Below are 144,179 nucleotides of genomic sequence, written 5' to 3'. Positions count from 1 at the left end.
CAAGTTAATCCTCAAAGCTTGGTGTTTTCCTTTTCTTCTCGATCGTTTCTCTCTCTCCCTTCTTGTTCTTTCTATTTTCTTATTCAAACCCTCTTTCTTTTAACCTAATTAGTATATAATTAAGAATAAAAGATGGCAATAATACCCCACTAATTAACTTAGGGTTACCTCTTTTAACCCCCAAGAATTTGAGTTATTAATATAAACCCACGAAATCTATAATTAAGGAAAGAATAGTCCAAAAACGTCCCTTAAAACGTGTAAGGAAATCCAATTCTGCCTGGGATTTGCGCAACCTGTGACGGGCCGTCGTGCCTGTGACGGGCCGTCGTGCCTGCGACGGTCCGTCCTGCAGGTCGTCGCAAAGTTCAGAGACCCAAATTTCCACCAAGGGTCTGTGACGGTCCGTCACACCTGTGACGGTCCGTCCTGCCATTTCGTTACGAAGTTCAGAGAGTTGATTTTTAGTACCCAATTTCAGATTTTCTAAGTGTTTTGAAATGAGGCCCTGTGACGGTCCGTCGTGCCCATGACGGATCGTCGTTTGGTCCGTCGCCTCAGCCAGTTTTTCCAGAATTGAAGTTTGGTGCTCAAAACGACTAAACAGGTCATTACAACAAGTGTTTTGGATTAGTAATGACTAGATTATTAGGCTTAGACTGAGTAAAACAACATAGGTTAGACATCAAATGACGTAGTTTAAGTGACCAATCCATATGACGAAAGATCAAAATGAACCTGACTTAAATTGTCGAAGTACCATTCCCTATAGGACTGACGTACAATCATTAGGACCACAACGCGTCAACTCGATCATGGTTGTGGCCCGACCTGACAGTGCTCTACTAACAAACATAACTTTTGCTCCGAGCTTGGACTTTATCAAGATCAGTAGAGTTTGAAAGAGTACTGAATGATCTCTAATTTGATAGGTCATGGGCCTTAATTTTTTTGCCAAAAAATATGTTCATTTGAAGTTGACCCAAAACTTGAAGGTTGAACAACCTCCTTCATGGTCCACTTCATTTACCATGTGAAGCACCATGTAAAACTTCGAAAGTCCTATGAACTAGAATAGAGACTCACCTATTAAATAATGATTAAATTGATGTTTACAGACCTAAAATAATATAACAAACTTGATTTAGAAGTATTATAGCCTGAATGTCAAAGGAAGACCTTGACATTCAAAAACTTGCGAAATTTAACTAGTAGACATCCTTATGTTTTGTGAAGGTTTGAGAGTGTCATATGAAGTCTAAAACTTGTAAAAAAATTAAATAGGCAAAATGATGTTTATGGGGTCAAAACATCTAGTTATTATTCCCCAAGGACCATCCAAAGGGTCCTGGAGGAGGACCTGAACATTGGCAAGCAAGATGCCAAAGCAGCCTACGTACAGCCAAGATATGATTGCAGTCACGCGTTGCGCAGCTAGAACTTGGCATAAAAAAGTTCCTCAAAACGTGGGACCTTCACGAGTCTCACTTCCTCAATCCAGATTTTCGAAAAAAGATTTGGAAGTGCCCCCGCGATGCGCAGCCACTTTCCTGATTCGATCGCGTCATTTTAAGTCAGTTTGACTTCACAAAAAGACCAATTAAGTGAGGGGTATTTAGGGTAATTATGGGAAAACTATATATTCATTTAGGGTCAGTTTTAAGTCATTATTATCCACCCAAATCAATTCCCTAAATCACCCTCACTTCTCTCTAAATTCTCTCTTTAACTCAACCTACATTGAAGAGCATTGAAAGTTTGGAGAAGATCACAGAGTTCTCAATTTTTCTTCTCAACTTCATGTATAAAGTCTTTATTAAGGCATGGATTCTTCACTCTTGAGGTTTCTTTCCCCAATAGATCAATTTAAAGTTGATTTCTAAATCTCCCAAAAATCAAGGGTTTTCTCTAAAAATGGATTTTGTCTAAACATGAAATTGGTGATTAACTATGACGAAATATGATTACTTAGGATTGTTTATGAGTATAATAATGGTTAATTGTTATTGTTTGATTGATATTTCATTGGATCAATGTTCTTCCCTAGATTCCCTAGATCTTATATCTTCTTTGATAAATTGCTTGAAGAGAATGAGGTTATGAGTTGATATATTGGTTTTGATGGTACTGTTTATTCATAGACTTCCTTGTATCATGATTTGATTGGTTTTTTGATCTATTTCTTTAAGATCCCATGAATGATCCCTTTTCCATAACCCTAGCTATAAATTGGACTTGTAGATGATTACGGATGTTGGAATTGAATATGTTATTGTTTAATTCAATATTGTATAATGATAATGAGTGAATTGATGGATGAATATTTTGTAATTGATGGTATGATCTTGAAAGAGGTCTTGGAAGCTATTGATAAGACCTTTTATGATTATGAATTCTCTACTTCAATAATGATAGTTTATTCTTGATGATGATGTTTAATTAAAGTATGATATGCGAATAAAATAAGAATATGATGGAATGTTATAGATATGTGAATTTGAGATCTTTATAGGGGAATGATCATGCAAGGTTGAATGTGATTCTCTTGTGTGCCTTATTATGATATGACTATGATGTAATGATCTCACTAATTATGGGTTGTAATGAAAGGAATTTCTCATCCTATACATAATGATCTAATGTCATGATTATACAAGGGGTTAGTATCTTATGTCCTAGATTAAGATATGGTGATTAATAAAGTCTTAAAGGCATTTCAAAGGGGGACTTTAGCTTAGCACTGAGCGAACTAGATATGAGAGGTGTACCTTCTCAATGAGGAAAGGTTGGTTCATAATGATTTTCATGAGATGAGGAATACAAGGCTAATTGGCATGAAAAAAGGTTAAATACATATCACCTAGTTCCATAACTATGTTGCCTCATTAGAAAACTAGCTAGTGGATCCACCTAAAATGTTATATTCATGTTTGGTTCTACATTGTCAACTAGAGCACCTTATTTCTGTGTAGGGTTCATGACACCGGATTCCATGTTTATATCACATGGTCTATTGTCAATTAAGGCGATTGTTCCCGATAGTGAAATGAATGAATGAAATTAATAAAGATGGACACTAACTAGGGTGACTTAAGGGGCTCTACTTAGTATAGGTAAGGGTATGGGACTTTACCTATGCATTGCACAAGTTGACCTCAAGAGGAATCCTAGGGAGATGTTCTTATATGATTATGTTATGAATGAAATGCATGCGTTTATCTTATATGATGTTAACTTCATTCATGAACGTGATATTGGTCTAAATTTCTATGCATGATGATAACTAAACATGATATGATGTTATATGAAACATAGACATTGCTTATGGTCTCTTTTCTAGTTTACTTGATTATGTGAGTTATGGGGAATCACATGAGCATTGCACTTGTAGGATTGGGATGGGATTGTAAGTAAGGGTCTTGTATGTTTTGATGTTATGAACTCTAAGATATGAAATGTTGATATGTCTTTATGATGATGTTGGTCTTGTGTTGGATATGAATATGTTTTAATGTTATTGTGATTCTTCTATGTGTATAAAGGTTTTCAAAATGAATTAGCATGGTTTTAAAGAAAATGTCCTTTGTGCATGATTTCAAATGTGTGACTTGCATATATCCATACTTAGTACATGTGGTTTGTACTAACCCATATTCTTTATATTTCTACAGATATGTAGGTTCGGGCCATTAATGTTTTGGATGCCACTTTGAAGGAAGACTTGGAACTTTTCCCAAGTTGTTGGTAGGTCCTCAAGTCTGAGGACGTTGTCATTCTTTTACTCTAGCTATGATGTTGACTATGCCTAAAGACACTTGTTCTTTCCTAATTTTGAAACTTTTGATGTAAGCCCATATGTGGCATATTGTACTAGTGTAAGGTTTATACCCACCTTTGTAATTTTCTACTGGATGGTTTATATGTGACACAAAAATATTAGACTGGTTCATATGAATTGTCTATATTGCATAAATGAGAAGTCTATGTACACTTCATAGGCGAGGAGTCTATGTAAACTCCATAACAAGAAGTCTAAGTGTACTTCACTATGTATAAATTTTAAATTTTCCGCATTTTCTCTACATATGAGATGTCATGATGTATGCTAAGGGCTAGTCTAATTCCTCTTCAAGAACGAAGATGTCGGTTATGTCTAGAGGGTGCTCCTAGGTCGTGACACACCATGTCTCAGTAGGCCACTGTCATTATTCATAATGAGTAGGGGTTGCACTGGGTTTCTTCCACAGCACACGTGACAGGATGTGTGAGGGATTACGGACTTTCTGCTGGTCCATGGTTCCTCACTGCCCGTAGTGGTATTGGGTTAATAAGGTTAATAGGTTGTCATGCGTAAGCTTACAATTGCAAATCATACAATAATAACTTAGATGACAAAAACTTATACTACAGCATAAAATTATATGAAAACAGAGAGAAAATGATCTAAAAATCCCGAACCTATCCCAAAATTCCAACTACACACTCCAACTTTACGGGTGTCCTATTATCCACCTAAACTTTATATTTCTCTATTTTCTACACATTGTTGACCTCAACATATAAACCAAATAATTTGTCCTGTGTGATTCAACGTATTGTGTCCCCCGCCTAGAAACTATTATTTCTTGTTTTTCCCCATTTCCACTCTAAAGGAAAAGAACAAAGAAAATTCCTAAAAAAGAACAAAGAACGATTTTTCTATCATCTCCTTCTCCATTTTTGGTGATTATCAAATGATTTTGCTATCATCAAACAATTTTGTGGTGTATTTTAAATTTCATATTTTAGTTTATCAACGGATTTAGTAAAATGTTAGTTCTTTATCCCTTATTTGAAGTTTGTGATTTATTCTTTGGGGTTTCTGTTGATTCGTGAAATTAAGACAAACATTGTGTGAAATCTTATGTGTGGCTTGCGATTATAGTGTCAGGTGTTTATTTACACAACATTATACCACATTTTTCGTGAAATTTGGTTTTTCCTTTTCTCGTCTAAGTTGCATAATTTTGTATTATGTTCGTCTTAGTATTATGTACATCGAGTGTCGTATTTATGTTCTTTTTAGTATTTGTTCATATATAAGTTGTTAGTCTTCTACTGTGTTGTATTTATGTCATAGAATATGTTCATAGAGAAACTAAGTATTGTGTTGCATTGTATTTGTTTGCTATTATGTTATATTTTGTTCCTTTTTTAGTACTATTCTATCTATAGGATTACCCTCAGGTTAGAGTTTTTATATAATTACTATTATGTATTTTTATTTCTTTTAGATAAGAGAGGAGTGGTCTTACTTTGATTACTTTAAAAAGGTACCATAATTAGGGGGGTTAGATTTAAGTATTGGGGAACCAATATGTAATGGTGGAAAAGTTACAGAATTTTTGGATGTTGATGCTGATAAAATGACATATATTGAGTTGACAGACTATATTAAAGAATTGGAATATAGTACAACTTGAACCTTTAGTATTAAACCACCTAACAGTGGCATTTTGGTAGATGTTGATAATGATAAGGATATTTTAGACATAATATGTTCGTTGAAAGTTGGGGATGAAGTGGAGGTATTTGTTAGGCATTTGGTTGATAAGGCAATTGTGGGCCCCGTGTTAATATAAAATTCTAGCCATATGGATATGGGAGAATCTGGTTGAACTTTTAATATAAGGCTTAGTGAGAGTGAAAACTTTAACTTTAAGGTGAACACCATCTAAATAGTGAGGAATCAGCAGCTACTTTGTAAGCCTCACCTCCTTTCAATACTCCTACTATGCAGATGGTGATACTGATGATGATATTAGATGTTGGTCTTGCTGGACCTAATTTCTCAGAAGAAAAAGTAGAGGGTTCTGATTATTCAACTAAGCATAGTTTTGAGTTTGAAGTTGAATTAGTTGGAGATAATGATGACAGTGATGTACAAGAAGAGGTTAGGGAGTTGATGGCTGAAAAGAGAAGTTTTCAAAGGAAAAAAAAGGGAAGTGTAGCAATTGACAATGAAGAGGTACTAGTAGGTGATGCTGGACCAGATCTAGGTTTTGATGAAACTGAAAAAAGTAAAGTAAAGCATAAAGGACGGCAGGTTATGAGCCTTCATTTGCAAGTTCTGATGAGGATAATTTTGAGTTAGATGATGATCAGTGTTGTAATGATGATAAACATGAATCTAGTAGATTGAAAAGGTTAAAGTTGTCAAGAAAGAGGAGTTTAAAAACTCAAAAATTCATTCATGATCCTACTACAAAGAAAGTGGTATGGCATTTGGACGTGGTGTTTAAAGATGTGAAAGAATTTACACAACAAGTTACTAAATATGCAGTTAGAAGAAGAGTTCAAGTGGAGAAGTGGGTGAATGAGCCAAAGAAAGTTAGAGTTAGATGCAAAGATGGTTGTCCATGGCTTTTTTATGGATGTATTGACAATATAACGAATAATTTCATGATAAAAATTAAAATCCAAAGTATACTTGCAACAACACAACTAGAAATTACTTATGCAATGCAATGTTTTTATCTGAAGCCTTCAGAGAAAGAATAACTGAGCAACCAAACATAAGAGTCTTCAAGTTGTAGGAGATGATTAGGAAAAAGTTTAAACTTCATATTGGCAAGATCAATATTGTAAGTAGAGCAAGTGCTAAAGTGTTGAAAGATATAATAGGTGATCATGTTGTGGAATTTGAAAGAATACTTAAGTACAAGGATGAATTATTAAGGACCAATACAGAGACAAGTTGTGTTTTAAAAGTTGGTGAACCTGATGCAAAAGGCAAATCAATATTTCTAAGTTTTCACATATTTTTTGATATTTTAGGAAGGCATGGATACATTATAGTAAGTGAATAGGCTTAGATGGTTGTTAGCTCAAAGGTGTTTGTAAAGGCAAACTGTTAGTTGTTGTGGCCATGGATGGAAACAATTAGATGTTGCCACTTGCTTAGGCAGTAGTTGAAAAGAAGAACAAACACACATGGACCATTTTTTTCAAGGGCATAAGGGATGATCTGGGACTTGGAGAGGGCGAAGATCTCACCTTGATTACAGATATGCAAAATAAATGTGAACTTATTTTGTAATTTTCAATTTATACATGTAATTGTCACCTAATTATCATCTATTGCAGGGAATATATGTACCAATTACAAATATATTACCTAAGTGTGAATATAGAATGTGTGTTAGGCACATATTAGCTAATTGGGCTAAGGATTAGAGGGGTCTTCAAAGAATACAACAATTTTGAAAGATAGCTAAGAGTACATTTGAGTCTCAATCAAGGAACAATAGAGAGAAGATGAAGTTGTTAGGTCCAAAAAAATGATGCATAACTTAATGTACTACAACATTAATTTTTGGTGCAAAGTTTACTTCAATACTGAAGTAAAGTGTGACTGTAGACAACAACATGTCTGAGTGTTTTAATGCATGGATATTGACTTCTAGACACAATAAAATCATTATTATTCTAGAAGTAATAAGAGTGAAGTTGATGACAAGAATAGCAAATTGAAAGGAGTTCCCTAGTACTTGGAAGTGTAATTTCTCTCCAATTTATCTCAAGGGTTTAGAGGAGAACATTAGTAGGTGTATCGACTGAACCATTGAGTTTTATGGATATTTGCAGTGAATGAACGGATTTGTCAACACAAAGTGAATATTTCTAGGAGAACTTGAAGTTGTAGCGTGTGGCAGTTAAGGGGCATACCATGCACATGTTGTGGCTACATTATACTTTATGAAGTTTTCTCTTTATGATTATATTTAGACAGTTGCTACAGTAAGTTAAACTTACTTGAGGACTTACACCAACGATATTGAAACATTGGAAAATATGTAGATGTGTCTAATTTCTACAAACCCCACTATTGAGCTACCAGAAATCACAAACATGTCTGGTGGGCCTTCTAAGGCTAAAAGGAAAAAATTTGGAGAGACAAAAAAATCTGGGAGGCTTCCTAGGACTGGACTTGCTATGACATGCAGTATATGCCATGTTAGAGGCCATAATAAGATAAGGTGTCCTCAAAGAGAAGGTGTTGAATCATCAACAAGAAAAACTGCACCATCAGTACCTAATGCATCAGTAAGGGCAGTCCGACTGGCTAAGGTAGGAGAAGAGGAAAACCAAAGGTAATATTTGAATTTGTTTCAATTTTTCTTAATTTATGACTTAGTTTTTCACTTATATGTATAGAAAACTCCATTAGCACCATCAGAAGGTGAACCTCCACAAAAAAAAGGAAAGAGGAAGACAAAAAAAGAACATCATTAGTAGCACTTAGTGCGCCTCCCCTACCTACTAAACCTACTAATTTTTTGGCATTCTTGTCTGCTCCTCCTTATTATCATGCATCATCTTAAATATATGGTACTAATAAAAGAGGAAGAGGTAGGGTCAAGGGAAACACATCCCCAGAGAAAAGACCAAGAGTTATGGGAATAGGTGTGTTCCAAGCTGCAAATGGGTTCAAAGTCATGAATGTGAGTCTTTGTTATATGTAAACAACTTAAATATTGAATTATAATCCTAATTTTTTTGAATAAAACAACTTAAATATTGATATAATCTTAATTTTACCATAGCCTGGCATTCCAAGTCATAAGATCTACTCTACAAGACAAGCAAAAGTGACAAGATCATCTGATATAAATGCTAAAATTTGTTATACACAAAGTAATACAACTAAGCTAAAATGAAATGTTGAAGAATCAATCTCAACAAGAAAGCTTAATGAGCTTTGGGAGAAGTAAAGAAAGAAGACAATGGAAAATAATTCAAGTCAGAATGAAACTTCTTCACAGTCAAAGATGCCATGGAAATAGTAGTGATGTTGATGTATTTAAGCACTTTTAAGTTAGTCCATAAATGTTACATTAATGTCCTGCTATTTGGATTTTGTTTGTTGTTAAATTTTTCCTTATATTTGTCACGCCCGGAGCTACCCCCGAGACGCGGACACAGAATTTAGAATTAAAATGATCCCAAGCTAACCCTGCTGGCATGATCATAAGCATACTAAAGATAATAAACTGATGCAGAAACTAAATCATAACTTATAATAAAAAGATGTGGAATACACATATGCTAAAACTGATATATATGAAAAACTGATGAGTTTAATTACAATGAAAATACTAACTCAATACTATGCTGAATTTAACTATGTCTAAAATAAGCCTCTAAACTAGACTAGAAATATTTGGACAAGCCCCATCTAAATCTAGAAAAAACTGAAACTAAATGACTAAAGATTGAAATGAAACACATAATTGTTGTTCTCGGAGAATGACTAAAGATTGAAATGAAACTCATAACTGTTGTCCTCGGAGAATGAGGACTTACCACTAAATCTTCTAAACTGGAGATCGGAAATTGATCTATGCGTGTTCTAGATGCTGAGAACCTGAACCTACATCACGAGAAGATGTAGCTCACGTATGCGTTAGTACTTGAAAGGTACTGAGCATGTAGTATAGAGTAAAGCTGAAATAAAACATAATTGAACAAGCATAAAAGCAAGAATAATAATCTGACATGATAAACTTAATTATGAGCTAACTGGATGAAATGACCAATTTATAACATGCTAAAACTGAATACTGAATATACTGATAAATGGTCAATGCAGAGATTCTAACTGATCTGTGCGAGCTACTAAAAACTGACAATAAAACCACATGAGCTAAATGTGGAGTCCAATGTATACATGTATACCCCCATCGAGAGGAACGAATATACCCTTTCAAAGGTATAAAGGCATGATGGCGTGATCACTTAACTGATTGCCCACAGAGGGGACTTACAACCTACTTGGCTAGTAGTTCTGGGACAAATTGGGTATACTGAACCCTAGTCCAACTCGGTATAATGCTACTCGCATGAATTCTTTAAATTTACTGATTATGTCTAAGTTTATGTAAATACTAGATAGCTCAAAACTGAACATGCAAACTGAGAATGCAACAATTAATCAGGTAATTATGCATTTATGACTGAGGCATGTATATATGAAGTGTCTGAAATATCTGATGTAGCATGTGTAATTCAAGAACTAAAGATATACAAAATTAGGGTTCTAAAATTCATGTGATAATTTGAGTAATAATAGGATAATCTGATTTAGAACACATATTTAATAAATTCATGAAGTTCTAAAAACGTTCTAAAAACCCTAGGTTTAATCATGATAAGAGAATCAAGAACATGACTGAAAACTAGGGACCCAATGGGTGAAAGGAATCCATTAATGAAATCCCACATACCTGGTTATGAAATCCACGAAAAAAGACTTAGGTTTTGGGGCTGGAACTGCTGGAACTTGTGGCATTCTTGAACTAGGGTTCTTGAGCTTTTCTCCTCTCTTGCTTCTAATTTTCTAAGTTTTTATTAAATGATTTGACTTAGATATGTTTTTAGTTATGTTTCTAGGCTTAAACTGACTATAATAAGATGATTTAGGGTCAAAACGACATAACTTAGGGTTTAAACAAAGTGAGAAAAGTCAAAAAGACCCCTGGGAAAGCTAGTATCCAAGAAAACAACGGCCAGGAGTGATGGTCCGTCGTCTGACCGACACCCCATCGTTGTGTCCGTTGACTAGGCCTGTTCAACAAGCCTTTACTAAAATGGGCGTAACTTTTTACTCGGAGGTCTGATTTTAGAAAAGTCGGTTGCTATGGAAAGTTAATTCTATTATATATATCTGTGGGTAGGTCATGGGACACCTAATTTGTGCGAAGAGTTATGACCATTTGAAGTTGACCCAACTCCATTTTCCCTTAACTATCTACAGATTTTCCACCTACGAATCGTGCTGGTCATCCGTAGCTCTTGCCAAAGAATGGGTGAATGGGGTTCACAATCGACGGTCACGGAATAAGTATCATCGTCTAACCTACGGACCATCGATTCGTCCGTCAATCAAGACTTAGCCAATTTTTCCTGGCTGAAATTTTTGGGAGTTTCTAATCCCATCGATGGTTGTGCAGGATGGACCGTCATGTGTCCTACGGACCTTCGATACCACCGTTTGTTGCACCTACAGATTTTTATGAAAAAAACTATTTCTTTGTCTATTTTAGCTACGGGGTGTTACATTATCTCACCCTTGGAAACATTCGTCCTCGAATGAAGAATAAACTAGCTGAAATAGAAGGAGAGAGCTACAAAACCTACTACTATACACTGAGAACTGAGTTTCTGACTGAATTAAGTTCCGAGTACATGCAAATAAAATGAAAAAGCAAGTACAAACCGAGGGAACATGATTCTAAGACTGAATTTATGCATGAATGACTGGAAAACTGAAGAGGAACTATTACCTCAAGCTGGAGTGGAATCAGAAGGAAAGAGGTGAGGGTACTTGGCTTTCATGGTTGATGCTTCTTCCCAAGTATATCCCTCTACGGACTGACTTCTCCACATTACCTTAACTGAAGCGACTTCTTTGTTTCTCAATCTTCTGACCTGACAGTCAAGAATCTCAACTCGTACATCATGAACCTCCACAACCAAAGACGATTCTTTCCCATTCTCAATTGTTACACCACTATTTGATATGCTCATAAGGCGAACTCCCAAGCGAGAAATCCTGTGAACATCCTTCACTAGCTCCTTCCTTTCTTCCTTAACATGGGCTACACTACCCATAGATAATCTACTAAGATCATCGGATACTATATTCGCCTTACCAGGATGATAATGCACACTCATATCATAATCCTTAAGGAACTCAAGCCATTTTCTCTGGATAAGATTCAAGTCTTTCTTGGTGAACACATACAGAAGGCTCTTATGATCGGTGAACACATCTACATGGACACCATAAAAGTAGTGTCTCCATATCTTGAGTGCAACACCACTACTGCAAGCTCAAAGTCATGAGTTGGATAGTTCTTCTCATGCACCTTAATTTGTCTAGAAGCATAGGCTATCACCTTACCTCGATGCATCAACCCACAACCAAGTCCAACTCTGGATGCATCACAATAGATCACATAACCATCTAAAACCTATGGTAGAGTCAAGACAGGAGAAGTAGTCAACCTAGTTTTCAATTCTGCAAAGCTTTTCTCACATTCGTCTAACCATTGAAACTTGACAATCTTTTGAGTCAACCTAGTTAATGGTGAGGCTATAGATGAAAATCCTTCCACAAACATTCTGTAATAACTTCCTTGACCTAAGAAAATTCTGATATGTGTAGCATAGGTAGGTCTGGGCCACTGTTTCAGTACTTCTATCTTCTGTGAATCCACACGGATCCCTTCGCTAGATACAATGTGTCCAAGGAAAGCAACGGATTGCAACCAGAACTCACTTTTCCTGAACTTAGTGAATAACCAACGATCCTTGAGAGTCTGTAAAGCAATTCTTAAATGACTTGCATAATCTTGCTCACTCTTAGAGTAAATGAGGATATCATAAATGAAGAAGATAACGAACAAGTCCAGGTAATATTTGAACACTTTGTTCATCAAATTCATGAAAGCTGCAGGAGCATTAGTTAGTCCAAATGACATAACTACAAATTCATAATGACCATATCGAGTTCTGAAAGCTATTTTTGGAATGTCACTATCTTTGACTCAAAGCTGATAATAACTTGATCTGAGGTCTATCTTTGAGAAATGACTAGCACCCTAATGTTGGTCAAATAAGACATCAATCATAGGGATGGGATACTTATTATTGATTGTGACCTTGTTCAACTGTCTATAGTTAATGCACATTATGAGAGAACCAATTTTCTTCTTTACGAACAACACTGGTGTACCCCATGGTGAAATACTAGGTCTGATGAAGCCCTTATCTATAAGGTCTTTCAACTGCTCTTTCAATTTCTTAAGATCTGCTAGAGCCATTTTGTATGGAGGAATAGAAATAGGTTAGGTATCTAGAAGGATATCAATTCCAAAGTCAATTTCCCTTTCAGGAGGGACTCTGAGAAGATCTTGTGGAAACACTTCTGGAAATTCACAAACTACTGGAACTGAATCAAGAGTTGGGGTTTCAAGTCTAGAATCCTAAACCCAAACTAGCTGATAGAGATAACCCTTAGATATCATCTTTCAAGCCTTAAGGTAAGAAAAAGTCGACCCATAGACGCTAAGCTACTACCCTTTCATTCTAAGATTGGTTCGTCTGGAAACTGAAAACGAACAATCATAGTTGTACAATCGACTGAGGCATAACAGGTGTGTAACCAATCCATGCCTAGAATGACATCGAAGTCTACCATTTCTAACTCTACTAGATCTGCTGAGGTAAAATTCTGAGAGACTGTGGCAGGGCAATTACTGTATACCCGTCTAGCTATAACTTGGTCATCGACTGGAGTAGAGACTGAGAAAGGTTCTGACAGAGTTTCTGGACTGACATTGAATTAGACTGCTATGTAAGAATTTACAAAAGAAAGAGTAGCCCTTGGATCCAATAATGCATAAACATCAATGTCAAGGACATGTAACATACCAATGACGACATCAAGAGAACCATCCTGATCAAGGCAAGCCTGAAGAGCATACAACCTATTCTAGCGCTGACCGCCACCTGTACCACATAAGTTACCCTGCTGATTTGGGCGACTTGCTGGTGTTGCTGAAGTTATAGACTGAGCTCTACCATTACCACCACCTTGACCTTGTATAGAAGGACAATCCCTCAACCTGTGACCACACTGACTGTACCTAAAAAATCCCTCTTTTCCTGCAAGACACTCGTCCAGATGGTTCTTACCACACTTAGGGCAAATTGGGTAAGTCTTGATGCCTAAAACACTTCCCTAAGATTTAGAGCCTGGTGCTCTACCCTTCTAGTCATACCTGTTCTTGGAGGATGGAACACTAGCTGATGAAGGGGTTGGAGCCAAAAACTTCTACTGACCCAGCGAGCGATTTCCACCACCCAATTCTGCTGAGAATAGTCATAGTTCCCAGTCCAAGCCTTCTTATTTTTCTTAGCTTGTTCCCTAAGCTTATGACCCTCAACCTGTTGAGCATTAGTCATAAGTCTGGAGATGTCCATATCTCCAAGTAACATAATATTTCTGCACTCATTTTTCACCAAATCTGACAGTCTATACAAAAACTTATTCATCTGTGTCCTGGAGTCAGCAACCATGTGACGAGCATACCTGGAGAGTTTGTTAAACTTGAGTCCATACTCTTGGACTGTCATGTTACCGTGCCTTAAGTTCATGAATTCTTGGGATTTTGCTTCTCTCAACTCTATTGGGAAAATCCTGTCGAGAAAAGTCTCAGTAAAGCAATCCCAAGTGATAGGTTCTGCATTTACACCCCCATTCTCCTTCCACTGAGTGTACCAGATATGAGCAACATCCTTCAACTGGTATGATGGTAATTCAACCCTATCATTCCCTGTGACTTGCATTACATAAAATATCTTCTTGATCTCATTCATGAAATTCTAAGGATCCTCGTTTGCTTCCGATCCTAAGATCTCAGAAGGATTCATCCTAACAAAGTCACGGACCATTACTGCCACTGATCTACCATTTTCATTCACATGAACATGAACCCGATTGTTCTTGTTAGTCATACTATGATCCAACATCTGTATCTAAACTTACCATTGGAAACTTCCTATTCTGGGGCTGGAGGATATGCGTTTGCTTTCTGGCGTTCACATGCATTAGCTCTACGAGGAGGCATGATCTAAAACATAGAACATCAAGTAAGAATGGAATAATATCATACCTCAAGCACGATAAGAGTAACAAGAAAGTGAAGTTTTTCCTAAAACACTTCATAGACTCCCTCTCATTAGATGTGGTGCACTTCACACCCATGAAAAGGACTCTACTTAATGCAACTTTTCAGACATCCTAGTACACCTAAACCTAATGCTCTGATACCAAGTTTTTTCACGCCCCGACCTACCCCCGAGACACAGACACGGAACTTAGAACCACAAGTGATACAAAGCTAGCCCTGCTGTCATGATCATGAGCATACTAAAGATAATAAACTGATGCGAAAGATAAATCATAACTTATAATGAAATGGTGGGGAATACCCATATGCTAAAACTGATATATATATATATATATATATATATATACATACATACATATATATATATATATGAAAACTGATGAGTTTAATACAATGAAAATACTAACTCAATACTAAGCTGAATCTAACTATGTCTCAAATAAGCCTCTAAACTAGACTAGAAATACTGGGACAAGCCCTAACTAAATCTAGCAAAAAAATGAAACTAAATGACTAAAGATTGAAATGAAACCCATAACTGTTGTCCTCGAAGAATGAGGACTCACCACTGATCTGGAATCGAAAATCGATCTATACGTGATCTGGATGCTGAGAACCTGAACCTACATCACGAGCAGATGTACCGCACATAGGATAGTGTAAACCTGAATAAAACATGACTTAATAGACATGAAAGAAAGTATAATAATTTGACATGATAAACTGAATTATGAGTTAATTGGATGCAATGACCAATTTATAACATGCTAAAACTTAATACTAAATATACTGATAAATGGTCAATGCAGAGATTCAGTCTAATCTGTGGGAGCTACTAATAACCGATAATAAAACCTCATGATCTAAATATGGAGTCCGATGTATACTCCCCATCGAGAGGACCCAATATACCCATGCCAAAGGGATAAAGGCATGCTGGAATGATCACTAAACTAATTGCCCACAGAAGGGACTTACAAACTACTTGCTAGTAGTTCTGGGACTAATTGGGTATGCTGCACCATAGTCCAACTCGGTCTCATGCTACTCCCATGGATTCTGTAAATTTACTGATAATGTATGGTTTTTTTAAATAATTGATAGCTCGAAACTAAACATGCAAACTGAGAACGCAACAATTAATCTGGTAATTATGCATTTATGACTGAGGCATGTATATCTAAAGTGTCCGAAATATCTTACCTAGCATGTGTAATTCAAGAACTAAAGAAATACAAAGTTAGGGTTCTGAAATTCATGCGATAATCTGAGTAATAACATGATAATTTGATTTGGAACATATATTTAATAAATTCATGAAGTTCTAACAAAGTTCTAGAAACCCTAGGTGTAATCATGATAATAGAATCAAGAACTGGACTGAAAACTAGGAACCCACTAGTGAAATCCCACATACCTGGTTATAAAATCCACGGAAAAATACTTAGGTTTTGGGGCTGGAACTTGTGAAGTTCGTGAACTAGGATTCTTGAGATTTTTCTCCTCTCTTGCTTCTAATTTCTTAAGTTTTTATTTAATGATTTGACTTAGATATGTTTTGGTTATGTTTCTAGGCTTAAAATGACTAAATATGATGATTTAGGTTCAAAATGATGTAACTTAGGTTTAAACGAAGTGGGAAAGGTCAAAAAGACCCCTGGGAATATTGTTGTTGGACCAAACAACGACCAGGACTGATTGTCCATTGTCTAACCGGTGCCCCATCGTTGGGTCCGTCGACTGTGCCTGTTCAACATACCTTTACAAAAATGGAGATAACTTTTTACTCGGAGGTCTGATTTTAGCAAGGTTGGTGGATATGGAAATATAATTCTATTATCTATCTGTGCGACAGTCATAAGACATCTAATTCATTTTCTGCTAAGACTTATGACTATTTTAAGTTGACCCAACTGCATTTCCCCTTAACTGTCTGCAAAATTTCAACCTAAGGACCGTGGTTGAACCAACTGCATTTCCTCTTAACTGTCTGCAAATTTTCTACCTACGGACCGGGATGGTCATCCGTAGCTCTTGTCAGAGAGTGGGTGAATGGGGGTCTCGATCGGTGTCATGGGTTACGGAACGTCATCCGACCTACGGATCGTCGGTCTGTCCATCGATCAAGACTTAGCCAATTTTTCCCGATTGAAATATTTGGAGTTTTTTATCCCATCGACGGTTGTGCAGGATGGACCATCGTTTGTCCTACGGACCGTCGATGCCACTGTTGGTTGCACCTGCAGATGTTTCTGAAAAAACTTATTTTTTGTCTATTTTGGATACGGGGTGTTACAATATGAGGCCTTTTGAATTATTAAGGTAAATTTTTCCTTATTGAGGCCTTATGAATATGTCTTTATTTTGGTAAATTTTGCATGATTTGAGGCCTTATGAATATGACTTTATTTTTGTAAATTCTTCATGACGTGAGGCCTTATGAATATGACTTTATTTTTGTAAATTTTGTCTTATTTGAGGCCTTATGCTTGAATGGTGATATTGTGTTTTAAAATGGTCATTGCGTTGTCTATCGAATTGTATTGGCTATTTAGGTATGCTTACATATGTATGTTTTGTTGGGTTGTCTATGTTGAAATATGAATGGATGACTAGGTTATTCGTTGTTGATGAAGTGTTGCATATTAATACAAGCTTCAATTGAAATCATAGATACAAAATGGCACACATACATTGATAGTTTTAATTAAACATACCAACCATACAAATCAAAGATATCCAAATATGCAGCACTTGAACAACTAGTTGTTGATGAACATAGCAATAACACAAATCAAAGATATCCAAATATGCAGCACTTGAACAACTAGTTGCTGATGAACATAGCAATAACACAAATCAAAATACACAAAAGTATCTTCCTATTGAACCTACACCATTTTAACGTTCTATTGAGTTTCCTCTCCAATAACAAATTAAAGTCCCTCAAGTTGTCAATATGAATCTGTCTAATACATAATTCTTGCTCCAACTCATTGAATTGGTTTACCAATCTTGGAAGAATAAAACTTGATCTTGGATCCACTTCTTCTTTGTCCCTCCATCGAAAAAATTTTGCAATTTTTTGAATGAAAACGATCCAAAATAGTACATTAGCATTGCTCAAAATAAAGTTTAGCAAGAATACAAGTAATAACACATTCATCATAGCATAGACAAGACCAAGATCTTGTTCTCGGATTTAATTTCGACCAACAAGTTTGCAAATTCAATAAAAAAAATTATTTGGATCTCAATAAATCTTTGAGAATTGGGTCTGATTCATCCATACAAAGCTTATTCATATTTTTATTTGCCATTTTCGATGAATTTTGAGAAAATACAAAATTCAAATTAGAGACCTAAATAAGAAATTAGAGCAGATTACAAACCCTAAAATCAAGATTTAAGGTAAAAAAAAAACATTAATAACTAACCCTACTTAATTTTGAGAGGAAATTGTGATTTTTTTAATAAAAGGAACAAGGCTTAATGGTTGGGAAGAAGAAACAATTATTTATTTAAACGTGGAGAAGATGATCATTGGAGAAGGAGGAATTTTTTGTCTAAATTAACCTTCTAACACGCCTAGTGGAGGTGAGAACACCTCCATTGACAAGTGAACACTTAGGTGTGTAGAAAATAGAGAAATATAAATATTAGGTGGGTAATAGAACACTTGTAAAGTTGGAGTGTGTAGTTGGGATTTTCATATAGGTTTGGGGGATGGGGGGGGCGGGGGGGTTAGACCATTTTCTTGGAAACTAATATAAAGAAAAATATTAAAGAGATTAAATCTCCCCATAAATAGAACTCTTAAATGTCTACATTGTGGATACTATTGTGCTCAATATGAGAAGATTGGTCTTCAATTTATAGATCTCCTAACTTTTCCTCTAAGGAAATAATAAACCAAATATGCAAGAAAAAAATATTTTTCTTTCATTAAAAAGTAAAATATTAATGATAATATTCTGTTTTTTCTTTTAGGAAAAAAAGTTCAAATAAGGTAAGAAAATCATGGCAAAATCTTAACAAATCTCCATTTGACAATATTTTCTTGATAAAACTTGACTCGCCTTCTTCAATTGCATGATAATATTTGTTCTTCACATAGTTTTCATCACTGAAGATGGTCATGGTGGATAATAAAGTTTAAAGTATATGAATTGAAAATGGCTTTAAAATATTTTATTTTTATTTTAAAAAATGCAGCAATAAGAATGTTGAAAATATGACTTTAATCTCTTCTCCATATGTAGCTGGACAAAAATCTCTTTTATCATCAAAATAAATAAAAGTGATTTTAAAGCGTTTTGAACCTTTCTTTCAACCTTGTTCCATTGGATCATTGAACCATGTGATCTGATACCGCTTGTTGGTGTTATGAAGGTGAATAGGGCGTTCTGCAGAAGCTTATAAGTAAATCATACGATAATAATGTAGATGAAAATAACTTATACCCAAAACATCAAAAATAATATGATTATATGAAAACTAATATAAAGAAAAATATTTAAAAGATTAAATCTCTCCATAAACAGAACTTTTAAATGTCTAGATTGTTGATACTATTGTGTTTGATATAAGAAGGGTCTTAAATTATAGATCTCCTAACTTTTATTCTAAGGAAAGAATAAACTAAATATGAAAGAAAAATATATTTTCTTTTCATGAAAAGAAAAAAACATTATGTAACGTTTTGTCATAACTTTTAGGAAAAAAAATAAAGTTCAACTAAGGTAAGAAAATCAGGGCAAAACCCTATGAGGAAGAGAGGATCTCTTGCTTGCTTTCACAGGCATATTGACGGATCATGTGTGGTTCCATGGTTTGTGTAGGGATCTGTGGTCCTCCATTCTTAACTGGGTGTGAATCACGACGACGGTTATGGGTCATTGCCTTGTTCACGGCCCGTGAACCCCTTCATGGTTTCTCCCTTTTCACTCTTAGTTAGCAACTGAGGTGTTATAGGCACTACAACAAAATAGCCCTTCAGCAGCAATAATATATGGCTTAGAGATAATAACATTTGTCGAGATACTCTATACCGGCCAAAGAACTTTAGCCGGCAATGTTGGGAAATGCTGGTAAAGGGTAGTAAGAATGATGCTACAAACCATTAGCTTTTACGGCAATTGATTGTGGAAATTATGTTGGCTGCTTAAGGTAAATCATATTTTCCTACTATTTTCTTTTATCGGCCATTGATTTAATAGATAAATCTAAATAAATAGACGCTAAAAGGTAGTACTTTTAATGGCCGTTATTTGCCGCAAGTGTATTGGCTGCTAAAGGTAATTCATAGCTTGAAATTATGGAGTATTCGCATCTATTAATTTAATCGATAAATATAAATAAATAGACACTAAAAGGTAGTAATTTTAATATTAATTGTTTCGTTAATTATGTTGGCTACTAAAGCTAATTCATATCGTCTATCCATGGTCCTTTAGTTTCCATTGTTTTAGTCAATAAATCGAATTAAATAGTTTCTAAAAGTTAGTAGTTTTAAGGGAAATTCTATTTTCTCATTGGATTGCCTCTAAATATCATAACATTTAACCGTAATTGTTTAGCCTCCATTAATAATATCTACTACATTTATCGATATAATGTATACATAAATATCCAACAAACACATGAGCAAAACAGAGCCTCATAGTAACAATAATTTTCGCTAAAACTGAATACATATATATTACTCCCTCCATTTCAAAAAGAATAACCTCCTTTCCTTTTTAGTCTATTTCAAAAAGAATGGCCTCTTTCTTTTTTTGGTAACCTTTCAAAATCAGTTTTCCACATGGCATGTTTAAGGCCACAAGATCAAAGGGAAATTTTGTACATTTAACCTAAGTTTAATTTAGGACCACAAGATACAAAAGTCTTCTTTACACTCTTAAACTTCGTGTCAAGTCAAACCAGGTCATTCTTTGTGAAACGGAGGGAGTACTATTAATACGTAAAATAGAATATATCTCTTTAAATCTAGAAAAACAAAAGAGAATACTCATCGTCACAACTTTTAAAAATAAACTTATATTGTTCAAATTGTTGATTATTGTCTTCAAATGAGTTGTGTTACTCTTCCTCGAATAATAACTTTAAAATCACCCACATATGAAATTTTTGAACTACAGATTGTATTAACCTGAAATAAAAAATAAATGTTTCAATAGATGAAATTCAAAGAATAAAAATGTTTCAAGTAGTGTGACTAATCTGAAAATTACAAGTAAGAAGCATTTAGGTAATTCAATATTATGTGGAGAAGATATATGCAAGTTGATCATTTTTGTTAGCAGTAGTACATAGCAAGTCTACTGCAATAATAATTCTTGCACTCTCTTTGGCATGTTTTTTGGTGATTAATATAAGGAGAAACTGTACGGATATTATTCTACATCATATTTTAGTCAAATAATTTCACTATTTGTACAACATCTATATATAATGGTGAAGAAATTCTAGCTACCTAGACCTTCTTCTATATCGTGTACCAAAAACAATGAAAAAAACTGCAAATTTAATTTTGATCCTAATTGGTGTTTGTTGATCTATAGATTATGAGAGAAGTGAAATCTTAGCATCCTATGACGCCATGTATGAAAGTAAACATGCAGACATCTCAATCAATGATCTATCCAACACAACTAATTTAACTGATAACTTCACCAGTTGAGAGACAAAAGGCATGGACAACAATAAATTTATGGTAGAGCATAGAGGAATTCTACGAGATTAAAGTAACACAATTAAATTCTATAACAATGAATCAACAAAGAAAGAAAACACAACCAAGAGTACGTCTGAATAATGAAGAAACATAAATGTACAACCTACTGGTCTTTAATGTTCGTGTTGCCAAAACAAGTGTACAAGGTCATAACACACCTATGTAGAAACTTGATATGAACTAGAAAAGTGAATAAAAATAGAGCTCCATTAGTGGCATGGGACTTGCTGTGTTTGACCAAATAAGAAGGAGACGGGAATCACTGAACGTGTGATATAAAATGAGGTTGCGGCAGCAAAACACGTGTGGAACATTGCACAAAAAGCATATAATCGATGAGTGAAATTGGTGGATCATGTATATATAAATGTCATGGACGGGTTGCAATACTTATCTTCGGAAATACTTTCTAAAGATACATCTTCTTATTCTCAACTGTTTGATAGGTTTCTAAAACTGTACCACATAGCAAAAGCAAAGATTTCACAGGTTCGGCATTATTATCACCACGAGTCTGTAATTATTCGAGCATCAGTATAGTGGTATGTATGGCATTATGGTATTTCAAATATTAAAAGTCAGAATAAGGGAAAATGTGATCAACCCATGAGTGATATTTTTGGTTTCTAGCACATTGTTACTCCCTACAATCGTCAAAGAAAGAACTAGAGCGAGATTTACAACTTTTTACACATAGGTAGGTCATCTCTACAACATTTAGTTTTAATGCTCTGGAGTTGGACTATGTGTAGAGTATTTTTTATCAATATCGAAATTTAAATAACCTTTCCTTGTAACTTTTGGGTTTCAATATGGACTTGGAATCTGAACTTGATGTCGAAACATCTCCAAATATAGTTGACATTTCGATTTCACCTTTTCCAAGAGCAATGCTCAAGATTATGCAGAAAACTCTCAATCGACGACATCATTTAGCATTTTTAGGCAGCCAAATTTGTCTCCTCCAAGCAAAAAAGACCCCTCAAGGCTTGGGCTCAATATTTCTTATTTCAAACATGAATAAAACGGATTCTATACTTCCAAATGAAAATAATGTAATCAGATGTTCCAAAAAGTTTGAGGTTATTTCACTTAAAAAAGGAAGAAGTTGTGGTGGGAGCTAGTAAGACATTGGCAGTAAGTGAAAGTGTAGACATAAGGGAGTAAAGAGAGCTTGATGCACACAAAAACAGAGAATTATACGTTCTGTAGGGTATCATTTCTTTATTAGTTTCTTCATTTCATTCTCCACCCGCAACACCGCTTTTATATATTGATACCAAGTACAACATTGTCTACAGAAAAAAATACATATAACTATAACTCTACACGCCAGCTCTTTATATAGACATGATCCACCCATCTGTGCCCTTTATGTTGGTATTGGAAAATGATTTGTCATATAAGAAATAATTTCGCACCAGGATACAACCAAAATTTATGGCTTCATGGAAGATTACTTACGAAAGAGAGGCTCTACCGGATGGGGATCTGTCATGATTATAAATGCCAACTATGTAGGGATGTACCAGAAATAGCGTAGCACATTTAATTTGACTGTCCCTTCTAAAAAACAACAGAAGAAGAAAAAACTCAATTTTATGAAGGTGGCGAAGGAAAAAATTCTAAACAATGGGTCTCTGCAGGTTGTACCAACAGAAGAATTTATGGCTCATGCAACGAGAAGTTTTCGTCAACTGGAAAGCAGTCCTTCACGGATATTGAAGCAACTCTGCTGTTGTTGGTTTAGTAAGCTAAGAATTTTCATTCTTTATTACTATGAAAAAGGAATGGATAGAGAGGAAGGCTCCAGGGTTTCTTTTTCTTGGTGTCAACCTATGGAATGGGAGTTGTCTGAATGGATGCCTTTTTCCCTTGTTTGTTGAATCAACCAAGTCACTAGTCTTTCTATTATGCGGGATTGCCTGCAGATGCAAGGAATAAGAGCTACTATTCTTTTGGGAAACTGCTGCATAGATCCAAAGTTACATAGATTTCTCTCTTTTAGTGTGGAGGCATTAGTAAAAGGTCTAAGCAATCTTAGCTCCGAACGAAATTTGTCAAATTTGTATTCAATGGAATCGATCCTAATGATAAAATTGGTAAAGTCGGTTGAAATAAAAGAAATCAGTAAAAAAGTACCATGTTGGTCCCATAAATTAATCACCGAATTGGACCAACAAATGGCTGAATTTGAAGATCGCGCATCTGTGATTGCAAACATTTCGAAGCATATAATGGGCAATCTAAAATAACATAAAGAACTTTCCTCGTTAGAAACCGAAAGCAATAAATTGTATATGCTCTTTAAGTCATTTTACTTCATGTGGTTTTCTTATGCAGGTTGAAACTAATAAGCCACAACTTATTACTCTATCCGAGAGTTTGGAAGAGTATCCATATTCTATGGTCTATCATGGTTTGTACTCTATATCATATTCTCACCATCACCTTCATTTTCACTCTTCACTATTTTCTAAAGTTCATTCGATTTAGAGGTGTTTTTGAACTACACTTATCTATAAACAAAAGTTAGAAAGCTAAAATGTGAAGATATACTTAAATTCAGTAGAAATATGATGCATTTTCTTGAATCTTTTACCTTCAGCAATATTATTTGAATATAATTTTGATAAAAAGCTACTACTTTCTTAGTATTACTGCAAAGATATTTCAGTGCATGAACTAGAGGTGAATATGATTCACTAATAATATTTCTTAAAATAAGTTAATAAAGATGAAGAATAAGCACGCGATGGAACTTGATTGTTGGATAAAAATGTTCAGCAGTAGCTTAGGTCATTAGAATTGTATTTTAAGAGGATTAACAATAACTTGCAGGTTTGCAAACATTTTGACGAGACGAGCAATTCTAATTCTTATTTGATGTCAATGCTTATGTATCTTTACTCACTCCAATGCCAAAGATGAGGTCATACCATAAAAATCTCCTTGTACAGTTGTTCATACTTTTGCTGCTCATTTCGAACAAGGTGAGTAGGCACAAGTTTATTAAAAAAATTACAGAAGCATGACAATATGGGAACCTAATCAATCTAACGACCAAGGAAAAGAAGAAAACCAACAGGTTAAAGACACTTGTTCTAACGAGAATTAACTTATACAAGAGCATAAAGTTGATAAATCTGCCCAACAGAATTAACTTATACAAGAGCATGAAGTTGATAAATCTGGCCAACAGAACTATTCAACTCATTATCGATAGCTGTGAATATCAATACTTCTAACAATTTGAATAGTGTGGGTGTATCTAACCCTAGTTTCTTTGTAGTTTATGTAATCAAAACAGAACAATTTAATGATCATAAGTTACAGATGAACGAAAAAATCACCCACTTTAATTATTAACAGTCACACACCTTTATATAACAATCGTACACCTTAATGTATATTAACAGATGAATCAATTCTATAAATGACAATCAAAATAGTAGCAGCAAGAGATCCATACACGAAAACATTACTCTTACGAATTTTAAATCACATAAACATCACAGGTAATACCTAAATCTTGATTAGTTCGTCAAGTATATTTTCCGTTTTCTTGGTAATTAATGTGTGAAAACTGATTAATAAACATAATACAAAAAATAATAAGATTAATTTACAAAGGAAAATGTACATAGCAACAAGACTAATAAAACATGATACAAACAGAGGAGTGGATATGAGTGACCCACAGACCTGTAAACTTTGTTTTTCCTCGACATATTTGCTGTTGGAAGTCGTTGCTCGACATCGGTGTTGTTGGACGTTGCTGTTGTTGAAAGTCACTTCTATGAATGAATATATGGTATTGGACGTTTAACTCTATGTTATCTAGGATGGAGAATACTTATGTGTATGGGAGATAGTTTAGGAAAACTTTTCTAATTAGCATTGTATAAAGGGTCATGTTCTTATTAATATTTTCTTTGTTTTCTAGCTTTTCATTTTTTTTATTCAGAATTTTGAGAATGTGGGAAAATAAATTATTTAGTGAAAGTTGGATCTTTTAATTTTAGAGAAAAAGATTTTTTTGCGGCTATTGTTTGGAATTTCTACTAAAAGTCTACTTTTTCCTGACCATTATACATTAGCAACTAATATATTGCCTCACATGAATACATTACCGGCCATTTTCTTATTGCCGCAAAATAAGTGTCTCTTAAGTTTATTTTTTTAGTAGTGAGGCATGAAGGGAATAATAGACTGCGTACAGGAAGGGGGAGTTGAAGTAATAACACGAGGAATATTTGGTGGAGCTTAATTTGGAAGATGATGGTGACGGTTGTGAAGAGTTACACCGTATGAGAAGGGAAACGGTTTAACGTGGCGTTTCTTTAGAGGAGTGGAAAACTAGTTTGAAAATAAATAAAATAAAAGGAAATGTTGATGTGTGATGACGCCACGTAGGCAGGCCTAGATTTATCTTTTATTTATATAAAAAAACACGTTAACTTATACCTTCTTTTCAAGTACATATTTATAGTTTGCAAGAGTCCTACTACCTCATGAAACTATTTTCAATCTAAATATACATACCATTTTTACACAAATTTTATTTGCAAAGGGTGTGCACGTACCTCACACTCAAATAAAATAACATAATAATTTAATTTTTTCTACCCATTAGAAAAGATCAGGTAAAATTTTAACCTGCTTTTATAACTCATATCTCATATCTCAAATCCTCCTTAGCTTTTTTCGATTTTCTTCAATTCAAAGACTTTTTTCTGCATTACGTTGTTAATATATATCGATTATTTTGTGTATTATCGTTTAGTTTTATTGTTGCTTATTTGGTGTTTGATTTCAAATTTTCTCTCAAAAAATATAGTTTAATACTTTTTAGCTTTGTATGTATTCCTAAATTGATACTAGCTTTGAGTTCTACAAATAAATTTTACATTTTTTTAAATTCATACGAGTAGATTCTTTGATACTTCTGATCTTGGGAAACAAGATGAATGGAAATGGGTTCAAATTTCTTTGATGCCATGCATATTAGGTGTTGTATTGGCTAAGTCTTATGTCTCCGTTAAGTAAATTTTTCTAATAAAAATCCTTAAGATGGATTGCTAGAACTTGATGATAGAGTATACAGTTAAGAATTAGTTTTGTCGTGGTAAAGAACCAGCTTTTGTTATGAGAAAAGCTCTCAAAAACCATTAATAGTGTAATTTGGGGAAGAAGAAACGAAAGTCTTTTTTTACTTCAATTTACTTCAATTTGGCATCCCATGTGTCAGTTTTGCATTGGTTTGAGATTGCAATTTCACTCTTTCAAGCCCTTTTGTAGTGAGAAATTATAATTTCTATGAAAATGGGTCAAAATGACATATTTACTGCGAATTTAAATAGTTCAAAGGTAATACAACCCTTACAAACTAAAGGTGTTTACTTCAAAAAAAAGGTCTAATTTTGATGGGTTAATTATGTATTTTCATATAATGGATATGATATATGATACAAATATAGATTTCTTTTTATGTAATTCTACTCTTACTCATATCTGATTGAAACATATTCTAAAATTGATTTTAATTATTGTTGTGTGCTCTTAAAGAGTTTATATGAAAGCATTGCCCATATAGTTACACCTATAAACTTATGCATTGATATATCAATATGTGTGACATTTAGGTGTTATGTGAAAGGTTTGCTCACATACAAGTACACACACATATGTATAGAGATCTAGTCAATAGAGGGTCCTTGAAAGGTGTGCTCATATGTACCCTAAAACTACATAGGTGCTTGAGTATGCTATAAGCATATAAGAAATAACTATCATAAGACTATGTTTAATGAAGTAAAGTAATAAAGGCTATTAATAAAAAGGGAACTTAGCTTAGGACCAAGTGAACTTGACAATGAGAGGTGTTTGATTCCCATTAGTAAGATTCACCATCGGTTTCTCAAAGAGTGTTGGCTTCCCTTGGAGGAAGATTCACCATTAGGCCCCCATAAGGTTTGACTTCCCTTTGAGAAATATTCACCTATGTTGCACATTAGGTGGTGGCTTCTCTTGAGGAAGGTTCACCCATGTTTTCTCGTGAGAGGAGGCCCCAATTGCCAAATGGTATATAGAGGGATTTCATAAACTATGCTTGCCACATAGGATCTAGCAAATGAATTCACTTAGGATGCTAGGATATATGTTAAGGTTCTATTTTGTCTAAGTGGAATACCTTCCATTGGTGTAAGGTTCTACAACACCCAAATCCATGTTTAGCACCCATGGTCTTAATGTCAATTATGGCTATAGTTTCACTAAAGTAAAATGAACAATGGAAGTAAATGATTAGGACCCTAACTAGGATGATCTAAGGAAGGTTACTTAGGATAGGTGGTAGTAATGAACCCATCTAGACATTGCACAAGTAGATCCTTAGGAAGTCCTAGGAAGGTGTTCTAATGTGTATGATTGTGATTATACCCTTATACATGATATTGTAGTATTTTTCTACTTGTTATGAAGATATGCATAGTATAAGTCTATCTAATTTAAACTTGTCCTTATATGCATGATGTTGGTCTTAATGATTGTATGATGAAGGTCTTGCTTGACATGACTGAAGTTGTCATCTCTTACTATGTTGAAGTATGAATTGGATGTTAAGGCTTATGGTCTCATGATAGGTTTACTAAGTATGTGTGAGGTCATGGGGCTTCACATGTACATTGAAGTAGTAGACTTAGATTGAGATTGTGAATAAGGTCTTTGCATGTGTCTTGTAATACGCTATACTTCCATGATAATATGTCATGACTTGTAAGCAATGTATGTATGATTTCTCTTTTTGGACTTAAGGTGATGCATTGCACCACGTATTACTAGAGGATTACTTGGGTAGGTTAAAGAGTAAAAGAAAGGAAGATCACTGTAAAGCAAAATAGCTCACTGTAAAGTGACTTCAAATGTGTCTTAAATTATGTATGTGATTTTATATGATGTTTTGCCTTTGAATATGTCTATAGGAAGTATGTGAATAATATAAATGCTATTGTATAGAGGTTTTAAGAAGATTTACTCAAAAAGGCATGAAGTATGATTTCAAGAAAATGTACCTTTTAAATGCATATTTTTGCATGGTTGTCATACTTAGTGCATTTTTGTATTAACTCCATTTTCTTTATACTTTTTACACAAAGTTTAGGTTATGGATGCTTCAAGGATTTATATGTGATTGAGGAGCTTTATATGTGATTCTCAATCTCAAGGAAAGGGATCCTTATATTCAAGGATTCCTAAGTCATGTCTTTACTCTAAAGTTATGTATAAGTTTACATATGTATTATATTATAAGGGTCGTGTCCCTAATGTACTCTTATGATGTTGAGTCTAGGATGGAAAAAAGAGACTAGTCTTTATCTATGTACGATGATATTTTATATATATGAAGTGATGTTTCTACCATATGATGTGTTATGAAAAGTTTTAAACTTTCCGCTAAATTTACTATGACAATGCGATGAATGATAAGTATGGGCTTATATAAGACCTCCGAGGGGTCAAGTACGCGATGCTACTTCTAAGGGGTGCTCCCCGGATGTGACAAACGTGGTATCAGATAATGAGGTTTTAAAAGTTGTTTAGGGTACAAGAAGTATCATATTTCCCCATCTAGTAGAGTCTCGTATCATTGGTGAGTCGCGACACATCAAATGGTATGGTTTCTATTCTTCGTCATTCTCATATCGTGCAATAAATTTAACTCTATAAGATCTTAGTATGTTTTCTTTCCCGGTTGTCTTATAGATGTGATTGATTGGATAAGATTATACTATATGCTTGAGGGACAAAAGGGGAGTTTTGATGTTTATCTTGGTGTTATGGTTCAATTAAGTTGGTGTGTAGGTAACTTTTAGCATATTTGGATGATTTGATGCCATTTATGGTTGTGCATGAGATTTATGTGAGTAGCATGTTACGTTGAGAAATTTATGCTATGATATAGTTAAAGCATGTTAGAAGTTATTGTGGTTATAATGAGTTTCTTTTGAAATAGTGTGATACTATATTGTTTTACATGATGATAGCCTAATGCTATGATTTGAGCTTGAAATGCTTAGTTACTACCTATAAAAGCATGCTACCCTAAGAATATGCACTTAAAAGTTTTAAATGTTTCCATTGGTATATATGTGGTCCTTGATAAGTTGTCTATTATGGATTGGAGTCCTTTCTATAGACTTGGCCCTAGGTGTGAAGGTAGTATGCTTATCCTTATAGGCCGATGTTGTGGGTTGGATTGACCTAGAAGTCACTTTACTGTAATGTCTATATAAAAAGAAGAAATTTAAGGCTAACTATTCTCTGTTGATTCCCCTAATGTTGAAAGACCTTTGTGTCTAATGTATTGTATGAAAACTTTATGTGGTTGAATATATGACCGAACTTGGTAATTGGGGGATAAATTGCAAAAAAAGGGTATGGTTTAGAATGCCTTGGTTGGCTTAGTATAATTCCTTTATTGGTTGAAAACTAAGATCCTCTTGAAAATTGGGTTAAGTTGCTCTTAATGGGGTTTACCCTAAGTGTGGGCGGTGATGGAGTAGTAAGGTTGTAGATATTTCTATCTTGTCCTCTATTCTTACTTGAGCTTGAATCTAATGACTTCTTAGTAAGCTTGTACATGATAAGAGTTTTGCATTAAAGCATGAATTGCATGACCTTCAAATGTTTGGTACGTCTTGATTGACACTATTTTAATAGTATTTTGAAGATTCTAAAGTACTTGAAAAGAAACTTTTGATCAACTTCATGGGTTTCTCATGTTGATTGTGCATCATGATATGCTAGTTGTGCATTTAACTTCATGAGTTAAGATAAGAAGCATGTTTGAAGTCACTTTTGATATGTAAGGTTTAGCCTTATAAGAAATTGAGCCTCTTTAAAATGAAATATGTAGAGTCTCTTAAAAACTATGTGGCTTGTATGGTTTGGAAAGCATGATTATAGGATCATTTATGAAAGGTGAAGGCATTTTGGATATTGTCCTTGTGAGTACCTATGATTTGTGTTATTTTTCCAAAATGATGCCAACTGTGAAGGCTATTACTATGCTAAAAATTAACATTTTATGAAATAGCTTCCTACTTGTTGTGATGAGCTTGGTGTGACTTACCATTTAAGCTTCACTAGGAAGAAAACATGAGCATGCCATGATTAGAAGTTGAGAAATATTCATGTTACAAAGTTGACCCTTCTGCATTTGCATGGGTATGAACTCATGAGACATGTAAGTGTGTTGAGGAGAAGGACATTCCTCCGTGGACACAACTAAACATGGTATGGTTGAGTATGACCCTTATAGCACTAGATCTAACTAATAAAAATCCATTGTCAATCTAATTTACTCAAGTCTATGTACGTTGAAGTATGAGTGATTAAGTGGCTTTTGAGTATTGTTGGAATCTGCCTATGTGTGACCTTACACGATGAGCTCAATGAATTGAAATATATTGACCATGTTATGATTAGGAGAAGGATGTTCCACGTAGGAACATGATAAGGGCCTATGTGTTTGATGCATTAAAGAGTGAGTGACTAAAAGTTTTTGCTTGCTTGTATGCATTGAGTGCTAAAAGGTTTGAAGTTGTGTACCTTGTAAGTTTGGTGCATTAACTTATATATGATGATGTTATGAATGATTTTAATAATTCATTGAAAATCTTTGTTGTGATTAAAGTGTTTTAAGTGCCATTCGAGGACGAATGTTCCCAAGTGGGATATTGTAAGACCCCCAAAATGAGTTAAGGTGTTTAAAGTCTAACATGTTCCGAATAAGGATCTAAGTTACTAAAGTGGTTTATAATATGGTATTGAGGCAGTGTGTAAAGTATGAGGTGATTTGGAAGTCAAACGTCAAGGGACGACCAAGACGTTCGATGACAAGTTGCCAAAGGGGCCTTAGATGCTTTTATGTTTTTTTGAATGTTTCATCAGCTTATGAAGTCTTAAAATAAGTTATATTTATGTTATAAGCAGTTTATGGAGTTTCATGAATTTTAGTGGTCAAACATCCAAGAACGTCCAAGATATTCGAAAGATAGCCATTGAGACGTTCATGTGTCTCTTGACGGGGCCTAGCATATTTGGAGGTGTTCCCTGTAATTTTTTTTGGTGAAACTGATGTGGAAGGTCCTTAACTTGTTAATGTTTATATTTATCTTGGAAACGTCCGGGTATGACTTCCCAAGGGCCCACAAAAAGGACACAAAGGCTGTCGAGACATTACCTTGGCAGCAAAAGGGCCCACAAAAAGGACACAATGGTTGTCGAGATACTGCCTTGGCAGTGTCAATAGACGAGATCAAAGGATGTCCCGTTAGTGGACTGACTCCCCGTCAATAGGGAGGCGTGGATGGGCGCTTATCCTGCAGAAGGCTTGGCCACATGACAGCCTAAGACCCAAACGACGGAGGGCATAGAATGGCCCGTTGATGGACCATTCTGTATCCCTGTAAATGACTTACAGTTTATTCAGCCTAACATGATTTTCTCAAGAGTCAATAACAACACCATCCTATCAAGTATATTGATTACCATCATTTAGGATTAACACATTCTCAAACTTATATTCTTAATAATCTCCCTCTTTAACTTGTAGATGTGGTCGGATGCATATATGGAATAGGTGATGTAGAGAGTGTCAGCTCGAAGTGGAAGAAGCGTGATATCTACAGTCTTACTGATCCGTACTTCACTAATCTTATTTAAAATACATTTACATTCATTCACCCCCAATAATAAAATACATAAAATACCCTTATCATGGATATCCATACATACATATTTATTAGTGTACAGTTCGAACTAATCATATTGATTCTTACAGTAATTTATTAAATTGGTTATTTAGGACGGATAGGTCTGTCGAAGTATAAATAACATTATGGGAGGATTAGGTAGAAGAATTTTATCCCTACTTATTTCCGCCCGAGTCCAGACCATACATAATCATTGTTACGGCAACAACACTAAAGAAATTCAGAGGTAAAACTATTACAACAATATTGGTTCTTGGGTCGATTACCATTTTAAAGTATTTATAAAGTTTAATGTTCTATGATTTTATAACAGATTAAATTACTTTTGCAACCACAGCCGTAAGCAAAACATATGTTAATCTACTAATGAACAACAACACCTCATTAATTCATGCATTTGCAAATAAAGTCGTACACATACAAATCATAGACAGTGGAAATGCAAGAACATACTGATGGAGGAAGCCATGTTTGCCGATAGAATGATTGTGACAGAGTACCGGAATCAAACTGGAGTAACAACATATAGGTGAGTACCTTTATCCATCATCCAACCCTATCAACTATACAAAATAACAGACGGCCTTTATTCAAAATTAATATGACTTGCATTACACATGTGCCAGGAATGCACGGTGACACTGCGTGCTCAGATCACAGATATAGATACCTACTATGATTGGTATTGCATATCCAGCAACTTATGCAATTAAAAAATAGAACCTACAGATGGTGTCTACACATGCCTCAAGTGCAAAAGAAAGTGTGATTTGTCGTTGAATAGGTAAGCAAACATTTAATTATGTACCTCATGCTTACGTTTTAAAATATAATAATTTAAATTGTAAACACAGGTACAAGATACACATAAAGGTAAAAGATAATGGTGTAAAAACAACTTTGGTCCTCTTTAATGGAGTAGCAGAAAAGTTTCTTTATACTTCAGCTTTCAAGTTGATTAATCAATTGTCCAGACGTGATATGCAGCTACCGTCACAAAGAGAGGTCCTTTTGCGGCAAGGACATAGTATTTAAACTTAAATTGAGCAACTATAACTTGAAAGAGGGGATTGAAAATTATAAAGTGACAAAAGTGTTCCTGTCGGATGAACAATTGAAATTGCAACATCGTATTAACAAAGAAAAATAGGTGACGTGTCATAAAGTATCTACAATATAGTACATATTTTATTTGTAGAGACATCGTAGAGAGCCCCTCTTACCAGTTTATACTACAATGTAGTTGATTATTACTATGCATTGTACCGATAGGACGAACAGAAAACAGAAGATGCGACACAAACACATGTCCAAATGCAGAAGGTTCACATACAAATAAATCAGAACAAAATGTTGACGAGGGAGAGGCCAGTTCCAGTAGCAACATACGAGTGTATGCCAAAAAGTTGAAGAAAAGAAGGAAATACCTCATAGAAAAAGACGCTGAAGGAAATACTGATGAAGACACAAACATGAAACCCAACTTAAACGCTTAGAACATCATTTCGATGCTATTCACCTTGCTATTATTAGTATTGTTAGGTCATGTGTAATTCGATTGATAGTTTTTATTGATAAATAAAATGATTGAAGAATTTATGGCATTTTATATTATCATCCGAATATCATTCCACCAATTATTCTATTCCTCGATATGGGTCAATGAAATTTTTACAAAATATTGGATATTTTGATAGCAAAGGAGTTTGTTAGTCTCAAATTATGAATAATATTCATTATTTAAAGTGGTTATTTCAATCATTCATCAAAAGGATACGCTTTATTTTTAGTTTGACCAATTGAGATATCAGGAAACAATATTCTCAATTGCTTGATTCTAAGTAAATCCTTAGCCTATTTCTGTATTCTTTCTACATTTAAAGAATAATCACAAAGGAAATACATTCATAAGTTTGATACCTCGTATAAAACACATGTATGTAAGAAATATTTGATCACATAGAGTGTACGAATAGGTAGATTGACAATTTACAGACAAAAATATGGGTAAAAAATAGCATTCACTACTCTTTTTTATCTTGCATCTAAAGTATTTTTGCCCTGGTGGATTTCTTACTCAGTTAATAAATGACTGAAATCTTTGATTACTAAGTGTGGTCGAATACGGGGCAATCCAAAATTGTCTACCAACTCTCACACAGTAATATAATAGGCAGCCTATATGAAAAGAAGAACAACAGTCTAAAAAAAAGCAGATATGAATTTAAAATCTTCATCCTTTGTTGATTGTAACTCCAAATCTAATAAGGTACCAGGAAAATGAATAAAAAACAAAATCGCATGCAAACACAAATAGTAGATCATAATGTTGGATTATTAAGTACTACGAAAAATTCAATCTAATATTATTAAATGTGAAAAATAGAAATTATTAGGGACATAATTAAATTTCATATACATGAAAAATAGTTACACGATAATGAAATCGCTACGCTAACACAAATATTATATCCTAACTTTGGAATATTAGGTAATAGAAAAGATGGAATTTAATAATATAAAATGTGAAAAATAGACAACTATTAGGGACATAATTACATTTCATAAATAAAAACACCTTAGACATGTCATTTGGATTCCTATGTACATGTCTTTTCAAGGTTTAAATGGGACAGAAAAACAGTTATACAATAAACGACTATTATAAATTAAAAACAACCTATTATAACAAGGGTAAAAAACATAGCACCCACAACCCTCAACTCTTTTCCCATTAGAACACCAACTTGGTCGCCATCTAAGATCATTGTTGTACAACACAGAAAACTCGATATCGGTGACACTGGTCAAAAATAATAACAGCAACAATGCTAAAATTAATTCGTTCAAACTGGAAACATGGACTTGATATCAGACATTGTTAAGGCATTTACTTCCCCTGCAAACATACCCACTAATATTTGGAAACCACAACAATTACTACCTCTACTAGCAAACCAAGGCAGGACGTGAAACAGAAAACTAAAAGTTATACATCATCGTTGTAAGACACTCGAAGAAGACATGGAATAACTACTATAAAAAAAATGTCGAGAAAAGTATGAACGATTGAAGGAAAAACTCACATTACTCCACACACAATACAAAGCACAACCACTGAAGTGAACACATAGTGTTCTATATTACATCAGTAACTTGGGCTAAATGGTGAACCTAAGAAATATTTATACCGTACAAAAGCATCAACAAATAAAGGGGAAGTTGATATACACACATATCTACCAAACATCACACAAACACATATAAATGTTGGAAAATCACGGAATAAAACACATTAGCCGCTACTATGCATCTCAATAGATTGAGGGTATGTGATAATCCAGATGTCTCATTAACGGCGACCATAAACAATATAATCTGGTTGATGAATCATAACTAAACACAGTATATACTTAAACACAACATATCTTATGCATAATACTTATTGACAACATTTATAGAACATTTGTTTAGGAGGAAAATCTAACCAATTTGATGATTCTGTTATGGAGGAATATACAGACATATCAGTTACAATGCATACACAAAGAAGTACTGTTAGACAAACAATTCGACACAATACATGTACATCTTTAACTGCATCAATAACATACATAATCACATATTCACATAGCCATTTATTAGCTATACGAGTACAATTATTGTTTATCCAATACTTATATTGTCTACCACCAAACTTATGTCACAGGTGGATACATGAAAACATGGAATTTGGGCCCACAAAACTACACATGTCAATATTGCAGTGCCATCCTAAGGTATGAGGAGCGGACAGACAAAAGGAAAAAACCCCAACAACCCAAATACGCAATGTGTTGTATGTAAGGTCGGGTGCGTCTACAGTTTCTGACTCAACCACTAGGCTTTCTCAAATACCTATTAGGCCCAGAATCTGGAAAAATGGGTATCAACTATATGAAAAATATCAGGGTATATAACTCCATGTTTGCATTTACATCTATGGGAGGTAGAGTTGACCGATCAAGTAATCATTCAAAGGGTCCTTATGTATTAAGAATGAGTGGTCAAAATTATCATCACATTGGCTCGCTATTACCAGAAATTCACAAAACCCCACAATATGCACAACTATCTATCTATCTATCTATCTATCTATCTATATATATATATATATATATATATATATATATAATGAGATAGAGAATAAAATGAAAAATATGAGGCATGAAGAATAGAAATAGAAATTGTAAAGGGAATATCAGAAATGCTCGACGAGCATGTTTTAGTCAAATCATTTTGCATGACAAGGGATAGATATAGAAAAGAACCACAAATAAAGTTTCGTATGCGCCTCCTATCTGAAAGGAACAATGGTGGCCGACAATACAACATACCAACTGTTTCAGAAGTATTTGTACTAAACATTGGAGAACTTACAGATGCAAACTTCCAGCGAGACGTCATTGTTGTACACCATAAGAATGGCTTGCAAAGGATCACAGATTTACACCCAAGTTTTATGTCATTGACTTACCCATTGATACATCCATATGGATAAGATGGCTATAGGCTTGGAATACGTTTGGTTTCACAAACACAAAAAACATACATGCGTGATAACTTAACAATAAGACAATTTTATGGCTATCGCATACAAAAACGCCTTAATGAGACCCACACTCTACTACAATCTGGAAGGTTGTTGCAACAATACATTGTTGATGGGTACATGGCAATTGAAAAAGAAAGGTTTAGGTACTTTGGAAATAATCAATCAAAACTTAGAACAGATCTCTATGGTGGCTTGATGGATGCAATTGTGCGGGAAGATTCAAATTGCTTAATGGTGGGGAAAAAATTATACTGTCGTCTTCACACAGGGGGATCTCGCTATCGGACGCAAAATTATCAAGATGCAATGGTTATATGCATGTGGGATGGATACCCAGATTTGTTCTGACATTCACGTGCAACCCCAAGTGGCCCGAAATACAGGCAATGTTGTGCCTAATTAACCAAGAAGTCAATGGAAGTCACGTGGACATCATATGCAGAGTATTCCAAATCAAGTTGTGCCAACTATTGCAACATATTAAAAGGATAAGTCGTATGGAAAAGTAATTGCAAGTCAGATTTGTAAATCAAATATTGTTCAATACACGTCTACTGAATCATGCTATATGCAATCTCCGTAAAAAAAAATTTGACTGGTGGCAAAACATAGTCATGACAATCGTATTAAGTTATGCCTATATAAATGTCTATATACATCAACTCTACGCACTACAATACATATTATTGTAGCAAATAATGCAAATTATTCATGACAGACAACATGTTAATCAGGTTCTTATACAATTATTATTGCAGGTATATATACAATTGAGTATCAAAAAAGAGGCTTGCCACATGCACATATACTACTTTTTGGCTTGCCACATGCACATATACTACTTTTCCTTCATCAGTCATTAAAAAATCCACAACAGATCAGATAGACAGAGTAATATCAATTGAAATACCGGATTTACAAGATTCCTAGATGGATATAATGCAGTAAAGAACTATATGATGCACGGGCCTTGTGGAGAATTAAATCCCAATTGCCCATATATGAAACGACGGAAGTGCACAAAGCATTTCCCAAAGAAATACAATGACCGGACAAATTCTAATTCAGATGGATTCTCGATTTATATGAGACAAAACACGGGTATTGAAGTAAAGAAAAATGGTGTCACGTTAGATAACAAATATGTTGTCCCATACAACAGACACTTGTTGGTACAGTTAAATGCACATATAAATGTTGAAGTTTGCAATTATTCAAGGTCGGTGAAGTAGCTATTCAAGTATGTTAATAAAAGGTTAGATCGAGCAACATCAGTAATAGATTCAAGCGGGACAACTACAGAAAACGATCAGATCAAAAAAAATTAGATATAGAAGCTTGTCGGAGGATATTTACATTTGATATGCATCATAGATAGTCGGCAGTGGAGCGGCTGCCTTTCCATTTACAAGGACAGAACATCATAATATTACAAGAATCAAGACGAGCTGAAAGCATTCTGAGAAAATACCCGCGAGACAACTTACATATTCACAATTTCCAACACGTTGGGTATAGAATGGAAGAGACAAAAAGTGGAATAGGAGGCAAAAGGACACGCAATTGGTAAAATATACTTTGCACATCTGGCAAGTGGGGAAATGTTCTATATCCATATGTTGCTAAATTTTGTCAAAAGGTGCACTTCATTTGAAAGCAACAGAAGAATAAATGGAGTGGATCATAAAACATATAGAGTGGCCTGCTACACATTAGGCTTATTAGATGATGACAAAGAGTGGAATGACTATTTGACATAGGCGGCCCAGTAGGCTACTGGAAACGAGTTGAGGCAGCTATTTGTAACTATACCTATGAAATCTCAGGTATCTGATTCACGCAAACTATCGGAGAATAACTATGGAATATTAGTTGAAGATATAACGTTGATGCAGAGAAGATATTACAAGTGAATGATTTACAACTAAATGCAAAGTAAATTGAATCGTACACACCATTTGAGATTGAAAGCATCCTTCAAAAGGTAGGTAGAAGTTTGAATGATATAGAAGGTATGCCAACTCCAAATTCGTCACTAACACGGAATGTAGAACATCGCCTAATATATGAAGAGTTAGATTATAACAAAGACGAGATGAAAATACTGCATGATAAATCGGTCAACATGTTAATAGTTGCTAGCTAGCGGCATAGGAAACAGTAATATCTTCAATTCATAACGAAGAGGGAAAATTATTTTTTGAACACAACCATGATGGTACAGGAAATATATGCCTGTAGGATACAATTCTTCAAAGATCAGATCAGAATAAAAAATAGTTCTACCCATCTCTACTTCAGGTATAGCACCTTTATTATTACCAAATGGTAGGATTGCTTATTCACGATTTCATATTCCTCTAGATTTCAATCAAGAGTCAACCTATGAAATAAAACAAGGCCAATTAGCAGAACTTCTCAATCGGACAACTTTGATTACATGGGATGAAGCACCAATGACAAACAAATTGTGTTTTGAAGCATTAGATAGGACTTTGAAGGATATTCTCCGCGATAGATATGAAAATAGTGCAAACAAACCTTTTGAGAAAGTAACTGTCGTATGTGAGGGTGATTTTCGTCAAATATTACCTGTTATTCCAAAGGGAACGAAAGTTGAAATTGTGGAGGCATCATTAAACTACTCTCACTTGTGGCCCTACTTCTCAATTTATGAATTGAAGGAAAATATGCGACTAAGCGGTGGAAAAATAAAAGGTTATGAAGCAAATGAAATAGAAAGTTTTGGTAACTGGCTTTTAAAAATTGGAGATGGCTCCGTTGATGCAGAGAATAACAAGGACCTCATCTATGTGCCTCCTGATGTATACATTGAACCATCACACAATCAGATAGAAGTCATTCCTATTGAAGAGTAAAATAACCCATCATACTTGCAATAAAGAGCAATACTCACACCAAAAAATGAAATGGTGCATGAGCTGAATGATAGAATTATGATAATGATACCAGGGGAAGGAAAGACTTATTATAGCTCGGAAAATGTGTGCCAAGCAAGCGTCAATACAAATGAAGAGGATATATTGTACCCAACCGAATTCCTAAACAACTTACAATTTCCAGGAATTCCAAACCATGAAATACATATGAAAGTAGGAAGCCCATTTATGCTTCTTAGAAATCTAAATCAAACTTAGGGACTATGCAATGGTACAAGATTAATTATAACGCTTCTTGGTATTTAGTGGGTTGGTGCAAACATTATCTCTGGTAAGAACATGGGCTCGCAAGTCACAATACCAAGAATTATTATGTCTTCAAACGATCAAAGTGATCGTTCAAGCTAAATAGACGACTACCTTTAGCACCCTATTATGCTATGACAATCAATAAAATCCAGGGACAAACACTTTAGAGAGTTGGATTGTTTTCTTCCAAAACATGTATTCAAGCATGGACAATTATATGTTGCGGTTTCCTGTGTAACAACAAGAGCAAGATTTAAAAATACTAATGCGGACGAGGACACAAAAGACCAGAAACACATACAAAATATTTTTTACATGGAAATACTCCAAAATGTACGTCCAAGAATAGTGGACAGAGAGGAGGTATTTATTAACAGTACATCATTAAATGTGCAAATTTGAAATTAAAATCATGAAAAATATGAAATAAATGATTATTACTGATGACTGATGGCTATTAGATTACTCATCAGGGTATGGACTAGGGTTGAATACAAACACATACGTGGGAATACAAAATGCAGCAATTGTGTGCAGGCGCAACCAATATACAAGATCAAAATGGGCAACTTCATAGTGGATTTGGTAATACACATTACAGTACATAGAAACCCACAGATATAGAATAGGTTTACGATGTCTGTGACATCAAGCAAGTAAGGGCCCGTTTGGATGAGCTTAATAAAAGCAGCTTTAAAAAGTACTTTAAAAAGTGCTGAAACTTATTTTTAAAATAAGCAGTTATGCGTTTGGATAAAAGTGCTGAAGTTAAAAAAAAAGTTGTTGATATGTTTGGAAAATAAGTGCTGATAAACAGCTTTTAAATCAAAATATCTGAAATACCCTTAAAAGTTGTTAACATAATAAAAGTTAATTAATTTATATTTTACAACCATAAATAATTATATTTTTCTATCATTCACATATTTCTTTCTCATCACAAATTATTTATAAGAGGAATATAAACATATTATAGATTTTAAAGATATATAATTTGAATAGATCAAAGAACGATTTAAGATTTATTTTAGTTTCATCCATAGGTAATAATAATTGTCTATCATTGACATATTCTTTTATTATCACAAATTATTTATAAGAGGAATATAAATTTTTAGTTAAGTTATATGTGCAACTTATTTTACATTTTAATAATATATAATTTGAATAGATCACTTGAAAGATTTAAGATTTATTTTATTTTCATTCATTAGTAATAGTAATTGTCTATCATCCACATACTTCTTTATCAACAAATTACTTATAAGAAGAATATTACTTCATATTTCAAAAATAAGTTGTTTGATTCAAATACAAATATCAAAATGAAAGAGAACGCTTTACTAACATAAAAGTGGAAAAACTAAAATAATACAAACATCAAAACGTTACCAATTTCATTAGCAATCATGTCACGAAGCCCCATCCAATAAGTATCATTTTGTTCTTCCATATTGTTTTCTTCATTGTTAGTGTTTGAACTTGAGCCAAATTCGGAGTCAACCGAAGGAATATATCTCTCATCCTCAGCCGTTTGAAATGCATCATCCACGTTGCATTTTTGTTTAATATAATTGTGAATGGCCATAGTAGCAAGTACGATGTCCCTTTGAGTATCAATATTATAATAAGGTATATCTCGCAAAATAGACCACCTTGCTTTCCGAACACCAACTATATTTCTACATGAAGAATGCATATAATTAAATTTTTCAATATGTCCTCTTGGCTCACGCAATTGACTTGTTGCACCACGAGGAAAGTCGAGAAGATGATATCTCACATTGTCTCCTTTGTATGGAGCCATATATCCCTTTATATGTGCACATCCTGCATCCACTAAATAATATTTATTTCCTAAAGGATGTGAAAAGTTAAGTTATTTTCTACGAAGAGCCTCACCAAATATACGACTATCATGAGCCGCTCCTTCCCATCCAGCCCATGTAAATGTAAAACACATATTAAAATCCACAACGGCAAGAATATTTTGAGTCGGTTAACCTTTACGTCCAATATAAGGTATTTGTTGATCTTGTGGCAATCTAGCTTTGACATGTGTGTCATCAAGTGCTCCAATACAATCCTAAAAATATAGGCATGTGAACTAAATAAATATAACAAGTAATACTAAAAAAAATAGAGGAGTTAATATTTTAAAAGATCACTCAACTTTCACAATTTATTTAACAAAGTCATTGAACTTTATTTTTAAAAATATAGAATTTCTTGAAGACACATATTTTTATTGATAAATTTCTTTGAATTATTTTGTTGAGATAAAGACCATAAAGTTAAGTGATTTTATTGATATAAAATAACATTTAATGACTTTATCAGATAAGTTGTGAAAGTTGAATGACCTTTTTAAGATATTAACTCAAAATATAGCACACTAAAAGTTGTTACTTACCTTAAAGAAAGGCAAATATCGCTCATTACATGGCTTGTGAGCTCCAACACCATCATTATAATTCAAATATTGTTAAATAATGTCCTTGCAATTTTAGAAACGGCTTTTAAAACACTATGAAAGTGTCTATGGACTGTCTCCCCCGAATTTTGAAAGATATCTTGTATAATTTGGTTTCCCGCTCCATGTGCACAAGCCATTAAGAACATGCCTAACATTTCATTTATGGACATTCCACGGGTGGGCTTAAGTCCATATTTTTCTTCTAAATCTTTGGATAGATTAACAAACACCACCTTCTTTAACCGAAAATTTTCATAACAACGAGTTTCATTTCCTAGTAATATCTCTTGAATAAATATATATCCGGAACGCTTTGATGTACGATAAGGTTTTTTGAATAAGTATTTTTCATAATACATTAAATGTATTTACCTGCTATCCGGCATAGAGACATCCATTCTTTCTCGTTTTGCTCTCTCCTACTTTGTTCTAGTTCTTCATCTAACAAATCACTTAAATGAGGTGATATGGTAAAGTCCGAATCCTCCATTTAACTACAAACAAAGATATCTTCAATTAAAAAAAATCAAAAGTATAAAAGTTTCATTATTTCACAAGTAATGACACATATTTTTACTTGCTTACAACATTTTTGAATCTACAATAAAAATTTTCAATTCTATTACTTTATATTAGTAAAGACATTTACATAAATTCAATCACAACATACATTTTTAAATAGTCTTACACAAAAAACACCTATATATAAATTTACACTACAAACACACATATATAAATTCAACATAACAAAAACCTATATGTAAATTCAACACAACATATACATTTACATAAATTCAACATAACAAAGACCTACATGTAAATTCAACACAACATATACATTTACATAAATTCAACATAACAAACACCTATATGTAAATTCAACACAACAAATGCATATTTACACATTTACATAAATTCAATACAACATATATATTTACATAAATTCAACACAACAAACACATTTATATAAATTAAAACTTTCCTTAAAATAAATTAACCATACAATGATAATGTCCAAAACAAAATTCAAGATAATAAATAATGTTCATGCGTACAAGCATAATGTCAAACATAAAAGAATAAATTACTTTTTCAATAACAACACATTTTCACACTTTCTTAAGGTATAACTGATGGTTATACTCCATCCAAGACTTTCGAACTTCATCCGCATGCATCTTAAGAAACACTTGTCGAATGTATTTTTTAAGAAACATGTTCAGAAAGTAGTTGTACATTTCACCCCTTTCAAAAATATTGGAAATATTGCCAAAAAATCCATACACTTATCAATGGTGGGATCATCTACCACATGAGATGTAACAATACTTTTGTTAGACATTAACTCTAGTAAAGATTGCATATCTTCTTTCATTGATGCAGCTGTAGATTTTGTCTTACTTTTTTTCACTTGATTACTAGTTCCAATACCATCAGTTGAATTGGTCTTTTTATTGATGGTTTAGGAAACATAGAAGAATTCATATCTTCTGGATCATCACTTTCATCACCCCCTTCATTATTAGTATTAATGAAGTGCTTCATATCATCATTATCAATACCATTTTGCCTTTCTTCGTCATAATCTACCTCACTTTCAAAAAGTTGGGATTGATTTGAGGCACGTGCTCTTTCCCCCGTAGCAACAATATCAGAAAATAATGCATCATAGCAAAATCATATCAGTAAAAAATCCTTATTCCTAAATTTTCTATATCAAACATCCTCCTATAACAAAAAATGAAACAACAAATTTAAGTAAGTAAAAATGTAACTTTAAAATAAATAAAAAGATAGATAAAACAACGAGAAAACTGTACCTTAATTTTTCGCTTCCACCAAACATCATCTGTCATAATTGTATTTTTAGTGGAATCCCATCCTATACATGTATCTCTTTTCATCAATTGCTTAAAAAGAGTCCACTCAGCTTTCATGCCATCCCAATGATTTTCCATTTATATTTTTGTATAACGCCTTCCCGTTTTTTTATAGAATGTTTTAATCGTATTTTTCCATCCATCTTTAGATAAATGAGTGTTTGGTCTATTTCCTTTCCTAATCTCTAATTCACATAACTCTATAAATTTGAGATGAGCATCATTATCCCACTTAGCATTAGTTTGTGTTTCAGACATGGTGTAATTGATCTGAAGATGAAATTGATAAGAAAATTTAAAATAACTACTTCCCATAATTTTATATGGCTAAAAAATATATAGTACACACAATCAACATATATATACATATTCCCAACACAAAAAAAAATGGACAGCAAAACCCGCATGAGTTCTGTACAAACATGCATTTATGATCCTACGCAAGTTCTGTATTAACAAATGTACAAACATGCATTTATGGTTTCCAAGAATAGGAGGAAAAGGCAAATCCAAATGTGGAAAATATAATCTTTTTCACAATATAGATTATAAAAAGATAAAATCATTCATATTATAATAGATTAAACTATAATATTTGGATATATAAATTTACTGTAAAATCAAAATAATTTTGATATATCAAAAGCTATATTATTTTGATACTTGATAGCTCTTAATGTATGTAAAAAGGGAATCATTTCGAAGTGAAAATGACTTCTAAATATTTTTAAGTTATTAAATAAATCAAATTCAACTTTAAATTGAATTCTTAAATTTTGAGAGTTAGAACTCAAAATGAAAAATCATAGTCAAATTGATCATTTTTTTATAGGAACTTTTAAGGACTACATGTATCAATTAGAGTTATCAACAAGGACCAAAATAATGCAAATCCAATACATGAGGGATCATTTTGATAATATTCTTTAGGAATTAGTAACATTCTTTCTTTTAGAACTTTGAAAGATTGATCCCCCAAAGTAGTTTTCTTCTTGTTGATTTGCAGGTAAGGAAGCAGCTAAAGCCATGACAGTGGCAGCAGAAATTGGATACGCTTTGTTAGCTCTTGGCCCTTCTTTCTCATTCTTCATCGCTCTTATCTCAAAGAAACCCTTCTTGATTCTCACATTTCTTCAAGGTAAACTTCCAATTCAGGGTTTACTTTTTTTTTCCTGAAAATTTCTTCAAATTCTCAGAAAGTACAGTTATTGACAAATTGGGTGCTTTTATAGTGAGGCAAGCTTGGTGGGGTTTTTTCCTTTCATGGGTGTGACTTGGTCATTGTAAAAATCAATACACAGGAAAAAAATACATGATAACAAAAACACAAAACAGAATTTTTCAGCTCCATTTCTCAGAAATCATATGTATGACAAACCACACGCCAAAAGTGAGTAAATGAAGCAAATCAAAAAACATTATCGGCATAAATCGAGAATTTTTTCAGTTGATTTCGATTTTTCAACATATTATCGGCATCATTCGAGAGAAAAGGAAGAAAGCTAATAAAAAAATAATCGAAAAAACTTACTTCAAGGTTTATCTTCACTTCAAATTGGAAGAAGAGGAAGAAGTTCAGCAGCTGCCAAGCGTGAAAAGGGAAAAATAGAAGAAAAGGGAAAAATGGAAGAAAGATATGTTAGGGTTATGTGGGTAATTTGGAGATTGTATAAAAATAATAAGGACAAAAAGGTAAAAATATGGTTAACTTAAAACAGCTTATAAACTAAAAAAAACCCTACCCCAACTTTTAACTTTTGGCTTAAAATAAGTTTTTTTTTAAAACTTAAAATAAGTTATTTTGAGTATTGCCAAACAACTAAATAAGTCAAAAACCAGCTTTTAAGTCAGTTTGACCAACTTTTAAGCTGAGCCAAACATACTCTAAATAATGGTATAAACGAGGAACATTTCTAATAAAAATTATGGCACGAATCACAGTGGATACTATTTTAACCTTACCCCGACTAGTATATACATAGACAAAAATGATATACAATGTTATGTATTTTTAATAATAACGTATTATACACGTTATGAAAAGAACTAAATGATTTTATGTTACAATAGCAAAACTTGATTATATAAAGAGAAGACATATAATGTCATTTATGTTAATGAAATACTTGATACACATAATTACTATAGAAACCATCCCATATCAATTACAATAATGTATTAGAATGATGAATTACATACAAATGTACATCTGCGGCATGGTACAAAAAACAAATTATGTGCTACAAAACATATTACTACTAACAAAGAAATTGACAATACAATTAATATTGATACATATTGATTAGGACAGAAATTATATTTAACACAACCAAGTAGTCTTACAACTTATAATGCATTCATAATTGGGTTCACGCGAGTTGTTTCCCTAATATGGTATAATATTATAGAATGTTATATTTAATTATTTTATTATATAATAATAATAATAATAATAATAATAATATGGATTAAATGTATTTTTATTTATACCTCCCGAAGAGAAAAGGGAAGAAAAAGAGAAGTGAAGGCAAACAAAGAGTTCCATACGGAGAAGAGAAGAGAAGAGAAGAGGAGACGAGAGGAGAGGAGAGGAGAGGAGAGGAAAAGCCAAACTGATTCATAGCTGTTGTGGCGATTTGTTGAGCTTTCTGAAATTGATTTCACTTTTCCTTAAAATCTGCCCTTCTCTGTCTCTTCTCAAATTGCATTTTTATGACCCTATTTATGTCCAGATTGATCGGTTTTTGAGGTGAATTGTGAAGTTCTAAAACCCCTTCAGGTGCACTTAGTTTTTGTTGCTTAAATTCATTTGGTTTTCTCGGTTTCTTTTCATTTTTTAAGACTATAACTTCCATGCTTATGTATTTGTACTTTTTTGCTCTTATTATTACAAGTTGGAAAACATGGGTGTTTGCTATTATTTTTTTATCAGAAGAAGAGTTAGCTCTATGTTGCTTGTACGTGTTTTTTTTTTTAAACAAAAATCTTACCTTTTGACTAATTCTAGTTCAATCAGTAAAATATTTTGATTTCTGTAACCTGTTGTTCAGATAAAATGTTGGTTTGCAAAGCTTTAAATTGATGTGAAGAATTTAAAGTTGACCAGAAAGATGCTCACTTGTTGATCAAATTTTTTGTTACTGTTCAATATTTTTAACAGGTAGTTTTAATTGACTGAAGTTGAGCTAATCAGACAAAATGGGAGTTCCAGCATTTTATAGGTGGTTGGCTGATCGATACCCACTCTCAATTGTGGACATGGTAGAGGAAGAGCCTAAAGATGATGTTCCGGTGGATATTTCAAAGCCAAACCCTAATGGCATGGAATTTGATAACTTGTACTTGGACATGAATGGCATCATTCATCCTTGTTTTCATCCTGAAGGAAAGGTGAACAAGTATTTCTTTTTGAAAGTTCTCCTATGAATTTATTTGGTATTTGATATACCAAATTCATCACGCTTATGCACAATGCATGTTTCAGTTGTTTGACATGTAATTTGTTAGTACTTATATAGCTTTTCTATGTTAAAAGGATGTTATTCTTTTGTGACTGTAATTTGTTTAACTTACTTTTAATGAAGGATAATGAGTATATATGTTAGTCATAGTATCTACATTAGAAGCTTTGAGTAAGCTATAAAATAATGTTATTTGGACAGCTGTCCATGTCATTACAAGAACACTCCCCTTTGTGCTGTACTTGTCAAAACTAATTAAGATCATTCAATTGAGTAAATTTTGGACCAGTAAACTGTCATCCAGATTCAATCTTCTTTTCTCCTGCCTAAGTATGTAGGGTTTGGGATAGGAGAAATAACAGAAGGACCTGCTTGTTTCCTCTTTCCTCTTGGAGGACTTTTGTTTCTATTGGAAGGTTATTGGAAAATGTCACTCAAATTCAAAGGACCATACTGGATCACTTTAAGTACACTTTCATTCTTTAAGGTTGGATTTTTCTAGCTGAAAGTCAAAATCCTAATGTTAGGTTTTGTTTGGGGGGGGGGGGAGGGGGCTGGGGAAGATAAAAAGGGGGTAATCAGGAGATATCAGCGATGGGAGCTGAATTATGTTCTGGTGGAGGCATCCACCAAAACTGACAGGATCATAGGTGAATGTATTCAAATAATTATGGCAAAATAGATGATTGGGGGAATTCATGTTATTTTTATAGGTAGAAGTGGGGGTATTGTAGTAATGTGGGATAAGATGGTGTGGAAAGGAGGTGATAGAAACAAACCAATGGTAGCCTGCAAGTTTGAAGGCATTAATCAGGTTTCTTTTAGTTGTGTATGCCTCTTGTGATCCAATAATTAGAAGAGAACTTTGGAAAGGGTCAATCAACATCAAAGAAGAGAGTATTGGGCCTTGGATAGCTTGTGGGGATGTCAATGCCAAAAGATACCCATATGAAAAGACCAGAAGGGCACGTAATGACTCAATGATTGAATTCTCCAAGTGGAACAATGAGATGGAGTTCATTGGCCCTTCTTTATTTGGGGGGTCCTTTACACAGTGAAGAGGGGACAATCCCATGTCAACCTCCGAAATTGGTAGGTTCATGTTCTCTTCCCCATGGGATGATACCTTCACACAGATTATACAAAGCCTACTTCCCACAGTAGGTTTAGACTACAATCCAATTATAGTTGAATTTGGAGATTTAAATTTAAAGCAATCTTACTTCAAGTTTGAACAATGGTGGTTTAGGGTGGAAGGTTTCTTAGGGTGGAAGGTTTCTTAGATAGTTAAAGAATGGTGGGCATCTTTCAATAGCACTGGTCCTAGCTTCCAAGATGAGAAAGCTCAAGGGAAGCTAAAGGAATGGAAACTGGAGTATAAAAATAATTGGAACCAAAGGAAGAAGGAAATTGTTAGAGCTTGTTTGGATTAAGCTTATTTTAAGTGCTTTTATGCCAAAATAACTTTTAAGCATGTTTGGAGTGTTTTAGGTGTATTGAAAAAGTGCTTATAAGCACTTGGTTTTATGCTAAAATGATAAAAATAAGCCAAAACCCATAAGTTAGAATTTCTAACTTGTGACTTCTGGCTTACAAGTCAAAAATCAAAAGTTAATCCAAACAAACTCTATATCAATTATCAGATTTTGAAAAGCCTTATGAGTTGAGATTAGAGGATGAGTTACTCCAAAGACTACATCTTTCCAAAGAGTTTGAAGACGTCTTGAAAAATGAGGAAATAATTTAGAGATAGAGGTCCAGAGTGTACGACTGAAACATGGAGATCCAAAAAAATTACATCTTCCCATAGAGTTTGAAGATGTCTCAAAAAATTACGAAATGATTTAGAGGTGGATGTTCAGCGCGCACTACTAAAACATGGAGATAAAATACTAAGTGCTTTCATAGGATTGGTACAACCCACAAAGATTAACACTATTGACAAGCTAGTGTTGGAGGGGTGGCAGTAACAAATCCAGAAGCACTTAAAGGTATTATTATCAACAACTACCAAAATCATTTTAGAAAAACAAAACACTAGAGGCGTGATTTTAGTGTACGGTGAGAGGCATTACACAAGATGAAAAGGAATGGTTGCAGAGATAGTTTGATGGATAAGGGTTTTGAATTGCATAAATCATGTGCCAAGGGCAAGGGTTCCATATCCATCGGTCCAATTTTGTAGTATATTGATTCCCCTTATTAGTCATCTATTTGTAGATATGCTTAACCATTATAATACCACTAGATGCAAGTAGGGATATTTTTCGACCAATCTTCCTTTGATCCTCTCTTTCCAATTCCTTGCCAGTGTGTTGGACCTCAAAAGTGGTTCTAGGCATTGTCCAATTTACCCCGAGTACACAAAAAAATATGTTCCACAGATTTATAGCTATCTTGCAATGCAGAAATAAATGGCCATCACTTCAGGATCTTGTCCGCACATATAACACTTTGAACAGATTTGTGTACCTCTTCTTTGTAGCACTTCATGGGTTAGACAAGCTCTTCTAACTACCAACCAAGTGAAACATACAACTTTAAAGGGATCTTATTCTTCCAGATTAATTTTCAGGCCAAATTGCTGTCAAAAGATGATTGGTATTCCTCGCCCTGTAATAGGACTTCTTCACTGAAAAAACTCCTCTGCTATGTAGTTCCCAAAATGGTTTGGCGGGCTCCTTGGCAATGCTTGGAAACAAGTTTAAAGCATGTATTATGTCTGCTACTCTTCTGACCTCCCAAATATGTGCTTTAGTGTGATTCTGCTCTAGGCTGATAATGTACAAATCAGGAAAAAGTATCCTCAATTTCACATCACCTAACCAGATCTCATTCCAAAAACTAGTCTTCTAACCATTCCCACTCTGAATGTGCCATTCGCTTCTTCAGTTATCGAGTTGCTATGTAGACCATATTTCTCAGCAATGAACCTCTTCCATTATGCCATTTCTTCATAATAGAATCTTCATAGCCATTCTTTTGCAGCAGACCGGTATTCTGAATAATCAAATTCTTAATGCCCAGATCCCCTTATGTTATGTGCATTATCACCTCTTCCCATTTAACCTAGTTGTATCCTTGCCAGACGAAAACCTTCTCAACTTATTGAGTTTCTTTCCAACATGTTTGGCAGTGGAAAAGAACTTTAGCATATATAAGTTGGAAGGGCATCCGAAATTGATTTTATGAGAGTCAACCTACCTCCCAGGATATATATTGACTCTTCCACCTTGTCAACTTCCTTTCCTTCTCTCCAAGATTTCACTCCATACTTCCAATTCTTTATTCTTGGCGCCCAAGGGCATCCCTAGGTATTTGCTGGGTAGGGAAGCCAGTTGACTGCAGGTTGTCGACAAAGCCTTGTATGTTATTATCTTGATTAACTGGGAACAAGCAACTTTTTGCCAATTCACATGTAAACATGATATTCCTTCAAATATGGTTAGTATTGCCCTCTAATTCTAATTTGTGACACTTTTGCACCACAAACAATCATCTGCATATAGTAGGTGTGTAACCTCCATGTTATCGGCTCTACTTGTATATGCACCAATACCTCCTATCCACCTCAATTCATTAGCCTTTCTAACCATGTAGTTGAGTCCCTCCATTTCTAGGAGGAATAAAAAAGTAGTCATGGGATCTCCTTGTCTCAATTCCCTTTGTGATTGAAAAACCTTATGGAATCCCATTCGTAATGATTGAGAACTTCACGGTTGACACACAATACTTGATCCAATACACCCATTTCCACCCAAAACCCACGTCACTCAGAACTTTAATGAGGTAGTTCCAGTTGACATGGTCACATGGTTAGGCACCTTCTCTATATGCAATTTGCATAGAATACTTGGTATCTTTTGTTTTACGCTGGGGCCACCAACTCATTAGCCAATACAGAAGAACCCATTATCTGGTTGTCCTTTAAAAAAGTCATTTGGTGCTCATTAATCAATCACTATAACTGTTTTCATTCTCTCGGTGATCAACTTAGCGATGGTTTCGTACATTCCACTAATTAAACTTATTGGCCTAAAATCCTTGAGTTCCTCAGCTCCGAATTTCTTAGGGATTAATGACACAAAAGTGGCATTCAAGATTCTTTCAAACACTTACTTTTGATGAAAGTTTTGAATTGTTTGCATCACATCATCTTTATGATCTCCAAACACTCCTTGAAAAAACACATAGTAAAACTATTTGGACTAGGGGCTAAGCTTTGTCCCCATCACACAATTTGAGAATGTGTACCATGTCCTCTTCTGAGAATGGTCTCTGCATCATTTCTCCTTCTCTTGGTTTATTCTTGGGCAATTCATCATCACAAATGGTGGCCTCCAACTTTCTAATTCAGTGTATAATAACTTCTTGTAGAAATTTGTTATATAATCTCTTTGATTTCCTACGGATCTTTATTCTCCTCATTGATAATCAATCTGTCGATGGTGTTGTACCTCCTATGTGTTGTTGCAACTCTTTGAAAGACCTTGGTATTATTATCACTTTGTTTCAGTTATAACACTCTAGGATTCTGGCTCCATCTGGACTCTTCATTCTTCGCGAATTCTTCTAGCTCTACTAGAACGGTTGCTCTAATCATCATCTCATCCTCTGTCATCACTCTATCATTCTAAATCAGATCATCTCAGCTTATTTAGTATTTTTTCTTGTTGTTTAGTTCCCCAAAAGTTATACCACTCCATTCCTTGAGTTTCTGGTTTAACATCCTTAATTTCATACTGAGTTTGAAGTTTGGGCATCCTTTCGCAAAAAAAAACCATTCCACTAATCCTGGACTAGATCTTTGAAATCCTCTACCTTAAGCCACCAGTTTTCGAATTTGAAGTAAGCCTTCCTCTGTTTCCCAATCACCACATTTTAGCACAATGGGGTTGTGATTAGATTTAAGTCTAGGCATAATTTGTTGTCTACTATTTCTGAAGTTTTCTTCCCATTCAACTGAGTAGAGAAACCTGTCCAACCTCGCAACATTGTGGTAGTTAGCCCCTCCCTCTAAACCAAGTAAAAATCCCACTATTTAGGTGGTGTCATGTAAATGCATATCCCGTATCCATCATAAGAATTTAGTCATTACTTTGGTTATCTTCTTGCATCCTCTCATTTCTACTATTGTTCTTATAGTGTTTAAGTCCCCACAAGTGACCCAGGGACCTCCACAACTCCCTAATTGTTGTAATTTTTCCCAGAATTCCAATTTCTCAGCTCTGGTGTGTGGAACATACATGCCATTAGAAAGCAAGAAAAGCCATCTTGGACAACTTCAAATCTGCAAGTGATTTGCCTTCCTCTAAACAACTGCCCGCCCAAAATTTTGAATCCCATATAATTAGTATCACCCACTACTATTATCAACTTCAATGTACCCACACTTCATCCATCTACTAACCACAATTTTTTGGCAGTCCCCTTTACATCTTTATTGTTTTTGGTCTCCTGAAAGCAATAAACATCCACTATCCATTCAGACAGGAGCACTTAACCGGATTCCTTGCTGAAATCATGTTAATCTCCATGCCATTCCATGACAATATATTTACTTTCATTTAAGAGTTAATGAAAGAACTCTCTTTCTGCTTTTTACACCTTTAATTTCCTCTTTCAAAATTGACGGTAAGTTCTTTCACTCATTCTTGCTAATTCTGTCATGAGGTGTTTATATTGCATTGTTTGCCTCTTTCTTTTCCATCACTATTTCTTTCATCGAGGTTTAACTTTTACTATGTTCCAAATATGTGAATTTATCCAACTGGATGCTTCAATCCTATCGTCTATATGATACCCAGGATTTTGTATAGAAACCGGCTAACATCGTGAATATGCTGAATTTGCGTGTCTCCTTCCACAAACTTTTGTACCCTCGAGGCCACCCAAAATCGTTAGATTGATCGATCCCCTTTGCTTCATTGATTATAGGTTCAATATCCTCTTTCTTCTTGTTTATCGACTCTGTTTTTGTGAGCGGAGATGTCGATGTTTTCCACCATATTTGATGTTTCCCATTTTTTTTAAGCCTATAAGAACTGAGTCGCTAAGTCATTGATATATCTTAACCATTGTAGAAATTCCCCGCTTTTCACGTGCCATGTCAAGCTTTTTATTTACGAGCCCCCCTTCTTTATTTTTCTGGCCCCAATCTTATAGTTGGGCTTTGTTTCGAGTTGGACTCGCCCTAACCCACTGTTTCATTTAATTTAAAGGACAGCACATGTGCCTCTATCATAACACGTGCTCTACAATTGTATCTGTTTCTTTTTGAGTTTGTAGAAGGTCCTTAACTTTACTCGGTGGTTCTCCACCTCCGGTCCAGATGTGCATCGTGTAGCATGTTCCGCCACCGTCAATGATCACCTTTTATGGTATGTCTGCCCCATCTCCTTTGATTTTAATTCTTGCCCATTTGAGATGATCCCTCAATTGGTTTCCTCTTCCGTCTCTACCCACCCCCACAGAAATCTCCGATTACCTTAAAATTTTTCTGATCCTAAAAATGCAAAGGTAACCGTACAATTTTTACCCAAGTTGAATTTTCTTTACTCCTCCCGCATGTCATACCTATTGTTGAGTTCCACCACTAGAGGATATCTGGAGTATTCCTCCCCTTCCAGTCCCGTTTGATCACTTGCTTTGCTGTGATCCAAAGTGTAAACTCAAATAGAAAGAGTTCATTACCTATTTCATAGATGTTCAAGCCGTGTGTTTGTTTCCACAGTTGATTAGCCCATCGCCTTTCCCCTGATTTATGATAGAGACGTTTGTTTCTCCGACTGGATTCAAATGAGCACACCAAACTCCTCTTTAGCACCTCATTGAACACCTCTTGGTCATCATTGATAAAGATTCTACCCCCTTTTAGAGCTGCCTTCTCTTTCTCAGCAAATTTTCAATCGTGATTAACCCATTTAATGCTCCTTAGTATTATAGCATATGGAATGTCTCTGCTCACCAACCTATGATTACCCGCATACATTAACTTTCTATGGTTATTAATAAAACTTTCTACCTTTTTCACGATGCTCAACCGCCTTGAGTTGAAATTTAATTTTATGAATGATAATAACTCCCTTCAACCTGCCTTTCACATTTATTAAACTAATGTTGCACCCATATTTTTTGTAGTTCCTCGAGCAAAAAACATCTGAAAGATCATCTTTCTTCCATCTCTTCGCCATATTACACTTTGTCAGTGATGCCTCCTGTAATATCTGCACGATTCATTCCATTGTCTTCTCATTGGAAGTCTTTCTTGGCATAAAGTTCCTATTTCTTTTTGTCATGTCATACCAGCTCTTGCCGTACCAGGTGTTCTTGTGATATCGTAGCTCTTCAATCCAGCTGCAAATAAATATTGTCTTCCATTTGAGATCAATTGCAAGGACAGAGGGAAAGAAAAGAAAGGGAAATGAAATCCGGTGATCAGATGGATCACTTGAGGACGTTGGGGAGGGGTCGTACTCGGTAGGACATTTCCTCGGTTGTTGTGTATGAGATTTTTTTTCTTTTGAAGAGAGAATATTACCCCTTTTGTTAAATTCAACTTATTACTTAGCAAATCTATTAGAGGAGGGTTGACACCTCGAGTTCTTTCTATTTACTGCTTCCAAATCCTAATTCATTTTTCCAAGTAAAATTAGTGTAATTGTCCTAGGTTAATGTTCGCAACCACCAATCAACGATTGAGAAAGAGAGTCAAGAAGTAAACAAATATCGAAATCCTCAAATCATGTACTAGCTCGAAAAACTAATGAGCATAATAGCCATATTGGGTTTACTACCTTATTAGATTTAGCTACTCATAATCTGAAATAAACACAAAGTAATAAATAATTCATAATTTTCTTACAACGATGATGAAGAAAACAATCTCAAGAAAATTACTATTCTCTCCTTAAAAACGACAAGACAAAGTAATACTCAATACTCTAATTTGTTTGTATCAATTCTTGGAAAGATACTGTACAAAAACACTACAAGAAGTATTTATATTGGACCACAATCTCGGAATCAAATTCCGACAGAAATGCCCGTCGGCACCATTTATAGATCGTAAAATGGACATATGGCCCATAGATCTTCTTCAACCCTCCATAAATGGATTGATACTTGTCCCAAACAGTCCACTGTTAATCCATCTATGGCCCGTGAATTTGACAAACAGTCCATAGATGGCGACGGTTTATGGTCGACTAGATGATCTTTGCTGGTGTGGCCGTGTGGGGTTCCGTCTCCATGACTCACGGACAACTGTTTCGTGGTTTGTCTTCCCTGGGTTTTTGTCTTTTATTTTAGGAGCAGTGGATTGACATACAGTTGGTATCTTCCACCGTGCTTGGGCCGCTCTAAATTTTGAGCTTCTGGATAGTGGACTCGTTTTCTCACGACTTGACATATTGTGCATAAGGGAGTTTAACGACACTTAAAACACTTTTGTAAAGATATGAACCTAACTCAACAACAAGAGCTAGCTCATGAGGGGAGGTTTGTCCAAGTCCAAAGAAGGAGACCAATTTCTCATCTCTCTACCGATGTGGGACTTCTTAACACTTCCCCGCACACCCAAACCTTAACTAGAGCGTGAATACTACTAAATGGGGGCCCAACATCTGTGAACAACAACTTGGGATGCGCCTGACTCTGATACTGATACCATATAAAGATATGACATCTGGGCCTAACTCAACCCCAAAAGCTAGCTCATGAGGGGAGGTCTGTCCAAGTCCATTTAAGGAGACGAATTTCCCATCCCTCTACCGACGTGCGACTTCTTAACAACTTCCAAGGCTTTTGGGTTCATCTACTGTTGCATGTGTGTGCCTTACATCAAATGTACGGTCCGCAACATGCCCATACGGGGTTCTTTGCCTTTTTTTCTCCTTTTTGACCAATTTTCCTCCTAGTACATGCAACAAACCATTTTAACTGTAGAAACACATAAAAACAAGCTAAAGACTAAAGACTCATCTAAATGACATCAAATGTGTAGTAATTCCACGACACATCATTTATTAGCTGTTTCAGTGAACTGGATTCAAGTTACTGCTGCACATTGCTTGTACTAGACAAGATATTATTAATAATATTTGCAGTGTAGACAAAGCAGCTTAAAGTAAACGTGTTATGTGAAAGCTTACAGTGGAACAAAGAATCTGTTGGAATTGAAGTATGACAGGACAGGATCTTACATGAAATTCAGCAGCAAATTTATTGTGAAAATTATCTTGATTTATGTATAACTCTAAATACGATGGAGGAATTTAAGGCATTTACCTGGTCATTTGTCTGTGATAGCTGTAAACAAATAACTTTTGACATATCGGCTACCTATGAGGTACTTGATCCAAAAATAGTTTTTAATGAATGTAATGAAGGTTGTGTAGGATGATGATGAATCACGTCATTTGATGCTTGACATGGGCAAACTTACATTCAAAATAACAAACAATTCAAGATGTCCAATCAAATTACTTTATAGTTTGGTCATTACTACCTTAAACCTGGATTGCAGTACTTTTTTCTTGGTTAGAAAAAATAAAATAAAGTTCTTGTTGTAAATACTAAGTATATCTCCCCATTTCTCTACTGTTTTTCCTTTTGTTGGGCACTACCTTCATATCAAGTTTTTTTCTCCACATTGCAGCCTGCACCAGCAACCTACAATGACGTATTCAACTCAATTTTTGACTACATTGACCATCTTTTCTCATTAGTGCGTCCAAGAAAACTCCTCTATATGGCTATTGGTAAGTTGTGACTGTAAATGTTGCATATCTTTACAATTCAATCTTTAAAGTCTTAATTTCAATATGTATTTCTTAGATGGAGTGGCTCCTAGAGCTAAGATGAATCAGCAGAGAACCAGGCGTTTCAGAGCTTCTAAAGATGCTGCTGAATCTGTATAATTTCCTTGACCTATGTGGTTTAACATTGTAAATGTATGCATCTCATTCAAACTTTTATGACAGGAAGCTGAAGAAAAAAGGTTAAGAGAAGAGTTTGAGATGGAGGCTGCTATTTTAGTGCCTACAGAAAAGCCTGAGACATCTGATTCAAATGTTATTACTCCTGGTACCCCATTTATGGCAGTACTATCAATAGCTCTTCAATATTATATACACTCGAGGTTGAATAAAAATGCTGGCTGGCGGTTTACCAAGGTTGTTCCAGTTTAATCTATTAAAGTTATCTTGCTTTAGTATGACCTTTTAGAGTCCGAGGATTCCTTCTGTGGAGTAATCCTTTCTGATTCTTCTAGAAATCAATTCTGATTTTCAGGATATCCTGTCCCTCCTAACTTATTTACTGGGCTGCATTGGGTGATTATTTGTAGGTTATCCTTTCTGATGCTAATGTGCCTGGTGAGGGTGAACACAAAATTATGTCCTACATTCGCTTGCAACGTAACATTCCTGGCTTCAACCCGAATACCCGCCATTGTCTCTATGGTCTAGTGAGTGAAAGTGTTACATTTTTGTTTGATATCTTCTTATATTCTGTTGATCCTTCCAAAAAAATTTTGGTACAAGAAATTGATATATTTTTGACAGAATGTCGGTTCATCCTTGCTATTCTGCTTTCAACAAGTGTTGCCTCATTTTTTTGAGTTTGTCTTGATAATCTGATCTCTTATTTCTTTATAATTATCCAATTTAATTTCCTTAGGATGCAGATCTTATTATGTTGTCTCTGGCTACTCATGAAGTTCATTTTTCAATATTGAGGGAGGTCAGTAGCTACTTCTACCAAGTGACTGTTCATTCAAATTATTTGTTCTTCAGAAACTGAGTCTGATCTTCTGTACAGGTGATTACTCCACCAGGTCAGCAGGAAAAGTGTTTTGCCTGTGGTCAGGTTGGACATCTTGCAGCTAGTTGTCATGGTACAAATGGAAACCATGGCAAAGATGGGAAGGCTGTGAATGACACACCTATTCACAAGAAGAAATATCAGGTTTAAAGATTGATGCATCTTCTTTAGTTTCAAATTTTAAGTATTGTTTCGTCTAATACTTGGTCCATCTTGTTGATACCTCTTTTTACCATTCACAGTTTCTCCATATCTGGGTGCTGCGAGAGTATTTGCAATATGATTTAGAGATTTACAACCCTCCATTTCAGATAGACTTTGAAAGGGTGGTGGATGATTTTGTTTTTTTGTGTTTTTTTGTTGGAAACGATTTTCTTCCCCATATGCCAACACTGGAGATTCGAGAGGTATGCAATTATTCTGATATAAGCCTTTTCTTCTAGGTTAAGTTTCTGGTAGTAATGAGCTTTCTCTATGTGGATATTGTACTCGGATTGTTTGATTTCTGGTGATAATGAGCTTTTCCTCTGTGGATATTGTACTCTGATAGTTAAAGAATATTGGGCATGTGAAAATTCTTTTTCTGTCTAATGACATTGCAACTGCTATTTCTTCCTTCTGTCCCATTGCTATGCAGCTGGTGGTCATTCTACTTATTTTGTTAATGTTTCCTTAATCTTGTTAACTTTTCTAGGGTGCCATCAATCTGCTGATGTCCATCTATAGAAGGGACTTTACAACTATGGGTGGTTATCTTACGGATGCGGGTGAGGTAATTTACTTTCTTACAACAAAACACTTCCAATTTCTCACAAGGACACTCAACTTATATGTGATGTAGTGCAGCATGCTTGTATAATATAAATGTTTTTGTTGTTCAGTCAGATGAACTTTTTTATTAGTATACCTACTTTTCTAGCAAGTACTTCTTGATTGTTTGATTATTTCAGATAATTTAGTTTACTTTATTTCTTCATGAGTCCGCACCCTTTGCATAGCCTCTATACCGGTAATAATGTTATTTCTCTTCTCTGTGGAGTGTCCATGGTTAACTGGTTAAAGTAATGTCTGGGGAAAAAGTCTAATAATTGTAGGCATGAATGACAAATATACGAAAAAAGAAATTGAACTTTTTTTACGATAAAGTAAAATATCAATTGTTTAGTGCCGCCTCTTCAAAAGAGGCACATTGGAAAGGAAAAGTCTGCCTTGCGCCTCGATGACGCCATAAAGCACACATTTAGTGAGTGGACTTGCTCAACACATTTTGAGCCTTGCTTCACGGCTTAAGCATGTTTTCAGTCCACCTTTGACAACACTGCAATTGTATGTAAAACTATTTTTTGTTTATTTTTATCAATTGTTTCATCCTCAATTTTTTAAAATTTCTTTTGGCATCAAGAATTGTATGTTAATCAACTAAACGACATAACAAGACAGCTTAAATATGTCTGATAGTTCTTCTGTTTCATCTGCTTCTAAGGGCCCGTTTGGCCATTTAGGATGAAATCATATGAGATGAAGTTGAAGTTGAAGTTTGAACATGCAATTTAGATTTTTAAGTTAAATTCTTTGCTCATACATAAAACTCCTCTACGTTATGCAAACTATCAATATTGCCCCAATTCTTTATACAAACTTACCAAATAAGCAAAAGTTCATAACAAAAGTATAATATACACTAGCACAACACAAAGCTATTCTGACAAAAATACAATAAATAGTTTGATCAATAAAAAGGTAATATTGAACCTGAGTTGTAGTGTAATACTATTTAATATAATAGTGTACAATACAATATTTGTTAGAATTGGAATAGGTATATACAATTCTATTTGCAATAGGAATAGGAACAAAATATAGTTTCCTACTTGATAAAGGATTGTATTTTCGATGTAGAAACAACAATTCAATAATATTCACTTCTCGCAATATTTATCTACCAACAAAAATAACATTTTTGTAAAGAGTTACTAAAGAGACATATGATGGAAATGAGGTAGCTTTATGTATACTAATACTATTTACTAAAGAGTCACGAAACAAAAATGATATCAACTATAACTTTTGTTTACATATGAAATTAATGGTTGGTAGCTATAAAATGGTGATTTTTTTTTACAAAATATGAATTTGTGGGTCAAATTTTGTATTTAAAAATGTGAAATCATGATATGAAATTCTCAAATCAAGTCTTTTTGGAGAATTTAAGATTTCTATCTCATGAATTCAAATCATGAGATGAAATCTCATGTTCAAATGTTGATTTTATCTAATGATTTTAAATCTCGAGGTGAAATTGCATGTCCAACTAAATATCACCACTTTGATTCAAGGAATTTGCTTCATTTCTATGACATGGCTAGTTGAATTTTTTAAAGCTAACATTTACAAGATTTTATTATGTAGCCATTCAAGATATGACCAACTTTGAGTGTGTTTTCCTTTTCATTTTAACCAAGATAAAGATAAGTTTAGATTCTCTGGGTTGTCAAGGTGAGAAATCCTATATTTTGGTTGAGTAATATGACCATCCATTCACAGGTTTTTTTGGATAGAGTAGAACATTTTATTCAGGCGGCAGCAGTTTATGAAGATCAAATCTTCCAAAAGAGAGCCCGGATACAACAGGTGATCTCTTCAATTTCTTTTTAAAAAACGTGGCACAGAACATGACATAAAATTCAATGAAGAAGAGAATTTTAGCCTGTTTCTGATTCTGAAACCATGCTTATAGTGCTATAAGATATTTCTTTGACTCTGGCATATCAAATATCATTTTTCCATTTTAGTTATGCACCTTTTTATTAGAAAATTGGATGGGTTTTTATGAATTGCTTTACTGATATTTTTAAGTGACACTGCACCTTCTTTATGCTGAATCTTGAACTGTACTAGCAATTGGCACTAGTTACTCTACTAAGTTTCTGTGATACAGTAGTCTGTTTTGTTTTTCATTGGGCTCTAAAAGTCATGTATTTGGTAGAAAAGCATGGTTATTGTTCAACATGATGTACATCTGCTTTACTCATCATTTTCATTGTTATTATTATCGTGATCATTGTTGTTGGCCTTCTTGTTGTTTCATTATTGTTATTATATGTAATTTTATATTATTATGATTTTTTTTCTCATTGCAGTCGATAGAAAATAATGAAAGGGTGAGAAAAGAGGCTAATGCTCAGCCACATCCTCCGGCAGAGGACAAGGTGATTTGTTTCTCTTAAATGTTTCACTTCTTGATACTAGAGAAGTTTATCGAAGTGATTAAGCGAAAGTCTGAGTTTGCTCAATTTTTATCGATACTTTGTTCCAAAATGTTTAACGGAGTCCAGCAAATGAATTCCACACTTTCTTGTTATGGGTTGAACATCAATTCCAGGTTTTTCCAAAAATGAAGATTATAGATGTTTATAGCCATATTAAAGTACTGCTGATTTAATTTTTGAACAATTACTAATATTAGGGAACATCTAAACTACATAGCAAAGAAAAAGTTGTTAGACTCCACATTTAATAATGATTTCTCGTAAAATGCGTAGAGTGAGTAGATCAGGTGTGCTAGCAATGCATAAATTATTGTCAATTTTTAAAGCTATCTTTTTTTTTTGAGTTAACAATTTTAATTAATGATAATATCTTTATTCTATGTTTTTTATTCCAATAATTTCTTGCCTTTCTTTTTGGCTCCTTCTTATTCCCGACTCTCCATATTTGTGCTTCATAAAATTAAAGTTTTGTTGGAATAGCTCTCGTCACTTCTTCCGTCTCTTCAAAGTTCAATCAACCATCTAGTCCCCAATCATTTTTTCCTTTGAGAAATGTAACATTTCTGGAAATATTCAGCGCCAGAGCCATGCTTAAAACCATCTTTACAAACCAAAAAAAACGAATTGTCCTTGTTCTTTTTACAAAGATTCTATATGTCATGTACAAAATTCACTTTACATTAAAAGTACAACAATGAAGACAATTTATCTTCAGACTCTGACTGGAAATGATAATTCCTTCGAAACATCTTGAGTTCCTTCTTGATAAGAATCGACTTTCTTTAGAGAATAGAAAAGAAAATAATGTTGAAGCGCAAATGTAGGGAGAGAAATAAAATCTTCTAAATCTCGAAAGTATTGACTTGGTATCCTAATTGATGTTGTAAAGCTAATTAGTTGATTAGGGTTAATCATGTTTACTAGAAGATTCAATTCAAGAACTTAGATGGAAGGTGATCTTGACACCTTTTGAATAATTAAAGACAATAGTTAGTATAAGACTAATTACCTTGTTCAGTTGATCGAGTAAGAACAATAGATATCAAACATAGAATTACTCTTAATATTTTTAAAAAAAACTTTAAAAAAATATAGAATTAATGTTACCTCTTAGAAGAATCATTCTCGTAAGGCTGGAAGATAAATCCTAAGTCCAATACACAAAAGTGTTAAGAAAAGAACTTTGAATAATATTAAGAATGTTGTTTGTCAACAAAAAATATATTATAATGTTGTTTGGAAAAAACAAAAGTACTCCCCTATATATAAGGGTAAAAACCGTGTAATCCTCCTAGCAACTTGAGGATTCGAATCCTACTCTACTTTGGAGAACTAGTCCTTTTATTGAAATAGAAAATGATAAAAACTAACTAGACAGTTGCTTCAGTAACATAAAACAGTCAGTCATGCAGAGGGTGACATTAGACTGTTCTCCAATTATGATGCTATAGTGTGATGATTGGGGGGATTCCAGTTCTTATTTCAAATGGAGGGGCTTAAAGAGAAGGTCAAGATCTGGTTGGACTCATTCTCTAGTGTTGGCAATCTTGATTTTGTTCTAATGGCCAAGCTGAAGGCTCTGAAGACCAAACTCAAGGACTGGAGTAAATCAGTTCAAGGTAATTTGGAAAATCAAAAGCAGTTGGTATTAACACAGAGATAAGTGTCAAAAACACACCTAAACTATTCACGTTTTTTGAGTTTCATACCTAAACTATTGAAAGTGTGAGTTTCATACCTAAACTATCACTTTTTAGTTTGAGAAACACACCTCAGTGGTGTGTGTAATGCACTCACTCTTTTATATGAAAAAACTTTGACACATGGCATTCCACATAGATAAACATTTTTTTTAGATAAAAATTAAATAATAAAAAATAATATTAATTAAAAATTAAAGATAACTATCCAAATAAAAAATTAAATTATTTTTCTTATCTCACTCCACTACCTCCTCACATACCCCCCCCCCCCCGCGACAACCCCATCCTTTTTTTTTAAAAATCATTAATAAATATTTTATAAAATTTCATTCATATTCCACCCCCCCCCCTCCCGATAGAAATTGATATTATTTTATTTAAAAAAATCTACCCCATCCTATTAATTTTTCGCTCCTAATTTTTATTTTTTTAAGTTTTTCTTATTTTGTGTTAGATATGCACGTAGATATATTTTTAGAAAAAAAATTCTACTAGTGTACCGAATATAACATAAACAACTAAAAAATATAAAATATCTTGTGGCGACAAATAAAACTATTTTCGATATGTATATCTAAACACTGGGAAATTTTTTTGAAAGCGGAGGGTTAAGTGGGATGGGTAGAATTATATTTTTTAAGAAAATAAAATAATATTTAAATTAGTATTTGAGGAGGGGGAGAAGATGAAGTAAAATTGAAATACTTTTATAAAAGAATTTCAAACAAAATAGAGAACTTTAAAAATTGGTGTGGGGTAAGAAAAATATTTTACATTTTATTTTATAAAGAAAATATTAATTTTTTATAATACTTTTTTAATTTTTAATTTAACTAATACAAATAATTTATTTATTTTTTTGTCAAGGTTGAATATTTTGTCCATGTGGATTGTGATGTGAAAACTCTTTAAAATAATGGAGAGAGAGTGTATTACACATACCATGATGAGAGTGATATAAAAGAAAGAGGTGTGTTTCTCAAACTAAAAAGTGATAGTATAGGTATGAAACTCAAACTTTCAATAGTTAAGGTATGAAACTTAAAAAAAAGGTATAGTTTAGGTGTGTTTTTGACACTTATCTCTATTAACACAATTGACAGACTGGAAGATCTAGGAGCACAGAACCTTGCTTGATGAGGAAATTGTGTCCAGAATGACTCTTATAATTGAATTTGATGATATTGCCAGAAAGGAAGAGATTGCTTGGAACAAAGGTCTAGGGTGACATGGCTAAATGAAGGGCATAGAAATACAAACTTCTTTCATAAGATAACAAATACGCACAGGAGAGTCAACACTATTGATAATCAAAAAGGAAATAGTTACCTTCTATGAGAACTTGTATGCTGATACTGAATAGAGGAGGCCTCATTTAGAGATGGAGAATTGCCCTAGGATCAGTGCAGGAGACAGTTCCATGTCGGAAGCTCATTTTGAACTACATGAGGTACTGGAAAGCATCAAGGCATGTGCAGGAGACAAGGCCCCAGGTCCAATGGCTTCTCCATGGAATTTTTCAAGAAGTATTGGGACATTATTAATATAGATCTTGTAGCTACAATTCAGAATTTCCATGAAAAGAGCCTTAATGTAACTTTTATTGTGTTGATTCCAAAGAAGGTGGGTGCTGAGGAACTAAAAGATTTCAGACCCTTAGGCCTTATTGTGTGTGTGTGGGCGGGGGGTGGGGGGTGGGGGCTACAAGATTATAGCTAAGCTCCTAGCAGAGAGGCTCAAAAAGGAATCCAAGGCATTATAGACAGCCAACAGATGACCTTCATCAAAGGAAGGCAGATCGTGGATGCTGTATTAATTGCAAATGAATGTATTGAAGCTAGACAAAGAAGCAACAAGTCAGGGATTGCCTGGAAGTTGGACATCCAAAAAGCTTTTGACTACTAAATTTGAATTTCCTCATCCAGTTGTTAAAAGAATGGGTTTTGTAGTTAAATGGATCAACTGGATCAAAGATTGTATTGGCACAGTGAGATTCTCCATCCTAATCAACAAAGCACCTACTAGATTTTTTCATCTTAGAGAGGATTGGGACAGGGGGACCCACTATCTCCCTTTATGTTCATTATAGCCATGGAACTTGATCAATACATCAAAAGGAAGGATGGATCAAACAATTCCAAGCAGGAGAATCAAACAACCTGTAGGTAACTCACCTTCAATATGCAGTTGATACAAAGCCTCATGTTGAAGTGGCTGTGGAAATTTGCCAATGAAGATCATATGCTTTAGAAGGAGGTCATCACAACAAAGTATGTCATGGAGGAAAAGTGGCTGACAAAAGTGGTTAACACTCCATACAACTTCACTGTATGGAGAGCAATCAGGAACCTATGGCGTTTGTTGTATTCCAGATCCAGAATCAAAGTGGGAGATGGTCAAAAACCTCCTTCTAGGAGGACAAATGGAATGGAGCAACACATGTGAAACAACTGCATCCAGAAATATACATGTTATGTCAACTACAGGCAACAGTGGCCAGAATGTGGACTGGTTAAGGCAGGAATTTGTTCCTAAGGAGACACCTATATGACTGGGAAATATAGAAGGTAATCGTACTCCAAAACTCTGTCGATAATTTTAGCAATCTTACTGAGGGGAAGGACTCACTGGTTTCGCAGAGTAACATTCATGGTCAATTTTCAGTCAATTCAGCATATAGGGTAGTGTACTCAACAAAACTGCAGACCAAGGCGGACTGGCCGTGGAGGATGATCTTGAAACCAAAGGTGTCCTACAAAGTAAACTGTTTTTTGTGGTTGCTGACAGAAGAAGCAGTTCTAACTCGTGAAAATCTGAAGAAAACAGGATATCAATTTGCCTCTAGATGTACTCTGTAGTCTGTGGGGAGAACAAGCAGAGACAATTAACGTTTTTCTTTTTACACTGTAATTGGACTGAGATGCTGGAGAATGTTCATTTGCCCGAAGGGAATTAGGTGGGTGAAACCAGGAAGCATCAAAGGAGTTCTAAGTAGCTGGATTGGGGATGGCAATGCTTCAAAGGAGGAGATTTGGAAGATCGTCCCAGGATGCATTTGGTGGACAATGGGGAATGGTGTGTTCACCTTTACAGCTTTACCTGATCAAAGTAAAAAAATATTATCGAATTGTGTGTTTTATACTTAAGAGTAAAGTAAGGATAGTGATGAAAATCTTTAACTTGGTGAGGAACTCCTGAAGCAACAGAATGTACTGAAATAGAGAAGAGAAATAAATGAAGAAATAACAAATGTGCTAGATAGAGTAAACCCTACGGAAGTTAGAAATCTTACTGACAAATTGTGTGCAATATGGTTGGAGTTTTCTTCCGACTTTTGTTGCTTCTGGTTCAACCCATTGTAGGAGTTGTATGTTATTGGAATTTGGAAGTAGAACGATATTTACATCATCTTATTGCAGAGTGGGAGCTTGATTGCATGCATGCTGCATATGTAGAATAAATGTAATTCATTTCATGAATGCTATCAAATGTCTATTACCTTTTAGGTGAAGCTAGGAGAGCCTGGATACAAGGAAAGGTATTATTCTGAGAAATTTGGTGTATCAACTGCAGAGGATATCCATGAAGTTAGACAAGATGTAGTAAGTTCCATTACAGAATATGGTCTACTCTTACTGCACTTCTTTCATAATCTGTTCATATTATATTCAGTTGAATTGCTTGTCTCTACTTCTAGATAGTATTCCCTGTGCCATTTAATATAGCAGTGTTTTATTGGGTACGAAGTTTAAGAAAGAAGAGATTTTTGACACATACCAAAAGTACCCTTAAAATGTATGGTTTTCGAACATGCCACATTTCCATGGGTATACAAAAAGTATAATTTAAACATGCGTTAAACATGCCTTGATGTCTATATCTATAATGGGTTGTTTGGTATGAATGATAACACCAAATAGTTCTGAGATTAAATTATGGTGCCACTTAATTTGTTGTTTGGTTGGCAAGTCCAGAATAGCTTATCCTGGGACTAATAATTAGTACCAGGAGTAATCTTGGGATATATACCGTGGCTTACGCAAAATTTATCGTAAGCGGTGTCACCCTTTTAAAATGAGAATATATGTATGTGTTTATATTTGTTTCACAAAGCACCAAATAATTACTCCTAAACAAAGAAGGTCAAAGAAAATCCTTCGGGGTGGCCCAGTGGTTTGAGCTTAGACTTTCACGTTGGAGGTCTCAAGTTCGAAACCTTTTGCCAAAGCGAAAGCAAGAGGTTTTCCTTTTGGGTCGAGCTCGTTGCACCAGACTTGCCTAGTACAGGCTACCTCTCCTACTTGGTTTGCGAGCTATTGCATAGGAGCAGGGGTTTTACTGTGTTCGCCCTCAAAGGGTAGCGACTGGGAGTTTTCCTTGTCATAAAAAAAAAGGTTAAAAGAAAAAAACACAAAAAAAATGAGGTTGTGGAGGTTTAATATCGGAACCTTTACTATGGTTCTTCAACACAAAAGGCTACATGCATTCTTTGTTAAAGGAGTGTCACTTATAATATACAACTGCGATATCTGCTTTTGTTTCTTAATTGTATATTAATTTTCCGGACGAAGCATTATCACGTGACACCCCATCCACCTTCCTATATCTATATCTACATATATATATATATGTATATATATATATGTATATATATATATATGTATATATATATATGTATGTATATAAACATATGTATATATATATATGTATATATATACATTTATATGTAGATATATAAATATTACATATATATCTACATATATATGTAATTCACGTTATTTGTAATACCATGTATAATAACATTCACATCCTTCGCTACTCCTTATTTTTATGATTCTTCATACTTTTTAAAAAAGAACTACACTATATAAATATATGTTTATTTATGAATTTATTTTATTTAACTCTTATGTTTTCTTTATAATTTTGTATCTCTACTATTGTATTACATATCTTTGATTCTATATTCTTTTAGTCACTTGAAAGTTTGTACTTTATATATCAACTAAAATAAAGATAACTTTAAAATTTTACAATTTAAGAGTGATATGTGCTTAATGAAGGATGTAAATAATAAATCCTCTTTCACTTTTACAAACTTAAGATGGAAGTTCTACTTTAAAGTTAAATAAGAAGAAAGTTTTATTTTTAAAGAAAAAAGTTTTATTTTTAAACGCATTTGGATATGGGGATGCACACACAAAAACACATCTAAATAAAATGAAAATTTTATTATTAAGAATGAAAAGCTAAAGACTGCAAAAATATAAAAAACTAAATTGAGTGAAGGGTATTTTTTGAACAAACAACTTGTTCTTAAAATTTATACACTGCATATTATTTTGAATACAATAAATAAACACTCAATCAGAAAAAACCTGTGCATAACTTATCCTATCATAACTTGTATTCAAACCAAACGACCCCATAAGAGCATATCATTATTTTGGTACATTGAAAATGAAAGAGGGCCATATAAAATGAGCGTTGCAACAAACTTAAAATGAGAAAGAATTATGTAAAATGGAATTGAGAGTGTTGGGAAAGAATTGTTGACTTTCACTCTTGGCATATGATAAGTAGGGTGTTGTTGGGTCTAAACTTAATGACTAATACCATCACCAATGGAACAAGCCAATAATCAGATAACAACATACCAAGTTAATGCCATGAATGATGTCTAGAAAGGGTAGGATGTACATAGACCTTACCCTTACTTATGTGGTAGGGAAGTTGTTTTCGGTAGATCGTAGACCCTTAGATCAAAGGAGTACAATCAAAGAAGAATTGAAAGCAATATTACTACAACAAATTAGCGAGATGAGGAAAGTATTTGGATTAACTGGTAGTAGTAAAAGTTGAAGAATAAGATATTACACGATAGAAAACCAATACTACTAAATAAAGAAAGATGGGAAGAGGAGATTACCCCTGCCTCTCCCACATAAAAGTGCCACAACTAGACTACATACTACATTTCTACCTAATCTCCACATCCATAGGGTCAGTAGCTTGAGATATGCCATGTAATGTCTAATCACCTTCCCTAAATTCTTCTTTTGCCTACCTTTACATCTCTTAAAATTCGTATAAAGAAATAGATTTTTGGCTTAATTCAACTCCAAAAGTTAGCTTGAGATAAGTCATGTCATGTCTAATCATCTCCCCTAAATTCTTCTTTTGCCTACCTTTACGTTTCATAAAATTAATGTAAAGAAATAGATTTTGGGCCTAATTCAACTCCCAAAGTTAGCTCATGAAGAGAGGGTTGCCCAAAGTCCATATAAACATAACAACAGTTCATTTCCCTGCCAATGTGAGACCCTAATACACTTTAACACCCCCTTCACGCCTAGACCCAATTGCAGCGCTGGTTGGGAGCCCAAATGAGGATGGACTGGGTAGGAACAATGATTTCCTCATATATCTCATAATACCACCCAAGCTAAACATCCCTTTTTGGTCATCTTAATCATAGTCTATATACATGGTCAACTCTTTAAGCTTCTTTACCATAAGGGCACTATACTTCTAACTAACCTCAAAGCACACTTGTGCAATGCATGAAAGACATCCCATACTACCCTTCACGCTAAGCATAAACTTGAAGTCATCCTAGTCATATTTACCCTACTTTGGTCTCATTATTAGCTTACTTCATGTAGACAAGGGAACTATCACCTTCAGTCAATCATATCATGTCAAGGAAGGCAACTATAGCACAATCCTACCTAAGCATACTTCATATATGGGAAAACATCTCATGAGTCACCTTAAGGCAAGCTTGTGCCATGCATGAACAAGGCCCCATAATCCTACCCATGCTAAGCTAGACACTTTAGGTTCATCATTCATGTTTATCATCTCTTAGCATCATAAAGACAAGGGTAATCACCTCTTAGTCATGCATGTATTGGAGAGGTATCTAAAACCACAATCCAAACTACCGTTCTTAAAAAAAAATATTATCGAAACTAGTCATGTTCATGTTTCCAAATGCAAGGGGAATCACCTCAGGGCATCACCTCAAGTCATATATATCATGGAATCATCAAACAAAGGTAATCACCTCTAGTCACACATACTAATAAATCATAAAAACAAGGGGAGTCTCCACAAGTTATACATGTTAAGAATCATAGGTATTCGCATCCATGTTCATTTTAAGGTGATCTAGGTATTCGCCTCCATATCAATTTTAATGTCTAATGTAGGTAATCGCCTCCACATCATCACATGAGGATCATAATTCATAGGTAATCAATCACCTCCATGATCAAACTAAAGGCTAATGGGTATTCACCGCTTGCCTTTGGAGTCACACATACATAAGGGTAATCACCTCACTAGTCACTCCGCATGACTTACTAACAAGGAATAAGAGAACTCACCATACATTCCTATCATGTAAAGGTCATTTAGGGGAATCACCACAAGCCTCATCACATTTTATAGTCCTAGGACTTAAATTCATTTTAGGTGAGAACCTTTCAACCTAGAATCATTCTATTTGAGAGAACCATTCATTTCAATGCTATATTTATGCATAATACCATATATAGAATTCTACATCAGACATTGGTATCCTCATGACTCAAAGTGAATCTATCACTTCACATATTCAAGCATTCATTAGGTAGGTTAGGTAGGCAAAGATCTTCCTTGTGACTCAAAGTGAATCTATCACTTCACATATTCAAGCATTCATTAGGTAGGTTAGGTAGGCAAAGATCTTCCACCATAACTCTATCCATTTAAGCTTCTATTTTTTTTAGACTTTACTCTCAAAGCCTCACATTGGCATTACTTTCAAAATCCCAGTGATCATCATTCATGATTACTAGCCCTATACTCAAAGCTTTACTTCTTATTAGCTTCATTATACCTAGATTTCATGGTATTCTAATGACATCCTTCATTACTAGGTGATTCTAATCACAATTGATCATAAAGGTTCAATTTCATCTTTGCAAGTCAAGATCAATCATATTTAATAGAGTCTAGCTGAATTCATGATTATATGGTCCTGACTTTGAACAATTACTACTCATGACATTAATTTAAGAAGATCACTTATGAACCTTCAATTTCACCTCTAATGGCATAAACCTACAAAAATATCACATTCATCAAATATACAAGGACTTACCATAGAAATCACTTGAATTCATTATAATATCATAATTCAATGTTAATACAAATATCCACTAGATTGGAATCACACTTAAGCCCTACCCACAATGTAGAAGGAAACTCTAACTAGATTGGGTTTTTGACTTCAAAATTGGGGGAAAACTAAGGGGGCTCTATAGGTGGAACAACCCATAGATGAAAAGCTAAACATACCTCGATTCAAAGCCCTAATCAAGCTTGCATCAATGGAGGACAATATGCTTTACTCTCTTCTCTGCCTCTTCTTCTTCTTCACTTCTAGAGAGGATTTCTTGGAGGGAATTTGGGTGTTTTAAAGATTGAGTTGAATGCTTTAGTTTAGGGGCCTATTAAGCTTATATAGGTGGTTAAATAACTAACTAACCGACCTCCCTTAACCACTAATTAATTACTAACTTAACCCCTAAAGCCCTAACTAAAACTAAAATTGGAAAATTGCCCCCACTTACGAACCACCTACCCACGGACCGTGGGTGGGTCTACGCCCCGTACTGCACCTTCGTAGGTGCTGGACTGTGGCTTAACATTGCAGGCCTTGACCCACGACCCGAAACTATGGGGTGTGGGTCCACCTACGGCCAGTAGGTGCCAATCGTAGGTTGCCTGCAATTTTGGCAGTTTTAGGGCTGTTTTGAGGGTCCTCCTCAAGGACCCCTTGGGTGGTCCTTGGGGGAGGGGGTCGTACCTTGATGCCCTAACCCTTAAACCCCTATTTTAAGTACGGGAATCGTTTTTACAACTTAAACCCTGTCATCAAGCTCTAAAACTCGTACAGAAAGCTCTAGAACTCTCTAGTTCAACTTACTAATATCCGAGCCGTTACAAGATTGTTCATATATCTGGCCTAACATCAATTACTATTCTTGCATTAATGTTCCGCCATTAGCAATCCGTGTATTGCTGATCCCTGCATAACTTGTTTGTAAACCAAATGACCCCTTAATGTTACTGTATTATATGGAAAGAGAAAAATAAAGGAACACTTGGAAGATAGAGAATGACTTTGTATATTTGAGGAGTAGCCTCTTGTTTTTGGTTTCCTCTTGGTGCATGCATGATATCTCGGGTTCTATTGATTATTATATGTCCTTGTAGTGAACCATACTATTTTGTATGTCTCTGTACTTCTTAATATACATTGAGTGGTGGATCTGCAGTGATAATTATGAATTTTTCCGAACTGATTCATTTGGCTCAAACTTTATATACGCATGTAAAATTGTGAAGAAGCAGATAAATATGTTGCATCTACAACTTCTGACAGTGATAAGTTCAGTTGCAAAAATCATTAGGTGAAAGAAAGTTACTACAGTTTCTGACCTATAATGCATCTACAACTTCTTTCTGTTTTCTTATCCACAGTGCATGCCGTTAATTTACTCTTGCTGCACATTAGTGCTTGCATGAATTCTGGAATGCAATATCTTGACCCGGTAAAACCTTTTTTTTTAAAGACCACTAATGGATTGTTTTCGTACACCTATGAAATTATGCACTTGTTTTGTTGTAGTATCAAATGAGCCTGCTTTGACTTACCTTTATGAAGCAGAATTGACAGTTTTTCACCATCCAACCAATTGCAATTGGTTGGAAGCAAGAATAATTAAAAGAAATAAAGGATGAATAAGTAACATCTAGTTCCAAAGAAGCATAATAAAGTAAAATAAACTGAAATAAGGACAATAAGCATCTGGTATAAGTAGTTATCTACATTCTCCCACTTTACTTGAGCTCTCCCTTTAGAGTTTTATAAGCTTCGTCTGTTGCGCCACAATGCTCATTAGTGGAGTGAGTGCCCTTGTGCTTAGATATCCCATTTTCCTCTTTGTGAACTCTGTGGTTTTGGGGCCTGTATTTACATGTAGTGATGCTGTAGTCATTTATGTCCAACTAGGACAGATGTGTCAGGAGGGAAAGATCTTTCTCTGAGGGAAAGGAGAATTCCCTTCTTCACACCTTCCTTTCTTTTGCAGGTAAACATCATTTTGCATCCTGTAGCTAGAAAGATGATAGTGAAACTGAGTTCTGTTGTCAAAATTATTAGATGATTAATCTCAAAATTTCAGGTTCAGAAGTATATGGAAGGATTATGTTGGGTTTGCCGGTATTACTACCAAGGTGTTTGCTCGTGGCAATGGTTTGTTGTTTTCCTGGATTTAAATAAATTTTACTTTATACTTCATCTTTATGCCTTTCTTCGTGTAGCTATTGCTTCATTGAGTACATTGTGGTAAATAGATGGAGCTGCTGTTTTATTCATGCAATGTGCTACATATATGATGTTGATTACTGTTTGACAGTTGTACTGTCCTTGTAGGGATGTTCTGTATGACTCCCTTTTTTTTTTTTTTAAATCAAGTGAACAATTTCATTTATCAACAAGGACAAAATCAGCCGCATACTAGAGGTATACCAAAAAGTGAAGAACCTATGGAAAGAGGTGGTTATCTACAAAAGACACCCATTCTCTTTAAAACCAGTAGCTACATGGGTCCACAAAAATTAAATAAGGGATTAGAAACACTGACCCAAACTCATTTCTGCCCTTTTAAATGCTCTCCCGTTTCTCTCTCCAAGTAATCCACATCAGAGCTAGAGAAGCACATTCCAGGCCCTGCACGTTTTCCCTATTCTTCCAACTTTCCTGTTAAACGACAAGTCCTTAACAGATCTAGGCATCACCCATGAAATACAAAACCAACTAATAATATCCCACAACAGTTTTGTGGCCACGCTGCAATATAGAGGATGATCTCTATCTTCACCCGCCTCCTTGCATAAGTAACACCTCCTTTTTTAGTATACTAGTCAAATTTTTTATTATCCAATGAGTCATTCTTTCTTTTTGTAAATTGGGTGTGAGGGGCTTGGGGTCTAGGGTGGGGTGGCTCTCTTCTTCCTACTTTTTACACTTCATTATTTCGTGTCGGTAGTGGTTTTTTTTGTTATAATGGTAGTAGCTGAGTCAACTTGCGAGCATCAGCTCGTGTATTTTTATGGATTTCAATCCTGGTCCAAGATTTGTATCCGCTTATTTGACCACTAGGCAAGGCCACTTTATACAATAATAAGAACAAGATACTCAGTATAATCCCAAAATAGGGGACAAGACCACTCCATACTTGATTCAAAATAATCGGCTAATTCCATTTTATATGACAGCGTTAGATTGGACACAATTGAAAATGCTATTTTTACTTGATTGATTGTACTAGTGGTAGTGGAAAACATATTAAAGGTATGTGTGAGATTAGTTTGGTAGAGGAAACATCACATCAAAGTTCAAAAATTGAATAATAAAAGTGAATTTGAATTCTCAAAAGTTTTGAAAGTCATAATGCATAATACAATTAGTGGCATGGTGTCAAACATTTTTGGCTATATCGAAATTGGAAGAGATCATATTAATTGGGACAGAGGGAGAATCTTAGTTACTCTAAACATTTCTTTGTCCTTTCTAATTTTCTGATGGTTCAAGTGGAAATGTGCACTTACAATATCACTTTCCTTTTTTAGGTTTTACCCATATCATTATGCTCCATTTGCTTCTGATCTCAAAGGTCTAGCAGATTTGGAAATTACTTTTTTCCCAGGGGAACCATTTAAGCCCTTCGATCAGCTAATGGGTGTTCTACCAGCTGCAAGGTTATCTTTAGGCTCTTTATACTCTGTATTGAAGGAAATTTTTCAAAGGAAATATCTTTTATACTGCGTTGACTATTTCTCTAAGCTGGTGGTTATTTGTGGTTCTTTGTATTTGTCTCCCTCTTCACCTGTCCTGCAGTGCAAAAGCTCTTCCTGAAAAATACAGGATGCTGATGATGGATCCTTCATCACCAATTTCTGATTTTTACCCAACAGGTCTGATGTCAACATTTTACTGTAGTTCAGTGTATTATATTTCTCTTATTTTCCAAAGCCAATCATTCACCATAAATTCTTTTGTGAATGCAGATTTCGAACTTGACATGAATGGGAAGCGTTTTGCATGGCAGGTAGATTTACAACAATTTCGTAGGTTTAGTGGTTCTCAAGATGATTGTAGAAGTTTACTTATTTGAAAGTTTGATATCTCTGAACTACTTGTTATTTGCTCTGTGAAATAGGCTGTTGTAAAATTGCCGTTCATCGATGAGAAAAAGTTACTTGCTGAAACAAAGAAGCTTGAAGACACGTTAACGGTATGAAAAAAAAGGATTTTGTTTAGACCTTTTACTATCTTGGTTCTTGTTGTTACTTGTTAATAGTATCTACTTTTAAAATTGTAAAGATGGTGAACTTGATTGCCTTAGGAGAACAAAAGACAGTAGTTTAAGTAAAACTAGTTTTTCCATCTTTAATTTATGTTGCCTCCGTTCTGGTTTCTCTGATTATTCTGTCCTGCTATAAGCATCTTTTTCACGAGACACATGCGGTTCTAGTAGTTTTTTTTCTTCTTTATCAATAAGCTAAATAATTTTATTGACAATTGTGGAAATTCTGTGTACAAGCCATATAGAGAACCTACACCAAAATATGGTTCTCAACAAAGAGATCCAATCCTCTATACGAATGGGGACATCATAAGTAAGAGATCCAATCCTCTATACAAATGGGGACATCATAAGTACACCAAAATGAAATTAGAGACAACATACTAGTTTGCATTTTTACAAAATCTTGTTCCAACCCTTCATAAGCCCTGCCATTTCTCTCTTTTCAAATAACCCACATGATTGCTAAGGGGGAAACACTCCAAGCCCTTGGTCTTCTCTCCCCCCTCTTGTTGGTCCAACTTTGTAAAGCCTCCTTCACTGGGCATCACCCATTGCATCCAAACAAATTAAGAACCACTCTGCATAACTTATTAGCCACTTTGCAGTGCAATAGAAGATGATCTACATTTGCTCGAGCTCTTACACATGAAGCACCAACTTGATCCTCTTCTATATCAGATTTTCTGCAGGTACGATCGTCCGAATGGAGTCATGAGGGAAAGTACATTCGTCTCTCACCAATAAAAACTTAGTGAACAAACCGTTTACACTCACCCGCCAATTGCAAGCATCTAAAATGTTTTCTGGATTATCCAGCCCAGAAAAAATCTCGGCCAATATGTGAAATTGTTCCATCTTCCATTCCTGAAGATTCGGTATATGTTAGGGAAGTCTTCCCTCAACTCAGTGAACAAAAAAACACACCTTCTTGGTGCTCTAGGTGTCCGAATGGAGTCATGAGGGAAAGTACATTCCTCTCTCACCAATAAAAACTCAGTGAACAAACCGTTTACACTCACCCGCCAATTCCAAGCATCTAAAATGTTTGCTGGATTATCCAGCCCAGAAAAAATCTCGGCCAATATGTGAAATTGTTCCATCTCTCATTCCTGAAGACTCGGTATATGTTATAGGGAAGACTTCCCTCAACTCTTCCCCCCCCCCAAACACCCCCCCCCCCCCAGTTATGTTCCCGAAAGTTAATACTGCTTCAAGTTCTAGTAGATTTGATGGACGAATATTTGAATTGAGACTTGGATGTTCCTCTCTCACTCTCTTTTTTTGAGATTATCGTAACAATTTGTATTAATTAAAAAAAATCAGCTTCCAAAACGATGCTCAGTTGTCTTTACTTTACAAACATTGAGAAGTATAAAGGTTGTCCTACTCTCCTGTCCAAAACCCATAAGCTTATTCATTGCTCCACTAAAAAAACACAAACTAAAACAATGTAACCTATTTTTCTTGATGGGATTGGTAGTGTCTTCAAAATATCTTTAGTTCCTCTCTTTCCTAACTATCCGCCAAATGCAAGCAGGAATGACCTACCACCAATCCTCTTCACTGCTTCTTCCCACATTCTTCCGATTGCTCGGAAGTTCTAGGGTGGAGCTAGGCAGAACCCATTTTATCCCCAATAAACAAAAGAACAGAACACGTGCTATAGATTTATAGTTGTCTTACAGTGTAGGAGAAGTGCTCATTACTTTCACTTTTGTGTTCACATGATAGATATCTTGAACAAATGTGAAACCCACTTCTTTGTAAGTTTTCTTGAGCTAGGCATGCTTTGCTTACCACCAACCAGACAAAACAAGATACCTTCACTGAATTTTAACTCCGCAAATAAGTTTCCAAGGACAAATTACAATCTGATGGCTTCTGTGGTTCATATGCCAGTAAACAGACTTCACTAAAAAATTTGCCTTTGCTGTTCAACATCTATTTAAGTTTGTTTGACATCTCAATTGTACCACCAATGGCTGAAGCATTGAGGCAAACCTCTAAATTTCCCAATCATAGAGAGCTCTTCTGAAATTCAAATCCCAACTTTATTAACTCCAGATTTTATCTATCTTAGAATGAATTTGGAGACTTGGTAAACATGGATCAAGGAAGGTGCACTTCAAACAATTAAGACCAATCCAGTGATCCTTCCAAAAGTCAGTCTTTCTCCCACTAAATGATCTTCACTTTGCCCAAATATTCTTGCCACTGATTTCTATGGTTCTCCTTACAGTATTTCCGTAGTATCATCTGACTTAATAGGTTATTGCCAATGTAATGCAAACGACGGGTAGAATTTGACCAATTGTAAGGCGACTACAATGGGAGACGAAGGTGATGTGGGTTTTCCATATGAATGTAGGGCATGCAAGACAATTCAAACGATGTTAGCAAGATGTAACACTGGCTAGGTTAGCGTAGCGCTTGCCAGAATTCAGGTTAGGCAGGCGAGTGATAGTACAAGCTAGCTAATATGTGGGCGAGACTGAAGGGGTCTTGCGCATCCTTTGGATTATTGCAAGCCCAACCTTCGACCCCTTCGTTGAAAACTTCTTATTTGTTTTAAACTTCGACTACTCTAGGGGCTTGCTGCATTTAGACATAAGAAGATCCACTTGGGAAAAGACTTCTTCATGTTAGATCAATCCTTCGCCACAATAGCTTCGGCTCACCCCCTCACTGAAAAACTGTAATACACCCTAAGGAAGTCCTACCACCAGACTTCTTTGTACTCAAAGTGAATTGCCTAAGTTCTCTCCAACAGGGTTATAATAATTCACGAGAAGTAATTGGGTGTATTTTATGTGCCAAATGCCAGTTGCCATTAATCTAATAAACCTATGGAGATTGAGGTTCCATAGAACCATGCATTCCTCAGGGATTAGGTTCTTGTGTGTCCGGTATCCGATCAGATCTACCAGCAGCTGGTTTAAGGAACAATAAGTTAAGCAAGGTCTAGGAAATTGATAAAAGAAGCTGATCAAAGTCTGTCTTGTCTTCAATTCTGTGGTTGGAAGAATTTTCTTTCTGGGAGTTATCTTTCCCTTCTCTCTCTTCTATGTAGGTTCAAGTCAAACTTTTGGCTTGCGGGATGCAATGATTTTCCATTCCATATTTCCGCGTGACGAAATTTCTCCATAGTGCCAAATCATTTGTTGAACTTCCATAGCCTTTTTGCGGTAAACTTCTATTGTGTAAACTCAGATTCTTAATACCTATATTGCACTGCTTCTTTCTTAGAGTTGCGACTTTTCCATTTCACTAGATTGGTACTTTTGTTCACCTTGTTGCCTTGCCAAAAAAATCTCTCCTTGGCTGTCTAATTTATTTTCTACCCTTCTTTTAGAAATTGTAAATGCAAGCATCATGTAAGTGGGGAGAGCATTCTAAACTGAGTTAAATAGGTGTCAATCTTCAATATCTTCAAAAAAACAAATATCTTCAAAAAATAGGTGTTAATCTTCCTCCTAAGAATAAATACTGGATTTTTCACCTTGCTAACTTTTATCACATCTCTTAGTAACCACATTGCATATCTTTTTTGACTTATTCTTAGCTCCAAGGGCATCCACAAATATTTTTTTGGAAAAGTCCCCACGTGGCAGCCTACTATGTTGGCCGGATATAAGGACATTTTGTTCCGGTTAACATGTTAGCCAAAAAGAGCTTAAAAATTAGACAGGATTAGGGCTGGGCATGGTATGGTAAATATCGAATTACCATTCCGAAACTTTGATTCTGCAGTTTCGATATTATGGTATTTGATATGCATAATGTCTCCTTGGAGTATTTTTCCTCTAATGAAATAGCTGTGTACATATTCCTAGAAAGGATAGAGAATCAAAATACATAATTACAAGAATAAATCAAACTATACTATATTGACAGGATCCTAGAATATTCTAGAAGATCTTCAAGATTCTAACAAACTACATACAATTTTATAGCTTTCTCGTGTTCCCTCAAAATTATTATGGCAGGATGCGGTATGTTTCACCATGGCTATTGTGAGAAATATTGGAGAAAATTATTGAATTGCACATCTAAATTGTTACATGAAGACCCTATTTATAGACACTACATTGGAAACCTTTTCCAACTAGAATTCCTATTCTAATTCCTATTCTAAGTAGGAAATACTTATTCCTATTCTAACACATGTAATGAATATGAGGACATGTGAGAGACTTGGTGAACATATCTGCAAGCTGATCATTTGACTTCACAAGTTTTGTAACAATATCTCCTGAGAGTATCTTTTCCCTGACAAAGTGACAGTCAATCTCAATGTGCTTAGTCCTTTCATGAAACACTGGATTTGATGCGATATGAAGAGCCGCTTGATTATCACACACAAGTTCCATCGGATCAATTTTGCCAAATTTTACTTCTCCCAGTAACTGTTTGAGCCAAACTAACTCACAAGTTGTCGCCATTGCTCAATATTCTGATTCTGTACTAGATCGAGCAACCACATTTTGTTTCTTTCTCTTCCACGACACCAAATTACCTCCAACTAATACACAATATCCGAATGTCGAACGTCTGTCAGAGGCTGATCCTGCCCAATCAACGTCTGTATATCCAATGATATGCTCATGACCTCGATCCTCAAAGAGTAGTCCTTTGTCGAGGGCTAACTTTATATATCGAAGAATATGAACAACTACTTCCCAATGACTACATAAGGGGAAGTCATAAACTGACTTAAAACACTCACGGGAAAAGAGATGTCTGGTCTAGTCACTGTGAGATAATTCAACTTTCCAACAAGTCGTCTATACCTTTCAAGATTACTAAGTGGCTCCCCCTGTCTTGGAAGAAGTTCTACATTCGAATCTATCAGAGTGTCAATAGGTCTACATCCATCATCCCTGTCTCCTCAAGAATGTCTAAGACACGCGTTGAGAGATAACATTGCTTGATCTAGACTAAGCAACCTCAATACCTAGAAAATACTTCAATCTGCCAAGGTCTTTACTCTTTAGTCTGAAAGTGCTTAAAAGATGTTGCTTTAAATCGGTGATACCATCTTGATCATTACCGGTGATAACAGTATCATCAACATAAACAACCAAATAGATACATCGACCTGGTGTAGAATGTCGATAAAACACAGAGTGATCAGCTCCACTATGAGTCATGCCAAACTCCTGAATTACTGTGTTGAACTTCCCAAACCAAGCTCGAGTAGACTGTTTTAGACCATAGAGTGACCTGCGCAATCGACATACAAGGCTACTAGACTCCCCCTGAGCAACAAAACCAGGTGGTTGCTTCATACAAACTTCTTCCTTAAGATCACCGTGCTGAAAAGCATTCTTTATGTCCAACTGATAAAGAGGCCAATGACGAACGACAACCATAGATAGAAAAAGACGAACAGATGCTATTTTAGCCACAAGAGCGAAAGTGTCACTATAATCTAGCCCAAATATCTGAGTATACCCTTTGGCGACAAGTCAAGCCTTAAGTCGATCAACCTGACCATCTGGACCAATTTTGACTGCATAAACCCAACGACAACCAACATTAGATTTACTTGCAAGAAGGGAGACAAGCTCCCAAGTACCACTCTTATGTAAAACAGACATCTCATCAACCATAGTCTGCCTCCATCCAAAATGAGAAAGTGTTTCACCTGTAGTCTTAGGAATGGAAACAGTGTTTCACATGTAGTCTTAGGAATGGAAACAGAGGACAAAGACGACATAAAGGCATAATGGGGTGATGATAGACGATGATAACTTAAGAAGGTATAATGCGGGTTAGTATTTCGAGTAGATCATATACCTTTTTGAAGTGCAAGCGCTGGGCTAGGTAGAGGCAAGTCTGCAATAGGAGCAGGGTCTGACGCATGACATGAATCATCTGGGACTAGGGTTGGACGTGGACGGTGATGATAAGTTAGTAGTGGTGGCATTGCAACTTGAGATATAGACCTAATTGTAGATCCCTCAAAGGTTGGCACAGGTAAAACTTGAGGTATGGGTAAGACCATAGAGATATCAGTATGGTCAGAAGATGTATAGTAAGGTTGAGACTCAAAAAATCTAACATCAGCGGACATAACGTATCGATGAAGATCATGTGAATAACAACGATACCCTTTTTGAACTCTAGAGTAACCAAGAAAGACACCTTTGAGGGCACGAGGAGCTAATTTATCTTTCCCTGGGGCTAAATTATGAACAAAGCATGTGCTCCCAAAGACGCGAGGGGGAATAGGATAGAGATGTGACGGAGGAAATAGTATGGAATGTGGAACTTGATTCTGAATAGACGAAGAGGGCATTCTGTTTGGTGAAATGATTCCGTGGTAAGACATAAAAATGCTGAAATTGGGATGATAAGTATTCTAAGGCATTATCACCACGGAAAGTACGAATAGAAACATCAAACTGATTTTGTATTTGAACTCATCAAATTCTGTCTGAGCAATATGAGCATTATTGGATGTTTGATTAGGATGAGCACCATATGCTACTGGTGGAGATGACTGTGTACTTGCGCGATTTCGAAGGAACTCATTATATTCGTTTTGAACAAGAGGATCATAACTGGGTGGTGGACCATGCAAAATATGACATATGTCACGAGTGTATCCAGACTTATGACAATGACTATACTTGGATTGAGGTTTCCCAAAACGTCGTCCCCCCTACCGATTCTCCGTAGACTGATATGTACGCTTTTCAAAGGTTTGAGATGCGAGAATAGAGGAGTCAACAGTGGGTGATGAAACGACTTTGTGACTAGGAGGTGCCGCAAGACGAAGGAGGCGAGAGAATAATTCATCGATTGTAGAAATTGTAGGGCTAGCTAAAATCTGATCACGCATAAAATCGTTATCAGGAGGAAGTCCAGCAAGCGTAAGAACTAGAAACAATGTTTTTCTATGTTCTTGTTGTTTTTCCACATCCGTAGTTACTGGCATCAACATGTCGAATTCCTCCATGACTGCCTGTACCTGTCCCAAGTAAGTAGACATATCAGATTCTTGTTTCTTTAAGTTGGTCAATCGAGATATCACATCATAGAATCGAGAGATGTCATTAGTGTATAAAACACACGCCTTTTCCCAAACTGTATAACATGTTTGGAATGGGCGAAACAAGGGCATCAATTTGGAATCAATCGAACGCCATAGGAGAATACATAATTGAGCATCTACTTTCTCCCAATGTGCTTTGACTTTTGCATCTTCCTCACTAGTCTTGGCCTTTACATCTACCACATAAGTCTTGTTCGTTAAGTGATCATGCACACCTTGACCCTTGCACCACAATTCAACTGACGAAGCCCAAGATAAATAGTTTGAACATCCCAATAGAAGTTCTGAAGTGATTATAGGGCTAGAATTTCCAATCCCTATATTTTTAGAACCAAAAACATTCAAAAGACATTATGCTAAATTTGTCTCAGGAACAACAAAAAAATCTTGATTATTGAGATTTGATCATCGGAATATTCAAACTTCGAAAAAATATTGTCGGAAACAGCCTGAAAATAGCCGGAACCCTGATTCCGGCGTTCGAATCTGGTTGGAATTAGAAAAAAAATTTACATAGTCGGCCTCGGAATGAAGAGGCGACTCAAATAGAAAACAATTGTTCAAAAAACTGGCCAGTTAAAGTCACGCGCTAGAGCGTGGGTCTGACAGTTCGCCGGCGAAAATCCTACCGACAGCGCGTGACAGCACGTGTAGCACTGGTTTCCGGTGGGGATGACTGGGCTTTGCTCGCCGGGAAATTCCGCAGCTAGTGGTGCTGTCCATTTTTTGGAAATAGTGACGGAAAATAATAATTATCCGGACAACAACTAGGTTATCGGAAAATATTATTTTTTTAAAAAAAAAAAATTTCTCAGAATTGCTCTGATACCATGTGAAAAATATTGGAGAAAATATTATTGAATTGCACATCTAAATTGTTACATGAAGACCCTATTTATAGACACTACATTGAAAACCTTTTCCAACTAGAATTCCTATTCTAATTCCTATTTTAAGTAAGATATACTTATTCCTATTCTAACAACTATCTTTGATTGTCTCCATTTGTGTGGCGCTAGAAATCACAGATCATAGTATTTTTATATATTGCACTATTTTAACCTAACTAGCTAGCTGCTTAAAGCTGCAATGGTTGTAGTTAAACATGGATGTGCATTGTTATTTTTCAACGTATTAGTCCTTAAAACAATTTGTTTTTACCTTCCTTTGTTGTCCATAAGCAAACAATGATATCACACATTAAGAGGATTTCTCATGGGAGTTTAGTGTGGTCATGAGTATCCATTGATCCCTTTTGTTTTCCCAGAGCTTAACTGTGGTAAATGTAGGAAGGTGTGTAATTTCTAATGCATATTAGAGTTGTTCTTTGTCATTATCATTTTGTTATTTTACAGGACACGGAGCAACTAAGGAACAGTGTAATGTTCGATTTGCTCTATGTTCATCATCACCATACTTTGGCCCCATATATCATTTCGTACTATCATCACAATGTTATGATTCCCTCCAGGGCCCAAAGGCCATGGATAATTGATGCAAATTTGAGGTTGGTAATCTGGTCTACTGCTGAAGTTTTCAACCTTTTTTTATGCCAATTGTTTGCTAGTTCCTCAAGCTCTCCTTTTTTCCCTTTTCAACAGCGGTGGAATGAACGGATTCATTTGGCTATCTGAGAGGAATGGCCTGAGAGATAGGGTTCCTTCCCCACTTAATGGATTGGAAGACATCTTAAATAATAAGATTCTGTGAGTACCTTTGTGGCAATTCTTTCGAATTGTGACTGACATGTTCAATATTTCAGTTGTTTGAGGAAGTACCTCTTTTACCTTCTTTTTTCTTTTATGCCAGAAATATTACCTTTCTGAATCCAGCACCTCATAAGCACATTACGCAGCCTCCAGAAGGAGTATTTATGCCCAAAAAGGTTTGTGAAGGATCCATGATTTGCTTAGTTTCTGTTGTACAATTGTGAGCATTCTTAAACAATAATAAGCAAATCATAAAACTGCTTAACCATTAATTTCATGACAGATATATAATCTAACAGGAGTATGTGCTGTAATTAGTTTTTCAGTTTCTTTACAAGAATTATCGTGTATCTTAGTCAATGGGTTCTACTTCCAAATTGATCTAGTAAGTGTTGTTATTTAGGTGGTGTTTCCTGCTATTGAGTAGCATATGCCCTCCACTTCTTTACATTAAAGACAAGCCTACTCTTTGGGCTTTTCCTAGTGTAGATGCTTGAGTTTATTTCATTAGAATATTTCTTCAAATGAGTTAATCGGCTGTTTGTTTTTTCATGTATTTTGACACACATCTTTTGCCATTAGAGGTCCAGTGCCTGGTTGAACAGGCTGCATTGCTGCTTCTCTCTGCACATTTATCTTGATGTCATTATTATAAAATTTGTACTGCAAAATGTTGTATTTTGTCATATGCATACTTAAATTTTTGCTTTGAGTTTTAAAGACATTTAGACTCGCATTATTTACAAATCAATGTTTACTTATAAATTTGTTTAGTATTTCAATTACACTTTTAAATGGAATCTTTTAAGCTGAAAAATCTTGTTTGAGTATCTCAAATGAAGTAATATTTTACTCGAGAGAAATTTAATTTTTTCTCAAAGAAAAGTTCATGTCAAACACAATTTCATCTTCTATTCAACTTTAACTCCAAGCATTTATTTTTCAAACTCCTGCCTCATTGTCCAAACAAAAATATTTGAAATAGATAAGTAATATACATATTTGTAATTAACAACTGCAACTTTTTTTCTTTGTTGGTTAAAGTTATATATTTTTCAAATGTTAAAAGATGCTTTTAAAGCTTTAACATGTGTATGTCACATTATTAGGAGTGCTGATGTTTATGAAAAAAAAGGCTTAATACGAGGAAAAAAAGGAACTGACACAATGATGACAACAGTATAACTCCAACTTCTCCTTCACTTTGCATTTGTTTCTTTTTTTGTTCCTCTCATCTTCTTTTTTTCTTTGTGAATTTTGATAGCTTGTGCAGAATATTAGTCCCTATACTTCATCAATATTGGAAAAGAAATATGAAAAAAATAGTTTATTCTGTGAACAATTCAGTGTCATACAATAATTAAATAAGAATTGATAAAAGTATGCATAAAATTGTCCAGAAATGAATTATTGAAAATTTATATGCTTAAGAAAGACAATTTATTTTTATAAGACTAAATGTTGTCAAGTCGAAATTAAACTCACTCTCCCCTCAAATTGTAACAAATATATTCATTTGATTCTTCAATAAACGGTTGAAGTTATCTATGTCAGTGGTAAAGGTATTTTGCCGTTTTTGTTTAAATCCAAGTCTTAATTTGGTTACTACATTGAATTTTGTAAAATACAAGGAAGGAAGAGGGTGTAATCTGGCCTTCTAATATAATGAGAGCATTTGACATGGAAATTTAATATCTAAAAAAACAGAAGTAGGTAATAATGTTGGGAATGCATGGTGGTTCATAGACCATGTTGCTAGGCCTTCTCTTCTTGACTCGGAATATTGATAGTTTCCATCTCTCTTCATTGAGCAGACAAGCTTTACCAGAAGGGTTTCAAAAATAGTTTATATATAACTTCCTCCAGTTGGCAAAGAAGCTGTCATGTCTGCAAAAGATTTAGAAAATAGCCTAGAAAAAAGGAAAATAGTTTGGTGAAAGAGAAGTAATATTTCAGATCAGATGAAGTGTTAATAAAGAAAATTGAAGCTGGACCAGAAAAAAGAAGAAGAAGATTGAAGTGTGAGAGAGTGTCATATGCAGACCAAAGTGATACCTATTGAAATGTCCATTGATATTCTTGTTCCAGTTTTATTTTTATTTTTCTGGTGCGATTCCAAATGAACTTGTGTTAGTTTCAATTTATAAAGATGGTGCAACTAAACAGTGACAACTATTCAGAAGAGGAAAATAGACATGTATCGATTTGTAGGTTTTAAAATAGAGGTGTTTAGATAAATAATAAGCGAATATAGGTAATTTATTTTAGTATTGGGTTCCTGCTTTTAATGTAATATTAGATTGTGAATGCAGCTTTTTTTAACTTTGGGCTGCAGATGTTGAGAGCTGTTGATATAAAACCTTTTCCTGTATTATGGCATGAAGATCATGGAACCCGGCGCCATCTAGGCAAAGATAGGTAAAACCTCACCTCCTTTTCCGTGTCTTCTGGTATTTGGATGTCTTTGCTTTTCACTATGTTTATTACAACAAGTAACAACAGAAACTGTCTTGCAAGTAATGTTGGGAAATGTACTTTCTTCATACAAATAATCAACTGATGATATGAATGGCCTATCTTGTGTTTTATGTAGGGGTTCTGTACCCGGGGCAATAGCAGGGCCTTCACTGGGAGAAGCAGCACATCGGTTGCTTAAGAACACATTGAATATCAAACCTGGTGGAACAAATTTTGGAGTGTTGGATCAATCATTTTCCCGAAATTTTTCGGGCAACCATGTTTTGAATAGGCCAAGGCCAGCTGGACCATCTTGCTATGAAGGTGGATTCTATGATCAAATGAGTCGTAGGAATTCGTCTCCGAATCACCGGCCACGGTTTCCTGGACCCTCTGGACATGCAAGTGGCTTCTTTGAAGACCCTTCTTATTTCCCTAGCAACCTTATGCCTCGTGGTGCATCTGGGAACCCCAGATATGCTCCATCCCCTTATGAGTTCCAAAACACTAGGCAAAATTTCAGGATTCAAGATAGACATTCATATCAAGATCAGTATCATAGCATGAGAAATGAAATGTCAGTGTTGACAATCGGAAGTGGTGCAAGAACGAGACCTCCTTCAAATGCAGCAAGAATGCCAAATTCTGGACAACTATCTAACGTCTGCCCACCACCTCCATTTACACAAAATGTGGGTCCTCTTCCTTCACCTCCTCTGCAGTGGATTAACAAACCTGCAAGAGGAGCTACAGCAATGCACTCAAAGTATCAAGAAACTTCAAAAGGGCCCGCGTACGACAAGCAAGTCAAGCAGGTTTACCAAATCAAAAGCCGGCCAACTCAAGAGTCCCCAAGTACCGAAACACAACAGTAATATTTGAGTTATTTTGAGCTTTGCTGTTCCTTTTGATAGTCAATCTCATAGACATAGTGAGAGGATATCTGGATCCTCCGGTGAAGTATTTATCTATTCTTCTTAACATTATTGATGCAGTATATTATTATTGGTTGTAGAGAACATGGAGTCTGTTCACACTCCCCATATAGTCCAGTTTGAGGTCTGGGTAGTATGTTGTACCAAATGACTTGAAAAGGTCGAGTAACAGATTTTGTTGCTTTTTTCTTGTTGACTATTGGCAAAACAACTTCTGCATGGCTATAGGAGATGCAAAGAATCAACAAAAAGGTATGATTCTTTGGTATCTTTTCCAAGACTTTTGTGAGATGTTTGTATTTGGTATTCCTCTCCCTTCACCCCCATAATTACCCATTACCACAATGGTCTTTGACACTCTTTTGTCAATTTATTCCTTTCACATTTCAGCATCAAAAACAAGAAATACCATAATTAATGAATTCTTCTTTGTTTCTTTGGGGTTGTTAATATTATACTTTGTTTCTGGTATAATTTTAGACTATGCAAGGTTAGGTATTATGATTATTTTTGCTTTTTTTTTCCTTGAACAAGATATTAACAGGATCATTCTTTCTTTCCAAGTTCTCCTCGAGACAATCGCATAGAAGTTTCATAATCCAGCCCAAGCATGCACTTTATGACTTGCATTCAGTTTGATTTATGTGTAAATTAGGTATATAGCATTTTATATAGTAATATTCTCAAGTTATAGCATTAGAGTTTGAATTTCAGTGTATAACATTTAATATTTCAATCTATAGCATTTTATTAATAAATATAATGTTAATTATAATTTATTAAAAAAATTGTTATTAACAATTAATAAAAAAAGGATAAATTAACAATGGATAATTAATATACCTAATTAACAAACAGATAAACTAATAATGGAAAATGAGATATTTTATTAATTACATTAAATGTAGTTAGCACATTTTGAACTGTACACTAGCACGTTTTAAGGAATTTTAATTAAAGATTAATATTAGATTAACACGTTTTTAGGGATATCAAAAATTTTCAGATTAGCATCATTACCTTAAAAATCTCTAGTTAGTTTAAATGATATTATTATTTTTTTATTTAATTCCTTAAAAAATTGTACCATATTTTAACGATTATTTTCAGATTTTTTTCAAATTGGCATTTTGAAATCTATTTGCATCATCGTTACAATTCATCTTTTTTCCAAATTTTCACGATTATTTTCAGATTGGCATCAACGTAGAAGTCATTTTTCCCCAAAATTTCACGATTATTTTTAGATCTGCATATTTCAGTTTGTTTTTTTAGTAACCTGATAAATTTTGGCGTTTGAAACAATTTGATTTGATGTGATGAAGAACATTATGTCAATATTAATTAAACATGATGGAAAGTGGAATTCATCATGTTGGTTTTTAATTATGATTTGTTTCTTTTAATTAATTTGATGTTTTTTACATGTACAACAGTGTTAGATTTTTTTTGATAACTGTATTATCTGAAAACAGTTTGTATATTATTTTTTTTGAATGAAATGGTCATGTTACGTATAGCTTATTTGAAGTCTGGAGTTTGTATTATTAGTGTATGATAAGTATACGCAACGTGTATCAAATGTTTATGAAAGTCCTTTTTTTAAAAAAAAATATTCTAGTTTCTATTGAAATTAGAATATATGTTTTTGTATTAATTTTTTATTAAAATTATATTGTGTTTATTTAATTGGAGTAGTTTGTAGGACATTGAATGATATATTAAATGTGTATGAAGTGTGTATGAATTATATAAACTAACTATAAATGGTCATCTTCTTCCAAAAGTTTTCCAATTTAAACTTGTGGTAAAAATTTGACTTGGGGACTTTGTCAAACTCTCCGAAATTTTCTGCAATTAATCTATTTGGAACAGATGGATCAGAAACAAAATCAGAAATTGGTCAAGATTTTAGATCGGTTACAACGATCAACTCTTTTAAGTCAAAACGTAACTCTGTACCATTTACATTGATAATGAACATGTCATCCCTGCCAGTTTCAAATTCAAGAAGGAAAGTATGACATAACAATTGACATTGGATTTTTATGTATGTAAATCATAAAAAAATCCAAATGGAATTTCTTGTAAAAATTGCTGAAACTTATCTTGACCGAGCAAGGTCAACAAATCAGCAAACAAAATCATGTTGATACAGAAAGATAAATGTGTTTGAACCTTCTTCTCCTATAAAATTTGTAAAACTGAATTATTACTTTTTATATACTATAAAATTCCATATAAAAAATCATATATACAATTCTATATTAAATTGACATTCAATTTCATACACAAATCATACAAATTATATACAAAATTCATACAATATTAATACATATTCGATGGACATTTAATTCAATTCATACAGAAATCATACAAATTATATGCCTCAGTTCATACACAATTCATACAATATTAATACATATACGATTTTAAAAAAAACACTAATATGTGACTTTAAAACTACATACTAAACTCATTTAGTATGAATATGTCAATTCATACATCAAAATCAAAAAATAAAATATATAGTTGTAATACTTATTATAATAGTCAAAATTATAGGATACACAACATTAATACATTATTCATACACATATATTTAACTGGACAAGAATATCATTTCATACATATATGATACAAAGGTAATACATAATGCATACACTCCTGTATCGATAATGACTAATTATTTCATACACAAAATCATACAAAACTAATACATTTATTATGTATCAAATCATATACTGATATATTTAAATTATATCATATACAAAACATACAGCACTATTTCATTCAATATTCATGTTTAATTATAATATAAAATATTAAAAACTCAACTCATACATAAATCATACAATTTCATGTAGTATACTATTGATAAATAAAAGCAAAAATTAAATACACTAACACAACACATTGTAATCTAAATTTGAAATAATCTTTTTACTGACTTTATCAACTTTTTTGGGTTTATTTGTAGCTTGTATCCCTGATGTTTTTTTTGAAAACTTTCTTGTTGATCGATCACTTTCAATGCCTCTTTGATTTTGTTTTTTTCCATCTTCGAATCAACTGAACTACACTTCTCTTTTCCCTTTGATTTCTGTGCTTGAGTTTCTGACAATATATTGAATGAAGGAACATGAAAGTCATCAGTCTCATCGACCAATCTTTTACTTTTACTTGGGGTTTCACTACCTTTCCTAGACATTCTGTATGAACTAAATGGGGAACTGATCTGAGAGGGATGTTTGGATTTTGGGTGAACTGATCTGAGAGGGATAATGGGGAAGATGAATGAGGCGAGATTTGGGTAAGAACAAAAAATCTTTGCGTGTTGGAAAGAGATGATGAGTGAGGCAGGATTTGGGAAAGATCAAAATATCTTCGCGTGTTGGGGAGAGATGGAGTGTATTGGGGAAAGATGTCTATGTATGTATTGGTTGAGATGGGGTGGATAGTTATTGGGCAACCCGTATAATAGGGAATTAATTAAAATCAAATCCCTATTATTTAGATTTTGTTTTTTAAAAGGTAACTATATAATGTAAAATTTAATTAATAATAATTTATTATTTATATTAAAAGCTTTAAAAGGTGAAAAAGAGAGAAAAAAAATCATGTTTTAATTTGATTTAAACTAATTTGAGCATTTTAAGGAAACTGAATAATTTAAGTCCTTTTTGAATTCCTTAACATGTGCTAATTTGTTAATTATTCATTATTAATCAAAATTAATTCAAATTCCACAATTAGTGCTGGTTACCAATTCATACATAAACGTTTTTTTCTTTTTATTTTATCTAAAAAAATAAAAATAAAAAGTTAGTTGTAAAAAATAAAAATAAATATTTAAACATATTAATTAGTATTTAAATAATTACTTATAATTTATTTTTAATTAAATATATTTTTAATTGATATGCTATAACTCGATAATAATCTGCTATAAGTAATTTATTTTTAAAAAGTAAGTTTATAACTTGATATATATAACCTTAAATGTGTATAGGGTGTTATTTTTATTTGATTTATCGCTTTAAAACAATTGTCTCAGTTTTCACAAGTAAGAAGTGTACCAAATAGCAAATTTTTGGTTATAAAACTATTTGTTTTTACTAATTTGAAGCGATGCTAGACTTGTACAAGAACTGTCTTGGAGTAAAAATTTGAGCTGTGCAGATTTGAAGAGCAAAGCCAAACCAAATTCAAAATTTGAGATAAAAACAATCTAATCTGATTTTAGTGTGAGCTCAACTAGAGTTTATTTTTCAACTTTATTTATGGAGATTGAATTGAATTTTGTTAATAATAACAGTTGAGAAGGTAAAATGATGCGACTTTAGCTCACATTGAAGAAGAAAATTAATCATGTAAGCTAAAAAGATAAAACTTAAGAGATTTTCATGTCATGTCTGTATTGAATTTCTCCTCCAGACTGAAATGGGTAATCCTAAATAATCAACAATCCAAGTGTATGATTAAAAATAATCAACTACACGCAACTAAATGAGGGCTAACTAACTCGTCCATGCTATCTGGTACTCACTCCTCTACAAGCTCTAGGTACAACACGTGAATGCTACCTGCTAGAAAACTTGCCGTTGAAGTTTAATTTAGTTACTGCAGAATTTTAAATTTTAGTTAGGTTGTTTGAATTGTTAAGATATTTTAGGTTTTAAATTTCAAATTATGCAGATTATATTATATTTTTATGTTGGCTATTTAAAGATTGAAAGTCATTTCAATCCTGAGAGACATTGTCAATCATTTTGTGCTGCCTCATTTTTTTAAAAAAAAATCACCTGCAAAAACGAGGTCATTAACAGGTTGAGGACAAAGGGACTAGCTCACACATGGAAGGTGGGAAGAAGTAACAATTTAGGAGGTAAAGAAAGCCTAAAAGCACTGTACTTATCTTCTGGAAAATGAGATAAGGACCATAGTATTTGGATGACAGTTTGTTAAAATGTGCAACAGTCATAGTGATATATATATATATATATATATATATATATATATATCTATGAGGCTGAACCTTGAGAAAAAACACTTGAAGGTCCTGCAATGTCTTCTCTTATTGGCTACTACAACCATAAGATACAATTTAAACTCCTATATATCCAGCCATGTATGGTAGGTAGAGTCTAAACAATAACATCTGAGATAAGCCTCCAGGCACCTGCTTACAACCTCAGTTTGACCATCAGACTAAGAATGGTAGCAGTGGAAGCGTTTTGAGTCACATCCTGCCATACCTTGCTAGTAGAGGTAGGATCATCTCCCCATGCATCCCATGTAACTTAAAAACATGCAATACAACAAACTCTGTACAAGTGTAAGGGTGAGATATATAGGGCTATGAAATGGGCATATATATTTGGTTAATCTATCAAACACCACCCATATCACAGTCTTTCCTTCTATAAAATCCATGCTAAAGATTGACTTGGGAGAGGTTCCATTAATTATGAGTAGGCAACATATATAATCCTTATTTAGATTAGGCCAATAGAAATGTGTTACAACCCATTCTGAAAGGGTGGTCCATACCAGAATGTTCCCTAGCCACAGCTCGATCAGGTCCTACTACTAGCTAGCTTGCCTCTGTATCACAACTGGCTGTTCACATAGGAGTACCCACTTTATTTCCTTCACCTTGATGTGTGACTAACTGCTGGATCGAATCAGTCAATTGAGTATCCACGATCCATAAAAAAATTAGGTCTCATAGTAGACAGAATGAAAGTTGCAAGCTCCACAACAGGGATCCTAGATAAGGCATAACCAACAATGTTTTCTTTTCCCTTCTTATAATCAAAGCCAAAGTCAAATTGCATAACATTAGTAATCCACTTGAGTTGACAACCAGACACCAGTATGCAATTGTCGTTCAAGCAAGAACTTGAGAGACTTCTAATCTGTCTTCACTATGAACTAAATAAATATCAGCTCCACTTGCTAATGGCCATGACCAAGGCTACCAACTCCTTCTCATAAATAGACAACGCCAAATTCCTTGCAGACAACCCTTTACTACGGCAATCGATGGGTCTACGTACCTTGTTGCATCAAGGATATATGACACAAATGCATTCGTTTCTGGTGGGAAAATACTACAATATTGATATTGGACTAGAATTACAATGTAGTAAATAACTCATCACAAACACTGTGTCGTGGTAAGCCACTGACTTGAAAGAGATTTTGGCCCGACTTCGGTGCAAATCGTTGTAGCCGGTCTCTCCCCAAGGTTCCACAATTACTCTCAAACATGTGCACTCGTGGCTGAAAGTTTGGAGTTGCACACCAACAATTGCCCAGAAATCCACAATAGGAAGAATGATTCTTTGAACCAATAATGAATTGGTGAACGAGAGAGTAAATGAAAGGAAGACTCTTTTTATCTGGGTGTTTAGCTCACAAATGATATTTCCTTAAATAGGAAAATCATTTACCTTTGAAGAATGTAAGAGACTAACCAATAATTAATGTAATGAAACATTAGTCTTACTTTTAACGACACTAGTTTCATTGTCAGAGGGAGAGCCAAAATTTTCGATAAGGGGATTCAAAATCTGAAAAAATAGACACACGATGTAGTCGAAGTGGGTTTGACATATACTATATATACCTACAAAATTATTTTAAGCATTTAAAAATAATATAATTTTCCGTCGAAGGGAGTTCTAATGAACCCCCTAAATATATGGTGGCTCCTCCACTGTTCACAGTACATGAGTTGCACGTGTGTTCATATCATATAATATACGATATTGTAAAATGGAATTAATATTACTAAATTATGGTTTTTAGTAAATGATTGTAATTGAAAGAACATAGAAAAAGTGCTTTTGAATTATTAATGCAGATTGTCATAGAGTTGCTTGTTTTTTAAGATCAAAATAATAAGATATTATTGAGATAAAGATTTAATATCAAAAAATAGTTTTAAGAATAATTAGGTTGTTATAGAGAAATGTTGTTATAATGCGCGTCAAATATTTAGCTTGATCAATTCTTTCTTTGTTATATATATATATATATATATATATATATATTCTTTGCTAACACTCATATTTTTTAAAATCTTTTTTAACTCCTTATGAACTCTGTTTCTTCAAACTTTGGTAGTTAAAGTAATATCCTGTCAAAAATATGAACCAATAGCTAAAAAGTGTTGAACAAAGTAAATTACACATATTCTTTTATTTCTTCATAATTTTTATATTTAAGTAGGATAATAAAGATCAACTTTTAGCATCAGATTCAATATTCTAACTCTTATATTTAATTAAAATTTATCAACTTATTACTTATAGAACTATATTTTCGATTCATATAATAATTTTCTCAATAAAATGATGTTTTCAATGTTGAATTGATAAAGTATTGCTTAAAAATAATATTTTAAAAAAGTATATGAATATCATTTATAAAAAATTTATTAAGTAATAATTTACATCTAAATTTTTTTAAAAATAATTAAATACAGATAATATTTTTAAAAAATTTGGGTCTCTAATTAAAATTTCACTCTAGGCCTCGCCCCAAGTTTTAGTTCTATCATTTGATTTCTATTTTTTTTTACTCTTATTAATATTACTAGTTTCTGGAGACGTGCCTTGCACGTCTATTCCATCTTTTTTAAAATAAATTTGTTAGAATGATTAATATTTTATGAAGTCATGTGTGTAATGATTAGTACAAAAATGCAACAATCTCAAAAAAATGTTATGATAATATAATCTTTTCATAGAAAATTTAATTAAAGAAGAATGATAGAGAGAAAATATAAAAAATAAACATAGAAGGAAAAGACAACATACAATAATTTTTGCATACCAAATTTATTTTGTAAAACCATACCTTAACTCCAAAAAATCCATGAAATAAATTTCAGAACAATGTCAAATGATACATAATTATATAAAAGATGAGTTGCATACTAAGTTTATTTTGGACAATCATACTTCAACTCCAAAATAAAAAAAAAACTTAAATCATAAGCTAACATAAAAAAGATCTAAAGAAAGATATATGTCATATCTTATACTTCTAAACTTAACACTTGAACTATATTGTAAGAAAACTTCTCCCTTTAATTTCATAATGAAGCTATCTGTTATTTTCTTTGGTTTGTTTTTGACGATATGTATCTATATCATTATCTAGGAAAAAGAAAAGAGACGAGTAGATGATGCAAAATACATGAATATGATGATATCAGAAACAATTTACTGATAATTAGTTGTCTTTTCACCTACCAAACTATTAGAGCACATAGAATCATAATACATAAAATTTATTTTAGTTTCAAAATTCAAAGAGTCACTGAATTGGAAGAGTCATTTATTATTAAAGTGAAGTTGTTGAACTTCATATTTCATCATTATGTAATTAAAATATTAGTATTTAATAAATAAATTAATTTTATTTTTATTTAGTGAAAGAGCAAAATGGTAATTCAACTTTGAATATTTGAGCTTCCCACTTATAACTGAATTGGAAGAGTCATTTATTATTAAAGTGAAGTTGTTGAACTTCATATTTCATCATTATGTAATTGAAATATTAGTAATTAATAAATTAATTAATTTTATTTTTATTTAGTGAAAGGGCAAAATGGTAATTCAACTTTGAATATTTGAGCTTCCCACTTATAATAATATATGATCATTATTATGAAAACAACAAAGAATCATATAAATTAGTAGGCTTGATCTATTGGAGAAGAAAATATTTCTTTCGAGAATGTTGTAAATAAATGTATTCTTTAAAAATGTGAATCTTCACTAGGTGGATTTACATGTAGTATGTACTAAGAAATACTTATAACAATAACTTTAAAGAAACATAAACATAAGCATAAACAATAAAGTTAAAAATATGCACTAAAAATAAAAATTAATATCATAAGCATAAATAAATAATAGTAAGAATACATACCAAGATCTGTTACAATAGAGTGAAACGAAAAGGAAAAATCATGTCCACTGAATGCACAATGTCTCCTTGTTAGTGAGTCACTCAACATGAGAAAAGTACACAAATATTTAATTGTGCATACGAAGAAGAAGTTCAGAAAGAAGAAGAAGTTTAGAATTTTCGATATTTTAAAATAAGAGGAAACTCCTCTATTTATAGACAACAATATGGTAGTTTGAACAAATACTTATTGTGTCTCTTATAGGAAATTTCACAACTTTTTTGAGAAGTCACAACTTTTTTTGGAAAGGTCACAAGCTCTCATAGATCTTACAACATTTCATAAAAATCGCAACTTTTGATAAAAGTCACAACTTTTCAATAAATGTCACAACTTTTTCATAAAAGTCAGGAACTTTTCATGAAAGGGAGAGATTAATTTTGGATATATTATAAGAGAATTCTTTTTTGTGGTGGCACCACGTAGGCAGACCTAGATTCTCTTTATATATATATATATATATATATAATATATATATATATATATATATATATATATATATATATATATATATATATATTATTTCGCGTCTTATATTTTTCCCTGTCTACTATTTATTTAGGTGCAAAGAGCCTAAGCGGTTCAAGCTATTATATTCCGAGCCTGCTCTCCATTTCCACCATTGATATAATAGAAGCTCTTAATGCAATATCTGGTGGTGAAGACATTCCTGCTGCTACAATTGGAGTTGACGGTACTAGTTCAGTTAGAGTAAGAGCTCTTGCTGGAATAACCAGTGCTAGTTACTTGACTGTTGGAGGAGAAACCACTATTAGAAATGTTCACCTAGAAGCTCCTCTTTCATCTGCAGGTATAGAATTCTTTGGATCTTATCCGTTTCATAGGTTAATCAATAGGGAAATCCGCTTTTTTTTAATCTTCCTCTAAAATATTCTTTTTCATGGGCATGTTCTATTCAAAATCATCAAACTCAATTCAATAGAAACTTAACTTCTACCCCACTTTTTTTCTTTTCAGCATATACAATGTATTAAAGTTTCAGCACGGGCCTAACATAATGTATTGAAGTTACTTTAGCGGTATATGCAGAAAGTATCTTATTCACCCTTGGTTTGATACTTAAATTAAAAACATGAGTACTTAAATTGCATAACTTTATAGTTAAAGTGGTTAAATTTTTGTCTGAAACGTCTAATACATAAAATGTAAGATCCCGCAGCCAAAACAAACCAAAAACCAGCTTTACAGAAAACAATCTGCAAGTGCAACCAACGGTGGCATAGACGGACTGTAGCATGAACCACGATCCGTCCTGCACAACCGTCGATGGGATCAGAAACTCCAAAAAATTTCAGACCAGAAAAATTGGTTAACTCTTGGACGACGGACGGACTTATGGTCCATAGTTCAGACTAAGGTCCGTAGTCCATGACCTTTGATCAATACTCCCTTCACCCACTCTCTGACAAGAGCTAGGACTGACTAGCATGATTCGTAGGTGGAAAATTTGCAGACAGTTAAGGGGAAATGTAGTTGGATCAACTTTAAATGGTCATAACTCTTAGCGCAAAATGAATTACGTGTCCCATGACCTACCCACAGATAAATAATTGAATTATATTTCCATATCCAGCGACCTTGCTAAAATCAGATCTTCGAGTAAAATGTGATGCCTACTTTAGTAAAGGCCTGTCAAACAGGCCCAATCGACGGACCCTACGACGGGGCATTGGTCAGACGATGAATCGTCAGTCCTGGCCGTCGTTTAGTGTGACAACTTTTCCAGGGGTATTTTGGACCTTTTCCACTTCGTTTAAACCTTCTGATACGTCATTTTTACCCTAAATCATCAGATTTTAGTCAGTTTAAGCCTAAAAACATAATTAAAACATATCTATGTCAAATCATTAAATCAAAACTAAGAAAATTAGGAGCAAGCGAGGAGAAAAAGCTCAAGAATCCTAGTTTAAGAACACACAAGCTCCAGCCCCAAAACATAAGTATTTTTTCGTGGATTTCATCACCAAGTATGTGGGATTTCACTAGTGGGTTCCTTTCAACCACTAGGTCCCTAGTTTTCAGTAAGATTCTTGATTCTCTTATCATGATTAAACTTAGGACTTCTAGAACTTTGTTAGAAATTCATGAATTTATTAAATATATGTTCTAAATCAGATTATCATGTTATTAATCAGATTATCGCATGAATTTCAAAACCTAGCTTTGTATTTCTTTAGTTCTTGAATTACTCATGCTAGGTCAGATAGTTCAGACATTTTAGATATTCATGCCTTAGTTATAAATGCATAATTACAAGATTAATTGTTGCATTCTCAGTTTCCATGTTCATTTTTGAGCTATCCAGTATTTACAGAAACTCAGACATAATTAGTATATTTACAAAATTTATTGGGAGTAACATAATACCGAGTTGGACTAGGGTTTACCATACCCAATAGTCCCAGAACTACTAGCCAAGTAGGTTGTAAGTCCCCTTTGTGGGCAATCAGATTAGTGATCACGCCAGCATGTCTTTATGCCTTTGGGAGGGTATATTGGGTCCTCCCGATGGGGCGTATACGCAGGACTCCAAATTTAGCTCATATGGTTTTAGCATCGTTTATTAGTAGCTCCCACAATTCGGTAAGACTCTCTGCATTGAGCATTTATCAGTATATTCAGTATTTAGTTTCAACTATGTTATAAGTGATCATTGTATTCAGTTAGCTCAGATTCAGTTTCTTATGTCAGATTATTATACTTGCTATTATGCTTGTTTAGTTATGTTTATTTCAGCTTTACTCTATTTTAGATGCTCAGTACCTTTCAAGTACTGACGCATACATGCGCTACATCTTCTCGTGATGTAGGTTCAGGTTCTCAACATCTAGGTCACACATAGATTGATTTTGTGATCTTCAGTTCAACAGATTTAGTGGTGAGTCCTCATTCTCTGAGGACAACAATCATGAGTGTCATTTCAGTATTTAGTCATTTAATTTCATGTTTTGCTAGATTTAGCTGAGGCTTATCCCAGTATTTCTAGTCCAGTTGAGAGGCTTATTTTATACATAGTTAGATTCAGCTTAATATTGAGTTAATATTTCCTTTGTATTAAACTCATTGTTTTCAAGTATCTTAGTTATAGAATATGACTATTCCGATATTTTCAGATTTAATTATGATTTAGCTTTCACATTAGTTTATTATCTTTAGTATGCTTATGATCATGCCAACATGATTAGATTGGGATCACTTGTGGTCCCATGTTTTGTGTCCGAGTCTCGAGTGTAGCTCAGGGCGTGACAAAACTTAGTATCAGAGCACTAGGTTCAAGAGTCCTAGTATGTCTGAAAAAGACACCCTAGTAGAGTTCTTTTCATGGGTGTGAAGTGCACCACATCTAATGAAAGGGAGGCTATGAAATGTTTTAGGAAAAACTTCCCTTTCTTATTACTCTTATCGTGCGTAAGGTATGATCAAATTCCATTCTAACTTGACGTTGTGCACTTAAGATCATGCCTTCTTGTAGAGCTTAGGCATGGAATGCTAATGCACGCAATGCTAACGCAGTTCCTCTAGTACCAGATAAGGAAGTTTAAATGCAGAGTTTCAGAACGCCAATTCATCTTTTGGCTCAGTGTATGACCAACCAGAACAATCAGCAGGTTCTACTTTCTACTAATAGAAATGATCGATTAGTGGAAGCCAGAGTTTGTGATTTTGTTTGGATAAATTCACCTATATTTTTAGGGTCGCGTCAAAGTACCCAAGATCTAAATCTAGCAAAACCACACTGCTGCCGCTGCCCTTCGGGCAATACGCGATGCAGCCGCAAGGTTGTAAGTACCCACAAAAGTTCATTAAGATGGTCAAGAAAATATTTTGTGTGATGTCAGTAACTGGTAGAGGTAGGTGACATTGGCATCCTTAAAACTCAAGGATGTGACTCACACATGGTTCACTCAGTAGAACATGAATTTGTCTTTTGTAACTCAGTATAGAAGTCCAATTCAGCGTTAGTCTAGAAAATCTCTCAGAACCTTTCTTAGTCTCTACCCTAGTCGGTGACCTAGTTATATCTTGACGAGTATATAGAAATTAACCTGTCATAGTATCTCAGAAAGTCACCTCAGCAGATCTAGTAGAGTTAGAAAGGTAGACTTTCATGTCATTCTAGGCATGGATTGGTTACATTCATGTTATGCCTCAGTCGATTATAGAACTAGGATTGTTCATTTTCAATTTCTAGAAGAACCAATCTTAGAATGGAAGGGTAGTAGCTTAGCGCCTATGGGTCAATTTATTTCTTACCTTAATGCCTGAAAGATGATCTATAAGGGTTATCTCTATCATCTAGTTCAGGTTAAGGATTCTAGCCTTGAAACCCCAACTCTTGAGTTAGTTCCAGTAGTCTCTGAATTTTTGGAAGTATTTTCAGAAGATCTTCCCAGAGTCTCTCCCGAAAAGGAAATCGACATTGGAATTGATCTCCTTACAGATACCCATCCTATTTCTATTCCTCCATACATAATGTCTCCAACAGAGCTTAAGGAATTGAAAGATCAGTTGAAAGACCTTCTAGATAAGGGCTTCATCATGCCTAGTATTTTATCATAGGGTGCACCAGTGTTATTCGTAAGGAAGAAAGATGGTTCTCTCATAATGTGTATTGAGTATAGACAGTTGAACAAGGTCATAATCAATAATAAGTATTCCATCCCCAGGATTTATGACTTGTTTGACCAACTTCAGGGTAGTAGTCACTTCTCAAAGATAGACCTTCGATTAGGTTATCATCAGCTCAGAGTCAGAGATAGTTACATTATGAAAACAACATTTAGAAATCCGTATGGTCATTACAAATTTGTAGTTATATCATTTGGACTAACCAATGCTCTTACAGATTTCATGAATTTGATGAACAGAGTGTTCAAGCAGTACTTGGACTTGTTCGTTATCGTCTTTATTGATGACATCCTCATTTACTCTAGGAGTGAGGAAGAACATGCAAGTCATTTGAGAGTTGTTCTGCAGAATCTCAAGGATCGCCAGTTATTCGCTAAGTTTAATAAATGTGAGTTCTGGTTGCAATCCGTTGGTTTTTTTAGTCATATTGTATATAGCGAAGGGATCCGTGTGGATTCACAGAAGATAGAAGCAGCAAAACAGTGGCCCAGACCTACCTCTGCTACAGATATCAGAAGTTTCTTAGGTCTAGCAGGTTATTAAAGAAGGTTTGTGGAAGAATTTTCATACATAGCCTCACCATTGAATAGGTTGACTCAGAAGATGGTCAAGTTCTAATGGTCAGATAATTGTGAGAAAATCTTTGCAAAATTGAAAACTAGATTGACTACAACTCCTGTCTTGACACTACCAGAGGGTTAAGATTGTTATGTGATCTATTATGATGCATCCAGAGTTGGCCTAGGTTGTGTGTTGATGCAGCGAGGTAAGGTGATAGCTTATTCCTCTAGGCAGCTTAAGGCGCATGAGAAAAACTATCCATCGCATGACCTCGAGCTTGGAGTAGTGGTGTTTGCACTCAAGATATGGAGACACTACTTGTATGGTGTCCATGAAGATGTGTTCACCGATCATAAGAGCGTATGTGTTCAGCCAGAAAGAATTGAATCTTCGCCAGAGGAGATGACTTGAGTTCCTTAAGGATTATGATATGAGTGTGCATTATCATCCTGGTAAGGCGAATGTAGTAGCCGATGCTCTTAGTAGATTATCTATGGGTAGTGTAGCCCATGTTGAGGAATAAAGAAAGGAGCTAGTGACAGATGTTCACAGGCTTGCTCGCTTGGGAGTTTGCCCTATGAGCATATCAGACAACAGTGTAACAATTCAGAATGGGGCAGAAGCGCCTTTGGTAGTGGAGGTTAAGGAAAAACAAGATAGTGACCCAATCTTGCTTGAACTTAAGGGTGCAGTCCATAATCAGAGAGTGGAGGTTTTCTCCCAAGGGGGAGATGGTGTACTTCGCTACCAAGGTAGATTGTGTGTTCCTGATGTAGGCGAGTTAAGATAGCATATTCTTGTAGAAGCCCATAACTCTAGGTATTCTATTCATCTAGGTGCCACTAAGATGTACTGCGATCTGCGAGAAGTCTATTGGTGGAATGGCATGAAGAGGGATATAGCAGATTTTGTGAGTAAGTTTCCTAATTTCCAGCAAGTCAAGGTAGAACATCAGAAACCAGGAGGTATGACTCAAGATATAGATATTCCTACTTGGAAGCGGGATGTGATCAATATGGACTTTATCACAGGATTACCTCGTACTCGCAAACAACATGACTCAATTTGGGTGATGGTTGATAGGATGACTAATTCTTCTCGCTTTTTGGTGGTCAAGACTAAAGATTCGGCAGAGGATTATTCCAAGGTTTACATTAATGAAATTGTGAGATTGCATGGGGCTCCTTTGTCTATCATCTCAGATAGAGGTCCTCAATTTACCTCTTATTTTTGGAAGTCATTTCAGAAAGGTCTTGGTACTCAAGTTAATCTTAGTACAACATTTCTTCCACAAACGGATGGGCAGACAGAGCGTACCATTAAGACCTTAGAGGATATGTTTAGAGCTTGTGTGATCGATTTCAAAGGTATTTGGGATGATCATCTTCCTCTTATTGAGTTTGCTATAATAATATCTACCATTTCAGCATTCAGCTAGCCCCTTATGAGGCTTTATATGGGCGTAGATGTAGATATACTGTGTGTTGGTTTAAAGTAGGTGAAACAGCTTTGATAGGGCCATATTCAGTCCTTTATGCTATGGAGAAAGTGCAACTCATTAGAGATAGACTTAAAACAGCCCAAAGTCGTTAGAAATCTTATGCGTATGTAAGGAGAAGAGAACTAGAGTTCAAATTGATAATTGGGTTTTTATAAAGGTCTACGTATGAAAGGGGTGATAAGATTTGGAAAGAAAGGGAAGCTCAGTCCTAGATATGTAGGCCCTTACAAGATCTTGAAAAGGGTTGGCAAGGTGGCATATGAGCTAGAGTTTCCAGCAGAATTAGCAGTAGTGCATCCGGTCTTCCACATCTCACTTTTGAAGAAGTGTGTGGGTGACCCAGCCTCTATAGTGCCATTATAGAGTGTGGCGGTGAAAGATAGTCTTTCCTATGAGGATGTACCAGTTGAGATTCTTGACCGTCAGGTTAGAAGGTTGGGAAATAAAGAAGTCGCTTCAGTCAAGGTTTTGTGGAGCAGTTAGTCCGTTGAGAGAGCTACTTGGGAAGCAGAAGCACCGATGAAAGCGAAGAATTCTCCCTTCTTTCCTTTCGATTCCACTCCAGCTTGAGGTAATAGTTCCTCTTCAGTTTTGCATTCATTCATGCGTGAATTCAGTCTTAGAATCATGTTCCCCCAGTTTTTACTTGCATTTTCAGCGTATTTGCAAGTTATCGGAACTCAATTCAGTCAGAAACTCAGTTCTCAGTATTTAGTAATAGGGTTAGCAAATCTCTCCCTCTTGTTCAGCTAGTTAAGTCTTCATTCGAGGACAAATGTTCCCAAGGTGGAGATAATGTAACACCGCGTAGCCAAAATAGACCAAAAACCAGCTTTACATACAAAAATCTGCAGGTGCAACCAACAGTGGCATCGATGGACCGTAGTCTGATCCACTGTCCGTGCTGCACAACCGTCGATGGGATCAGAAACTCCCAAAAATTTCAGACCAGAAGAATCGGTTAAGTCTTAGATGACGAACTGACTTAAGGTCCGTATACCGTGACCATCGATCAATACTCCCTTCACCCACTCTCTGACAAGAGCTACAAATGACCAGCACGGTCCGTAGGTGGAAAATTTGCAGACAGTTAAGGGGAAATGTAGTTGGGTTAACTTCAAATGGTAATAACTCTTAGAACAAAATGGATTAGGTGTCCCATGAACTACCCATAGATAGATAATTGGATTATATTCCATAGATACCGACCTTGCTAAAATTAGACCTTCGAGTAAAATGTGATGCCCATTTTAGTAAAGGCCTGTCGAACAGGCCCAATCAAACCGTCAGTCCTAGCCTTCGTTTGGTGCAACAAATTTCCCAGGGGTCTTTTGGACCTTTCCCACTTCGTTTAAACCTTAAGATACATAAATTTTACCCTAAATCATCAGATTTTAGTCAGTTTAAGCCTAGAAACATAATTAAAACATATCTATGTCAAATCATTAAATTAAAACTTAAAAAATTAGAAGCAAGAGAGGAGAAAAAGCTCAAGAACCCTAGTTCAAGAACGCACAAGCTCCAGCAGTTCCAGCCCCGAAACATATGTATTTATTTGTGGATTTCATCACAAAGTATTTTGGATTTCACTAGTGGGTTCCTTTCAACCATTGGGTCCCTAGTTTTCAGTCAGAGTCTTGATTCTCTTATCATGATTTAACTTAGGACTTCTAGAACTTTGTTAGAACTTCATGAATTTATTAATATATATGTTCTAAATCAGATTATCATGTTATTACTCAGATTATCGCATGAATTTCAGAACCCTAGTTTTGTATTTCTTTAGTTCTTGACTTACCCATGCTTGGTCAGATAGTTCAGACATTTTAGATAATCATGCCTTAGTTATAAATGCATAATTACCAGATTAATTGTTGCATTCTCAGTTTGCATGTTCAGTTTTGAGCTATCCAGTATTTACAGAAACTCAGACATAATCAGTAAATTTAAAGAATTCATTGGGTTTAGCATAATACCGAGTTTGACAAGGATTTAGCGTACCCAATAATCCCAGAACTACTAGCCAAGTAGGTGGTAAGTCCCCTCTGTGGGCAATCAGCTTTGTGATCACGCCAGCATGCCTTTATACCTTAGACAGGGTATATTGGGTCCTCTCGATGAGGCGTATACATCGGACTCCACATTTAGCTCATGTGGTTTTATTATCGGTTATTAGTAGCTTCCACTGTTCAGTCAGACTCTCTGCATTGACCATTTATCAGTATATTCAGTATTCAGTTTCAACATGTTATAAATTGATCATTGTATCCAATTAGCACAGAATTCAGTTTATCGTGTCAGATTATTATACTTGCTATTATGCTTGTTCAGTTATGTTTTATTTCAACTTTACTCTATTTTAGATGCTCAGTACCTTTCAAGTACTGACGTGCGCTACATCTTCTCGTGATGTAGGTTCAGGTTCTCAGTATCCAGATCACACAAGATCGATTTTCTGATCTCTAGTTCAGCAGATTCAGTGGTGAGTCCTCATTTCTCCGAGGACAACAATCATGAGTATCATTTCATTCTTTAGTCATTTAGTTTCAGTTTTTGCTAGATTTAGCTGGGGGCTTTTCCCAGTATTTCTAGTCTAGTTTAGAGGCTTATTTTAGACATATTTAGATTCAGCTTACTATTGAGTTAACATTTCCTTTGGATTAAACTCAATGGTTTCAAATATCTCAATTATAGAATATGAGTATTCCCCATCTTTTCATATTTAATTATGATTTAGCTTCCGCATCAATTTATTATCTTTAGTATGCTCATGATCATGCCAGCAGGGTTAGCTTGACATCACTTGTGGTCCTAGGTTCCGTGTCCGCATCTCGGAAGTAGCTCGAGGCATGACATAAAGTATTGTTGTTGGGCCATTCCTCCAACGCTTCAGTTATGATCCTTCTAGAATATCACCAAGAATATTTATGGGACATTCATCTTTTCTTCTTAGTCTAAAATACATCCCTTATAGTGAAAGATAATGTGATAGTATTAAACCAAATGTTATGTCTTCTAAAAACTTATCAATAATAAAGACTTAAATCACAATCAAAATAACCCTGATTTTTTTAGAAATTTAATAGTAAGCATGTGATGTGTTATATTCTCCTAAGCAATGAAAAATATGGCAACACTGTGACCTAAATGTGTCTCTTCCAAAAAGAATCTAAGCAAACTAAGAGACAGAGCAACAATTTTTGCAGATTAGAAGCGACTTGTTTTTTTAATTATTCATACGGAAGATGCTCAATTCTACATTATTTACTACCAAATTCTATATGTAAGAAGTAGATGAGAAAGACCCGTGCTTTAAGGTGAGTGAAATTTCATATTAATATCAAACTTATGTATCTTTGAAGTACCTTCTAATACAAAAAAAATGACTTTAAGAAGTTTAAATAGTGGACTGATAAAAATAAATATTAACCAGCTACAAAGCAAATGGTACAATTGTGACACAAATGTTTAGTGCAACATATAATCCTCATATGGTTAATTTCAAAGTTACGTACCTTAACACTATGTGAAGTGAACAAAATGTTCTCCATTTAAAGATTGGATCAAAATGTCTTTATCGTCAATATTTTAGTTAAAAAATACCATTACATTTAATATTTCGGTCTAGAAATACCCCTATAATTATAAAATGAATAAAAAAATGCTTTTTTTCAAATAAATATTTTTCTTTCTTTTTTATACATCTTGTTCCTAATTAAAATATTAATAAAGAACACTATTTTTGGTTTTTTCTTTCAAAAATCACTTTAAAAAGTAAAAATGTCAGAAATCTTTTTTTCTTCTTAATCTCATTACATCAATCAAAATAGATTCACTTCATATACTCTTCCAATGGATAAGTGTATATTTGTTTACCAATATCCATCATTAATTTATATTTGTTTACCAATAAAAAATAATGATAATAAATATTTTTATTTTTTTTATTTTCTGAATTGAAGTAAGAATATTTGCTAATTTTAAAGAATATGTTATTAGAAAAAGAATGCGTTAAAAAGAAAATAATAGTATATTTATTTGGAAATGAGCATTTCTTTATCCATTAAATAACAATAAGGGCATTTTGGATCAAAATATTGAGGGCAAGGGCATTTTTGGACAAAACTACAAACGGAGGGTATTTTTGTTCCTTTCTCATAGTTAAAGGGCATTTTTGAACCAAAGTAGTGACGATAAGAATATTTTTGAGCCAGACTATAAACAAGGATATTCATTTCACATAGTTTAAGGGTATTTTTGATATTTTATCCTAGTCTCAAATAGAAAAGAGAAACCTATGATTTGGAATTAGTATAAAATGTGGCAATATTTCAATCCGTTTGGTTTATAATGCAGTAAACTAAGATGTCATTGTTTGAGGCACTCCTACAATTTTCATGAACGTTATTTTATTGATCTCTTTTTGTATTTGACAATGAAATTTGTGGACACCTAGTAAATAATTTGTAACAGCTTCAAACTTCATTTTAACAATTTAAGTAAATATTAAACAATTAAGTGATGGACTAAAACTTCGAACTTCATTGCCCAAGTGCAAGTAATTTTTAACATTAAAAGGTATTTAAACTTATGCACTTGCCATCCTTTAGGATGCTACAACATTAAACTTATGATTAGACTTTTATTCAATAGTAGGAGGTTAATGCTGCTAGTTAAATTTGATACACCAAATCTTATTAACATATTATATTAAAAGAAAATAAAAGTAGTTTACACAATACCTATATTACAATAGAAGCTAAGTATAAATCAAAGTGAAGATTAATGCTCCAAATTAAAATGCTATTGTTTCCCCCATAAATGAAGGGGAGTTGGACCATGGCAGAGACCGAATCTAATAGTAGTATTTATTATGTCTAAATGTTAATAGTTATCTCAAAAAGTATAAATACATATCAAATGCTATCAAATGAAATTATGATCTGTTTTCGTCGTCCCTTTCAATCTCATCTAAGCAAGGCGACATCGTATGATCTACTTATACGGTTCTTACGGCATAATATCTCATTTAAAACGTAAGATGATGTGTCCATCAATTCTAGAAATGTTTATAGAGATTTAGGTACCATAATAAAAATAATTAAGTTTGAATGAGATTGAAAAAGAAGTCGAAAACGTGTGTACTTCATCTATGAAATGATATATCCTTATTTATTTTCATTGATCTTTTTTACCCCAACTTTAAGAAACAATGCTTTGCAAAATGGAGACCCAATATAAAATTTTCCCAACGAAACTTAAGTCACCATAGGTATGCACATCCTCTTTCCTTCTTTCTTGAATTTCTTCTCATTTTAATTGACTTTCTTTCAACCATTCAAAAGAGAAGTAGATTAAGAAAAACGTAAATAAATAAAAAATTTCTCCAGAAAACATAGAGATACCCCGTGAGGGAAGAGGAAAGCACTTGTGAAAATTATGTTATAAAGTCATTCAACTTTATTTTGTATCACTAAAATCACTCAATTTTGAATACTATTTTTGTTATAAAATTATTTAATTAAATTTACCATAAAAAACAATTTAACATGATAAAATAAATTATTGCTCACCCACAAATCTCAATCTTTTATATGTTATTCATCTTTTCTGCAATAATTACAAAAATATTACTCTCTATAAAAACATTTTAACATATAAAATAAATTAAATTCTCTCCAACAAATCTCAATCTTTTATATGCTATTTTTCTTTTCTGCAATAATTGAAAAAATTACTCTCTATATTAAAATTACAATCACGGATCAGTGACTTAAGTATAAGATATGAATTTTCAAAAAAATAAAATAGTGAAATTATTTTTTAAGTATAAGACAAATAATATAAAATGGGAAGAGAAGAAACGCACCAAAACACACCAAAAGAGATAAACTTACTAAAAAAGTTCAAAATTCATGTCAGTTATATTTAACTTTTTCATGACTTTTAACTATTTTAAGAAGTTTCTCATAAATATATTTAAAAAAATAATAATTTTATCTTGTAGAATAATTTTTATGATAAGTTTGATCGAGTGATATTATAAAAGAAATATTATAATTTTTTAAAATTAGATGACCTTTTGAGATATTTACTAAAAAATTAAGAGAAATTTAACGTTTTTAAAATTAGGAGACGGTAAAGAAAAATGGATCGATCCATAGGTAATATATAAAGCATCTATGTGTAACACATAGGACGTGTGCGTTGTGTTATGAGTGGAGTAAGCTAATGAAAATTACAGATTTTTAAAAATTACTAATTTATCCTTGTTGGTGCTTCCCAACTCCCATTTCAATATAAGAAGAATATAAGATATATACGAGATAAGATATATAGGATATATCATCACATGTTTAGAAACTAGATATAAATCACGTTATAACTCACACACACACACACACCCACACACCCACACGCACATGCACGCGCACGCGCACGCACACGCACACGCACATGCACGCGCACGCGCACACGCACACACGAACGCGCGCGCACACACACACACCCCATGTCATATATTTATGTAAAAGAGAATCCTAGACCATCAATGTGGCGCCACCACAAATCACAATTCCCTTTTAACTTATTTATTTTCAAAATTAGTCTTTTCCTTCATGAAAAGTTGTGACTTTTACGGAGAGTTACGACTTTAATGAAGAGTTGCAACTTTAATGAAGAGTTGTGTCTTTTATGAAGAATTGCAATTTCATGAAAAACTATGACTTTTGTGAAAGACTGTGACTTTTCCAATGAGTTGTGACCTTTCCGATAATGTACAATAAGCATTTATTCATACTACCCTTTGTTGTCTATAAATAGAAGGATTGTCTCTCATTTTAAAACAACAAAAATCCTGAACTTCATCTTCTGAACAATTAAATATTTGTGTACTTTGCTCCCGTTGAGTGGCTCACTGACACCATGGTTTTTGTATCAACATGCTGGTAAATAGAATCATTCTATCATGAGAGGATCTATTCCTTTAAACTTGAGTACTGGAATGGAATAATTTTTTAACGGGACAATGTGCATTCAGTGGGCTCGATATTTTCCTTTATGTTTATTTTATTATTACAGATGTTGATATGATTTTTACATTCATTAATTTATGCTTATTTTATTAATTTTTATTTTTGAGTACATGTTTTAGACTTTGTGTTTATGTTTCTGCTTTTGATCATTATATTGAAGTAAATGTATGTTCATCAAGAGTTTGATGTAATCATCGAACTATTGGTGTCATGTAGATTAGAATTCTTAAACTTGTAAAATAAATGACTTTGATCTATATAGAGTTTTTAGTGGCTAAAAGATCCATGAGATGTCCAAGAAGAGAGTTTGAATGTTCAAAAGTTATGGTGGTTCCACACTACCTTAGAGCTAAAGAATAAAAGAATGTAGCGGGATGATAAGTATTTTACTCAACCTTAATCAAATGCTTGAGGTTCAAATGTTGAGTTGGAGTCAATGGATTACTCCTCAAAGTAGGATGAATCTACAATAATAAAATGCTAAAAAAATAATTATCTCCTTATAAACTTAAGATTATAAGTCCCAAAAAAAGTTTTATTCATATTGATCGAAACATAAATAACAAAATATGTCTTTTGTCTATAAAAGTAGTGTCATCGACTGTGTATGATTTCGAATAAAGGACTTGCCAAGACATCATTTAATTCAAATTATTTGAGCAATATACGTTATTTCAATGAACTCGAAGATATAAGCTTTTATATTATAATTAAATTATCATGTACACAACTATTGTATATGATGTATAATATTTAGTTTCTGCATGTAGAGGCCTTAAATAGGAGAATAACTCTAGCAATTGATGAATGAAATGTTTGTACCACTTTTTGAAAACACAAATACAGACAATAAAACAATTATATATCTTCTCTAAAGACTTAGCTGATGAACAACTACAATTAAATGAAGAATTTAACAAATTCATAAGCACTTAGAATCAAATCTTTTTCGTATTAAGATTTAAAAAAATATTTCTTATTTCGATTAGTATTCTTGACAATTCATCGTAGGGTTGTACCCTCTCTAAAACACTCATTTTATCGAATGTTTAGAAGTAGATTATTGACTTAGTCCATCACCACTCGAAACACATGCAATTTACGTAGTATATATAAAAATAGAATCCTAGGCCTGCCTATGTGGCGCCACCACAAACTATGATTCCCCTTTAATTTATTTATTTCCAAACCTAGGCTTCCCTTATCATGAAAAGTTGAGACTTTTGTGAAAGCTGTGACTTTTATGAAAAGTTGTGACTTTTATCAAGAGTTGCGACTTTTATGAAAGGTAGTAACGTTTATGAAAGGTTTTAACTTTTCAGAACGGTTGTAACTTTTATAAAGAGTTGTGGCATTTCCAATAATGCACAATAAGCATTTGTTCACACTACCCTTTGTTGTTTGTGAATATAGAGATTTTCTGCTACTATTATTTGTAGATTTTTCCCGCTACATGGTATTCGAATTCAAATATCAATTAAGCTTCTTATGAAGTTTGTTTCATTCCTCCTGTTTCATGGAGTTTAATCTTTACTATATGTCATAGTGATTCATGTAACTATGACAATTTCTCTTTGCTATTCTTGTGAATTTTTTAGACTGTTAAAAATTTCATCAAGAATGATTGAATATTGATCTTATCTATTGTCCCTTTCTACAAGTTTCTTTATATAAACAAAGAAAGTTAATTTTTAATTGCAATACGACATTACTACTCTTGTACCTCTCGATCCACAACTCATAATGCTGTTGAAATGATAAATTCAATATATTTGCTTATTTAGTAAAAAAACTTTTCTTTATGCCACTATTATTTGTAGTTTTTTTTGCTATAGGTGCGTCAAATCAAATACAATAATTAAGCTTCTTATAAAGTGCGTTTCATTTATCAAAGTTTTCTTCGTTCTATTTCATAAGTCATAGTGATTCATGTATCTATTGCAATTTCTTTCTGCTATTTTGGTGACTTTTTTAAACTTTATTAAAAATTTCAGTGAGGATGATTGAAAACTTATCTTCTATTTTGTCCCTTTGTACAGATATCTTCATATACTTTTTGGGTAAAATTCTTGTGGGTTGTGCTATATTTGATAGCACACAACAAATATATGTGATAACTAATACGAAACTAATGATGAAATTTATTAAAAGAATCAAACAAATTGCTCTCTTGCTTGCCACTGTTAGTATATTATTTTGATTATTTTTTCTTAGGTAGAAACATTTTGTATGCCTTGCATTCTACCTAGAATATTAGTATCGTGACAATTACTCCATTTCTTTTATCGCAAGTTAACTATTTTTTCATATTTCTCGCCTCTTTTTTTGGCATAATAATAGATCATGTTTTCTTGAAACCAACAAATGTCCAAAATATACTATAATAAAAACTTTTATTGGTAACAAATATGCACATTGACAATGAGTTCTAGAGCATTTATCGGCATTAATTAATTGTTATTAGATCTGTTGTTGTTATAGACTTTAGAGACATTTATAGAGAGTACTAGTTGCCTCAGAAAATACATATTTAGCGATAATTAAGTTATTAATTAGCGTTAAAGATCTTTTTTTATGAAATGATAACTCTTTTTTTATAATACTTTTTGTTCTTTTATCAATAAAGAAGTAATAACTTTTTCTTTGGGCATAAATCTGTGAACTATAAATTTGGATAGTTACCAACAAACTATCTTTTTGAAAAATATGTTAAGCAACATGTATTTTTCTTCTTGATTGTTAGGAAAATAAGTCCGTCTTTATTATGAATGTGGATATTTGTGAGTTCAAGTGCTCACAAAATTATGCTGTGAGATTTTAAATTGTTATGTGTCTAAATTTTGGCTTAGAATATCCAATTGTAAACAGTTCCATTCAGATGCCACCTACTGCTTGGTTGACAATTACATTAATTTTTTTTGTAAATGCATACTATAATCATAAAACTTCTTGTGGTTCAATTCCAAATAAGTGTAACAATCGGATTTCGTCGTTATAAAAATACCAATGGAAAATAATTATGGTCGGAAAAGTTTTTTTATAGTACTAGGATTTTCCTAACCTTGTCCAAATTTAGAGGAATTTGGGTTCATCAAGAGGTAGGGAGATCTTATAGAAATCGATGGATTAAATGTGAATTTTATTACATGAATGGATAGATAAATTGTTAAGGAATTCGTATGACTTTACGACATCAAATTTGGATAGGTAGATCATTTGGAATTGACTTTGGCGTTAAGGGTACTTTCTGAGCGTAGTAGGCTAAAATTTATAATCCCTTAGGATCTCACTTCCCCGCTTCGTGCCGCCGCAGTGACGCTGCTACATTGGGATGGGTGCCTCTGTAGCGGGTGAGGCGGAGATGGAACTAAAGGATTTTGGGATTTTTTGAGGCGTATCTCACAGGTTCACTTTGTTCCGCTTCAACGGGAGTAACGTCACAGCAGCATGCCCCAAAGCGGCACCCGTTGTAGCGGGATGTCAGGTTTTTAAATCGTAAATAAAGACTTTAGACAACCTTATTTTATATTTTTTAGAGTTATGTGACGACTCCTGGGCTATTCCAACTCATTTTCCACCATTCTTGAAGCTAGAGTTATGTTTTTCACTCCCCGAATTCATTTTTTGATTGTTGAACGTTTTAAAATGGGTCAATATTAATGAGGAAGGATTTTTTGAAAAATCTTATGGTGGAATTAATTCTAAATTTACTAGTTAGGGTCAAGGGTTTGTACTATGGTTTATAGTTTGTTAATATTCTGAGAATTTAGTATTTCTTTATTGATTCCTGTATATAAATTGTTGTTTGTAGACCACGAATGAGCGGAATGAATCCAGAAAGGGAAGGATCAAGTTGTCTATGGTTTCAAGGTTGTTTTGAGGTAGGTGATGGTTGTGATTCTATTATTGTGTGATATACTTTTTTATGTATGCAGCGTCACTGCGGCGGCACAAAGCGGGAATTGTCACGGACTTTTTGATTCGGACAATACTCTGTGCGGCACTTGACGGTTTACTCACGATTCTTGCACGTTCTTGCAAACTCAAGTAAGCCTAAAACTCGGATCGCTAAGAAAACAAGAAGTAGACAGAAATTTGGAAGAAGGAACTTCTATTACTTGAAAAATGATTGATGCTTTACAAGTAAAATGAACTACTATTTATACTACTCTAATGCCTAAGAGATAGTAAATGCTACACTATACAAGTTCCTAAGACTATGCCTACAAGACAAGCTTCTAAGTCTTCCAAAAAGGACTCCTAGATGCTCCTAGTCTGCCCCATGATCTGCACAAGCCTCCCAAAGGCTTGAAACTCCTGAAACTGCTGCCCCACTACCAAGTGTAACAGCTGTAACGGCTGTAACTGCCGTAACAGCTGAAACTGTTGTAACGGCTGTCTCTTCAACTGCTGCTGGCCCCCTTGGCTGCTGGCTGGCTTGGTCAGTCTGCCCCCTTGCGCCTGTTGCGCCTACTGCTGGCAGCCTGGTTGGGTGGCGTTCAGCCTTGTTGGATGGCGGGACGTCACAATCTCTCCCACCCCATGATGCGACGACCGCGACGCATTGCTGCAAGAACTCCTGAATTTTGTCTTTGAATTGCCACAGGTCTTCGTACTTCTCCCAAGTGGCTTCTTCCGGAGTTTGTCCCTTCCAATGCACGAGAAACATGGCACTGGCCTGCTGTTCTCGTTTCCGCTTGACTTGGTACTCTATGATAGCTTCAATTTCACGATCATGCGAGGCAGTAACGGTGATTGGGGCCCGTTGTGATTTGTTCCGGCTGGGATCGTCCTTATCCTCATGATAAGGCTTAAGGACGCTTGCATGAAAGACCGGGTGGCTCTTGAAGTGTGGAGGTAACTCCAACCTGTATGAAATCTTACCCACCTTGGCAACAATTTTGAACGGACCCTCATATTTTCGCACCAAGTTGTGATGCATGCCTCTAAGTGCCTTAAACTGCCTCGGATTAAACTTTACCAAAACCATATCACCTTCTTTGTAGTTGGTGGGACGACGCTAGCGGTCGGCGAACTTCTTCATCCTCCTTGCCGCCTTGCTCAAATAAGATTTGGCAAGGTCGAGTTGCTCTTCCCAACCCTTGGCAAGGTTGTAAGCACCCAAACTCTTCCCCTCGAACAAGGTTGGCAGTGAATGCGGAGTTTGGGGTTGCTGGCCGGTTGTACTGCTAAAGAAGCTGCACAATTGTTCTTTAAAAATGTTGTGAAGTATTGGGGGATGCCGAGGTTCATCATTAGCGATCGGGATCCTCGTTTCACAGGAAACTTTTGGAGTGAGCTCTTTAAAATTCTTGGTTCAAAACTTCACTTCTCCACCAGTTTCCACCCCCAAACTGATGGCCAAACTGAACGTGTCAACGCCTTGTTGGAATGCTATCTTAGGCACTATGTCAGTGCACACCAGAAAGATTGGGCAGTGAGCTCCTAAGGGATTATCAATTTTAGCCTACTACTCTCAGAAAGTACCCTTAACGCCAAAGTCAATTCCCAATGATCTACCTATCCAAATTTGATGTTGTAAAATCATACGAATTCCTTAACAATTTATCTATCCATTCATGTAATCAAATTCACATTTAATCCATCGATTTCTATAAGATCTCCCTACCTCTTGATAAATCCATCGATTTTAACATTCCGACTCACTAACTTGGATCAGATTGCCACGTTCTTACATGCTAATAGGGATCGGTTGCCACGTTCTGGCATAAAAATTGGATTAGATTACCACATTTTGACATGCTAATAGTTTGAATTTGGGTTCCGTGACAGAACCAACGATGTGATAAAGCATGTGAATTGTTATGTTGATTCTTATGACAATATTGAATATGATGATATTTATGCATGTGTTATAATGTTGTCATTGCTTTTTTATGTTACACTAGTGGGATAGCCGTGTGATCCTACTAGTACACAGTGGTTTTGTACTGATTCTGCACTTGCTTTTTTTTTTGTTAAGTACAGAGCATCTTCACGCGACTGTTCATATACCTCTCTTAGGAGATGGCGATCACTTTGAGTTCAAGGGTGAGACACATTGTTCGGGTTTCCATGGAATTCTCTTTAGTACATGTTAACCATTTTTGGACCTAGACCTTGTTTTAGTTAGTTAGATAGTTCACTAGAAATTCTTATTAGATTTGGTTCTTTTTTCTAGTTTTGATACATTGACTTTCAGATTCTAGGTTTATCTTTCGCATTGTTAGTTAGTTATTAGATATTTAATTAGTAATGACACTTAGCTTAGTTATTTAACTTGCTTCCGTAACTTAAACTTAGTTTTTAGATTTATTACGTTGGTTGGTTTAGTATTTGTTCTCCTACTGAGTTGTAGTCTGGGTTCCAATCACGATGGTCAAGGTCGTGACAAAGTTGGTATATGAGCCTAGGTTTGTTGATATCAATTTACCAAAATGAGTCTAATAGAGTCTCGCAGAATGAAACGAAGAGCCTTTACTTTTTTTCAAGATGCTATAGGACTTTAGAAAATCTCTATTTTCTCTTGTCTCCTTCGTGTTATGGCTTGATTCCAATTGGTATTTGGCGATTTAAATTGGTATATACCTTCTTTCACTCTCCTATCCACAGATGGTTTATACTAGGTATAACGGTGTTAGTCCCGTAGCTCCTGCTAATGCTCCAGCTTATGAACCCGCATACAGAGGTCGCAGTCGAGACAAAGGTAGAGGAAGATATAGGGTTAGATACCATGGGAGAGAGGCACGCATTATGAATAAGGTGCCAAACCACTATGTTCTAGGAGGTTGAGTTTGAGAATGTTAAGGAGGTTGAAAATGAGGAAGGAGTGTAGGACGAAGCTAAAGGAATCCCTCCCATTGATCCGATGTTAGCTCAACAAAGCATGTCATTTTTGAAAAGGTTGGCTGGTCGATGGATGATTCCACCTACTCAAGTCCCCGCTAATCCTCTTGTTGCTACACTGAACCCAAGACAGTTGGAGAGGTAGGTAATGATGCTTTCTTGTGTCCTTTGCTGGGATCTGTGATGACCAGTAAATAACATGATATGTTTACCATGTTTTTGATGCTCAAGTCCCCAATATTTCTTGGTTCTGCGACACTTATGAGATCATATTGTATTGTTATGAGAGGTTGCATAAATTAGGTATCATTCACTAACATGGAGTTGACTTCGTGTCTTTTCAACTTCAAGGTGAGGAAAAGCAATGGTGGAGAGCTTATATGGAATGCACTTGGACCCAATTTCATGCGTTGTTCTTAGAGAAGTATGGGCTTAGGACTTTGAGAGATCGTAAGAAGGATAAGTTTATGGCATTAGAACAGGGTAGTATGTGTGTGGTTGATTACGAAGCCAAGTTCCATTCTTTATATAGATATGCTACCCAATTGGTTACTACTGAAGATGAGAGGATCCAATTATTTGTTTAAGGTTTGGATTCTGAGCTACCAGTGTTATCTATTAACATAACTTCTGCAGGAAGAAGATTCAATGAAGTGACTGATTATGCTAAGAAGGTGGAGGGGGTGAAGCGAGACGGTCAAGCTAGGGCATTGTCTAGAAGGGCCAAGAGTTTTGGAAATTTTAAGGGCTCCTATGCTAGAGGATCCGGTCGACCTACCCTCGTGGCCAAGCAAATTCAATTTGCTATGCCCGTCTCTATTAGTAACTATTCGACGACTCCTTATAATAATTTTTTGGTTGATCAGACTGTTAGGCACGTGGTGGGTAGTAGACCATCTAGCGGACACACTTGCTTTAGTTGTGGGGAACTCAGGTACATTATGAGGAACTGTTCACAACCATGTTAGCTTGAGTTTGAACAACTACCTTCTCGAGCAATTTTACCCACAGAAAATGGTAATAATGGTAGGATACATACACAAGTAGGACAGGAGGAAATCAGTGAGATCGTGGAGGTAGAGGAAATAGTAAGGGAGCTAGAGGTAATGTACAACCAGGAAGGAAGGTAGCTCATGTTGATGATAGAGCTCAATGTTATGCCTTTAGGCGAAAGAATAAGGCAGATGCGTCCAATGCAGTGATCATATGTACTATTCTTGTATGTGAGCAAATGGCTAATGTATTAAATAATTCGAGTTACACCTATTCTTATGTGTCTGTGAGATTTGACTCTAATTTTGAGATGTTGTGTGATATTCTTGAAGATCCTATACGTGTTACTACCTTGGATGGCGAGTTAATCATTGTCACTCATTTTTATTATGCTTTCCCTATATTGTTTATGGGATTTCAGACTTTGGTTGATTTTGTGATTTTGGACATGGCTGAGTTCGACATAATCTTAGGCATGACTTGGTTATCTCCCCATTATGTTGTTCTTAATTGTAATAATGTCTGTGACTCTAGAAATTTTGGGAAGGGAAAAATTAGATAAGGAAGGGGTGTACGAGCCTAAGCAAGTTAAGATTATATCCTCCATCCGGGATAGTAAATTAGTTAAACAAGGTTTTTTTAACTTATTTGGTTTATGTTAAGGATGTCAAGATTGAAGCTTCATCCATTGGGTCTATTTCGGTTGTGTCCGAATTTAATAAAGTTCTACTAAATGATTTTCCCGGCATGCCTCCGGATAGCGACATATATTATTGTACTGACGTAGAGTCTGGTACACGCTCCATTTCTAGACCTTCATATTGAATGACTTCGGCGGAGTTAAGAGAGCTTAAGGCTCAAATCCAAGAGCTTATTGATAAGGCTTTTATTATTTTAGTGCTTCCCCGTGGGTGCTTCAGTTTTACTAGTTAAGAAGAAGGATGGTAGCATGACGATGTGCATAGATTACTGACAGTTGAATAAGGTTACTACGAAATAGGTACCCCTTTCCTAGGATAAATGATCTTTATGACCAACTACTAGGTGCAACAATTTTCTCTAAGATTGATTTAAGATTCGGGTATAATCAATGGAATATTAGGCCTGAAGATATACCCAAAACGACGTTTATGACTAGTTATGGGCACTATGAATTTTGGGTTATGTCGTTTGGGTTGACTTATGCGCCTGCATCTTTCATGAGCTTGATGAATGGAGTATTCAAGCCCTTTCTTGAATCTTTTGTGATAGTCTTTATTGATGACATTTTGGTGTATTCAGAAAGTGAAGAAGAATATGCTAACCATCTTTGTACTATTTGGTACCCTTAGAAAGCAAAAGTTATATGTAAAATTTTTCAAGTATCAAGTTTGGTTGTATTTTTGGGGCATGTGGTGTAAAAAAAAGAGGTAAGTGTGGATCTCCAAAAGGTTGAAGCGGTGGAGAATTGGGTACAACCTAGTTCGATGATGGAGGTTAGGAGTTTTGTGGGACTTGCTAGTTACTATCATCGTTTGGTTAAGAATTTTGCTGCAATTGCTACTCACTTGACCAATCTGACAAAAACTAAGGTATCGTTTAAATGGAGTAGAAATGTGAGAGGAACTTCAAAAAGCTTAAATTCTTTTGACCATCACGCCCATTGTAGCATTATCGATTGAGGGTAAGGACTTGATTGTCTATTGTAATGCTTCACATTCAGGATTGGATGTTGTATTGATGCTGGATAAGAATGTCATAGCTTATGCCTTGCGTCAATTGAAGTTTCACGAGAGAAATTATCCCACTCATGATTTGGATTTGGTAGCGGTGGTATTTTCTCTTAAGATCCGGTGACATTATTTGTTTGGAGTTAAGTGTGAGGTAATTACTGATCATCGTAGTTTTCAGCATGTATTCACCCAAAAGGATTTGAATTTGAGACAACGAATATTGATGGAATTACTCAATGATGATGATGAGACTATTAAATACCATCTAGGTAATACAAATGTAGTGGTAGTCACTTTGAGTCAAAAAACGGTAAGTATGGGTAGTTTAGCTCACTTGAGTGGAACCAAGTGACTCTTGTCCGAGGAAATTCAGACCTTAGGTCTATGTTTGTACAGTTGGGAATTTCTTAAAGTGGTGGGTTGTTAGCTAGCATTGAAGCTAAGTCCATGTTCATAGAGGAAATCAAGGTCAAGCAATCTGAAGATAGAGATTTAGATGATCTTAGAACAAAGATTTCCTTAGGTAAGTCTCAAGGAACCACTCTTGATGTGGATCGTGTGCTCAACTACAAGGGTAGAATATGTGTTCCAAGAGTCGATGATTTGTTCTCAAGATTTTTGGTGGAGGCTCATGACTCACGCTATTCTATTCACCCGGGTTTGACCAAGATGTATAGAGATCTGAAATGAGTTTATTGGTGGTCGGGTGTGAGACAATACATTGAGATGTTTTTGGGGAAGTGTCAGAATTTTCACAAGTGATATATGAACATCAAAGGCCTGCGGGTCTACTTCAAAAGATGCCAATTCCGAAATGGATGTGGGAAAGGATAGCCATGGATTTTGTGGCTGGTTGTAGAACACCAGAATATCTATGACCTAAGCTAGAGCTTAACCTAATGAATTATTACCTAAATAGGGGTAACTACAGTGTTAAGTTCGAGTCGTTGAAGTTGGGGGAATTAGAGATGAAAAACAAAGAAAAGTTCGGACGGGCAGAATTCGGGAGTGGCCGCGCGTCGCGCGTTTGTCCCAAAATATTGGAAATTTTCTCCGCGACATGAAGCTGACACATGGTGTTCTGCCTCAAATAGATGTTTCCAAAAAAATGGTTAATGATTGCATGTCGCAGACCCACCTTCAATTCTTGAAGAAATAGGGATTTCAATAAAAGTCAAGTTGAACATCTATGTTAAAGTCCAACTATTGTAGGGGTATTTTTAGTGGGTTAATATTTATAGTTTATGGTCATTTTTCACCCATCCCCAATCATAAACACAATCACTCAATTAGAATCCAAAAAAAATATAGAAGCTCTTCCATCTCTCTAGTTTCTCTCTCTCCTCAAACCTCCATTGAAGAACATTGGAGCTCCAAGAAGAGGATAAATTATCAAAGCTTTAACTTCAATGTCTTGGATAATTCTTCATTAAGGTATGTAGTCTTTAACTCCTGGAATTTCTTTCCCCAAGAGGTCCCCTCAAAGATGTTTTCAGAATCCCCCAAATATCAAGGTTTTTTCTCCACGCATAGGTCTTCTTTTAAAACTAAAATAATATGGATCAATTATGGTAAATTATGATTACTTAGGGTTTTTAGGTGTATAATGATGTGTATTTGTTGTTGTTCAATTGAATTTCCCTTGGACCCATGTTCTTTCCTAATTTTATAAATATTAAATTTTAATTGGTGAATTAGTTGAAGATGATGCATATATCAATTGTTATGTGGGTGTTAATTGTGTTGTTACTTCATGAATGACATACTATTATGTATTCTTAGTGTTGTTGACCTAATTCCTCAAATATCCATGAATGTCCCTTTCCTCTTAACCCTAATTCTTAAATTATGTTGATTTATGATTGAAGGTGATGTGATTGAGTATGTTTTTGTGTAATTTACTATTGTTTGATGATGATAATTGATTTTATGGATAAATATAATGGTTTGGGTTGAAGCCTTGGAAGGGTATATTAGAGGTTATTGGTAAGACCTTCAAGGTCATGAACAATACTATTTTGTTATTGTTGGCTTCTCTTAGGTAATGTTGATTACTTGAAGTGTGAATGATGAGGTTATGAATGTTTGATAATGCTATGTATATAATGGTTGTAAGAGGATGATACATGTGCTATTATGAGGGGTTAAAGGTAACTTTCATATACATCTTATGATTAAGTTGTGAAGTGATGTTGTCACATGATGTTGGGTTTGTGATGAAAGAACTTTCTCATCTTAAAACCTATGAGCTATGAACATGTTATGTGAGGGGTTAAACTCGTAAGACCTATGTTATTTATTAGTGTTAAGGAAGTATTAAAGACACTTCAAAAAAGGGAATTTATCTTAGCACCGAGTTAACATGACAATGAGAGGTGTTCTTTCCCAAAGGAAGAAAAATTCACTCGATTTTCTCAAAAGGTGAAAACTACAATGCTCATTAGCATAAAGAGGGTTTCTAGTAACAACCTCCTAGTTACTTAAGTATGTGCCCCGTAGAAATCCTTAGCTAGTGTATCCACCTAGATTTTATATGAATGTATATTTCTTACCTTTGAAAGTAGGACACCCTCCTTTCGGTGTGAGGGTGATGAGATTGACTTACATGAGCTCACGTGGTCTAGGTAGATTATGGCAAAGTTTCCGGAATGTTTAAATGAACGAATGAAACTAAGAAAATGAACACTAACTAGGATTACTTAAGTAGTGTTGCTTAGTGTAGGTAAGGGTATAAGACTTTACCTTAAAATTTTACTACCGGACCTTTAGGGGAATTCTAGGGTGAGTTATTTATGTATGTATGCTATGAAAGATATGCATGATGTTGGTCTCATATGATATGTATGATGTCTGTTTTACTTGATATACATGATGTTGGTCTAAATTGGGATGCTTGTTGTTGACTATACTTGAGTTGATGATGTATGATGTAAACGACAATGTTTGTGGTCTCTTTGTTTGTTTACTTTGTTTATGCGGGGTTATGGGGATTAACATACACATTGCACTAATAGACATGGATGGAGGTTATGAGTAAGTTCTTGTAATGTATGGATGAAATGGACTCTATATATGAAAGTTGTCTATGGTTTTAATGATTTTACTCTTGAACATGAATATGAATATGTCTTATTGTTGTTGTGATATGGACTTGTATATGTTCTTGGAGTGCATAAAGGCCTTTTAAAGTGAAATTAGCATGTTTGTAAATAAATGTCCCTTTGTGCATGTTTTCAAATGTTTTACCGTCATATGTTTCCATACTTAGTACATGTGGTTTGTACTAACCCATATCTCTTCTATTTCTACATAAATGTAGGTTAGGGATATTGAGGTTATTCATTGTCATTTTCTCAAGATGCTTGGATTGTTTCCGAAGTTGGTGAGTCCTAAGTCCGAGGACAAAACCCTACGATTCTAGCTTTTGTGTTTTGTTTATGTTGAAATATGTTGTTCTACTTCTCCTATTTCAAGGACTATGTTATATTCATTTTATAAGACTTGTATTGCTGTAAGGGCTAAGTCTCAATTCTCATACTCTTATGTTTATATGTCAATGTGATATAGTTATAGTTTCTATTTTGATATATGAAGTGAAGTTGATCTTCAAATGAAAAGTTTTAATCATTCCGCTTTTATTATATCTATGATGCAATGATGAATACTAAGGATTTGTGTAAGTCCTCATCGAGGATGACGACGTCATTTATGACTAGGGGGGGCTCTCGGGTCCTGAGAAACTTGGTATTAGAGCATGAGAGTGAAGAAATATTAGAAATGATGTCTCACCAAACAACGTCTACATAGAGTCTTGTTCATAATTATGAAGAGCGCCAAACTTATTAATGCGAGTCTATGTGATGCTTTGGAAATTCTCATTTCTTAAGTAATCTTAATTCATGCCTAAAGATTCTAAACTCTATGTGTCCTTTTCTTCTAATCCTTTTCTTGTTGATATAGACTATGACTTCTAGAAGGGCAGCCACAAGAAGGGTTGAAGAGGAGATTGCAAATGCGAGAGTTCCTCCCCAAGGCAACCAAGCTCCTCCTCAAGAGCAAGTTCCTCTAGGTGGGAAATCTCTAGTCAATCCTTCGGTCATGAGAGATGGAGAAATAAGGGAGGCATTCCAAAACTTGACTCAAGTCATGACTAATCAAGCTCAGGCCGTAACTTCTCAAGCTCAAGCTATGACGACTCAAGCAAATTGGGAAGTTGCACCTCGTGTGAATTAAAATGGTAGTACCATGGCTTCACGTTTGAGGGACTTCAATAGTATGAATCCTCCAATATTCTTTGCGTATAATGTAAATAAATATCCTCAAGACTTTCTGAATGAGGTTTATAAGATCTTGTTTATTATGGCGTTGAGTTCAAATGCGAAGGAAGAGCTAGCCGCTTATCAACTCAATGATGTGGCTCAAACTTGGTACACTCAATGGAAAGACAATAGGACTTTGAGATCGGGTTCCATAAGTTGGGAAGTCTTTAGGAGGGCTCTTCTTTATATGTTCTTTCCAAGGGAGAAAAGAGAGGCCGAAGTGGAAGAATTCATCAAACTTCGTCAAAGAGGTATGAGTGTTCAAAAATACACTTTGAAATTTATCAAGTTGTCCAAGTATGCTTTGTCTTTGGTGTCTTATTCTAGCGATTAAATGAGTCGGTTTGTGATGGGTGTGCTTGATGACCTTATGGAAGAGTGTCATGCAGAAATGCTTCATGACAACATGTACCTTTCTTATTCCATGGAGCATGCTAAACAAGTTGAGTAGGCTTAAGAGGAAAATAGGGATGCTAAGAGGGCAAGTCCCTATGATGGAGTTACTTCTAAGAGTAAGTTCAAAATCCAAGACAAACCAAAAATTAAGAAGAGATTCTCCAACTAAGTTCCTTCTAATTTCTCAAAGAATAGCAAGGATAGGGTGTCAAACCCTAAGCCCGAAGGGGGAAAAGGTGGTGGTTCACAAAGCGAGAGACCTAATTATGCCAAGTGTGACAATAGGCACATAGGAAAATGTTTATTTGGAACATATAATTGTATAGGTTGTGGAAAGAGTTGATACATGGTGAAATATTGTCTGATGGACAAGACTCAAGGAAGGGAGATTAACCAAGCACAAGGAGTGGTCTTAATTCTGATGCTCCTAAGAAGAATCACTTATATACTCTCAAATCTAGGGGTAATCAAGAAGATTCTCCCGATGTTGTTATCGGTATGTTGCAAGTATTTTCAATTAATGTGTATGCATTACTAGATCTTGGTGCCAATGTATCTTTATCGACTCTTTTGGTGGCTATGAACTTTGATATGCTTTTCAATGTCTTTGTTGAACCTTTTTCGGTTTCTAACCTAGTAGGTGACTGCGTTGTTTCTAAAAGAGTCTCTAGGAGTTGTCCCACTATTATTATCCAACAGAGTTACATCGGTTGATTTGGTAGAACTTGACAACTTGGACTTTGATGTCATATTGTGGATGGATTGGTTCCATGCTTGTTTTGCTTCAATTGATTCTAGTAAAAGAGTACTTAAATTCCATTCCAAATGAACCCTTTTTAGAACGGAAGGGGGGGGGGGGGGGGAATCAATCCCTAGAGGTCAAAGTATTTCATGTCTAAAATCTTGTAATATGATTCCTAAGGGATATCTCTATCATATCGTGAGGGTCAAGGACATTGGGTACGAGGTTTCTCCTTTAGAGTCGGTCCCCTTAGTGAAGGATTTTCCAAAATTCTTCCTCGATGACTTGACCTGAATTCATCCCGAATGGGAAATAAATTTCGGCATAGATTTGTTGTTAGATACTCAACTGATATCAATTCCTCCTTACTGAATGACTCCGGCTGAGTTGAAAGAATTGAAAGCTCAACTCAAAGATTTTCTTTGACAAGGGCCTTATACAATCAAATATATCTCTATGGGATTCTCCGGCATTATTTGTGAAGAAGAATGATGGGTCTCTTAGGATGTGTATTGACTGACGACAACTAAACAAGGTCATTATAAAGAACAAGTATCCTCTCCCTATAATTGATGGTTTGTTTGATCAATTTTAAGGGGCGAGTAACTTTTCAAAAATTGACTTGAGGTCGATATTCCAAAAACGGTTTTTAAAACAAGATATGGTCATTATAAGTTCCTAGTCATGTCCTTTTGTCTAAATAATGCCCTGACGGCTTGTATGGACCTTATGAATAGGGCATTTTGGAAGTATCTTAACTTATTTGTTGTTGTCTTTATTGATGATATCTTGGTATACTCCAATAGTGATGGTGAACATGTGGGTCATTTGAGGATAGTATTCCAAGTTCTCATGAATAACAAACCTTTTGCTAAGTTAGTAAATGTGAATTTTGGTTGAGATCGGTTGCCTTTCTTGGCCACATTGTTTCAAGTGAGGGTAAAGAGGTTTATCCAAAGAATACGAAACCAATTAAGAATTGGCCTAGACCCCTAAGTCCTGACATTCAAAGCTTTTTGTGTTTAGCCGAGCACTATAGGAGGTCCGTAGATAGCTTTTCATCTATTACTTCTCCTTTGACAACCTTAACCCAAAACAAAGTTAAGTTTGAGTTGTCGGAGGCTTGACCTTATCGGAGGGTACCGAAGGATTTTCTATGTATTTTGATGCTTCTCGAGTAGGTTTGGGTTGTGTCCTCATGCAACATTGCAAGGTGATAACATATGGCTCTAGAAAAATCAAGGTGAATGAGAAGAACTACCCAACTCATGAACTTGAACTAGAGGCCGTGGTGTTTGCTTTGAAAATATGGAGACACTATGTATATGGAGTGCATGTAGATGTATTCACCAATCAAAAGAGTCCCAAATATATGTTTACCCAAAGCGAGTTAAACCTTTGACAAAGAAGGTGGTTATATGTTTTTAAATATTGTGATATGAGTGTGCTTTACCACCCCCGGAAAGCCAATGTAGTTGCAGATGCTTTAAGACGAATGTCTATGGATAGTTTGGCCTATGTTGTCGATGGTAAGAAGGAGTTAGTAAAAGATGTGAATAGATTGTCCTAGATGGGTGTTCGACTTAAAGATTCTCCAAAAGGGGGTTCCATGGTTCATCATAACTCTGAGTCATCTTTAGTGGTTGATTTGAAGGCAAATCAACAACCTAATTCTTTATCAATGGAGTAGAATGATACGGTTCTTAGTAAAGCTAATGAATCCTTATCTGAAGGGGGGATGGGGTACTTAGGTATCAAGGTAGGTTGTGTGTACCGGATTTGGATGAATTAAGAAGACAAATTTTGGAAGAAGCCCATGGTTTGCGATATTCCATTGATACTGGAGCCACCAAGATGTACCATGACTTGCAGGAGATCTATTAGTGGAATGGTTTGAAGAAGGATATAGCGGAGTTTGTGGCTAAATGTTCAAATTGTAAACAAGTCAAGGCCGAACATCAAAGACAGGGAGGTCTGTTTTAAGATATAGCTATCCCCACTTGAAAGTGGGAACATGTTAATATGGATTTAGTTGTGGGTTTTCCTTATACACGAAGGAAAAATGATTCGATTTGGGTTATTGTTGATAGGTTGAACAAATCAAACCATTTTATTCCCATCAAAGCTACTTATTCAGTGGAAGAATAAGATAGATTATATCTTAAGAAGATTGTAAGAATGCATGGAGTTCCCTTGTCTATCATTTCGGATAGGGGTACTCAATTTACTTCTTATTTTTGAAAAGCATTCCAAAGTGGTCTTGGTACCAAGGTGAAACTTATTACCGCATTATATCCATACACAGATGGTTAAGCGGAACGAACCATCCAAACCTTAAAAGATATGTTGAGGACACGTGTCATTAACTTTGATGGTAATTGGGATGGTCGATACCATTGATTAAATTTTCCTACAATAATAGTTATCACTCAAGTATTGCTATGGAACTTTTGAGGCCCTTTATATGAGGAGATGTAGATCTCCAATTGGGTAGTTTGAGATAGGTGAGTTTACTCTAATAGGTCCTCAATTAGTTTATGAGGTCGTCGATAAAGTACGACTCATAATAGATAGATTGAAGATGACTCGAAGTCGGCAATAATCTTATGTCAACAATAGTAAAAGGTACCTTGAGTCTATGGTAAGTGACTTGGTCTATTTGAGGATATCCCCCATGAAAGGGGTGATGAGGTTTGGTAAAAAAGGGAAATTGCATCCCGGTATGTGGGGCTATATGAGATTTTGAGACATGTCGTAAGCGTCGCCTATGAGTTGAAATTACCTAATGAGTTAGCTTCGGTGAATCCTGTGTTCCATGTACCAATGCTCAAAAAGTGTACAAGCGATCTGGTGTCTATCCTTTCCCTAGAAGGTTTAGGGGTTTATACTAATGTTTCCTATAAAGAGGTCCCGGTTGAAATTTTAGTTCGGCAAATGAAAAAATTGAGGACTAATGAAGTAGAATCCGTAAAGTTTCTTTGGAAGAATCATCTTGTGGAAAGTGCTACTTGGGAGGTTGAGGCCGATATGATATCCCGCTATCCTCATCTTTTTTCTCTTAGTCCTAGCCAAAGTTGAGGTTTGTAGTTTCTCTTAGATAAGATATATGAATAAAGTTGAGCTTATGATGATTTTCTAATATGTGCATATTATATGCTTAAACTACACCTCGCTAAAGAAGTATAGGCGGTCATAATCAAGCAGATAACCCAACTAGTAGGTTAGAGTCGATCCCACGAGAAAAATGGTTCATACATAACTTCAATGTACATTATGTGTATCTAGCCAAGGTCTTCCCAGAAACAAGTAATTAAAGGGGGGGGGTTTGTGAAACAAATTTCTTAAACACTTCTAAGCTAACATGTGAATGAAAGAAAAAAAATGAATGTATGACTTAGTTATCGCTTTGTACCAATAGACACTAGCCTATTAGATAGTATCCCACTAAGTCTATGTTGATAATTCTTTTCCTATTACTACCTCCTTGGACTGGCAAGTAGCAACAAAATGAGTTCTAACGTTGGCCATTGTTAAAAGACTTCTATCCAAAATAATTATCAATACATGCAAGAACCTATTAGAGAATTGCTTATTTGTTAGGTTTACTTTGTTAATTACTCATGGTCCCCACAACCCTAAGTGTGGATTTAGTTACCCATGCAAGAAATATCACAATTCATAATTTTTAAGGAATAAATAATGAACTTACTTCAACAATAAGAATAAACCCAAAAGATCAACTTGAAATTACAAGATAAATCTTCAAACCAAATCAGGGAATTGAATTATTGCCAAAGTTTGCAAAAATCAATATTCAAACAAAACAAGAACAATACTAACAATGTCTAACCCCAAAAACGAGGTTTTAATCCCCATTTATAGAAAACATTATCCAAAATTAAGAGGAATTGAAATAAGGAAAGTTTTTCCAAAAAGATGGCATTGATCGACGACCCCTACTAATGGACCATCGATGGAACAACAGTTTGTCGACTGCCTCCATCAGTCCAGAATTGGAATATTTTTCTCTCTTTCAGATGGCACCTTCTCTAAATCAATCGACAGACCAACAATATGGTCCATCGATGCACTTACATCCCGTCGATACCCTCCGTCTCTCCATCCTTAGAATTTATCCAACTTCGGACATTGGAACTATATCTGATCAAATAAACGATCTTCTAGTACGGTTCATCGATCCCTTTCGTAGTTCCACACTTTGTTAGATTTGCTTGATTTTCTCCATCAGTCTCAACTGCAATCGATGGTCACCATCTACGGACCGTCAATGGCTTTCGTAGGTCTTCTTTCAGGACTATTTTTCCAACTGCCTTTTGTGTTTTTATTCTTGAAATCTTTCCTGCAAAAAAAATATAAAACATGTTAAAACATACTTTGAAAAGGCTCTAGACCCACACAAATCTTAAGCAAAATGCATTGAAAGCACTGTGAAACCACGGTATATCAACAGCCTCAACTTAAATTCGTTGTTTGTCCTCAAGCGATGCACTATGACTCAAAACCACACTTGTGCAAAAGTATACTCTTTTAAGCTTTCGCAATCACATGGCTATCAATCCCAACTCTTTCTTTGATTTAGTGCATGCTTGTGCTCTCAGGTTTGAACAAGGTAATTCATGTGGATCACAACATTGACACAGACTCACCATGTACAGACACTTCTAATGTTTTACCTCTCACCGAGGTATCAACTTTTCGACATTGCAACTAGTGCCCTTACTTCAAAAGAAATCCTCATTTTTCGCACAATGATTTTAAGTTTCGGTACAAGGATATTTATTCAACACTCACACTCGGAAACAACTTCATACATAACTAGTACTCGTCGCCATAGGCCTTCTCTTATTTTCTCTGCTTAGGTTCACCACACTAGACTCTAGAATCACAGTATGACTTTCTTGGATTGTAATGTAGGCTCAGGGTCAGGTGTGATACATTTAAGTATATTTTAGTGACTTTTTGCCTTCGTTGACATTTTCGTTAAGCTTCCTACCTCTTTTCATTGCCTTTTACGCCCTACTTTTCTTTGCTTTTCATCTTTTCTTTGCTCTCCTTCTTTTTGGATATGACTCATAATTATTTTCAACTTTATTAAACTCTTTCATTTATTTTCTTTTACTTTTCTTTTCTATTTCATTCACATTAATAATTACACCGAGTAACATATTTCACATTCAAATCTTTTCATACCCATTTCGGGTTCTCACTCAAAATAGCCACCCTAAACTCATGGATTTTCCATGAGTTGAGGTACAAAATACCCTAGTGTCTGTTTAGAGCCAAGACGATGTCATCTTCTGCACTAGGCACCCTTAACTTAGGCGTTTTGCCTAAGTCGAGGTGCACATATCCAAGGAGGGACCAGGTCAAAAACATTAAACCTTGGGAAGCTGAGTTGGTGAGAAAACAGTAGGTCTATCATAGGCTCAACAGATTTGGATCAAAAAGGATAAAGCTTCTGTTTGGTTAAGTTTATTGTAGGCTAGATGTTTGTTAATTTGAACAAGGGCCTATGATCGTTTCCTAGTATTCTAACACATATTCCCTTTGCAGGACTAACCAGGAAAGTCAAACACCTCACGCTCTCTTGACACCTCATTACACTATAGGATTTTCTGATTTCCCAATTTAGGTGTTAGTTGAGGGTCATGTAACGTATGCCTATCTATGTCATACTTAGAGCCAACACATCTAACTCATTTTCACCTAATCATGCAAGTACTTTCTAGGACGTGATATTATTTAATTTCAGCCATTATGATTCATCTTTTATCTTTTATACTTTGTTGAAATAACGACACGCCGGTTCAACAGAAAATTAAATGATCTCTTGGGGAAAAAGAACACAGGCAAGAAAACCCCAAGAGAGGATTTTGAGTTGCGCTACTCAGGCTTCACCCTAACACTCACTTTAAATTTACCCCACCCCCTAAAAAAAAGAGCATGCCACTGTACTCAATGCATAAAAAACATAAGTACAAGGTGGTAGGGGAAGTAAACCTGAGGCACAGAGCGACGACGATCTCTCAACAAGTGGAGGGTCCTCTTTCCTGAAACTCGCAACATCATTGCTTGGGTCACCCTCAGTGGTGCCCACATTAATCTCCGCATCATTAGTGGTTCTCCTCTCACCGATCCTGATATAAAACTAGATGCCCCAGCGTTCATTTCTTGTTCTTTAATCTGAAAGGCCTCCTCATCTGCTAGTGAAGCGCTCCCAGCAGCCTCGAGGTCCATCCTTTCTTTCTTCCTCGCACGGGCATTATCTCTTTCATATGTACTGCGGTTAGAACTCTGTCTCTAGGAACGACCATGTGGCTCAGGCTGCGGCTCAGCAGAAGGCTTGAACAAAGTGTCAAGCACTTTGTCCTCTGCGATTTCAATAGTCACACTCTATGACTCTCTACTCCTCATCTCCAGAATGGCATCTACATCAGCAGACAATTCGATCCTCAGCCTCAGAAATGGACTTCTGCATCCAAGGCTGCATGTGGTGGAGTAGGGTGGCCATCTGTGCCTCTAACTTCTGTACAGGCGCTAAAGGAGTGTTGTAGATGGTGGTGTGGATCGGGATGAGCTAGGGGGACTGCTGGCAGCATAAGTAGAGTAAGCTGGGGTGGTATCAGCAGGCTCAGATGTATTTGGATTAACCCCTTGGGCTAACTCCATCATCTCTACAAAATTCTCATTTAATGGGGCCACCTCAATCCTGGGCCCTGTCCATGATGCTGCAACATTGGTCTCATTCCTGATGAGATCTATATCAACTGTCCCCGCCGGGTGATGTAGTGTGTCACAATGTCAAATGAGTATTCCGGCCTCCTTATAAAGCTAGAAGATCAAAAAAGCAAAAGGGTAAATAGTAGAGGTCTTAAAAGCCCTCCCATGGATCATCGCCTTCAGCACCTTAGCAAAATCTAACTCAAACCCCTCCACCACGACTTCTACCAACACCTCCCTATCCCAAGTAAGAATATTATCGGAATTTCTCGGTGATACATGGTTTGGACTACCAACTAGAAGAACTTGGTTGTGAATGTGAGGGTGGCCTTCTTAATCAACCCTCGGGGGGTCTAACACCCAGTCAGCCCTCTCATAATCAATCGCTAGATGTTGGGACAACCACCTCTTCTTAGACTCTCTCTACTCTACGGTTCTCTGAAAAGCGCCACTTTTTACCATATCCCACATGTAGTCGAGTTTTGGAGTAATAGGGATGCATTATGTCTAAGTGGTGGGGCCATTCAGGAACTCATAGAGGGTGGCCTCCGAGACATCAACCCGACAACCCCTGGCTAGAACGGAAGTGAGTAGGTCCTATTTGGTACAGATCGCTCTCCTATCAATAGATCCCCTTAGAGTAGCCACATAGGAAGTGTAGAACTCCCTGACTATCTCCTCTTAGTAGGACCCCAAGATCTGCTCCTTCCACTAAAACTTGTGCCGGTTGAATAAACTATGCACCTCGGGGACTGTATGCAAACTCCCCGTAAGAACGCTGACGCTCAAAATTTACCAACCGGGTCATCACCTCCTTCTCATTCAATATTCTAGCATCTCTATAGGCATTATACTGACAATCAATTCACCATTGGTTAGGTTCCTAAACAACCGGTGCATGGACATCTACTCGAGGTGCAGGGGAAGACTCTGAGCTGGTAACCTCATCAGACGAGGCTTGGTGATCGTGGCCCCCTAAGAGACAAAACCAGAGGCATTGGCCTCATTTGACCCTGAAGAGTGGGCTGACCTTGACGCTGAGGCAGATTCGTATCCAGAGAATACTTCAGAACTCGATGCAACTCCTGACAGTGAACTGGTCAGTGTGTGCTTCTCATTATAGTTAGAGGTAGTGACTACGGCGGGAACCACCTTCTTGGGGGGGGGGTACCTCGAGTGGCTCTTGCAGCAAGTGTTGTGGCTGTGGCATCTGGGGGAACGTACACTGGTTCTTTTTCATTGTCAGAGTCGACAATCAACCAATGGGAAGGGCCACTCACTTGGACTTGCCCCTTTCGTAGACGATGTCCTTTTTGGGAGCCATTAGTACCTGTATTGTAGTTATTTATCTCAATTAAGACTTAGTACATACTCAAAAACTTACCATAATGAGAAAAACATGAAAAATAATCAACACTATCTAGATGCAGTTTCATGTCGACGGTCCGTCGATCAAACGATGGTCCGTCGATAGGGTCCCTCGGTAGACACTTAGAATTATTTAATTTATAAAAAAAAATTAGACTTCGCTATCAGTTGACAGACCGTAGTCCACTTCCATCGTCTAACACTTAGAATATTTTTTAGAAATTAGTGAAAATAAATTATATGAAGGAAACGACGAACGTGCAGTACGGTCTGTCGATCAATCGACGGATCATACTCCACTTCCATCATTTCAGACTTCAATAATTAAGGGTGGTCCAATTGATGGACCTCATTGACGTCCCGTCGATCCATCAACTGTCCGTCGAAGGGGTCTCGTTCTATTGTCTTGAGACAAACTTCAGGCCTTTTTGCAAGATCAACTTATTTGGACAAACTTTTTAACCCACGTGAGTGTAGACAAGCATTATAACACCCACAAAAATGTATTCGTCATTTTAGAGTTTCGGTTTCACATAATTTGTGTTATAATTCGTTCACACTATGAAACCCTAAGTCAGAATTTCTAACACTACAGAGAAAATCACATTATAGGCATACTAATAAGCGATACAACCACATTATGTCATTTTGACGGATGTAATACACAAGTTATTAGCATGTAATATCAATTAATTTAGTCCCACAGTCAAGACCCACATTCGAATTTCTGTTAAATAACTATGAACGAGAATTCAAAGTGTTAAGGAAATCAAAATACCTTCAGTTCGTAGTGGTGTAGTTCTGATATGAACTTTGAACAGTAGACTACTTGCCCGAACTTTGATCATCAGCCTAAGAACAACGGGGAAACAAGAGAGTTTGAGAAGAAAGAGTTTGGGGGATTCTGTTTGTGATTGATATGGAAGATGGGGAGATGCTGGTGTGTGAGAAAGGAAAGAAATAAAGGTATAGAAATGGTTTTGGAAGGAATTTTAAAAGAATTTGAATGTTTGAATGAATGTGAACCGTCGGGCTGGGTCGGATAGGGTCACTGGCATTTTAGACTTACGAAACCCCGTCGACGATCTCTTGTTTGCATCTAGACTTTGAGAAAATTTAAGGGACATACCTGGGATCTACGGCCACCATCAATGGTCCGTCGATTGAACAACGACCCGTTGATGGGGTCCGTAGAACTATGCACCAGACCATATTTGTAGATTTTTGTTTCGGTCCCTACACATGTAATACCCATTAGGATATTTTCTTTTTTTTTCTGGACACTTTTGACACATGGACCCTACACTAATCTCTATCCAACACTAGCACTCAGGCAAGATTGAAATAAGATAAAAAACAAAATGAAATACAAAAATACGACTATTAATACAAAGAAAAGAAAGCCTATCATTAGATAGAGGATACACCTAGGGTTGCCTCCTAAGAAGCACTTTATTTAACATCGTTGCACGATGCAGGCTCCTTGATTACTCAGACTTTATCAAGGTGATAGGACTCAGCCACTTCAATGACACTCTCAGCATGCCCCAGGTAGATCTTAATTCTTTGCCCGTTGGTTGTGAACTTTGCACCCTTCTTATTCTCCAATTCAACCTCTCTGTGTGAGAACCCTTTAGTGATGAGGAATGTCCCTGTTCACTTAGACTAGATTTTGCCCGGAAACAAGCGTAGCCTAGAGTTGAATAGAATCACCAAATCACCAAACGAAAATTCTTTCATTTTAATCTTTTGATCATGGTACTTCTTTAGATTCTCTTTGTAGATGGGTGAATGATATACCATAGTTTCACGGTATAATTAATACTTTTTCCTTAAGTTTAGTGTGTCCGAAAGTCTTTTTGTGCTAATTTATATATAAGTTTCTCTTTGTTTTGTAGGAAATCTGTCCAAAGCTGAATGCGGAGATTTTGAGCGAAGAAATGCAGAAGAGACCACCTACGGAGCTTATGACGGTCCATCGTGCTCGCGACGGTCCATAGGTGGAAGCATAGTGCAACTGCTGAAAGAAGATGGGGAAGTCTGACCAAGTGTAGGGTTACGAAGCTTGTGACGGTTCGTCGTGTCTATGACGGTCTGTCCTGCAGGTTCTTCATGAAGTTTAGAGAAGTGATCCCAGTACCCAGATTCTAAGATTTGAAGTGTTTTGGAACGAAGACCCTCGAGGGACCGTTGTGCCTATGACAGTCCGTCATACTTGCCGTCGAGGGGAATGAAGAGAGCAGCAGGAGAAATTGCACAAGTATGGGACGACGGAGTCCATGACGGTCCGTTGTGACCACGACGGTCCGTCGCGAGGTCCATCGACCCAGCCGCGTTTTGGCAGATTTCTAGCAATTAGAATCCTTGTTTAATTAGGTTTTTGTTTTTTTTATAAATAGTTCAAAAAAAACCTCATTTTTGAGGTTAGACACCAAATAGTTAGACTCTTAGATTGTAAAATTCCTTATTGGTAAGCATTGTATTGTGAGATTCTTGATAATCATTAGACTTTTTGTGAGATTATTAATTACTTTGAGATTCTTGCAAGTGAATATTGGTGATTAATCAAGCAAACTTTTGGATTTTACTCTTTCTCATTAAAGTAAGTACATGAATTCTTATCTACTACATTTGAATATTGTGTTTATGGCTATGAGTAACTAAACTCCATAACTAGGGTTGTGGGAACCATAGGCAAATAGTGAGATAAACCCTAACTAAAATAACAATTCTAGAATAGTGTCTTGCATGTATTAATAATTCTTTCGCTTAGAAGTCCTTTTAACGGATGGACAACGTTAGAACTCTCCTTAATGCTACTTGCCGAACCAAGGAGGTAGATAATAGCAAAAGAATTATTAACATAGATTTAGTGTATACTATCTAATAGGCTAGTATTGATTGGTACGAGGTAATAACTTAGTCAAATATCGAATACGATGCTTAATATGAGGTAAGGATAAGGGTTAGGATAGCAACACACGTAGCCGGACCAAGGTGCGGAGTGAGATTTTCTAGATGCCGGACCAAGGATTTAGAAATACATAACTTATAACTTTTCATGCAAGATACTAGGAAAGAATTGTTATAGTTAGAGTTATCAAGTTATGAACCTGTGGGGAACACGTAAACCCTAGTTACTTTTATTAATTGATTAAAATCCAACATTCAAAGTTGTTAAGTGTCTCTGTTAAGTTTGTTAATTAATTGTACTCATTTAGAAATAGAAACCCCCCCTTTATTGTTTTTACTTTCCAAGGAAATCATTGACCAAATAATAGTAATAACAGGTTGAAGTTAAGTCTAGACTATTTTCCTCGTGGGAACGATCCCAATATCACTAGTTGGGTTATTTACTTGACACGACCGCTTTACTTCTTATTTGAGAAGTAAGTTTGAGCATATCAAATTTTGGCACCGCTGCCGGGGAATCTAGCTTTTAGATTAACTTGAACTTATTACTATAGTTTAGTTTATATTTTCTTGATTTTACTTTGTTTTATTGTTTTTGATTTCTTTTCAGAACTATCATCCTTGTATGACAAATACACGAAGAGGAAGAGAACCCTTGTTTCCCAATGATCACGAGTTAGAGCGTACACTGCACAATATGAATCAAAACTTGGGAATAAATGATGAGGATCCGAACCAGACCATCCAAGCTCCGGTTGATGTTCATGGTCAGATGTTACCCGATGCTCCGGGTTAACATCAACAAAGGGGACAAAATCCCGTTCCACTGCCCCAAGCATACTACAGAGGGTATGATAACATAGCAAACTTGGATGGGCCACTTTTCTTGCCCCCTCTACCCACAGGCCACACCTTTGTGGTAACTAGTAGCCTGATGCAAATGTTCACTGCCATAGGTTTGTTTTCAGGGCTACCTTCTGAGGATCCACATGCCCATATAGTTAAGGTAAGGGCAGTGTGTAAAAGTTGTGTGGGGAGTCCTGATTTGGATCTAGATGTAATAGGGCTCAGAGTGTTTCCTCTCTCATTGACGGGAGAGGCTGCTATATGGTTCACTGAGCTCCCATACAACTCAATCTTCACTTGGAGTCAATTAAGAGATGTTTTCTTAGCATGCTACTATCCGGTCTCAAAGAAACTAAACCACAAAGACAGAGTGAACAACTTTGTGGCACTACCAGGAGAGTTAGTTAGTAGTTCTTGGGATAGATTCACCTCATTCTTGAGAAGTGTTCCAAATCACCGTGTAGATGATGAGTCACTGAAGGAATACTTCTATCGGGGACACGATGATAACAACAAAGCGGTGTTGGACACTATAGCAGGTGGATCTTATGGAGAATGCCCTTATGCTGAGATCGCTGAAAAATTAGAGAAAATCTCCCGGAATAACAAAGCTTGGAGTACTAGGAAGTCTGATACAGGGAGAGACACCTTTGCAGTGCAGTCCACTCACAACCCAGCCATAGATGAGATTTGGGAAGAAATGGCTCAGATGAGAACCGAGCTTGGGTTGGTACTAAAACATGTCACTGGGGTGCAGAAAAGATAAATGCAGTCAACTACTTGTCGAAACCACCGCCACAAAACGATGAGTGTTATTATGAGGAGGATTCCTATGCAGTAAATGAACAGACGGGGGGTTTCTGACCAAGTTCCCAAGGATTTAATCAGGAGAATTGGTGCCAAGGTCAAGGGAACCAAGGTCGGAACTATGGTAACTACAATCGTGAGGGTCACTATGTCCAAGATGGAAACTACAATCGCGACAACTTCAACAGGGGTAACTATGGTAATAGAAACGACAGGAATGGACCCTATGTTCCTCCTCAAAATCGTGAAGTTACTCCTAGGGATGGTGGAGGTAGTATTTCGCGAGTTGAGGATATGTTGCATAAAATGATGAGGAGGTTTGATGCTAGTGATGAGCACAATAAAGAGTTGAGGAATGATTTAACGGGTATTGGGCAAAAAGTTGGTACACATGCAATATCGATTAATTAACTTGAGTTACAATTGGCCCAATTATCTGCAATTGTGAACACACGGCAACTGGGCACTCTTCCTAGCAACACTGTCCAAAATCTGAAAAATGATGGACATTGTATGGAAATTACTACTCGCGGTGGCAAGCAAACCATTGACCCACCTATGCCATCTTATGAGAATAAGGTGACAAAAGATAGTGATAAAGTGGTAGATGTTGATGCTGAATTAGAGGATAACACTGCAAAAGATGCTGAAGTGCCTAAAAAGGTAACTCTTATGCCTAGGCCACCACCCCCATTTCCTTAAAGATTATTGAAAAAGACCGAGGATGGCAAATATCAGCATTTTATAACAATGTTGAATCAACTTTCTATCAATGTCCCTTTGGTAGAAGCTTTAGAACAAATGCCCGGTTACGCCAAGTTTATGAAAGATCAGGTCACAAAGAAAAGATCGGTACTTTTGAGGATGATGATAGAATGCAGCATTGTAGTGCTATTGCTACAAGATCTCTGGTCCAAAAGAAAGAAGATCCGGGTGTGTTCACTATTCCTTGTACAATCAGGCTATTACATTTTGCGAAAGCATTATGTGATCTGGGGGCAAGAATAAATCTCATACCCTTCTCGATTTACAAGAAGTTGGGTTTGGGTGACCCAAAGCCTACTGCGATGTGGCTTCTTATGGCTGATGGAACAGTAAAATGACCTATAGGGATACTCCACGTTGTGCATGTAAAAGTGAAGTCATTCATATTTCCAACAGATTTTGTTATTCTTGATTGTGAAGTTGATTTTGAAGTGCTAATTATTCTTGGGAGGCCATTCCTTGCTACGGGAAGAGCCTTAGTAGACATGGAAAAGGGGTAGATGAAATTTCGGTTGAACAATGAGGAAGTGACCTTTAATATCTGTAGGTCCATGAGGCAGAGTGGTGAGCTCCAATCGGCATCTGCTATATCCTACAACATGGGTGAGACATTTGAGACACAAATAGAAGAACGTCTAGGTGTAAAAGCATTAGTGGCAGTGATAATGAACTTTAATAGTGATTGCGTTGAAGAGTATGAGTCATTAGTCGGGGCTCTTGACCGAGGTGATGTTCGGTTTAAACCGAAGAAATTTGAGCTTGATATGAAGAATCGCGAGTCCCCACCCGCGAACCATCTATAGAGGAGGCTCCAAAATTAGAACTAAAAGCTTTCCCACCTCATCTCAGGTATGAATTCTTAGGAAATGGTGACACTTTGCCGGTAATCATTGCATCAGACCTGGATGAACAACAAATTTAGACTTTGGTGAAGGTACTAAAAAGGTTTAAAAGAGCTATTGGGTGGACTATTGCAGATATTATTAGGATCCCTCCTGGTATTTGCTCTCATAAAATCCAACTCATGCCTGCTCATAAGTCGAGTATTGAGCACTAGAGACGCTTAAATACTCCTATGAAAGAGGTCGTGAAGAAGGAAATCATTTAGTGGTTGGATGCCAGAGTAATCTACCCAATCGCCGATAGTAATTGGGTATGCCTGGTTCAGTGTGTACCTAAGAAAGGGGGAATGACTGTCGTCCCCAACGAAAAAAATGAACTTGTTCCAATGAGATCGGTTACTATATGGAGGGTGTGTATGGATTACCGTAAACTAAACTCATGGACTGAAAAAGACCATTTTCCTATGCCCTTCATGGATCAGATGTTGGATTGACTTGCCGGAAAAGGGTGGTATTGTTTTCTTGATGGGTATTCGGGGTATAATCAGATTTCTATTGCACCAGAAGATCAAGAGAAAACCACTTTCACTTGTCCATATGGGTCCTTTGCATTCAGAAGAATGCCGTTTGGGTTGTGCAATGCACCCGCACATTTCAGAGATGTATGATGTCGATATTTTCTGACATGGTGGAGGATACTATAGCAGTTTTTATGGATGATTTTTCTGTGGTTGGTGATTTATTTAAGCGATGTTTGACCAATTTATCTGAGGTCCTTAAGAGATGTGAAGACTGCAATTTAGTATTAAACTGAGAAAATTGTCATTTCATGGTGAAAGAGGGTATTGTGTTGGGTCATCGCATTTCAGAAAAGGGCATAGAAGTTGATCGAGCTAAAGTCGAGGTAATAGAGAAACTTCCCCCACCGATCTCTGTGAAAGGTCTGAGAAGCTTTCTTGGGCATGCAGGTTTTTACCGGAGATTCATCAAAGACTTTTCAAAGATTGCACATCCATTGTTCAAACTGCTGGAGAAAGATTGTAAATTTTGTTTTGATGAATTCTGTCTTAAAGCATTCGGTGAGCTAAAAGAAAAGTTGGTGTCTGCGCCTATCATTATTTCTCCGGATTGGAACAGTCCATTTGAGGTGATGTGCGATGCTAGTGGGGTGGCTCTTGGTGTAGTATTGGGACAGAGAAAAAACAAAATCCTTCACCCCATTTATTATGCTAGTAAAGCCCTAAATGAAGCTCAGAAGAATACATAGTGACTGAGCAAGAACTCCTTGCAGTAGTCTTTGCTTTTGAGAAATTTCGCTCCTATTTGCTAGGTACTAGAGTTATAGTGCATACTGACCACTCAGCATTGAGATATTTGATGGCGAAGAAGGATGCGAAACCTAGGCTGATTCGTTGGGTATTACTGCTACAAGAATTTGACTTTAAAGTGATGGATAGAAAAGGAATGGAAAATCAAGTTGCTGATCACTTGTCTCGTCTAGAGGATGAATTTATGAGAGAGTTAGGGGATAAGACTGATATTGATGATACTTTCCCCGATGAACATGTATTGGCTGCTTCACAACACTTGATCCAATGGTTCGCAGATTTTGCGAATTAACTGGCTAGTGATATTGTTCCATCACACTTGTCCTTTCATCAAAGGAAAAAGTTCATGTACTATGTGAAGAAGTTCTTTTGGGATGAACCATACTTGTGTAGGTGTTGTGTCGACGGGCTTATTCGGTGTTGTGTGCCAGAATGTGAAATGTTGAGTGTGTTGGAGGCATGCCATTCCTCACCCGTTGGTGGACATCACAGTGGTATCCGAACAGCTCATAAGATATTACAATGTAGTTACTATTGGCCAACTCTTCATCAAGATGCTCATGGGTTTGCTAAAGCATGTGACAGATGCCAACGAGATGGTGGTATTTCAAGAAAGCAAGATCTCCCTCTAAACCCCATTCTTGTGATTGAGTTATTTGATGTTTGGGGTATTGACTTTATGGGCCCTTTCGTGAGTTCTCATCTAATGAAGTACATTCTAGTAGCAGTTGATTATGAATCTAAATGGGTCGAAGCCATAGCCTCGCAAACAATGAAGGGAAGAGTGTCACTGCATTCTTGAAAAAAAAATATTCTCTCGTTTTGGCACCCCAATGGACATTATTAGTGATGGGGGCTCCAACTTCTGCAACAGATTGTTCAAGGGGTTATTGGAGAAATACGGGGTTCGCCATAATGTGGCCAGTCCTTACCACCCTCAAACTAGTGGGCAAGTTGAAGTGTCGAATCGGGAGATAAGACAAATATTGTCAAAAACAGTGAACGGTAGTAGAATGGATTGGTCAAGGAGGCTTGATGATGCCCTTTGAGCCTACCGGACAGCATATAAAACTCCCATAAGTATATCTCCATACCAACTTGCATATGGGAAATCTTGTCATCCTCCGGTTGAGCTAGAGCATAAAGCCATGTGGGCTATGAAGAAGTTAAAAATGAATTGGAGCGAAGCTGCAAAGCAACGGTTAAATGGGTTGAATGAACTCGATGATCGCCTAAAAGCCTATGAAAGCTCAGCACTATACAAAGAAAAGATGAAGAAGTACCATGACAACAAAATTGAAAAGCGAGAGTTTATGGTCGGGGATTTGGTGCTTTTATTCAATTTCAGGTTGCGCTTGTTTCCGGGCAAGATCAAGTCCAAATGGACAGGTCCTTACTTGGTTACCCAACTATTCCCTCATGGAGTAGTAGAGTTGGAAACTAAGGAGGCTGTGCGGTTCAAGGTGAATGGACAACGCATAAAAATCTATTTTGGGCATGCTTAATCGGCAAATGAAGTGATCGAGGCATACCATCTTGATGAAGTCTGAGTAATCAAGTGTCCCCAGTCATGCCCCGACATTAAATCAGGCGCTTGTTGGGAGGGAACCCAATACTTATCGTCTTTTTAGTAATGGTAGCATTTTTCTACTAATGGGTTTTTAAATTTGCAGGCACATCACTAGGAAATTCTGCAGAAAGTTACTCTGCAGCAGTCACTAACGGACACATCGATGGACTGTTGCGCCTGCGATGGACCGTCGTATGCATCCGTCATACCAGGTATGTTTTTCTGTTATTTTGAAACTAGGGAACACACGAGGGAACCAACGACGGGTCGTCACAACTGCGACGGACCGTCGTCGGGGAACCGTCGCGTGATTAATGAGTTATACCTGACCCTACCCGGCTGGACCCTTTTTCAAAATCAGACCGTTTAAACCCCCCCAACCCCTCATGGAAAGTGAGTGTTAGTGTGAAGTCTGAGTAACCCAACTTACTATCCTCTTTTGGGGTTTTCTTGCCTGTGTTCTTTTTTCCCCAAAAGACTGATTACTTTTTCTGTTGAATCGGCATTGTTTATATCTTTTGTACATAGTTTAATTCTAGAGCATGATGGCTAAAATGATATCCTGATAAACTGGAAAATAATGCATGACTAGGCATAATAATTGATAATTGTGTGGATCTAAGCATGAAATAGAGTTACACCATTGCATTACCCTAAGTCTTAAATTCGAACTAGGTGGCTGATAATCTTGTATAGTGATGAGATGTCAAGTGAGTGTGAGGAAATTTGAATAGTCCACTATTGGTACTGAGCTAGAACTTGCCTGGTTAGTCCTGCTAAAAGTAAGTTGTAATAGACAATTAGGAAAGGATCATAGGCCCTTATTCAATATAGCCCATTTCTGGCCTAAATAAAAGAAAACCAAATGAAATTTATCCTTCTTTGATCCAAATGATCTGAGCTTAAAAATATTTCTGGCCTAAATAAAAGAAAACCAAATGAAATTTATCCTTCTTTGATCCAAATGATCTAAGCTTAAAATAGACCTTAATTTTT

The 144,179-nt window shown here is 35.3% G+C and overlaps 3 protein-coding genes across 4 annotated transcripts; 2 read left to right on the top strand and 1 right to left on the bottom strand.

The window, feature by feature from the left end:
• Positions 1 to 41,421: 41,421 nt before the first annotated feature.
• On the bottom strand, positions 41,422 to 41,865 carry LOC138348100 (uncharacterized). The gene has a single exon (XM_069296710.1). It carries the CDS (start codon positions 41,863 to 41,865, stop codon positions 41,422 to 41,424), a length of 444 nt encoding a protein of 147 aa, XP_069152811.1.
• A 5,012-nt stretch (positions 41,866 to 46,877) lies between these two features.
• On the top strand, positions 46,878 to 88,696 carry XRN4 (protein ETHYLENE-INSENSITIVE5). Of its 2 annotated transcripts, NM_001246845.3 has the most exons (23): positions 46,928 to 47,193; positions 47,575 to 47,804; positions 57,534 to 57,636; positions 57,713 to 57,789; positions 57,859 to 58,050; positions 58,224 to 58,343; positions 58,556 to 58,618; positions 58,697 to 58,843; positions 58,942 to 59,106; positions 59,394 to 59,471; positions 61,244 to 61,330; positions 61,840 to 61,908; positions 67,178 to 67,273; positions 73,910 to 73,980; positions 75,360 to 75,488; positions 75,628 to 75,704; positions 75,798 to 75,838; positions 75,950 to 76,024; positions 84,515 to 84,666; positions 84,761 to 84,865; positions 84,969 to 85,044; positions 87,204 to 87,286; positions 87,462 to 88,695. In NM_001246845.3, the coding sequence occupies exons 2-23, from the start codon at positions 47,613 to 47,615 to the stop codon at positions 88,198 to 88,200; spliced, it is 2,937 nt and encodes a 978-aa protein (NP_001233774.1). In that variant the 5' UTR covers positions 46,928 to 47,193; positions 47,575 to 47,612; the 3' UTR covers positions 88,201 to 88,695. The 2 variants fall into 2 exon arrangements, with proteins under 2 accessions (XP_069152433.1, NP_001233774.1); XM_069296332.1 differs by lacking the exon at positions 67,178 to 67,273 and having other exon boundaries at positions 46,878 to 47,193; positions 87,462 to 88,696.
• LOC112941355 (uncharacterized) lies at positions 88,376 to 106,565 on the top strand. The gene is made up of 3 exons (XM_026030697.2): positions 88,376 to 88,512; positions 97,812 to 98,060; positions 106,377 to 106,565. The coding sequence occupies exons 1-3, from the start codon at positions 88,479 to 88,481 to the stop codon at positions 106,418 to 106,420; spliced, it is 327 nt and encodes a 108-aa protein (XP_025886482.1). The 5' UTR covers positions 88,376 to 88,478; the 3' UTR covers positions 106,421 to 106,565.
• Positions 106,566 to 144,179: the final 37,614 nt, after the last annotated feature.

This window comes from Solanum lycopersicum, chromosome 4 (genome assembly GCF_036512215.1).
Source record: "Solanum lycopersicum chromosome 4, SLM_r2.1".
NCBI classification, from domain to species: Eukaryota; Viridiplantae; Streptophyta; class Magnoliopsida; order Solanales; family Solanaceae; genus Solanum; species Solanum lycopersicum.
This window is presented reverse-complemented; position numbering and strand designations above follow the sequence as displayed.

Excerpts from the sequence above, each read along its gene's own strand:
- LOC138348100 (XM_069296710.1), bottom strand. The coding sequence starts at position 41,865 with ATGGCTCCATACAAAGGAGACAATGTGAGATATCATCTTCTCGACTTT.
- LOC112941355 (XM_026030697.2), top strand. The coding sequence starts at position 88,479 with ATGGCTATAGGAGATGCAAAGAATCAACAAAAAG. Across the intron at positions 88,513-97,811 it reads TGCAAAGAATCAACAAAAAG|GTGCAAAGAGCCTAAGCGGT; the intron begins GTATGATTCTTT and ends CTATTTATTTAG. Across the intron at positions 98,061-106,376 it reads AGCTCCTCTTTCATCTGCAG|GTTCAGGTTCTCAGTATCCA; the intron begins GTATAGAATTCT and ends CTCGTGATGTAG.
- XRN4 (NM_001246845.3), top strand. The coding sequence starts at position 47,613 with ATGGGAGTTCCAGCATTTTATAGGTGGTTGGCTGATCGATACCCACTC. Across the intron at positions 76,025-84,514 it reads AGCTTGAAGACACGTTAACG|GACACGGAGCAACTAAGGAA; the intron begins GTATGAAAAAAA and ends GTTATTTTACAG. Across the intron at positions 84,667-84,760 it reads ATAATTGATGCAAATTTGAG|CGGTGGAATGAACGGATTCA; the intron begins GTTGGTAATCTG and ends CCTTTTCAACAG.